Below are 125,812 nucleotides of genomic sequence, written 5' to 3'. Positions count from 1 at the left end.
AATGCAAACTTGTGCAACCACTCTGGAAAGCAGTGTGGAGGTTTCTCAGGAAATTTGGGATCAACCTACCCATGGACCCAGCAATACCACTCTTGGGAATATACCCAAGAGAGGCCTTATCACACAACAAAAGTATATGCTCTACTATGTTTATAGCAGCATTGTTTGTAATAGCCAGAACCTGGAAACAACCTAGATGCGTTTCTTGTTTTTAATTAGTTTGTTAGGAGAGTACAAGATGAATTTCACTACTTTTCCGTTCATGTATTTATTTATCATTGAGGTTTGTCTTTTTGGAAGATTCTTTTTTTTTGGAACTCTCAAGCTACGATGTGGGGGAGCCTCAATGACCAGCAGAAAAAGTCTGCATGGAGGAGGAAAGGGCCAGGGTCATTTTGCCTGGCCAGGAGATAGTTAATTGTGCCTGGAGACACTTTTGGTTGTCACAACAAGTGGAGAAGGACTACTGGTTTCTCATGGGTTGAGACCAGGGCGGGATGTTTCTGAGTATCCTATATATTGAGGGGAGCCCCACAACAAAGAATCACCCAGTTCATCAGTTGTGCTGAACTTGAGAGACAGTTGTAGATAAGGGTTTTCCACAATTTGTCTCCTGTGGATCAAAGAAAAAAGGTGCTTGGCAGAGAAAACGTTCACCCAAAATCTATAGCTGCTTTCTGAAGCTTGGTTATTTCTCAGTGATAGCTTGGTGCAAGCCTCCTTCTTATGATTATTTTTTGCTGACTCCCATTGGGATCCTCATCAATTGTAAGTGCAGTTTGCCCCTTGTAGACTCAACACTCAAGTAAAGTCCCTCAACAAGCTTTTTCCTTGTCATGCCACCACAGAGATTTCATCTCATGCTACTGTAAAGGTCACAGTTTGATCTTAGCTTCTAGAATCTCATCTAGAATTAACCTAGAGATTAGGAACTTTAAAATATTATTTTATGCTCCATCGGTTTTGTTATCAAAGAATCCTAGGACCCCACACAGATCAGAAACTTCTTTCTCCCTAATAAAAGCATGTTTATACTTAGAGAAATGTCATGATTAATAAATTTCATCTATGAGACAAATATTTAAGGACAGAAAAAATTACAGTAACATTACTGCTAGTAAATTTTATTAGATGAGTTTAAGCATAATTATGTTAGCAGATTCATTCAATAAAATTTTTAGACATATGGTTGGGTATGAGTATAAATCTCATCTCTATGGTAATTTATTATGCAAATTTAATTATGGGATACAGTCATATGCCACTTACCATGCAGTATGTTTTGAGAAACACATCATGAGGTGAATTCATGCTCCTGCAAGGATTATAGAGTGCACATAAATGAACCAAGACAGTTGTAACAACATTAAACAATATATTCTTGATGGTGTAGTTTGTCATCTGAATCTTTATGCAATACATGACTGGGTGTAGCTGAAAACCCACTGGAGTTAGATTGCTGTTGCTGGAGTTGTTTTTGAGACAAAGTCTCACTATGTAGCACAGGCTAGCCTGGGATTCTTGATCCCCATCTCAACCTCCTAACTGAGGAGATTATTTACATCATCATCTCCTTGGCTTTTTTTTTTTAAATCATTAGTAAGATTGCCATTTTTACTATGTTAATTCTACCTACCCAAGAGCTTGGGAGATCTTTTCACTTTCTGGTGTCTTCTTCAATTTCTCTCTTCAAAGATTTAGTCATACAAGACTTCCACTTGTTTGGTTAGAGTTACTCTGAGATATAAATAGCATAAAATGCTATTTGTGGCTATTGTGAAGGGTCATGTTTCTCTGATTTCTTTATCAGCCAATTTATCATCTGTGTACAGGAGGGCTACTGCTTTTTTGAGTTATTACATTACTAAAGTTGTTTATAAGTTGTAAAAGTTTCTTGATAGAATTTTTGGGGTCACTTATGTAAGTTATCATATCATCAGCAAATAGTGAGAGTCTGCCTTCTTCTTTTCTGATTTGTATCCTTTTGATCTCCTTTTGTTGTCTTACTGCTCTAGCTAGGACCTCAAGAACTATATTGAATAGATATGGAGAGAGTGGAAACCTTGTCTTGTTCCTGATTTCAGTCAAAATCACAAGAAAATTCTTCACAGACCTCGAAATAACAGTACTCAACTTCATATGGAAAAGGAAACAACAAAACAAAAAAAAATCAAAACAAAAAAAACAGGAAAGCCAAAACAATCCTGTATAATAAAAGAACTTCTGGAAGCTACAGTACTGAATACAGACTGGTACTGACATAAAAACAGACAGGAGGACCAATGGAAATTCAACAAAGACCCACATATCAATCCACAAATCTATAAACACTTGATTTTTGACAAAGAAGCAAAACATTTATAGTGGAGAAAAGAAAGTATATTTAACAAGTGGTGCTGGCATAACTGGATATCAACATGTAGAAGAATGAAAATAGACTGATATCTATCACCATGCACAAAACTCAAGTCCAAAAGGATCAAAGACCTCAACATAAAGCCAGCCACACTGAACCTTACAGAAGAGAAAGCAGGAAGTTCACTTGAACACATTGGCACAGGAGACCACTTTCTAAATATATTCCCAGCAGCACAGACACTGAGAGAAACAATTAATAAATGGGACCTCCTGAAACTGAAAAGCTTCTGCAAAGCAATGGACAAGGTCAACAAGACAAAATGGCAGCCTACAGAATGGGAGATCTTCACCAACCCCACATTGGACAGAGGGCTGATCTCCAAAATATACACAGAACTCAAGAAATTGGCCATTAAAAGAACAAATAATCCAATAAAAAATGGTGTACAGACCTAAACAGAGAACTCTCAACAGAGGAATCTAAAATGGCTAAAAAAAACACTTAAGGAAATGCTCAACATCCTTAGCCATTAGAGAAATACAATTCAAAACAACTCTAAGATTCCATCTTACACCTGTAAGAATGGCCAAAGATCAAAAATACTGATGACAACTTATGTTGGAGAATTTGTGGGGTAAAAGGAACACTCCTTCGTTGCTGGTGGGAGTGCAAGATGGTACAGGCCTTTCGATGTCAGTATGGTGATTTCTCAGAAAATTAGGGAACAACCTCCTCAAAACCCAGCAATACCACTTTTGGGTATATATCCAAAGGATGCTCAATTGTGCCACAAGGACATGTGCTCAACTATGTTCATAGCAGCATTGTTTACCATAGACAGTGCCTGGAAACAACCTAAATACCTCTCAACTGAAGGATGGATAAGGAAAATGTGGTACATTTATACAATGGAGCACTGCACTGAATAAAAAAATGACAGCTTGAAATTTGCAGGCAAATGGATGGATCTAGAAAACATCATATTGAGTGAGGTAACCCAGACCCAGAAAGACAAATATAATATATACTCACTCATAAATGTCTTTTAGACATAAAGCAAAGAAAGCCAGCCTACTAATCACAACCCCAGAGAACCTAGACAACACTGAGGACCTTAAGAGAGATATACATGGATCTAATCTGCATGGGAAGTAGAAAAAAATAAGATCTTCTGAGTAAATTGGAAGCATGGGGACCATGGGAGAGGGTTGAAGGAGAGGGTAAAGAAAGGGAGGGGAGCAGAGAAAAAATGTATAGCTTAATAAAATCAATAAAAATATAAAGTAAGAAAAAACTCATTAGGATATATACACCTTTGTAAGCAGAATGAAAGGGGGCAGAAATTCAACTGGAATGGTGCTTTGGAAAACGTTTTGTTAATCAGCTCATTGGAGTTTGAAAAGAAACCCTTTGGTAAATCCAATTTCCTTTGGTTTAGGGCATTGACAAACAGGGCTCCACTAGACCAAGCTGGCCTTGAACTCACAGAGCTCCACCCACATCTGCCTCCGGAGTACTGAGATTAAAGGCTTCCATCACTATAGTTGCCATCCAATTTGCAAAATACAAGGAAGGACCCAAATGAAAAAAGCCCGAGGATATGAACAATCTCTTCCTAATCCCTGTAACACAGAAAGTACCTTTAGAGTGGGTTAGAATTCAGCTGCAAGTGGCCGTGGCTGTGGATGCCAAGCTGATTCTTGGTGGACTTTAGTAGAGCCCAACCATTTATCTGACAAGTTTAATCTGTCTCTGAAGGCTTTTTTTTTTTTTAAAGTCACTAGGATCACCAGTGCCCCTACTCCTCCACGAGCTCAGGCTAAATCTCTTTACTGATATTTCGCTTGTGCACATTGTTTGGCTCCGATACCGGATTAACTTCCTCAGAAAAGCAGAGGTATCCTGGAGGAGGCAGGCTCAAGAGAATCAAAGAGAAGGTGCTGTGAAGGGAGCCAGGGGACCAGCCTATCTACATAAAAGTGGTGACTGCGAGCCCATTGAGTAGAGTCAATGGGCTTAGGGCTCAAATGGTGGCTCACATCAATGGCTCCTTTAAGGAGCATCACACCTGATTTATCAAGAACTAGACGCAAAAATTTCCAGGCTTTGTGGACCAGGAGGCAAAAGAAAAAGGCATTTATATAACAAGGAAGGAAACGAGTTTTCAGCTATTATTGAAAAATCGAAAACAAAATATACCTATCTAAATCAATGAGAGAAAGGAATTCTTGCTGGTGGGAAAACCTTTCTGCAAGTCAAGCTTCAGAGGTAGTGTATACCATCACAGAAAGTGAAACACGCTTCATTCTTGGGTGCAAATGCAGAGCCGCTCTGTGGGTCTCTCCCACATGGACACTGGATGCATCACCCCTGGGTTCTGAGTTTCCGGGTTGAAAGGTGGCTTTTGATGTGAGGCACCCCATGGTCCCTTCCTGCAGTCGCTGGCTCTATGTGCCCACTTCGTCTGGTTCATTGACCTCTTCACTTAGAGGCAAGTCAGAGAGGTCAGGTGCGAAGCATCGACCTCCTCGACGGAGCAACCGCACCTAGGTGATTCTGGACCACCCAGAGCTTCACAACCTACTGCCCAGCCAGCTTGGGCAGAAGCCGCTTCCCAGCACCCTCCAGTGACTAGTCCGTTGCTCCTCCCCTCGCTCTGGTTCCTCCCCCAGCTCCTCCCCTCCCCTAGGTCCCGCCGCGTTTTCCCGCTCCACCAGCAGCCGTGGGCACCGCAGCAGCAACAGCGGCAGCGGCAAGTAGCAGCCACAGGGGCAGCGGCAGTAGCAGGGGCAGCAGCAGTAGCAGTCTGTGTCGCTGTTGCTTTCTCCTTCACAGAGCGCCCCTCACCCCCGGAGCGTCACCATGCCCAACATCGTGCTCTTCAGCGGGAGCTCTCACCAGGACCTGTCGCAGCGTGTGGCCGATCGCCTGGGCCTGGAGCTGGGCAAGGTGGTCACCAAGAAGTTCAGCAACCAGGAGACCAGGTGGGAGTCACACCAGGGCTGAGGCAGGAGCCGACGCATGCCCGGGGCACCTCCGAGGGCGCTGTACTCTCCCTTCCGGGGCGGGACGGCAGCAACGCGGCTTCAGTGCCACCGCGTCTGCGCCCAGGGAGAAAGAAGTCCAGCCAGGGAGCCCCCCCCTTCCACCCCCTCACACACACCCCGCCACCCTGGAGTCTTTGCACGCTGTTGTCCCTCTAGTGGCCAGACCTCCAGCACCCGGACTTTGGCGACCAGTCGTCCCCTAGGCACCCCAGGCCCCTCTTTTGCGCCGCCTAGCCTGGTATTCTCAGTCCGGAAGGGCTACATCGGTGCAGTCACAGAGCGTCTGAGAGTGGGCGCAGCGTGTGGGCATCACATCAGTGCCGGGAATGGTGGGGGCAGGGAGACATCTGTGGATCTGCCCGCCCCAGTTTCCGAGTCTCTGCCAGACGGCACCCCAGACTAGAGCGTGGTCGAAAAGGTTCTGCACAGGTCCCGGGCACTGGGTTTACCTGGGGAACTTTCGAACGCTTCTTCCAGCGGCTGGCAATCATAGTGCTGCCAGCTGCTCAGATGACTCTTCCGAGTAGCCTAGGTGTTGAGCCGTCTTATCCAGAAGGGTGGGTTTGTGTGGGAGTTGGAAAGAGCCTGAGAACATAGGACGCACGTGTTGGGCGTCCTTTAACTCTGCTGCAACGAATGTTGCGAACTAATAGGTTCTTTGTGTTTATGGACACCTCAGCTGCGCACAGCCGCAAGACCCCAGTCTGGCAAAAATTACACCCCTTTCTCACGTGAGCAAGAGGTGGTCACCAGTATTCAGTGCAATCAGGCAGACGTAGCCCTCCTCCGAAGTTGAACTGGGGGCTCCTTTCCCACTTGCCCGAGGCCAATTTCTTTTCCTCCTTCTGTTTAGTTCAGTTAACCAACTATACAGTGACAGATAACCCGTTGTACATTTGGCAACGTTGCATTTCATCCAACAAGTTTACAGAAAAAAACATATAGAGAAAGACCATTCTCCGTATTTACAAAAATTAACTTGAAATGGATCGTAGACAGAAATCTCAAATCTAGAACTTTCAAATTTCCAGAAGAAAGCAGAAAATCTTGACGACTTTGAGTCAATCGAGAATTTGTGAAGTTAGGGGCATTTTTTCCCCCCTTTTGTTGTTTTATTTTGGTTTTCTGAGACAGGATTTGTCTGTGGTATGTAGGATTGTATTGAATTGTGTAGCCCTGGCAGGCCTCAAACTCACAGGAGAACCCCCCCACACACACACACCTCCCAAGTATTAGAATTACAAGTATATGTGGTATATCTGTATCACCAAACCCAGCTAAGAGTTGGATGAATATCGATGACAAAGATTATTTCTCTAAAGGCTCTATGCATCCCATGTGACCTTTTCCAGGTGGTAAACTCCATTTACATCTTTTGCATGAGAATAGGAGAAACACTGGGTGGCAAGTGGTGTTGCTGTGTAGACGATTCAGCCTAAGAATGCCCCTTTGGGCTTGAGGTTGTAGCTCAGTTGGTAGAGTTGCTTGCCAAGTATGCATGAAGCCCTGGATCTGGTTCCCTGTACCACATCAAAACAGGATGTGGTAGCATACACTACAATCCCAGCACTTGGGTGGAAGAAGCAAGAGAAGCGGGAATTCAAGAGCATCCTTGGCTACCTAGGAGATTTGAGACCTGCTTAGCTAAATATAAAGCAATGCCTTTTTAAAGAAAAAAAAAAGGCCACTTTGCCTTTTTGTTAGTTGGTTGTTTTTCAGTACTGTGGATGGATCCCAGGTCCTTGTGGATGCTGGGCAAGAAGACAACTGCTGAACTACATCCACAGCTGCCTTTGTAGAGTTTAATATCTGAAGGGTTCTCTAGGACTTTGGTGAATTGAGCTAGGTTTGAATATTGCAGGATTTTCTCAGTCCCTTCCAAGTTTCAGCAGCTCTGGGAACTCTAATAGAATAAGAGTCTTTGTTCAGAAGGTGTTGTCATGTAAATAGTGGAGACATTTCTGGGCTGAGTGGGTTTTGAATGTAAGTAAAGCAACTCTTCCTTATTTTCCCAGGGCAGCACTATCCTTTGCTGCAGAGCATAGCTAATCTAGATGAATTCATTGCTGGGTTAGTATTGGATTTCTACTACAAGTCCTATATGGGCTGTTGGGTGAAACTCACTGGGATCTTCAAGAGTAATTATTCATACATTTATTTGAAATAGAAAGCAGACTTGTTTTTATTTAGTTTGGGTCCTCTTTTACCCATGTTTGACCATTAGAAATCGTAAAATGTTCAAGACTCCTCAGGCCCGTGTTATGTTTCTTGTGTTTTGCTAATTGGGTTGGGAGTTTGTTTTGTTTGCTTTTCCTTCCTTTGAGTCAGGGTCTCATGTAGTCTAGCCTGTTCCAAAGCTCACTGTGTCACTAAGTCTAGCCCTGAAATCATGATCCTCCTGCCTTCACCTCCCCAGTGCTGGGAGTGCCAACACGCACAGCATCTAGCTACAGCTCACATTTCTGTCGGCTCGAAGAGTTTGCAGAGCTAGTGTGCTAACTTTTCCTGTGCGCTACATGGGGACAGAGGTTGATTTTTACACATAGTCCTCAAATCGGCTGTTCCTGTTTGGCTGTAGAAATGAGAAAGCCAAGAGCAGAAACAAGAAAAAGTGGATTCAGTTTATGTAAGGTCCTGTTTCCTCAGTGTCTCTTGTGTAGTGAAGAGAAGTCCGGATGCGGCACCCTAGCCCTCAGCGCCTTGGTTCCTAGTTTTCTCAACTGCTAGTTCATGAGACAGGCATGCTTCCACTTTTACCTTCTCCAAATTCTTTCCATTTTTCAGGGAGCAGTATATTCCAGCTTCTCTTCTCACCCCAGTGAACCCTCCATAACGTGCAGGGCACTGTTCATAATGGCATCCCAGTCTCTTGTAGGGTTTTACCCTGGTTAATTTACTACCGTACCCAGGAACCCAGTATTCTGGTGACTGCCATTTGCCAGGTCACCCAGAACTCGATGGCTTTAAACAATCTGTTTATGGGGCTCCCAGTCCCAAAATGTGTATAGGTCAGAGCAAGGAAGGTTTATTTCTGTTTCTACTGTTGTCAGCTCCAGACCCAGTTTTGAAGATAGCTCACTCATGTGGCTGATAAGTTTGGCTAGCTTTCGCCTGGATGCTTGGCTAAGAACCACTTCACAGGGCTGCTTGGGTTGCCTTCTAGCATAGAAGCAGTTTTCCAAGAAGGAGTGTTTCAAAAGACAGGAAGTAGTTGAGTACTAGTCTGTTAAGGCCTGAGCTTAGAAGCTGGCATATCATCACTTCTAGAACTTTGTATTGGTCAAAACCCTCAGGGAAGAGATCGAGAGTCTAGGGAAGAGACTTAGATCCTATGCCACAATAGAGATAAGTGTTATCAAATATGCAGCCATCTTTTACGTTGCCCTAGCCCCTCAGCATTGCTTCAGTCTTCTTGTCTGAGGGTCTCTGGCCCTTGAGCTGATCCACGCAGCCCCTTAAAGACCTACACCACAGATTGCGGTGGGGATGTCTCCTTTGTAAGGAGAAGCAGAACTGACTTGGAAGAAATGTTACCATGGTGTTTCCTGTGCTCCCCTGGACTGCTAGTCATAGGAGGATTGCAGTTCCTTGGTGAGGAAAGGCAGGCCAAAGAATGTGATCTTGTGGGGATAAGCAGTCATAAGATCAGGAGTTGGGAAACGTTCCATAAAGAGCCCGATCGTAAATATTTTAGGCATTGCCGGCCACATGCTGTCCCTGTTACTGCTGCATTACAAATCTATATCTATACACTACAAGTGCCGCATAGGTCAGCAGGGGCTGCCTTTCCTCCCGAAGCTTCATGGAGAACTCTGTTCCCTTGCCTTTTCCAGCTTTCTGGTCTTTTTAGCTTACAGACCATCTCAGGTAGCCTAGGCTAGCCTTGAACTCTAAGTATGGCTGATGATAACCTTGGACTTCAGATCTTCCTGTCTCCACCTGCCAAGTATCAGAACCACAGGTGGGTGTCACCATACCTGGTTGTTCCCTACTGATAGGGATCAAACTCAAAACTTCCTGCATATTGGACAAGCTGGAGTCCCAGTCCCATTTTCCATTTTGTAGGTCCCTCCCAGCCCTAGGATCTTGAGAGCTTCAGCAATAGGGGATCTCTGATTTGCGGTAGTCATCACATCCCTTCCTACTCTTTTTTTTTTTTTTGCCTTCCTCTTCCAATCTGAAGGTCAGCTGTGGTCCCATGGGACAAATTTAAATGGTTGTGTCTGACCATCCTGTTTTACGATCCTGTTGATTGGCAGGCTTGATTCCATCTGAATGTATACATCCCCCTTGCCATATAGTGTAACATATTCAAAGGATTAGGGTATAGATGGGGGGTATTCATTACTGGGACTACCACACCATTCTTATTGGGTGGGGGAGGGCTATACAAAACGAGGAAGTGTGCTGTATTTTGTCAGCCCTGAACTATGCAATACTTGCTTTCCAAATTAAGTCAGCCCAATACTTGATGTAATTGTGCTATGTAAGTTATTTGTACGTATGTGCACATGAACGCTACGACACACGTAGACGTCAGAGGACAACTCGGGAATCAGCTCTCTCCTTGCATGCACTTGTAGAAGTAGGATTTTTCTCCTTCCTCAATGCTATGTTCGCCAAGCTTTTGGGTGTTTCTGCCCTGCTGCAGGCTTCAGACTAGCTGACTCCCAAACTCTAGGCTGTTTGTCCTGCCCAAGCCTCGTACCCCTATTGTAGGAGTTCTGGGGTTGCAGATACATGCCCAATTAAATTATCCTTATACTTGATGTAATTGTGTGACTCCAATCGTTGGAACATCCAGCTTCTTATGTGGATTCCAGGGACTGAACACAGGTTCTCAGGCTTGTGCAGCATCTGCTTTTATCTGCTAAGCCACCTCGTTAGCCCAAGCATTGTATTCATTCTTTAGCACTCAAAATAAGGAGATAGATTTCAGTTTCTTTCTGTTCCTTTCATCCTGGATTTACAGTGTACTGTCAACATCCATAACAGAGCCTTATGCAGGAGTGGGATCGAATATTAAAACCCATTTTCAGAGCCCAGCATGGTGGCACATGCCTGTAATTTTTTTTTTTTTTACTGCTACGTGTTCTTTATTCCTTTGCACCAAAAAAAGTAGCAAGAAGGAGAAGGGGTGATCTCCATGAGGTTTTTCATTTTTTTTTGAAAAGACTTTGGTTTTTATTATTTTTTTAAAATTTATTTATTTATTAAAAATTTCCACCTCCTCCCATTTCCCTCCCACTCCTCCTACTCCCCCCACTCCCCCTCCCTCTCCAGTCCTAAGAGCAGTCAGGGTGCCCTGCCCTGTGGGAGGTCCAAGACCCTCTCCCCCTCCGTCCAGGTCTAGGGAGGTGAGCATCCAAACAGACTAGGCTCCCAAAAAGCCAGTACATGCGGTAGAATCAAAACCCAGTGCCGTTATCATTGGCTTCTCAGTCAGCCCCCATTGTCAGCCACATTCGTTTGATCACATGCTCGTTCAGTCCCAGTCCAGCTGGCTTTGGTGAGCTCCCATTAAATCAGGCACACTGTCTCAGTGGGTGGACCAATCCCTCGCAGTCCTGACTTCCTTGCTTATCTTCTCCCTCCTTCTGCTCTTCATCTGGACCTTAGTAGCTCAGTCCGGTGCTCCAATGTGGGTCTCTGTCTCTATCTCCATTCTTCGCCGGATAAAGGTTCTATGGTGATAAGCAAGATATTCATCAGTATGGCTATGGGAGAAGGCCAGTTCAGGTATCCTCTCCTCTGCTGCCCAAGGACCTAGCTGGGGACATCTCCTTGGACACCTGGGAACCCCTCTAGAGCCAAGTCTCTTGCCAACCCTAAAATGGCTCCCTTAATTAAGATATCTTCTGCCCTGCCCCCCTATCCACCCTTCCTCCATCTCAACCATCCCCTTCCCCCAAGCTCTCCCCAATCCTCCCTTTCTCCCTTCTCTCTCCTTTCTCCTCATCTCCCCTTCCTCCCACCCCACCCCCATGCTCCCAACTTTTGCCCGGCGATCTTGTCTACTTCCAATTTCCAGGAGGATAAATATATGTTTTTCTTTGGGTTCACCTTCTTATTTAGCTGTAATTCTTTGACTAAGAAGATGGAGGCAAAAGGAAGAGGAGTTCAAAGTCTGGCTGGGACGTCTGGCCATCACACCGGATTCTGATGATGGTTTTTTAAGTAGCTGTATTCAGTTTTCTCTATTCACTTTCTAGCATGGGGGGATGGGCCCCCAGGGTTTCCTGTTTGTTTATGCTAATGCCCTCCCACTGAGCTCCATTCATAGCCCCTGGTTTCTGCCTCTTGTCTCAAGCTAAGTTACCTAGAAGCAAAATTCACCTGATGTCCATAGTGTCCTGAATATAGCAAAGCTCCCAGCTCAGGGGGTTGCCATTTTAAAATGAGAGTTCTATCAGCGCCGATCTGATTCTTTGTTGACTGATACTCTGTGAAGGATGTGCCAGAGTGATGTTTTCTTCTCTGTGCAGCAGTCATATAACATGAATGGGCTGACATTCCAATGCTAAATACCCCAGATTCTCTAACTTCACGTACAGATATTTTTAGACACATGATTTTCAAAATATTGGCTACTCCTAAGTCTCTAAGAGCTACAGGATGACAGCTAGCAAAACAAGGAAGTATACCGTAAAGGGATACAGAAAATTACCGATGGAGTGCAACGAAGAGGTGGCGAGAATCCCTATGGCAGCTGGGCCATCCATGTCAGCCAGCTGTGGGGAGGATATGGGCAGAATGGGAAAGTGGAGATGGACTTGAAGACCAGCACCAGGAGACTGCAATTATTCATGGGGTGTGGGGGGTGGGATGTTTATGTGTAGTAAATAGAAAAGTCACCAGAGAAAGGCTAAGAGAAAAGACGCAAACAAACACACACACGTCGAAGCTTGTGCGTGAAAGAAAAATACAAATGTTGGTTTTAGTTTACTTCACAGCTCAGCTCTGATCATCATGGAGAGTTCAAATGTAGCAGGCAATCTTTAGCTTGAATACTGATCTGTATTGCCGTGATGATGAGGTCGGAAGCATCCATCCGTGCCGTGGAGCAGAGAGGAAGAGATAGATGTTAAGCCCTCGTCTTCCATAGTGAGAAGTTTCCTGATGGACGCCTCAGGAAAAATCAACTCAAGTCTCGCATGGTAGCTGGAGAATTGAAAATAAATCTCTCTCTAAAAAGCCATCAAAGATTGAAATTGGTTGTCTCCAGGCTGCTGAGAGAGAGAGAGAGAGAGAGAGAGAGAGAGAGAGAGAGAGAGAGAGAGAGCCTGGAACTCAGGAATCCTCTTATCTCAGCCTCCTGAGTACTGAGATTACAGGCTGAACTAGCACACTTTGATCATGATTTGATTGTGTGTATGTGGTATGTATACATGCTTCTTTGGTCATGTACATTTAGAGGCCAGAGGTCAGTACCAGATGTCTTCCTCCATCCATCTCTGCTTTACTTTTTGAGACAGGACTCTCACTCAACCTGGAGCTCATTTATTCAGCTGGCTGGCTGGTCAGCCAACGAGTTCCAGGGATCTGCTGTCTCTGCTCTCCCAGAGCTGGGGTTAAGGAGGCCATTGCACCTGGCCTTTTTTTTTTTTTAAAGGTTGGTTTGGGGGAGCCAAACTCAGGCCCTCTATGCATTTGCTGGAAGACACATTACCAAATGAGTCATCTCCCCAGCTCCCGTGATTTGAATTTTTAAGACAATATCCATGCTTAACTTTAATAACAGAAGAATTACCACAAGGAATTAACAGAGAAGGCCTAGAACTTAGAAAGGTTCTTTGTACGGTCAGCTCTTGACTGGCCTAATAGGAACTTAGCTCTCACAGGGATTCCCACACCATTCTTTCATAAGAATGGCCTGTTGTGTGTGAACTATTAATGGCCAGAAAACAATGTGGCTTACACTGAGCTCCCACCCGCCCGTTGCAAAGCTAGCATTTTGGTATGCACTAGGCAGTGGGTGACTACACTGTTCAGCTTCCAATACAAAGCCTGGGCCCTAAGTCTCTGTGTCTACCCTAGTAGGTAACACTTGCCACTTGTCACAGCTCGCTACTGGACACTTTGAGGCGGGCTTCTGTGACTCTCCTCGGGGAGAATGCCTGTAAGTTCCCACCGAGATTCCCTGGTGTACTTTTCCCTTTGCTGATTTTGTCCTGTGTTCAAGCCATCTCATAAGTCACAGGCAGGATTGTGACTCTGTGCTGAGCCCCATGATTGGACCTGCTGGATTGCTGAAGTTGGAGGTGGTCTCAGGGAGTCATAGAGACCTTGATATTACCCAATGCTGCGATGGCTGATTGTTAATTGTCAACTTGACAGAACCTAGGGTCACCTGGGAGATGGGCCTGTGAGCCAGCCTGTGGGAAATTATGTAAATAGTGTTCGTGGATGCAGAAAGGCCCATCCACTGTGTGTAGCCCCATTCCCCAGACTGGACCCCAGACTCTGTGAGTGAGAAGGGAGCTGAAAAAACAACCTAAGTTCATAGTCTCTGCTTTCCAACCGAGAGTGCAATGTGCACAGCTGCTTTGAGGTCCCACCGCTTTAACTCCCCAGCCATTATGGGATGTACCTTGAAATGTGAGTCGAAATAAGTGCCCCCCACACACATTAAGTCACTTCTCTAGAGTGTTTTTAAACAACAACAGGCAAAGAAAACTAAGATGGCGTTGTTCTTTTGTAGCGTTGAGATTGGCGAAAGTGTGAGAGGGGAAGATGTCTATATCATCCAGAGTGGCTGCGGGGAAATTAACGACAACCTGATGGAGCTGCTCATCATGATCAACGCGTGCAAGATTGCATCCTCATCCAGGGTAACTGCTGTGATACCCTGCTTCCCGTATGCCCGGCAAGATAAAAAGGACAAGGTAGGCGAGGTGTGTCTTGCCCTAGAAACCTGCTGTGCTCACCACCGTTTCCTTACCCATTAGTAGAGGCTCTGTAAGTTTGCAGAAGTTGGAGAAAATACAGTTGTTCTTAGGCTTTATGAAACATGAGAAAAGTTGGAATTGAAGCAAACATTGAAGGAGCTTCTCTTGGTTGGTTAGGGTCACTATCATAAATTACCAGGAGCTGGGAAGATTTACAGAACAGGCAATTATTCTTTAGTTCATAGACCAGATGTCTGAGGTCAAAGGATGTCAGTGCCATGCTTATTCTAGGGGAGAATCCTTCCTGACTCTTCCAAGTCCCCAGACACTCAGGCTTCTCTTGGCCCATGGCCCCGTTGTTTCAATCTCTGCCTTTGTCTTCAAGACACTTCTCTCTAGATGTGACACTGTCACTAAATTTAAGACCATCCTTATTCAGGGTGATCGCATCTCATGATCCTTCACTAATTCCATTTGCAGAGATGCTACTTCCAAGAGGCATTAGTAGGTTCTGGGGATCAGGACGTGGACCTATCCTTTTGAGGTCTCCATTCAATTCTTCATAATTTCTTCCAGCTTCCTCTAAGACCCTAGAGAAAAATCTTCCCTGCCTTGCCCAGCTCCTAGGGGCTTCAGGTATCCCTTCATTGTGGCTACACTCTTTCAGTCTCTGCTTCTGTCTTCTATGATATGGCTTCTTAAGTTCTGTGTCTCCATTTCTGATGTGGGATTCCCCTCTGTATGCTATGAATACCATTGGTTAATAAAGAAATTGTCTTAGGTCTGTGATAGGGTAGAGTAGAGCTAGGTGGGGAAAACTAAACTGAATGCTGGAAGAAAGGAGGCGGAGTCAGAGAGAAGCCATGTACCCGCTGGAACCAGATGGAACTTTACCCAGTAAGCCACAGCCATGTGGCAATACACAGATTACTAGAAATGGGTTAAATTAAAATATAAGAATTAGCCAGAAATATGCTTAAGCTATTGGCCAAACAGACTTACAAATACTATGTTTTCTGAGTAATTATTTTGGAGCTGAGCAGCTGGAAACTAACAACACACTTACAACACACTTCTATCCTATATTAGGACACTATAATCGGATTTGGGGCCACTGTTATCCAAAATGATCACATCTCCATATCTTTACATAATAGCACCTTTCTACAGTGAGATCCCATTCCAGACTTGTAGGCAGGTTTGAATTTGGGATGACAGCATTCACTTTACAACAGTGATGACTTGAAGCTCTTGTTTCAAAAAAGCACTCAAGATTCCCCTAGATTTGAAAAGCAAAATAACCTGTATAAACATGAGTTCATGTCCTAAGATCTCCTTGAATTTTAATCCCAGCATCTTCAGGACCAGTTTCCAGAGTATGTGCCGAACCCAGCCAGTCACTCAGGGTTTCACTAAATTGTGACATGAAGAATTCCACGCAGCACTCAAGATACGATGTACTGTATATGGATAGAAAGAGTCAGCCAGTTTCTTCTATAAAGGGCTGATTTTTATTGCACCTCCCCAACTGTGTATCTCACGAACAGAGCTAGAGGACCATATATAACTGGCAGGTATGGGGGGGAGGAGGAGGATGGACAGACGTGGCAGGGTAGGTTCAAGGTGACAGTGGTCACTGTGGCATGCGTGCGTTTGTGAACCTGTAAAACAAATCAGAATCCACATTTATTTTTGGACACATCTGACTCTCTATTTTCATTTCCCCCTACTCAGTTAAACTTAAGAGCTCACAAGCAGTGGCAAACATGTAGCAGGTTAGGTTCGGTCTACAAGCCACACTGCATTAGGGTACTGCGGAACTTTACACTGACTTTTATGTTACTGAGGCTAAAGGATTTATGCTGAGTGACTTATAAAATAGAGGGGTTTATTTAGCAGGGCTGGAAAAGCCAAACTCGACTCTAGCATTGCGCCAGGTGTTCACAATATGGGAGAGAAAGGAGCTAACCATGTGTAGAAGGGATATGTGTGAGCAAGGAAGGAGAGAGTGGGAATGGACCAGCTTCTTTCTTTTCATAACACACTCTTGGAGGAAGTTGCTCACTGAGATGGTTAATTTTATTTGTCAACGTGACACAGCCTAGAATCACCTGAGAGAAGAAAAACCTCATGAGGGATTGGCTTGGTCGGGTTCCGTTCTGGGCTTGTCTTTGTGAATTATCGGGAATTCATGTTGGAAGACCCAAGGAGAAAATGGGCAACACCAGCCCTCTGGCTTGGATTCTGGCTTGAATAAAAGAAATGTGAGCTGAGGATAAGCGTTTATGCATTCATTCTCTCTGTTCCCGACTGTGGATGTGACTAGCTGCCTGAAGTCCCTGCCCCCTCGTGTTTCCCAAGATGATGAGCTGTATCCTAGAATCAGGAGGCAATTCAACCCCTTTTTCTTTAAGTTCTCTTTGTTTTATTACAGCAACCGAAATGAAACGGATTGGCAAGGGGTTTGCTGGTATGATTAATTTGAATCAAGTGTATTTCCTGTAGGTTTTATATTTTGTTTTTCACACAGAAGATAAAAATTACATTGTATCTTCTGTAAATTGTTTTCCTTGCAGGTGGCCTGTCAGCTTGGGGGGAAAGGGGTGGCATTTGTTGGAACTGCAGATTCTTTTTTAAGGAACACAAATATTGGGACACATTTGGTGGTGGTAACATTTTCTAAAGTCATATTTGCTCATTTCTTTTCTTGTTTTTCTTCCCAATTTTTGATAGATAAACTAGCTCTGCCCCTTGCATTGCAAGAAATCTGTTGGTCTTTTGGTCTCTGTCCCCTGACAGATGGCATCCGCTGTGCCTACAAAAAGAACTCGGTGGGTTTCTCAAAACACCAGTGACTTTATTTGTTATGTTTTTATTACATTTAGTGTGGGGGGTGGGGGTCTTTGAGTATTTGGGTACACCTGTGAAGGCTTTGTTTGTCTTTTCCAGCATGTGAGTACCAGGCATCAAACGAACATATGTCATCAGGTTTAGTGACGAGCACCCTTACCAACCAAATCATCTCACCCCACCTTCTCCCACCCCACCTTCTCCCACCCCTAGTGGCTTTGTTTCTCAGAACTGCATTGTGTGACCACCTAGCTACCGGTTTCCCTGCTGTTAGATGTTTAGATATGTTTTCCATATGGGACCCTTTTTGAACATGTGTCCCATGCCTTTCCAAACCTAGCGGCAAATAAGACCCTCTTATTTACCTAAGCAGTAAATAAGAGGGGAGGATATGATGACATTTGAGAGACACTGGGTGCCGCTCGGGAAACTGACACTTTCTGGTAGGGAAGCAACCAGAGCGGTGTTGTATTTTTTAGCACCCCTGCAACAGATTACTGCAAACGGGAATGGCTTTAGAAAGCAGCAGTGTCTTCTCTTCTAACTCTGAAGCTCAACAGTCCCAAACCAGGCACCAACATCACAGCTGCGCCGATGAGTAGTACGTGCAGTCGTTGATGGATGGTGAGAGCATTTCTTGGGCTTAGTTACGCTTTGGCATAGTGTAGGTTTCCTATCATTGATCGCTTCCAGCAGGACACTCTAGAGTAGGGCTTCTCAACCTTCCTAATGCTGTGACCCTTTAATACAGCTCCTCACGTTGTGGTGACCCCCTAACCATAAAATTATTTTCGTTGCTGCTTCGTAACTGTCATGTTGCTACAGTTATAAATCATAATATAGATATCTGATATGCAGGATGGTCTTAGTGACCCCTGTGAAAGGGTCATGTGGCCCCAGGGAGTCGGGACCCACAGGTTGAGGACCACTGCTCCAGGGATTTAAATGTCCACCCAAGGATGATTTTGCTGGAAAGAAGTATCCACTCCTAGCACTGTTCTCAGCAAGTCTGATACATGGCCACTCTTGTATAGCTATGTAAGCTAAAGGGACCTGTAAGGAGGCCAGGACCCGTGGACTGTTCTGGAGCCATGGCTTCTTTTACTTTTAATCTTACTGTGTTAGTGTGTATGTGTGTCTTTGTGTGTGTCTGTGTGTGTATGTGCATGGATGTGCCCCATGCCACACATGTGGCGGTCAGAGGGCACCTTGGTGGAGTCTGTTTTCTCCTTCCACCTTTATGTGGGTCCCGCTCAGGCTCGCAGAGCAAGCTCCTTCATCCACTGAGCTCCCTGGCTGGACCCTCCATCCATGACTTCAGATGGGTCTGTGTAGTCAGTATGACCCAAACGACAGTGAGGAAACTCATTCTCCCATTCGGTTTTATCGGTCAACCCGCCATTCAAGCTGTACCCCTGGCATTCCGGAAAGTTCTCACAATTCACTTCTTCCCTTGAGCCATGCAGCCTAGCTTGGTGGTGGGAAGCTGCTGGATGATGGCAATGAAGATGTAGTAGGAAAAATAAGAAACGACTAGAACCTAGTACTGTATTTCATTTCTTAGCCTACTGTAGCCGTTTCCCAGTGTCTAGGAACCGTGAGGACACCAACCATGATTTGGGATGGAGGAAGGTACTTCTATTTTTTTTTCTTCACTTAAGGGGGCAGAAAGCCAGGTGGTGTTTGAATATCGCAGAAAGCCATATGCTACACTTAATCTCTGGCCCGAAACAGAACATTCTTGTTGGCTATGGGAGGAGCTCTGGGCAGCCCTCCCAGGCCACCTATTGTTTTTTTCTCTTCCTTTGGGACTGCATTGCCCATAGCCTCTAACGGCACAGAGAAATTCTGTGTAATTGCTTCTACCAAGAAGTACCTGCTGGAAATGCCCAGAAAAATCTTGGGGTTTTAAACCATCTTCCAAACTTGTTTCATGTGTTTTGACCTTTCGTCCTGTGTATGTGGAGCAGTTTATTTAGCTTTCATTTCTAAGTACCAGAACCTAAGGGCAGCTTCTCGCAGGAAAGAAACTGTTTCAGAAATGACCACTTAAGACAATGGAATATTCACACAGGAAAACGGCGATGATGTCATAGTCATTGTCAAAGGCATGACGTAAGTCCTGGACTTGCAGTTTAGCAGTGAACCAGCTCAGCTTTGAATGCCAACACTAGCTTTCCCTTTCTGAAGGTCACTTACACTCTGCAACTTCGGGCCCTCACCTGTATGCCAAGGACCGTCTTAGCTACTATGGATGAAGATTCTGGCCTATCGTACACAAGCGGACGAGCTTTCTGAAAAAACCCAAGTGTTGAGATTCAGGGCTGTGTTGCGATTCGAATGGTTGTTGTGACAGCTCAACTTCTATTTTAGTGCAGAAACTGACATAGCCAATATGCAAATAAATGGGTGTGACTGTGTTCCAAGGTACTTTATGTATGCCCGGTAAAGTCTGGATTTTATGTCACATTCAAATGCTACAAAACCTTATTTTCGACTGTTTTCCAGTGCTTTTCTAAGTGTGGAGACCATCCCTAGCCCCAACCAAGGCAGCAGGCAAGTTTAGCCTGTGAGCTGACGTTTGCTGGCTCTTGGAGGAGACACTCAGTAATTACTGGTTTTCTGCCCTTGAGAGAACAGCAGGTTGTAAGCCGGGCAGGGGATAATTACTTCTGAGAGAGTAAAGGGCTGTCAACTTGGATTTTTTTCTTCTTTTTTTTTTCCGAATAATTTGTAAGGTCATCTTCATATTTCAATGATAAAGTGATCGACACAAGTCTCTGGGATCTTGGAGTCTGCATACATGTGTGTGTTAGTGTTTGGGGGAACACCTATGTGCGTGAGTCCTGTATACATCTGTGTACATGAAGAAAAGCACAAGCTCAGACGTCATTCTTCTGCTGTTCAGTGCTGTCTATCTTTGGGGGTTTGTTTGTTTTTGTTTTGATGAGGTTTCTCAGCGGCCTAAAACTTGCCAGGTAGGCTAGGGCGGCCAGTGAGTCGCAGGGTATATGTCAGTCCCCACCTCCCCAGCACAGGGATTGGAACCACTTGTCACCACACCAAAGCATTTTGATGTGGACCCTGGGGCTTGAACTCATATACTCACATTTGCAAGGTAAGCGCTTTCCTTACCTGCTCTTTAAATACCGCACTGATTTTTTTCTCTCTGTAGACTTGTAATGGCCTAAATAAGAATGGCCCCTGTAGGCTCTTAGGTTCCAATGCTTGGTCTGCACTTGGTGGAACTGTTGGGAAAGGATTGGGAAATGTGGCCTTAGAGCAGGAGGTGTGTCACTGAGTGTGGACTTGGATGTTTTAAAAGCCCACATCAGGCCAGGCCCAGTCTCTCTCCGCACCTCCTGGCTGTGGGTAAGGCGAGCTCTCAGCACGACTCCAGCACCACGCCTCCCACTTGCTACCATGCTCCTCACTGTGATGGTCTTGGATTCACCTCTGAAATTGCTAGTAATCTTCCAATTAAACGATTTCTTTTGGAAGTTCCCTTGGAAGCTGTAATATATACGCTGAGGACCTGGTACAGACCCACGTTGGCCCTATAATTGCTGCTTAGGTCTCTGCAAATTCATATGAGCTTTGCTCATGTTGACTTAAAGGGTCTTGTTTTCTTGGTGTCTCCTCTGGCTCCTACATTCTTTCTACCACCTCTTCCACCGGGTTCCCTGAGCTCTAAAGGGACAGATTTGATGAAGGCATTGCATTTAGGGTTCAATGCTTCAAGGATTCTCCCTCTTGGCATATTGTCTGCCTGTGGGTCTCTGTACTTGTTCCCATCTGCTGTAGGAGGAAACATCTCCGATGAGGGCTGAGCAAGGCAGTGATCTATGGGTATAGCAGAATGTCATTACCAGTCATTTTAATCACTACACAGTCTTCATTTTTATACCAGTATTATTTGGTTTCACCCTGGGTCCTTGGGCTATCTAGTCAAAGGTTCTTGGTTAACCAAGTTTTACCTTAGAAGAGAGGAATTATTTCTGGAATTCTTGTAGGTACTTAAAATTGCAATATTTGAGCCAGGCCTTGAAGGATCAGTCACAGAGGTATAGATCTGGGGTGAGAAGGGGCAGTTGAGTATGTGAGACAAGACATGGCATTCTCTAGAGCAAACAGGGAAGGGCACAGGAGCAGAGGCAAGGGAGAGCAGTTTGGAGTTAGCTCCAGCCAGACTGACCTCAGTTCTTTGGATATTAAAACTGAGAAAATTTGATTCTTTCCCAAAGGCAACATGGAATACCATACAGAAGAGTTAAAAAGAAAAAGAAAAGAAAAAGAGAATGTAAGTAATGATGAATAGTTAGTATAGAGAAGACTAAACCAAAACAAAACCCACCTTTTGAAGATAAGGAAAAGAGATGCTGGATAGATGAGTTCGTGATAACCAGCACAGGCTGCTGTTCAGGAAGTCCTTTCTTTCAGTTCCCAGCACACACATGGTGGTTCGCGGGCATCTGCAACTCTAGTTCCAGGGGATCGAACACCCTCTTCTGGCCTCTGAGGGCACTGCATGCGTACATACAGGCAAAAAAGCCACACACCAAAAATTAATTTTGAAAACTTTAAAGAAAAACACTCCCCCTCTAACCTCAGCACTCTGGAGGCAGCTTCAGGTGGATTTCTGTTAGTTCGAGGCCAGCTGGTTGTACAAAGCATACTCCAGTACATCTAGGGCTCTTACAGAGTCTGTCTCAGAAAAGGAAAAACAGGAAAGCCATCCCCATCGTTTCCAGAAAATCTGTTGGTAATGTTAGGGGTATTTCCTCTGATTCTTTATGTGTGTGTAATTAATGTAAAATTAATATATAAATGAGCATATTTATATATTAATAATGTTGATTGTATACTATTAATTTAATGATTATTATACTTATAAATGTATAAATTTTATAAATATATTTTATTATAAGGGGATATGTAGTTCTTTTTGAAACAACAGGATTGTGTTTGAAAGGAAATAAACACATTAACATTTTCATATAATTTTCAGGCTATATTTTTTTGTGTGGCTTGTGTATGGGCATGCAATGCTATTAATAACTATCTCCACCTACATCATGTCTGGACTATGTCTAGTGATAACTGCGTGGACTCTTTGGTTGCTTTGATGTGGACATTTTCATTGCCCATGATTTATGATGTGGAAACTGAAGCTATAAAGAAGTTAGATAACTTTAGAAAAGGCATAAAGACAGTGAGGACAATGAACTTGTTTCTCTGAACGTTGAATTCTCAATTGCCTATAAGTGTTTTTTGTTTGTTGTTGTTGTTGCTGCTTAATTTGTAGTAGGGTTAGCTTTCATCTCTCAGGGCATGGTACTTCTTTCATAACTGGACTTTGGGGCCTTGGAAAAGCTATTTGATGGTGTTTTGGCTTGGGAGACTTTATATATTTCGTTGTTTCCTTCTAGAACACTCTTAGCCTAGCACTGGCTGGCCTTCCCTTTAAAGTGATCTCTTAAGCTGTCTTGTTGAACCTCCTCATGCTTCCTTACTATTTGAATTATAAAAACCGTAATGTCAAGTATATTCAGTTTGACTTTATTCCTTAGATATTTGTATTCTACTGTAGTGTCAGGGGCATAGCCTCATAGTAGGATACAGAAGGCTGGAGAAGTAGCTTAGATGGTAGAGTGCTTGCCTGGGATACAGGAAACCTTGGGTCCCAGCCTCACTACCACAGAAACTGAGCATGGTAGCACATGCCTAGATCATGGTCATCCTCGGTTGCATTAGTGAACTGGAGATCAACCTGGGCTATATAAGATCCAGGCTCAAAAACCAACAGTGTCAACCAATGGTCAATATTTAGTAACCAAATGCAATGTGTTGAATATATCTTTTGTTGTCCTAGTTTGTAATTCTCCTTATTGGTTACATCCATGCCAAACCATCCATTTGGTTTCCTCATGAATATCTTTGCAAAATGACTCTAACAGTTTCCAGCTTTGTCTGATATTAAATCCCTGTTTCTATTTTTTAGAGTCGTGCTCCAATTTCTGCTAAACTTGTGGCCAACATGCTGTCAGTTGCTGGGGCCGATCACATCATCACCATGGACCTGCATGCCTCTCAGATCCAGGTACCAGCATTGTCTTTCTGCCCATGGTCAGGTCCTAACTCTCTGTACTTAATTTTGAAAGGTTTAAGAGTTTGCACAGCTATTCTCTGGGCTGTTCGTCTTTCCTGTTGATGCCGCCATCCCTATCACACCTTGCCTCCCACTCATTTTGGAGGAGCAAGGAATTCCTTTCATGTGCTTTGCGATTCCACCTAAACATCTGTAAGACAGTTAAAATGATAGCATTGTAGTGTGCACTGTGTGTATTTGTGTGCACTTGTGTGCGCATACACATGAAGGCAAGGGGTCAACACCGGATGTCCTCCACGATCACTCTCCATCTTGTTTCTTATGCCGGGATCTTTCACTGGACCCAGAGCTCATCAATTCAGATAGATTGGCTAACCAATGAGCTCCAGGGCTCTTCCCGCCTCTGCTTCCCCAGCACTGCTGCTATAGCATATGCACTATCATGGCCAGCTGCTTTATGGTTTCTGGGGATTCCACTTCAGGACATGATGCTTGTACAACAAGTACTTTACACATCTACGCACTGAGCCATCTCCCCAGTCCTGCCATACACATTTTTAAGTTCTTCATACCTTCCTTCTTCGGTCATTAAAACAGGTCACATTTCACAGTGCCTGCTTATGGTATGTAATGCCTGTGAAGTATTTGATCTGTGGTAAGTGCTAGGACTACAGCAATGACAAAAAGCTAACTGCTTTTCCCCTCTGCCCTGCAATGCTGTCCTTTCCCTTGGTGCACTGACCATCACATAAATATCGGAGCATGCCCAGAAAAGGGATGGACCAAAAGATGGCTTGTAACATCTCTATCATTAGATTTAATTCTGTTACAATTAGCCAAAGGGAGAGAGTTATATAAAGGTAACTTTTGGATAAGTAATTCAAATATGATTTAGAGATAGCAGTTATCTTTTTTAAAAAATCTTTTTTTTTTCTTTTAAAAAACCTTTATCCAATTATGCTGACTATGTTCCTTTCCTCCTGGGGCCTGGTGTGCAGTGGCAGACAATAGCAGCCTACTTGGGACACTGCTTGTATGGGTTTCTCTAAGAGACCTCAGAAACAGAATTTTCTGCTAGATAGTCGTGTCTCTTTTCTCACGCTGTCTCCAGTCTAGATTTCAGATAGGTATATGGGGCACGCTTGAGAAGCTCCAGGGCACAGTAGCCAGGCCATCATGTTGACCTGTAGCAACCTGCAGAAAAAGGAACGTGATTGAGACCCTGCACAATCAAGTTCAAGGTCCCCTGACTGCCGGAAAATCCACATCTCAAAGAATTGAGACTTCACCAAGTTTAATGCAGATGAGTTGGAAGGCATAGTAGCTGAGAAGCAGCTTTTCCCCAGTGAACGTGGGCCAACTACATCTCCAGTCGTGGTCCCTCAGACGTGAGATAGGCCCTGTACTCCTGAGGGTTTCCACTGTGCTGAACCACTGACACCACCAACCATGTACTCTAATAAACCTCATACTCGATCCGAAAACAAGCCTGTAAAGTGACATTGATTTCTCTCCTTAGGGATTCTTTGATATCCCTGTGGATAATTTATATGCAGAGCCTGCAGTTCTTCAGTGGATTCGGGAGAACATCACTGAATGGAGAAACTGTATCATTGTTTCCCCCGATGCTGGAGGAGCCAAAAGGTACCACGCAAGTGATCCCATGCAGATTTCTGTCTCTACTTTCTGCTTTCCTGCTTCCTGTATTTTTCTGTGTCTTAAGTGAGAAGGCCTGCTTTGTGTCCTGGAGACATAGCTCGCTGCTTAAGCTATTGCCCTGCAAGCTTGACGGCTGGAGTTGACTCTGCAGAACTTACATAAATGCTGGGTGTGTTTAATGATCTGCCTCTGAGTTCAGCCTCAGAATGCAGAGAGAGGGGAATCCCCAGGGCTGTCTGACTGGCTTGGGCTTTGATTGAGAGACACTGCCTCAATGAATAAGATAAAAGAACAATCAAGGAACATTCCTGACATTAGCCTGGGACCTCCATGTATGTGTACACACCATACAAAGCTATATGAAGCACGTTTTATAAAAGTGCTCGCTTTCTCTCTCTCTCTCTCTCTCTCTCTCTCTCTCTCTCTCTCTCTCTCTCTCTGTGTGTGTGTGTGTGTGTGTGTGTGTGTGTGTGTGTATTGCTGAGGATAGATAGTACTCAATGCCTCATAGATGGTAAGCAAGTACCATTGAGCTATATCCCTTTCCCCAGGAAGCTTGCTTTTAATTATATAACACTCTATCCTATAAATGAGCCACTAAGTAGGCCTTAGGCTTTGCCTAGCGCAGAAGCCCGTCACTCTCTCTGCATTTCACAGCATTCATGAAAATACAATGAACACATATATACTCTCTATAAAAAGGGTTTTAGTTAATACAGTTGGCTGAATTAGTCCTTTTTTTATTGATTGTTATTGAGATCTACATTTTTCTTTGCTCCCCTCCCTGTCTCACCCCTCCCCTTCAACCCTCCCTCAGGGTCCCCACACTCCCAGTTTACTCAGGAGATCTTGTCTTTTTTCTACTTCCCATGTAGATCAGATCTATCTATGTATGTCTCTTCTAAACCCCAACACATGACTAGAGTAGCCAGAATAGAACCCGAAATAGAATTGCAGAGAAATGTATGTATGAGGAGCAACAAGAGTGGGAAATAGCTACTGCCTGCCTGTATACAGATGGTGCTGGGGGCTGTATTTGGGTGGCCTGGTGAGTAGGACTGAGATGGGAAAGGGCAGTCAGCTTGGCCTCTCCCACCTATGCAGGGATCTCCATAAAGCAGGGTGCTGAAAGCCAGACCCTGGCCAATAAGCAGAGCCTTTGGATAAGGGAAAAAGTAGCCACCCACAAGAAATCCAGCCCCAAGCCTATGCCACAGGCAGGTGAATGCAGCGTCTCCCTGGGGTACCCGACTCCCTGGGCTAAGAAAATTAATGCAAACGTCAGTCCCAGGCTGTAGAAGCCCTAAGGAGAAAGTTTGAGTTGGTCAGGGAGCAGTTACTGAACAATGTGACCTGATGTCTGATTCTCTAAAGCCAGCTAGCCCTGAGGGCCTGATGTGCCTGGATTCAGTTGTGTATAGCCTTCAGGCACAGCCAGCCAGTGCTTAGGAGTGTTAGAATGATTGTCAAATGAGCAAGTTCACGGACAAGCTGGCCAGCGCCATCATGGCAGCCTAAGAAAGTAGCACTGAGTGGCCAAGTCAATCAGCTCCATGGACGAGCTTCCAGGAATGTGTGAGCCACTGGAGCGCACGGGGATGAGGTTGCAACAAGAATAAGTAAGAAGGTAGTGCTGTTCGGACACACTGCTTACTGCAAAGTGATGCTAAACACCCTGAACCTTGCAGAACTTGCCAGCCGCTCTCTGGGAAGATAAAACATGGCAAGAGTCTATTGCCAAAGTAGGGAAAGGTAGGAGAGACCTCTACCCACCAGCTAAAGTAAAGAGGCCCAAAAATGTGAGTCTACTGTTGGAATCCAGGGTCAAGAATCGCCATTGGACTTCTGAAGGACTCAAAAGTGCAATGACCTTAGGTGTGGCCCAGTGGTGGAAGATTACTAGGCATGCCCATTGCCCCGGGTTCCATCCACAGCACTACACAGACACACTGGAGCACACACACATATGCACACACATGCATGCAGCTTCTCCCCAGTGTTGATATCTTCATCCACCTACAGCCCAGCCGCAGACCTAGAATGACACTTAGGAACTTAGGAATGGCCTACAAAGCAGTCTCAGGGCCCATCCAGTACAGTGTAGGCCCTGATTCTCAGGAGAGCACAGTTGTGCTCACAACTGGTATCCAGTAGCCACTTTGGTTCCCTGCACAGAAGAGGAGAAGGAAAGAGGGCCAGTAACTGGAGAGGGACCTCTGTCACTGACCAGAAGTGCCTCTGCACAGGAAGGAGATACATAAATGTCAGCAGCAGTTAGGGTAGCTAACCCCCAGCTAGGCATGGGTTGAGCTTGATGCCCAGAGCATGATGGGACCAATTGTGACCTTGGTCAATACATTGAGGTTTGCCCAGGTCTTTTTAGCAGTGTGAGTGACTTTGCAGCATCATTTCTCCTGGAAATGCTTGCAGTTGCTATGGAAGCTTCCCAAAGTCACAAGGTGGAATATCTGTTCACATCTATCAGATCTCTCCTAGGCCAAATGGTCCAGGGGTATTAGATACCTTGGGTTATAATATCAGGTGCAGGTTGTAATTCATATGCCTATAGCTCCCCATGTAAATATAAAGCTAAGTGCTTTTCAGTATATTCTCATTTGTGCAATTGCCACCATTATCCATCCCTAGGATACTTCCATCACATCAAGAGGAAAGAAACCCCATGCCCATTGGCAGTTGCCAGCCATGTCCCTGACTCAGCCTCTAGCTATACCAGCTCACCTGCATGGGACTGCACTCAGAGACATTTTCATGTCAATTGCTCATGCAGTAACTGACCATCTTGTCTAGCATTGGGGATGTTCTATCGGGAACTCACCAAGGCCAGCTGGCCTGGGTCTGAAAAAGCCTGGGTTAAAACAGGTCTCACTGAACATAGCGGACAATGAGGGCTACTGAGACCTCAAGAACAATGACAATGGGTTTTTGAGCCTACTGCACGTATTGGCTTTGTGGGAGCCTAGGCAGTTTGGATGCTCGCCTTACGAGACCTGGATGGAGGAGGGTGGTCCTTGGACTTCCCACAGGGCAGAGAACCCTGATTGCTCTTTGGGCTGACGGGGGGGGGGGACTTGACTGGGGGAGGGGGAGGGAAAGGGGAGGCGGCGGTGGGGAAGAGACAGAAATTTTTAATAAATTAAAAAAAATAAAAAAGAACAAAATAGAACTTTGGTCCAAGTAAGTCTAAAGAATAATAGATTCCCTAGAGTTCTTTTGGCCTTTTCCTTTTTCTTATCACAACTATCTCTATGTACAGACAAAAAATAGCATTCATGCTTTCAGAAAGACAAATTGAAGTAGGGGTAAGGGAGATGGCCCAGCAGCTAAAGGTACCTGCATCGAAGCCTGACTAGCAGAGTTTGATACCTGGGAGCCTCGTGGTAGGAGGAGAGACCTGACTTCCGCAACTTATTACTTGATGGCCACACTTGTGCCCTGGTATTTATACATGTTCACACACACACATACATGCACACACGTACACACACACAAGCACACAGTAGTAAAAAAATTAAAAGAAATTGAAGAATCATGCAAAAAGTGACTCGGCTTTGCTAAGCACTGCTGTTCTTTCTAGTGTTAGGATAGTGTTCAAACACAGATGGCCCCCTTTTCATAAACACAGCAGATAATGCGCTACGGTTTGAGCATGGAATGGTTACCACAGCCTCCTGTGGCTGCACATTTGCTCCGCAGCTGCTTGGCGAGGTACAGTGTGGCTAGAAGTGGGTCACTGTGGGGTGGGCCCTGTAGTTTATAACCCTGATCAGCTTCTTCTTGATTCTCTGCTTCCTGTTCCCCTAAGATGTGGCAAATATGAGCCACCTGCTCCTGCCACCAAGAAGCTGCCTCCTCCCAGCCACTTCCCGCCATGATGGGCTTCATTTCCTCAAACAATGAGCCCAAGCGAAGCCTCTCCTCTCCTCTCTGCGTTTCTTTTCTTTTGGGTGTTTGAACACCAGTAAAAGTAGTGTAGATGCTGTGCACACTTCGCCACTGAGATTTTTAAAAGACGTACTTGCTATAGTTTAGCAGTAATCTCATGGTTATGTAACAGAGGTTCTTGATCATTTTTTTTTAAGGGAGGAAGAATCTGGTCTGGCTTGTGATTTGAAGGTACAGCCTATCATGGCCAGGGTGGCAGCAGCTAGTCACATTGTATTCTTTGTCATAGAGCAGGCATAAATAAATGCTGGTTCCTAATATTCCTTCTCTGTTTATTCAGTGCAAGAAACCATTCCAGGGTGTAGTACTGCCTGCATTCAGTTACATGGTTATTTTTATAGCTTTGTAATAGTCCCTTGTGTGTGTGTATGTGTGTATGTGTGTGTGTATGTGTGTGTGTGTGTATCCTCATTTCTGTGATTTCTTGCCACTCACTCATACATAGGCACTGTAGTTTGTGTAGTCCAGAGGCAGCAGACTTGCTTTGACATTTTACATACTTGTCTAAGTAAGGTAGATTCTTAGAAACAGAACTGCCAATCCAAAGGGGCAAGCCATTTGAGTTTTGGTGGACAATGCCAAAAGTGGCTCTTTCAGAATGATATTCTGGATGGCATTATCCAGTATGGCTGCCAGTATCTTGGTACCCAGCTCTGCTCACATAGCTTATGATTAGTTACAGTTAACATATCAGGCAGGTTACCTGTGGTGTTTCTTCCTGTGAGCTCAGGTTGTTAGGAGCGAGGTCCAGCATCCTTTCTGGCATGACGGGTTTTCCATGAGAGCTGGTAATGTCTTGTGGAGTCTCTGCCCTGTGGATTGGCAAAGGTAGGAAATCCCAGCTCTGCTTTTCATGAGTGTCTCGGCCATTTTCTCAGAATTTTAATGTCCTCCCCCTTTTATATTCTTATTCCCTGAAGAACCTGGAAAACCATCTTACAGTCCTGCTTTCTTCACATTCTCTCTTCTAGACTTATGAAGCACTTGGCTTTCTCCTAAAATTTTTCTTCTCTTGCGATTTTAGATATTTTAAAGGCCTCTTTTTCTCTTTTTAATGTCCTGATTTTTCTTGCATTTGACATTTATTGCGAACTAAAAAGTAAAATAAAAGTCCAATTCCCCCTCTCCTCCATCAGCTATCTAGTCATTCAAGAACTATTAAAACACCCATCCTCTCTCTACTGGTTTGAAACAACATTTTTTATTATATGCCAAGTTCCTCTATCTACTTGCTGGTTCCTACTTTGAAAAATCACAGAAGAGGACTTGGGAGATGTGCAGTGGGTAAAGCACTCTTTCTGCTCAAGCGTTAGGACTTGCATTGAAGTTCCCCAAAGCCAGGCATGGCCCCATACCCCTGTAACCTTAGCATGTGAGGGGGAGAGACAGAATGATCACTGGCACTTGCTAATTGCCGGTCAAGCTCCAGGTTCAGTGAGAGACCCTGCCTCAAAATATAAGGTAAGAGCTGATAGTGGGAGAAATTTGGTGGCTTTCTCTAGCCTCTAGACATATGTACCTACAACACAGAGGCGTAGGTACACTGCATCACACATGCAGAGACAGGCAGACAGACAGAAATACAGAGACTAGACCAGAGTAAGTAAGTGAGCAAGGTTAAAATGCTCTTTTGTGTACGACTCCTCGGAGCACTCTCTTCTAGCCACCCTGCTCCCTCTGCTGGGAAAGACCGGCTCTTTAAGGGTATACATGTAGGAATTTGTGTCACCTCCTTTTTCTTTACCTTAAGTGTCTTCTATACTTCTTTGTCATCGTCCTATTTTGGAATGAGGTATTCTCCGACTGATAGTCCTGCTGGAACACCCTGGCAGGTAGTATGTGATCTATACAGTGGATATCTTTGGTTTCTTTTGCTTAACGCGAAAAGTCATATTTCACTAGAGAAAATATCATCTTATCATCTATCTGGGAAATCTAAGACTGATGTTTTAGAGAAAACTTTGGGGTGACATCTTTTCAAGTAAAACTTTGTCTTGCCACTGGAGGTCACTGTTGGGTAGTCTTTGAAGCTTAATTGAACTGATGAGGAACATAGACCAATAAGAAGCAACCCTATAGTAAATATATATACACACGTATATGTGTGTGTGTGTGTGTGTGTGTGTGTAGCAGCTAACTATAAAGTGATGTGGGAAGTGAATGAAACTGGTTTCTTAATATATAAACGTTTTTCTTATTATGCTCTTTGCTCATATGCTATAAAAATTTAAGAGCTGGAAAGAAAAAAATATATATAACTATCTTATAACATTAGGGACACCAGTAGGAAAAATTTGGTGTATTAGATGTCTTGAGAAGTCATATGCACACACAAAGAGAAAAGAGTGGAAATCAAAATCACACATATGGACCTGGCAATAGTAGTGAAATGGCTCAGCAGATCAAGATGCTTGCGATACAAGCCTAATGACCCGAGTTCAATCCCCAGAATCCACCACTTACAAGAGTTGTCCTCTGACTTCCATGGGCATAGAGTGGTCTGGGCATACCTGCACTCACACCCATTCTACTAATAAATAACATTTAAATCATAATGTGTAGATGGAGAGATTGCTCAGTGAGCAGAGTGCTCGCTGTCTAAGCATGTTGCCCTGAATCTGTACCCCCAGCATCAACAGAAATGCTTAGGTGTGGCCGTGTGTGTCTCTAACACCAATGAGGCAGAGACACACAGATTCCAAGGCTTTGCTGGTCAGGCGGCCTAACCAAAGCAGTGAACTCACTCCAGTTTCAGTGAGAGACCCTATGTGCAGTCATAAGGTGGAGAGTGACAAAGGAAGACACCCAGCACCAACCTCTGACCTCCCCACAGCCATGCACCAATCAAACCTAATGTCTATTTTCTTCCCATCTAAGATTTCTGTGATACCTCACTTCTGAGAAGCACATGTTAGTCTCCAGTGTGTATATGGAATTAGGTCCATGCAGCTGTCTCAGGAAATGATCATTTTACAGTGACCCAGGGGATTGGGGGCCAGAATCTATCCCTTTCTCTTATGCTACATGAACCAGCAAGTAACTGATGTGGCCGGAGCTTTTACCCAGGTCAGATGTCCAAGCGCCTCAGTGCCAAGAGCCACATAGTTCACCTTTCTTTCCCTGGCCTCTGTGCCTGTCTACCTGCCTGTTTGCAGGGGGATTATGATCTGCAGCCTCGACTTCATGGACTTAGAACCTGAGCCACAAATGGTAGTGTCTCCCATTGCAGTGCTGCAGACCAGGGCCCTTCCCGTTCCTCAAAATAAATACGAATTCTTTGGTATCTACGATTTACATAATCTGCTCAAGTACCCTTTTTTGAAAAACAAAAACAAAAACGCTGTCTGATGTTCTGAGAGACCTCCTTTCCCTAATCCAAGTTTAAAAGGTTTAACATGAAATTGGCATCTATGTAGCATATACTTGAAGATGATTATGGGGCAAAAGTTTTTTTTGCCTGCCTTCAAATTACAGGTTTCTTCTTTCAATTAACTGTTAAAGCAAGGAAGCTGTCGGTAGACAGACACCTTCAGAAGGAAGGATGTCTGCTCGAATGACTAGAGTTTTGACTCCTACTGTGGATTTTTAGAGTTGAGCTTTCAGGTTGTATAGTTTGAACCTATCTTCGTGCTGGCTTCACTGCGGAAGTACAATTTTAGTGTCTATAGACTCATAGCCTGACTTCATGGTGGATGCTGAGAATCTGACTGCTAATCTGACAGCTGTTCCTTTCTATGGGACCTATTTCACCTCTTTTAAGATGTCTGGTCTTCTGTTCATGAAATTGCTTGGGAATTCTTTCATTTTATTTATTGGTCAGAGTAGCACGTCTTCTAGTCATTCTGGAAAATTCTCAGGCATTGTTTTTTATTTTAAGTGGGGTGTGTGTGTGTGTGTGTGTGTGTGTGTGTGGCCAGAGGTCAGCCTTGGGTGTCATTCTGTAGCAGCTATCTGCTTGTTTGTTGTTTTGTTTTGTTTTGAGATGGGCTTTTTCACTCTGACCTGGAGTTCCCAGTTAGTCAGCCTGGCTGACCAGTGAGCACCAGGGATCCTCCTATCTCTACATCCTCCAGAACTGGAATAAGAAGCACACACGACCACATCCAACTTTTAGGCAGATGCTGGGGCTTCAACTCGGGTCTCTGTGTATACCTGGCAAGTGCTTTACCAGCTACGACATCTCTCTGGTCTCTTTTTTTTCTCTTGGCAGACTACAGCCACTCCTGCCGTATTGTCACTCTGCCATTCGTGACTTTGCGCTTGGGAACTTTCTCTTTCTCTTTTTGTGTTCCATTCTGAACTATAACTTCATCTCATCTTTAATCTACTCTATATTAGATATTTTCATTTTGTTAGCCACTGTGTTTTAAATTTCAATAAAGTTTAAATGTATTATTTTCTATTTCTCAACTTTCTATTTTCTCAAGTCTTGATTGAACATTCTTCATTACCCTTTTATTATTATCCAGGTATCCATTTTATTTCTTTAAAACATGAAACAAGTCCTTTAGCCTCTTTTTCAACTAATTCCAGTGGGTCATTCTTTGGACTTAACTTTTCAGTTACAACTGTTTCTGGCTTCCAATTTGGGTGTCTTGTTATCCTTGGATGTCTTATATCCACTTTTTTTTTTTCAGAAAAGTTTCTTTGTAATCCCTTGGAGAACTATCCCAAATTATCACTTTAATTTCAACTCTCTGCTTGAGTGTTTTTGCTACATGATAATGGGAACTGAAATAAGCAACCATCAGGAGAGTGGAAATGTGGTACGTTCTAGTGGAGATAGTGGAATGTTCTAGAAAGAAAAAACTGTCCTTCACCCAGAATTAGAAACAAGGCAGGGTAAATATCCTTCCCATTGACTGGGGTAGCAGGACAGGATTTATTGGTTGCTATTCTGGATGGAAAATGTGTAGCACCCCTGTATTACACAGAGGTTTCCCACTAGATTCTTGTTTCACATGGACCTAGGTTTAGTCTCTCAACATCACCATCCCAACAATCTCAGCAGCAAAGCAGAAGCTTAAGATTCTTAGGGGGTCAGACAAGGTCTCCTGAGTAAATTGGGAGCATGGGGACCTTGGGAGAGGGTTAAAGGGGAAGGAAGAGGCAGGGAGAGGAACAGAGAAAAATAGAGAGCTCAATAAAAATCAATTAAAAATATTTTTTAAAAGATTCTTAGGGGGCTGGAGAGATGGCTCAGGGGTGAGAAAGCGCTTGCCATTCTTACTTTATAGAATACGAGGACTGGATTCCCAGTACCCATGTCAGGCAGCTTATAACCACCTGCAACTCCAATTCCAGGGGATCCCATTCCAAATTCTGGCACCCATGGACACCTGAGTGCATGACTGCATGTGTGTGTGTACGTGCGCGCGTACACACACACACACACTGTTTAAAGACTTAAATTAAGACTCCTAGGAGAGATTCAAAAAAGGGGCTTCACTCCCTGCAGCTTCTCAGTTCTCACCTGCTTCTACCATCCCCACTGCTACTGTTTCGTTCCACCATTTCAGTTTCGGGATACATTGGTAAGGACAGTTCCCTTAAATTCCTGCATCATCTGCCTTTGCTGTTCTTTCCATTGGGATAAATAGTCAAGCTGCTTAACTTTCCCAAGGGCCAAAATGCAGTCTCAAATGTCATGGAGACCTGAGCTTATATGCCAAGCACCCATGTAGAAGTTGGACATGGCCGCACCTCTCTGTCATCTCAGCCCTTGGAAGCAGGAACCGGCAGATCTTAGAAGGTGTGAGCCAGGCAGCCTAGCCAAACTGGCAAGTTCTAGGTTCAATGAGAAATCTCTCTCAAAGTGATACAGTAGAGAATGGTCAAATAGGACACTCCATATCCTTGTCTATCTTCTGTGCATGCATTCACACACACACACACACACACACACACACACACACACACACCCATACACAGCAAAAAGAGGTCTCATTTTCTTTGTTCATATTGGGTTTAAAAGGACCTGTGAAAATACTGGCTGGATAAGTTGTATAGAGTTCTTCTGTATGTTCGAGCAATTCTACTCTCAGATTAATATTCAAAAGATTTGAAGAAAGGCACTCAGCTATGTGTGTGCCAAAGAGCATAGCAGCGCAATTCAATAGATGTGGGCTTCCCTTTTGGTTTTGTGGCATGTTCTGGAACAAGACAGAGGCTAATAGCTGTGTTTCATTGTGAATACACAAATGCCATGAAATCATACACTTTACGTGATTTAAAAGATAAGGCCTATATTCTATGTATTTTACAGTTTTCTGAACTGAAGGCCATGTTGAAAGTTTTCAGACTTGGGGCATGGTAACCTGGGTGGAAGACTAACTATGCCTGTTCGTGCTGCCTTCTCAGTCACAGAAAGTGTTGTTTTTTTTTTTCAGACAGTTGTCCACTTACTTTGTCCTGGTCTAAGTATGTCCTGCTTTCTTGGTTGTCATTTGAGGGTGACATAATGGGTAGCCCTATATTAAAAGGATATCTTCCATCCCCCTGCTTCCTAAGTTGGGGTCTATTTGTTTTAGTACCTCCATTTTTAACGGGAATTGTCTTGTGACTGATTATTATTTTAAAATTATAATAGGAGGACCTTTATCACATTGTATTTATGCATTGTTTGAAAAGAAGTTTCATCATCAAAGTGTGTTTTTCACTCACTATCCTGTCTTCCCTTTCTCTTTCTTTTGTGTACTCGTGTTCTCCTGAGTTAGCAACAATGAACAGCCATGTTGGATGGCAGAGGAACTAGATTTAGGTAGGCATAGCCACCCTTCTGACATTATAAAACCCATTGTCATGTAGAAAGTTTACACCTGAGCATCTTGCAATTGAAGTTTATTTTTAAATCGTGTTTTTTGTTTGCCAATTCTATACGTGCATATAATGTGTTTTGATCAATCCTCACTCCCGTCACCTCCAGTTCCTGCCCTATTTCCTCCACGACATTCCTCTCCCAACTTCATGTGCTCTATTAAAAAAATATCTCAAGCTGGAGAGATGGCTTAGATGTTAAGAACACTGCTTACTGTTCCAGAGGATCCAGGTTCTTTTCCCAGCACCCACACGGTAGGTCACAACCATCTATAACAGTTTAAGGAGATACAGCACCTTCTCCATAGGCACTGGATACACATGGTACATCAGGCAAACATCCATATATATAAAACAGAAATCAATAAGTCCTCTTTTTAAAAATCTCGAATTTTGAGCAAGTCCATGATTTTGTGTTGGGCCACATTCATTGTTGTCCTTGGCAGCATGCAGCCCACCAACTTGAGGTTGAGCACAGTTGGAGAGGGTCTCATTTTATGAAGCTTTTCCTCAGAAGCCTACACATCGCCTGAATATGCTAACAAAGCCTTCTGTCCCAACCTTGGCTCCAGAAACCAAGCAAATAGTTAAGTGCTAAGTAGCTTGTCTTAAGTTTCGCCTGTGAGTTTTAAATGGACTCCCAGCTCCTAACAAATCAAGTAGCAGTTTCTTAACCAGCAGTCTTATCCAGGTGCCAGGGTGCCCTGACATTCGTGACAAGCAACCGCAGAGTCAGAGTTCAGCAGCAGCGCGCTTTCCCATGTGGACTGCGTGGTGTATAATCTCGACTATGCTTGCCGTCACCAGTATGGCCTAACACTTTGCATTATCTTGAGGGTGGCTGCTTGCTGAGTTCCTCAAATATGTTTTACAAATACAGATTTTATTTTTTCCAGTGCTGGATATGGAACTTGGGGGGGCTCACATATGCTAGTGAACAGTCTATGGCAGGGTTTCTCACTGAGGGCCTGCCTGGAGTTCACAAAATAGGCTAGCATGACTGGCCAGCAAGACCCAGGGATCTGCACGTTGCCGCCTCCCAAAAGCTACGGTCACAAGCATGAGTTCTAGGAACTGAACTCAGGTTCTTATTCTTCCAAGGCAAACAATTTACAGTTCAGCTATTTCCCCAGCCTAGGGCCCAGCTGTAAATCCCTAGGTGGGCTGTGTTATCATCTTCTTTTGCATCTTTCCACAGGGTTACATCAATTGCGGACAGGCTGAATGTGGAATTTGCTTTGATTCACAAAGAGAGAAAAAAAGCAAATGAAGTGGACCGGATGGTTCTGGTGGGCGATGTGAAGGACCGTGTGGCTATCCTGGTTGACGACATGGCTGACACATGTGGTACCATCTGCCATGCTGCCGATAAGTACGTGGGTTGGTTCAGGAAAGACAAGAAAACATCTCCTTCACAAAAATACATATAAAATTGTATTTTATTTGTTTATTTGTGTGTGTGTGTTTATACGTATGCATGCTTGTGCGCATGAGTCGAGGAGGTATGCATGCCATGGTCCAGTCGTGGAGGTCAGAAGACAATCTTTGTGAGTCAATTCTCCCTTTCCACTATGAGTCACAGGGATCGAACTCAGCTTGTCAGGCTTGGTGGCAAATGCATTTACCCATAAGGCATGTAATAGTTGAAACTGAGCCTATTTTTCTTAATTGTTGCTGATGACTTGGCAGTAGAGTTTTAGGCCTCAGGAGACTCTAGGCTCATTTTTTTTCCTCAGTCCTCTTTTCCCCAGTAAGAAAAACAAACACCACCAGCAACAAACATCCATGGGCATTTTTATTTTCTAGATTGGACTTGCAGGTCATTTTTGTAAAGGATCAGAGAATGTGCTTCCCTAGAAATCAGGTCCAGAAAGACAGAGGTTTTATTTGCTTGTTTGTACCCTTTCTGCTTTCAGCTCAACCTTTGGGCTAGTCTCATTGCTCACGGGGCGTTCCAACGGCTGTGCTTGGCAGAGTGGGAGCCCCCCACTCCTTCGCCACACATGGCTGTGGAATACAATTAGAGTTGCTTGATTACATGTCACATGTATTTTGCACTATTGGTTGAAATCAGTGGTTCTCAGCACAGGACAGTTTTCCCCTAAAGATATCATTGCTTGTCACAATTAAACGCATGGGAATGTTGGTAGTGTATGAATCAGGGGTGCTACTGAACTTTCCCATGATGGACAAGATGGCCGCCATGACAAGAATTATATAGCTCCAAATGCCAGGGCTGATAATCCTTGATTTAATGGAACTCAGAGCATTTTGCTAACATACACAATTAAAAGACCGTAGTATGGCCAAATAAATGCAAATGGATTTTTGTTTTATTTTTATAGGGTAGACTTTTCACTAATAATTTTGAGACAAGGTACAGTGTTTTAAGAATATTGGAGTATTTTTGGACACTTAATTCTTTTGAGACAGGACTTTGCTCAGTAGCTCTGGCTTGTTTTTAACTCAGTCTTCCTGTCTTGGCCTCCCTAGTGTTAGGGTTACAGGGATGCAATGCCACTAGGAATTTTTTGTCTTCTGTTTTACAGGTTGCTCTCAGCTGGTGCCACCAAAGTTTATGCTATCCTTACCCACGGAATCTTCTCTGGGCCAGCTATTTCCAGAATAAATAATGCTGCCTTTGAAGCTGTTGTTGTCACCAACACAATCCCACAAGAGGACAAAATGAAACACTGCTCCAAGATTCAGGTACTGTCTACCCTCCAGGCAGAACCATGCAGCAAGGCACCTGCTTCAGACCCTTAAAATAGTAGCCAGCTTTCTGTTTGCTAAGACAGAGGCTAAGAGAGACTGAAGCTTCTCATCACAGCGGGCTAGCCAGTCATATTAGATCCCTGAGAAAGGCCAGGATCAAGAGGTCAATGGTCACTACTTGGAAATAGAAAAGAAAAAGAAAGGAAGGAAGGAAGGAAATGGAAGAGACAAAAAGAGACCGGGGCTGCAATGCTGTCGGTAGAGTGCTTACATAGCATGCCTGAGTTCTGGGGGTTCCAGCCCCAGCACCCAATACAGTAGTCGTGGTGGCACTTAGCTGTAATCCCCGTGCTCGAGAAGGTAGGTGCAAGAAGATCCAGTACTCATGGTCTTCTTCAAATTCAAAGCCATCCTAAAAGGATTGAAAGTATCTCAAACAAGGATTTTAACCGGAAACGGGAAATGATCTATGTATGGTACTTGGAAGGTAGAAGCAGGAGTACTGCGAGGAGACTAGCCCAAACTGCACATAATCTTGTCTCACAAACCAACAAAAAAGTAGCAAATAGCACCCATGAAATGGCTCAGTAGGTAGGAGAGAAACAGAAGAAGTAGCAAACGAAGAGAATCACAATATAAAACAGGAAGAGCAATGAGGAAGTAGCTTGATGTAGCACTTGCCTGGCCTGCCCAACCCTGAACAACAAAGTTAAACATAGAATGACTTTGGAGCACGTGCCATTCCTACATATATAGTCCACTAAAAATGGGGTGGGGGAGGCAGCAGGCTATACTAAGCATATTTGGGGACCTACTTTTTCAAGTCCCTCCTGACTATATATATGCCCAAGGAATAAGTTTGAAAATTGTCAGAGTAGTGGCCCCTTATGTTTTTATGTATGATTAGTGTAGTGTAGTAACTGCGGCCCAAAGGCCAAATCTAGCCCACCTCTGTATTTTAAATAAAGTTTTATTGACACATACTCATGTTTCATTCCTGTTGCCCATGACTGCCTTTGCACCACAATGCAGAATTGAGTGTTTGATACAGAGATAACCCCAAACTTTTAACCTTCTAATATTTTTCAGGAAAAGTAATTCACTGACCCCCAAGTTAAAATGATCATGGTTGTGCTTTTATCATGACAGACATTCAATGTTTTTAGCAATTCTTGGGGTCAGGGAGATGGCTCAGTAGGTAAGCACTTACTGCACAAATCTGGAAATCTGAGCTCTATCCCTGGGACCCACTTAAAGGTAGATGGAGAAAACCTGACTCCACAAAGTTGTCTTCTGACCTCCACATACATGCCATGGCACATGTGTGTTGACCCCCCCACACACACACACATTCTCTGTCTCACACACACACACACACACACACACACACTCACACACACTGATAATAATAACAGATGAAAGAATTTTAAAAATCGTATTGGGATGGAATTCCAAATTGAAGTATAGTCGAGTAGAAAGATAGGTTGTGTAAGATTTGCTTTATAATATTTTATGAAAAACATTGCCATGTTTTAAAAATTGGTACTTGGATTATAGTAAAGACTTAAGAAATAAAATGAAAGTTGCAACTTTAAAAATTATAGCCACTATCTTTTCTAACTAGGGAAAAACCTCTGCCAATGAAGAAAGAAAACTAGTTTGTAAATAACCAGTGTCCCAAGAAGGGACCATCTGTGGGTAACAGCAGCCCTGAGTATCAATACTGAAAATCTTCCCAGGAACTGAGAGTAGTCACCTCCACAGGCTGTGATGTCTTTAAAGCTAAACTCTACAAACAGTGTGGACACTCCCAAAGAAATGGCCAGAGGAGGTTTAACCAAAGCATACCACATGGGTGCTGGAGAAAACATTCCTAGGCTTTCTGCCTTTTCAGCTTTTAAAGAAATTGAACTCACTCCTGCCTTTTGTGTTTTGTGTTTTCTCCTTGCTATTCAGGTGATTGATATTTCAATGATCCTGGCCGAGGCCATTCGAAGAACCCACAATGGGGAGTCTGTGTCCTACTTGTTCAGCCACGTACCACTGTAGTCCCATGGGATACGGAAGGTGGAGCAAGCCTCCTCCGGCGTCTCACTGTCTTTGTCTGCCTGCTGTTTTAGCGTTAGGACTCAGCAATTCTAGGATGATCACTGGCAAAAGCATCCAATCTATGTACACTCTAAGATTCCTTGTCTCCCTTTCTAATGTTCAAGACTACTGCTTTTCTGTTTTGTGGGGGCAGGGGAAGGTGGTGGTTATTTGGTCTTTAAGTGAACCATTGTCGATGAGAACTCATTCTTTTTTAGGACGTTGAGGCAGCGACTTTTAAGCCTAAAATTCTATGGCGGAAATTTGTCCTATATATATTTTCAGGTTGCCAAAGGTGACTTCAAATGAAAGCCTTCTGTGTAAACAGATCCTGATAATGCCTGTGGACATTGGGGTACAATCCTAAATACCCTTTCCTTTGGAGGAAACCTCAGAAAATTTATACTGTCATGCATTTTGAATACTCTTTTGCTTTTTAGGAAAACCTGATAGCTGGGTTTATTTTATTATTGCCCTTAATTGGGATTGGATTTTATTGAGCCTAAGATGGTCACTGACATATTGACTTTTCTTAGTAAACCTTATACGTATTGAAGACAATATAAGGCTCTATCACTTTTAATTTCCACTTTGAGCATATGTCACAACCGTCAACTTACCTGAAACTCCCAAAATTATGATGAGGATATAGTCAGTGAGTTCATGATCACGTCGATGTGCACCTTTGTTTATCCCAGAGGAATTATTCTTTATGATGCACCTCATGGCCTATCTATCATCTTATTCCCAGACGTCATCATTTTAGCGCTAGCCTATACTTTGCATTTTTCACGATAATTTCTTGGCATAGTTATCCACCAAAAGAAAAACTTCTGGAAATCCCCTCACATTTTTTAGACTGATTATTATTTTTGCTTTTCACATACATAAAACAGGGAAGTTTTAAGAGTGCCACCAAATGTATTTATTCAAGCACTGTTTAGCGAGCTTGGATGAAATGTTCTTTGGCCTTTGTAAGCAGAAGTATTAAATCTCTAATTACTGATTACCATCTCTAAGGCTGTTAAAATGTAGCGATAAGAGAGGCCTGAAAAACAATGGATACAAGAGTAAATAGCTGTTCCATTAGGAGCATCTTCAAAAACTGGTCCAAATAGCATCGTGAAGGAGAATTTCACTGAGGGTGGCGTTCTTGACAAAATTATCTTTCAGCGATGTGTGGAGGCTCATACCTTTAAACTGAAGCAGGAAGATTAACACAAGTTTGAGGCCAGCCTCGGCTACATAGTGAGTGCCAGCTCAACCTGGGCTAGACTTGAGCCCATGTGTTAGGAAATAAAAACAAACAAAAAGGCAGTCCCCTATAGCATCATTTAAAGTGGCAGAGGTCACCCATTGACTGACTGATTATATGTATATTGGCAGACAACCTACCAAATTTCCCTGCCCCCAAAGAAGATAATTTGCTTGAGTACCTAAAGATTCAGAATGCTAAACAATCTCTCCCCCTTGGTAAATCTTAAAACTGGTAGATAAATTTCTAGCCCTAAATTTTTAGGGTAGAAAAATTTTAGCCATCTGAGTAACACACTTGGCCAGCACTCTAGAATATCAAACTCCAGGGCAGCAGAAGTCAAATCAATGTTAAAAGTATAGTTTATGTTAATACGGAGACTGGCATTTTGACAATACCTTATTTGTAACTGTTTAGAAGAAAGTGGTCCCATCACCTGGGATACTCAGCTCTGTGATACATACTGTCTGTAAAGTCTTGGCTAGACAAGTGTTAAAGTCCTGTTTGACGCTATGCACTTGTTAGTTTTGATAAGTATGTGATGTCTGTATTTCGTGGGGGGGGGGGTTATGCCTGTTCTGAATGAAGACATTCCAGTGCACATCCACATGGAGACAGCTTGATGTATGTGTGCACATGTCTCAAAGCGTTGGCATGACAAAAGTCCATCGGTCATCATTTTATCTAAGATATTCAAAGCTTAAGGATGTGTACAGTAGATTTTACAATAATGATTGTCAGACGTAAATCCCCTATAGACAAACCTGCGTGGCTGACCTTGGAAATGAGAACAGATGTTTTCTGGCTTTACTTGGCCCCGAGTTAGTATATCCAGAGAACCACTGAATACACTGAGGAGCTGATTAGACTGGACTGAGCCTTATACAATGGAGACAGAGACTTTGAATAGTTGACAGTTTCAGTTGGGCCAAAGTGACAAAGGCTGTTTCCTGAGCAGTCTAAACCCAGGACGCTCCTGATTCTTGCTGTTTGTGGTAAGGAAACGTAAGGGGAAAATCACCAACAGATCAGCTTCATCTGGCTCTATGGAAAGGGCCAAAAGGGGGAGCCAGAAAAACAGGAATATACCAAAGTTGTTTAGCCTCCAGCTAAAATTTTCCTACTCACCTGGTAGATGTTCATAGGCTAACTTTTCTTCATGAGCTACAATGTCGACGACTAAGTTTAGGAATATATTCTTTGCAATGCTTGCCCTGATGTTAGAGACTAGAGAATCTTGAGATCCTGTGACGTTTACTAAGACATTTCAATAAAATCCTGCTGACTACTTGGTTTCATAGTTTGAGTCATTATTTTGGAATCATTTGCTTTTTGAGGAAGTGACCTGTTGATGAAGTCACTGAAAATGTTTGTTACCATGTTACTAAGACCCGGTTTGCAAAACTAAAGGAAAGCCAGAAGTTAATTAAATGTACTCCTCACCATTTTGACGCTTCTGCTGTGTGAAGGACTTGTTAGCTATCTTCTTTCAGACAAGCGTCACAACTGCTCCACATAGTGATCATTCTACGTAGTAAATCTCCAATTGAAGACCAAGATTGCAGAGATGGGATGGGAGGGGCCACCAAGCAACCAGAGTTCAGTCCCTGGGACTCGCATGGTAGAAGGAGAGAATTGTCCACTGATCACCACATGCAAACTGTGGCATGCAGACGTCCACCTTCCCCCCCCCCACAGACCCATAAATCACTATAGCGTGTTCTGCATCTAAGCAGTGAAATTCAGTATCCATCTGAATTTGGATCGAGTGGTCTAAACAAGTACAGGCTACATAGAAGTTGTTCGTGTGCGTTGGGTATAAGACAGGAAGAAGCGAGACAGTCATGAGTTCAGCCTTAAGAGGGGTACAACCTCCTTGCCCACTGTTGTGAAAGGAGTAAGTACATGTTCTTTGCACATACCTGGCTGAGTCACAGGGAGCACTGGGGCAAGAGCAAGTAGATGCATGTGGGAATAGCTCTAAAGTGGACTAACAGAAATAGCACCTAGGGATGACTGCCTCATAGCCATGGAGATACTGCTCCACTGGGGCCTGGTAGAAGCTGGTTGTGCCCCAGCCCTCCACCACAGGCCCATCAAAAGTAGAGTTGAAAGTGGTGCCCAGTTGAGTTCTGTGACCGAAAACTAAGCCAGCTGAACTCATTTTCAATTTTAAAAGCATGATAAAATGGGAAATGAGAATGCCCCGAAATGGAAAGCAGTGGGAAGTGCCCTCATTCGGGAACGTGGCAATCTGGAGTCTGGTCCTGACATACTGTAAGCACATTGTGACCTCACCATAAATTCCTGCACGTCTGCGAGACTTAAATGTCTCTGCAAAACTCATGTAAGAGAAGATGGTTACTGTACCAGACCCTTTCTTTTCGGCCACCAACCAGCTCCCAAATCATGACATGAAGACTTATTATTAGTTTTGAATGCTTGGCCTTAGCTCTTATTTTACCGTTTCTTTTTATCTACTTTTGCCTCAGGACTTTTTACTTTTTTTCCCCCTCCGTATCTCTTACTTTCCTGCCGTCTTCATGTCTGGTTGGTGACTGCCTGACTTCTGGCCCCAGGCATGTCGCTTTCTCCCTCTCTTCTCCTTTCTTTTCTATTCTTTCTCTGCCTAGATTTATCCTGTTCTCTTTGTCCTGCAGCCCTGCCTATCACTCACTCTCTCGCCTAGCTATTGACCATTCAGCTCTTAGGCAGGCAAGGTGGAATAGATGCAACTCATCTTTATATAATTAAGCAGATGCAGCAGAAACAAATGTAACACACCTTTACACAGTTAAGGTAATAGTCCACAGCATAAACAGAAGTAACATATCTTTGCCTAGTTAAAATAATATTCCACAACAGGTTGCCAGCTGCAGCAATCTTATCATTCTACATTTACCTGAAATAGTTGGGCTCATTGCTGACTATGGTTCCAATTAGGGAATGATAGAAAGTTGCTTCTCCATCTTCCTCGATTAAGTGCCTAACTCACTTTAGTTTGCCTAGGACTTTTTCTCAGTCTTAGAACTGGAAGTCTGAGCAGGGCAGTGGTGGTGCATGTCTTGAATCCCAGCACTTGAGAAGGGGAGGGCAGAGGCAGACAAATCTCTGTGAGTTCGAGGCTAGTCTGGTCTACATAGTGAATTCCAGGACAGCCTGGGCTACACAGAGAAACCCTGTCTCAAAAAAAAAAAAAAAAAAAAAAAAAAAAAAAAAAAAAAAAAGGATGAAGAGGGAGGGGAGAAGTAGGGAAGGGAGCAGAGAAAAATGTAGAGCTTGATAAAAATCAATAAGAAAAAAAAAAAGAAGTGGGAATATGATTATCTCTGGAAACTTCAATCCTGAGCAACCAGGAACAACCATAGTCCCTTCTAAGGCCAGAAATTATGGAGTCCCAGCGCTGTTTTTCAGAGATGGAAGTACATGTAACTGATGTAGATGGAAGCTGGGGGGATTCGAAAATGGCTAGGAGCACTAGGCTGTCAAATGCACAGTTACAAGGGGTGTGAGTGTGTATGTGCATGACTCAAAGTGAAGCAGAAGCCTGAGGAGAGCAAACTGTCTCCTATGTATGCGTGGTGCAGTAGTAGGCATTTGTGGTGGTTTGAATGAGAATGGCCCCCCAACGACTTACATATTTGAAAGTTTGGTCCCCTGTTGGAAGAGGTGTGTCACTGGGAGTGGGCTGATATTCTCAGTTAGCTTGTGTTCTCTCTCTCTCTCTCTCTCTCTCTCTCTCTCTCTCTCTCTCTCTCCTGCTAGTCCACGTTAGCTTGTTCTCACCCTCCCCCGCCTTCTTAAGTCACTTCTTAAATCACCTTGCTCATGATGTCTCGTCACAGTAATAAAACAGTAACCAAGACAGCACTCAGTAATCGTATTTTTAAAAAATTCCAGGACAAGAAATGTAATAAATGATCAATATTAGCAATGACTAAAAGGGTGATTTATATCCAAACAAATACTTTTTTCTAGAACTTTTTCTTTCTTAGCAGATTATACTTTTTAATGCCATTTGATATTCTAAAAGTATAGACTGTTTAGTTAGTAGGTGTTTGCCTAACATGCACAAAGCCCTGGGTTCGAGCACTTTAACCGCACAATCAAGTGCAATGGGACATGGGAAATGCTTGTAACCACAGCACTTAGGAGGCTAGTAAGAGGGTTAAGTTCAAGGTCATTTTTTGTTAAATAGTAAGTTTGAGGTAAGCCTGTACTACATGAAATCCTGTCTCAAAAAAAAAAAAAAATCTAATGCCACGGTATTTAGAACTGTAGCATTCTTTAAAAGAAAAAAAAAATTCTACACAGCCAGTTTCAGGACAGCCAGGGTTACAAAGAAAGACCCAGTCTCCAAAAAATAAATAAATAAATAAGTGAAATTTTCTGTGTATGTGTGAGTGCTTGCAGATGTGTTTGTGTGTCCGTTGCCTAGTGGCCTTGGAGGGTAGAAGAGCTTATGAGAACTCCTGGAACGGCAGTTATGAGCAGTTTTGAACTGCTTGATATGGGTGCTGAAAACCACACCCAAATCTTCAGCAAGTGCTCTTAACTGCTGAGCACTCTGCCCAGTCCCTCTGCAGTATTCTTTCGCTTTATTATTGTTTTCTGGGCAAAGGTCTCCCTATAGAGCCCAGGCTGGGTGTAAACTAGTGAACTTCCTACCCCTGCCTTCTGAGGCTGAGATTGCCTGCACCTGCATGCACTCCAATGCCCAGCTGAGGCTTCATGATGTTTGTGATCCAACACCTCTCAAAGAATCAGAAACAACCAATGTTGGTCTCCCGATTCACAAGGATACTGTAGAACTCCCAAGAGATGGGTTATTCCTTCATGTCTCCTAATGGACTGTGCTTCTCAGTATTCGTGTCGTAAAACACTAGCGAGAATGGAGCAAGCAAAGACTTAGTATGTGCTCCTATACCAGACCCGGTTTCTCTGGAAATACTTGCTTTTCGAATCAAGCCACTATAAAAAGTTGAGTTTATCGTTATTTCCTGTCAATGCTTAATGCCGTTCAAGGAAACTGCCCTCTTACGGGCTGAGAATAAGGTGGGCCAAACCTCTCCTGCTCAAGGCCCTATCATTTTGACCTGAGATGAGACAGCCTAGTTATGTGAGCTAATGCTAGGACGTGAAGGGAAAAGTGAGGCTGCAGGCGGTGGTATGTACTTAGACTCCCTGCACTGAGGACATGGGAGGCTCTAGAACGTGAGCTTTACTACAGAGAAAAAAACCTTGCCTTAGCGAAAGAAGGATGCCTGGCAAAGCTTAAGTGTCACTGTGAACTTTCAGCCACTGGCTACTCACTTGCCTAGTCTATTATTCTATTTTACTAGTAATTGCTGCTCTCTAAGTCTTCATCCTTTTAATGAAATAGACACAAGCATTGGTTACATGATATTCTGGCTATCTCTCATGCCGCTAAGTTAGAGGCTTTAACTTGGTAAGTTTTATAAGCCAGACTTTAATGAAAGGTGAAAAATAATATATACTGTGGGATACACACACACACACACACACACACACACACACACACACACACTCAGTGGTTCCCGGCTTGAGTCTCTGGAACCACTCACTGCAGTCTGCGCGTTCACTACTCCCATGCTGTGCCGCTACCCAGGGGCCGCTACACATGCCCCTGCCCTCACATCCTGACATTTCTTCACTTCCCTTCTCCTTTAAAGGGCCAATAGAGAACGAGCTTGATTCAATTTTATGTATCCATCTCTTCATCCTCTAAATACTTATATACATAATAACAGGTGCCGAGTGCTTCAGGAATACATAAGATGTTGTCTTCTACCCTGCAGTTTCCTGGGAGGCAAAGATGATAGATGACGAAATGCTATATAGTAACAAATGTGACAAAGATTTTTACTAGAGAAAGTTTCTTGACTCCTGGTATATTTATAAAAAAAAGAAAGAAAGAAAGAAAGAAAGAAAGAAAGAAAGAAAGAAAGAAAGAAAGAAAGAAAGAAAGAACACTCCCAGAGAGACTAAGTTGAGGCTCTGGATTTTCTGGCTACATTCCAGAAAAATCCCTTCCATTCGTGCAAGAAAGCCATTAGGTGACTAGACAGTTCCGGTGGTCCTTTCCTCCTGACACCTTCAAGCCACATAAAAAATGCCTTCTAAATAAGCGCATCCTAAGTTAACAACCAAGTTTGCTCTGTGAATGTTGAACGATGCTCCCTGGAACACTCCAAGCACTCCATTCTCCCGTTAGACTGAGGACCTGTAGGAAGAACACTTCAACATGCCTACTCAAGCACTTCTCTAAGTAGCCTTTTTGAGGAGGAACGGTGATAAGGATGGAACTCTTGAACATAACAGGCAAGTGCTCTACCACTTAACGACACATCAACCCTAAACAGCCGTTAGTATTTTGATATAAATTCTAATTACAATCCACACCGACCCTCTGTGTGCTGTGCTGAATGAAAATGGACCCCTTAGGCTTATATATTTGAATACTTGGTCCCATCTGGTGGCACTGTTTGGAAAACCTTAGGAGGTGTGGTGCCAGGGCTGGGCCCTGTTTTAAAAGCCCATTCCATTCCTAGTTGGCTCTCTCTTCCTTCTCCCTTTGTGTCTTAGGATGTGAGCACTCAGCTACCACCACATAGCCATGTCTGTCTGTCTGCTGCCATGCTCTCTTCTGGGATGGTCATGGAGTCTAACCCTCTGAAACTGTAAGTCCCAAATAAACTTTCTTCTATTAAAAAAAAAAAAAAAACACGTTGGGCTTAATCACATGGAAAAAAGAAAAGTGGTCATGTACCCCAAGAAACCTCAAGCACAAGCAGCTGGAACTACAGGTCTGCCCCACCAGGCATCTCCTTGCTTCCCAAACTCCTGCGCAGAGGCAATAGACAAAAGAAAACCATCTGGTTGGCAGCCTTTTTGGGAGAGGGTCTCCTGAATGACCATATATGTGACCAACTGAGAAGCGTTCCAGTAGAGCTGCAGCCAACAATGTGGGATTAAGAGCAAGCTGGTACTATGCTAAGATGCTACAATTTGTGTTGGTTTTTTACATAGCAAGACAAGACATGAGCAAAATATGACAGTATCTAATATGAGTAGAAACATCAAATATGGGGAGAATCCTTAAACTCATGACTCGGGATATGTCAAATTGTTAAGGTCCTGGCTGATTCCATAACTTATAGTAAAATATGAGGGTAAGAGGTTGAATTAAGACTTGAGGTCCTGGAAAGATGTCTCGGTAGTTAAGAGCACATAGGGTCTGGGTTAGGTTCCGGGCACCAATGCTGGGTGTGGTGGCTCACAACCACATGTAAATCTACTTCCAGGGGATCAAAAGCTCTCTCTTGGCCTTCATATGAACTGCACTTATGTGTACAAACTTGACATATATTCATATGCATGCATAATTAAAAATAAAAAGACAAGAGTCTGACTTCTTAATAAATCTATAATTCTTCAAGGGTTAGCTCCCTTGTGGGCAGATTAGGTTTAATAATAACTGCCTCCGAGGTATTCTGTGTTTAGATTTACATGTGTGATGGCACCTGTAATTCCATGGAGTTGTCAACAGAATGAATTTATTACTGGAAAGGCAAACTGAGGCACAACCAAAGTTTCAAAGTGTTTCTGTTAAAAAACAAGATTTTATATAGCAGAAACTCCAAATCAGGGTGACTCAGGAACTCTGCGAAGGAAACACAAAGAGGAGACAAATCTTCTGTAAGATGGCCACCAAAGTAAAGGAGAGCAAATATTTGACCAGTTATAATTATGCATTAGCAAACCTTTGTCTTAACTAGAAATGTGCTCTTTGCTTCCAACTGCATGAGCTTAAGTTCTGAGTTCGGGGATTGTGACTCCGACGAATCAAATTCCCATCTCTTTTCATGTTAGGCAATTGCTCTGTCACTGAGCTATGGCCCCCAGCCCCTGATTTTCTGTGATATATGCATTTCCAAGAAATGGCTAGCTAAGTGTCACCCATGGTTTTGATCTCATCTCTAAAAGGGCCTTTCCATTCTTTGAAACGAAGTCAGCTCCCCTATGATTTGAATCAGGGGACTTCTTTCTAAACATTTACCCCTTCAGACTCATTGGGTGAACTCCAGTATGCATTGAAGAGCAGCCTTCAGCCTTGCAGAAGGCACATGTCACAGAAATTTGCATGCCCTGCCACAGTTGTCTCCAGAGCACTTTCGTTTCTTAGTAAACGGAAACTTGGAGAAGAGCTAAGCAACAGGGTATTTCATGCTGCAGTTGAAAGGGGGGGATGAAAAACAAAAGGCAAAGTTGACTATGACAGTGGGGGATTTACCAGGCTAAAAATGCATGACACACAAAGCTTTTCATAGTTTGTGTTCTTTTGCCATATATCAGGTGCAAAAAAAAATCAAGTTATCTGTAAATATATTATAAAGAAGATTACTATATTTTAAATGTCCAAAGTCATATCTAAAGAGGTCAGAACTCTGGAACTGTTATGAAAACACTGTGATGTGTGTTCTTGTTTGTTGTTGAGTGAGAACCTCACTTTGCAGCTCAGGCTGACTTGGAACACACTATATTGAAATTAAAGAAGAGAGTCACCATGCCCGGGGCACAGACACTGAGAGAAACAATTAATAAATGGGAACTTTTGAAACTGGGAAAGCAAAGGACATGGTCGACAAGACAAAACGGCAGCCTACTGAATGGGTAAAGATCTTCACCAACCCCACATCAAACAGAAGTCTGATCTCCAAAATATACAAAGAACTCAAGAAATTTGTCATCAAAAGAACAAATAATCCAAGAAAGAAAAAAATGGGGTACAGACCTAAACAGAGAACTCTCAACCGAGGAATCTAAAATGGCTGAAATACACTTAAGGAAATGTTCAACATCCTTAGCCATCAGAGAAATGCAAATCAAAACAACTCTGAGATTCCATCTAACACCTGTAAGAATAGCCAAGATCAAAAACATTAATGATAGTTTATGCTGGAGAGGATGTGGGGTAAAGAAACACTCCTGCATTGCTGGTGGTAGTGCAAACTGATATGGCCACCTTGTATATCAGTATGACGATTTCTCAGAAACAACCTACCCCAAGACCCAGCAATACCACTTTTTGGTATATACCCAAAGGATGTTCAATCATATTACAAGGACATTTGTTCATCTATGTTTATAGTAGCATTATTTGTCATAGAGAGAACCTGGAAACAACCTAATAAATGCCCCTTGACTGAAGAATGGAACAGAGAATGGAACAGAGAATTATACAATGGAGTACTACACGGCAGAAAAAAATGACATCTAGGTTCTCTGGGATAGTGAATTGTAGACTGGTTTTCTTTGCTTTATGTCTGAAATTTACAGACAAATGGATGGATCTAGAAAGCATCACATTAAGTAAGGTAACCCAGACCCAGAAAGACAAATATCAAATGTACTCACTCCTAAGTGGCTTTTAGACATAAAGCAAAGAAAACCAGTCTACAATTTACTATCCCAGAGAACCTAATAACAAAGAGCACCCTAAGAGAGACATACATGGATCTAACCTACGTGGGAAGTAGAAAAAGACAAGATCTCCTGAGTGATTTGGGAGTGTGGAGACCATGGGAGAGGGTAAGAAGGGGAGGGGGAGGAAGAAAGGAAAATGGAGAAAAATATATAGCTCAAGGGCTGGAGAGATGGCTCAGAGGTTAAGAGCATTGCCTGCTCTTCCAGAGGTCCTGAGTTCAATTCCCAGCAACCACATGGTGGCTCACAACCATCTGTAATGGGGTCTGGTGCCCTCTTCTGGCCTGCAGGCATACACACAGGCAGAATATTGTATACATAATAAATAAATATTAAAAAAAATATATAGCTCAATAAAAACAATTTTAAAAAAAAACAATACAAGAGAAAGGAGGAGAAATAAAGGGGAAAAAAACACAGGGCTGGAGTTGTTTGTACTGTGAAAAATGATCAACCCTCAGTTACTGGAAGGCATCAAGAACAACATTTCAACAACGTTTTCAGCCCCGGACGCCAGCAGAACCTCCCTACAGGAGTAGCAGCAGTCACGACACAGAGACACAGGAAACTGCCTGCAGTAACTGTCACCTTCAGGATGAATGACAGCCAGCCTACCGAGCACATCACCCTGAGGGTTGACCACGTGATTACACAAACCAAGTGCACTTGCTAATTTTTTTGGTGTTTTAATAACACTGATGCAAAATATTAGTAAAAGTACAGGTGCAAGTTTCCATTGTAGTAAGAAACTTTTAACCCATGTTCCTGGAAGTAACCCATTACACGTACTCATTCAAAAGGGTAAACTTGGGTTCGGTGGATGCTTTAGTTTGTCATCAGTGCCCTGGCTGGAGTGGCTAGACTTTTGTGCGTGGCTCCCCGGGAAAAGTCATGTGATACTTGTACTAAGAGATTTGTAATATCAGGGATAAGAAACTATCTCCTCTAGTTCCTTTTCTGGTGCTGTGATAAATGTTGTGAGCAATAGAAAGTTAGGGGAGAAAAGGGTTTATTTGGCTTAAACTTCCCGGCCACAATCCCTCACTGAATGATGACAGGACAGGAACTTGAGGAGGTATTTGAAGCAGAAACTATGGAAGAATGCTTTCTCAGGCTCATCTCTCTGGCTTTCTTATATAGCCCAGGACCACGCGCTTAGGGAAGGGTGCTCTGGCCCTTCAAACATCCATTAATGAAGGCAATGTTCCACAGACATGCCCACAAGGCAACCTTATCTAAAAAACTCAACTGAAACTCCCTTCTCAGATAACTCTAGGCTGTGTCAAGTTGAAGTCAAGCTCTGCTAGAACACTGCCCATATGGCCATAATAGAGAAAACATGAATTATATTGTGGACTGTTCATGCCAAGGAATATTTTGTGGCTGTAAGGAAAGGCTATCGAATTTACAGTATAGAAGCTCTCCAGATTGAAGTATGAAAAAAATATTCAACTAAAATGCCAAGGATGGAGCGAAGTCTATGTGAATAAAATAGTTTATTGGGGAAATGGAGATAGGAATACATCTGGGAGCTGGAGATGGCTCAGCAGGTAAGAGTGCTTGCTCTGAAAACACAAGGGTATGAGTTTGCATCACTAGCACCGATGTAAAAGTCCAGGCATGGCTGGGCATGCCTATAACTACAGAACTATGGGACCAAGACAGATTCCAAGAGCTCCCTGGCCAGCCAGATAAACTGAAATAGCAAGCTTCAGTTTCAGTGCCTTATATCCGGGCAATATGGCAAAGGGAAACTGAGTTAACAGCCCATGTCCTGCTCTAGCTATTATAAAATGTGAAAATGGCCATTGCCTTCGTTTTTGCCCAAAAGTCCCATTCAATCTACTATTCTTTCTGTCTCTATCTCTGTCTCTCTTTTCCTTTTTATTATTCATTTGTTTAAGTATTTAATTAATTTGTTTATTATAAGAGTTTTCATAGCTATTTTTTTTATTAAAACAGACACAGACCAATAGAATAGAATGAGGGAGTCTGAAATAAAGCCACACAGCCACGACCACCTGATTTTAGACAAATATACCATATATATGAGGTTAAAAAAATCCCTCTCCTCCAGATGGTGCTGGGAAAGCTAGATATGCACTTGTAGCAGAATTCAACTAAATCTCTGTCTTTCACATTGTTCAAAATTCAACTTCAAATGGGCCAAAGACCTTAATGTAAGAGTTGAAATTAAAACTGGCATAGAAAAAGGGAGGGAAAATGTCTTAAAACATCTTTATAGTCAAGAATTTTACATTCTAGAGAGATGGCAGAGGGGTTCAGAGCACTGGCTGGCTTTCAGAGGACCCAAGTTTGATTCCCAGTACCTACATGGCAGCTCACAACCATCTGTAACTCCATTTCATGGGATCTAACATGCTTTTCTGGGTATGTGTGTACTGTACAGACATATAGGTACACAAGACATGTATATACATACAATAAAAATAATTATTTAAAAAAGACATTTCTGTGTACAATTCCAGTTGGTCAAGAAATAGAGCCAACAACTGATAAACAGAAACGTGTGGAATTAAAAAGCTGCACCACACAGGAAACAACGGAATAATGAGCCAGTCCACAGAACAGAAAGAAATCTTTGTTTGCTAAACATCTGACAGAGGATGATTATCCAGAGTACACAAAGAATAATAACTCAATAAACCCAGGCAATAAATGGGTTAATTAAATGAGCATACATGTAGTTCGCAAAAGCTGAGGTGCAAATGGCCAATCGGCATGTGTAAAAGTGCTTAACTTTGCTAGCCACCAAGAAACCCAAATAAAAACCACCATGGGATCCCAGCTTACACCTGCCAGAATGGCAATTATCAAGAGAACCATTAAGGGCAAAAGGGAACCATCATACACTGCTGACGGAATGCAAACTAGTGCAATCTCTGTGGTAGTTACTATGGAGATTTCTCAAAGAAAAACACAAACTAGAGCTATCATGTGGCCCAGCGACCCCACTCCTGGATATTTATCCAAAAGACTTCAAGCCAACATGTTGTAGAGACACTTAAACATTAGCATTTACTGTAGCACCGTTCATAATGGCCACGTTGCAGACTCAACCAACATGTCCATTCACAGAACAGTGAGTGGATAAAGGAAGTGTGGTATATATGTACCGTGGAATTTGCAGGAAACAGGATGCAACTGGAGATCACCGTATTACGAGAATTATATCAGTCTTGGAAAGGCAAACATTGCTTGTTTTTCTCTCCTTTTGTGGGTCCTAGACTTTATGGACACACAGAGTTGCACGTGTACAAATGACTGAAATGTAGAAGTGAAACTCTCTGAGGAACAAATGAACTAACAGGGGGAGGAGAAAGGAGATGGTAACGGGGAGCATGTGATCAAAGTGCCTTATATGTTTGCACCAGAAGAAAAGAAGAAAACAGAGGCTTTACTAATTATAAATGAGTTATAAGGCTGCACTTGGTTCAGCTAGTTAACTCAACCAGATAGTGACCCCAATAGGATTATACTGGTCACTTCAATCAATGAATCTGCCTAATGAGCTTCCTCTCAAAATTCACCTGGTTGAATTGTTTCCATCTTCATGGTCACTTCCATCATCAATAAAGAGCAATTTCTTAAGTGCCCATTATGTACAAGGTTTGGCGTTCTGCAGTGCTATTGGGTAACTAAGAGATGTGAATAAAGAACAGATAGCAATACAAGAACACAGTATAGAATATCATAATCTCTCAGGATCTTGGCAGGGAAGTCCTAAACACATCTTTTCTGATTGTAGAGCATTATTCTTCCCTTTGTGGATAAAGAATTAGATTTAATTTTTAGTCATTTGTGGAATCAATTTTTCTTCCTTTTTTCCTTCCTTCCTTTCTTCCTTGTTTCCCGCTCTCTCTCTCTCCCTCCCTCCTTCCTTCCATCCCATCATTCCTTTCTTTTTGAGACAGGCTTTTGAGAATGTTGCCCTAGTTGGCCTAGAACTCTTCATCCTCCTGCCCTGCCTCCCAAGTTCCAAGATTACAAGAAGGTGCCGCCAATGCCTGGCTGTTCCATGTTTTCATTAAGACACTGGATTGTTGCTGATGAGGCTTTTTTGTTTGGCATCTGTCATACTTAGAAGGACCTTCACACTTCAAAATTATCATTTCTCTCTGGTTTCATTTTTATTTTATTTTATTGTGTGGTGTATATGAGTGTTTTGCCCACATTCACATATGTGCACCAGATGCGTGTCTGGTGCCCAAGTAGATCAGAGAAAAGTGCTCTGGATGCCCTGGGATTGGAGTTACAGATGGTTGTGAGCTGCCATGTGGGCACTGGGAATCAAACCTAGGAGCCCTGAAAGAGCAGCCAGAGCTTTGAATCACTGAGCCAGCTCTCCAGCCCTCCCTATGGCTTCTTTGAGCACTCTCAGTGTGCTGGGGTTGTTTTGGATTCTAAGAAAGGAATTTGAAAGTGACAAATATCTTTACTAATTTTCTAAACTTCAAGCCAGTTACCCAAGATTATCTGAATGATCTCTTTTGCCATTGAAGTGACATTCATATCCTTCTGAGTGCTTTTGCCTAATTCTGACTTTTCTGTTTCCTTTCTAAGCTTGGTGTCATGCTGCTTCTGGAGTGCAGCCTTATGGAAATGCATTCATAGATCTAGGGGAGAAGGCTTTGCCTTGACACTTTTTCATTTACAATTACCTGACTTCACAAATGCGGTTTTACCCTACCAGACTCAATGCCTAACACTGTTTTTTTTCCTTCATTATTCAAAAAAGATGACATCCATAGATAATGCTGCCCCATGTTATTGAATAAATAAAGAGACCTGATTTCCCAAATGTACCCACCCATTACAAGTCAATCTGGCAAGTTTCTCATGAAATCCGGTTGGTATTTGACTGAGATTTCACAGTAACTACAAATCAATTTAAACCACACTTACTTTTTTTTTTTTTTTTAAAAAAAAAAAAACATGTTGTGGGCACTATTTCCAGTACCAATATATTTCGTGTCATATAAATGTTTTCAGCTTCCACAGCCCTGCCAGGAAACAGATACAACGTTCATCTTAGAAACTGTTGAGTTCAGCATAGTGAGTGTATATTTGGACTGGATTTAAGGAAATCAAAGACGTGACACAGCACTTCAGGGAAGAGCATTCCCGGTTTGATCCCAAGGTGGCAAGGGAAAGGAACGACTATTAGAATTGAGCAGGGACAACGCTGGATGGACGAGACTATCAATAGGTAAGGGATACAACCAATGCCAGACAAACAGGGCGGAAATCACAGGGAGAGAGCCTCTACTACCCTCCTGGGCAAACCTAGGGCCTCTCTTTGCTCATATCCAATCAGAAGGCAGCAGCTAGCAAGGGGATGTTGTTTGTCCAGCTCAGGCTCCAACCACACAAAGCCAGCTAGAAAGGTTGGAAGACTGCTGGGGGTGAAGGGTAGGTAGGCATTGCAGTAAGTATATATTGTGGTAAGCCCTTTGTTATACCACCCGAATCTCTTGCATTCCCTGTCAGTTCTTTTTCCTCATACGCTTTTTAGATTCTACTGTTCCAATGGCTTCTCCCCTTCCACAACCAGTTCAGATCAGTTATTGTTTCTATGTGAGATGGTTGTTAATTTTTATACAGTATTTGCTCAGCAGAGTGCTTGAAGAAGACTTCTTATACGTGCATGGCTATCACGTGCTATGCAATCTGAATCATGTCCAAGGCTCTTCTTGTCCCAATTCCACTACCGTAAGAAATAGACAATGAGCCGGGCGGTGGTGGCGCACGCCTTTAATCCCAGCACTCGGGACGCAGTGGCGGCAGGCGGATCTCTGGGAGTTCAAGGCCAGCCTGGTCTACAAGAGCTAGTTCCAGGACAGGCTCCAAAACCACAGAGAAACCCTGTCTCAAAAAAACAAAAAAAAAAAAAAAGAAAGAAAAAAAAGAAATAGACAATGAGCCATTTGCTTCAGTGGTTAGAAGCACTTGGAAAAGATCATAGTTTGAATCCTGACATACATGGGTTTCGATTCGCAGCACCCACGGGGCAGGTCACAAGTGTTCGTAACTCCCGTTTGAGGAGGTTGCTACTGCTTGTTTCAGTTAACAAGGTCTACTGGGTTTGCATGCATTATTGCTTGCCTGGGATTTTGAAGTTGATTTATCAGTTTTACGTAACCATAAATTGGGAAGTCGATCATAGGAAGATACTCCGGGCATATTGTAAAGTACAGTCATCAAAATGAACATGGACTAGGTGATTCTCCCTTTGCAGTGCCGACTTTGCTTCTCAGTAATTCAGAATAATTGGGAGCAATCAAATGCTGCTTTCCTCTGATGCCTTTTCCAGGGTCACAGTCACCTAAAAGACATTTTTTAATCCCTTCACATTCTTTTAACTTCTATCAATGTTCATGAAAAATAGAAGCGGGGGAGGGGGGCAGCATCTGGGTTGTTTCAGTGGTAAATTGATTTCTAAATCTACTGCCATGCTACAGCAAATAAAGATGGAACTTGCAGCTTTACCAGAAATCAGTTTTTATATTAAACCCTCAGTCTCAAGATCTCAGCTTCTTTTCCCAGTAGCTTGAACAATACACTTTGGCTCCTCATCACCACCTGTGAGGAGAACTCCAGTTTCAAGGGATTCAGTGTCCTCTTCCAACTCCCTCATGATACACAGGCAATGCATTTGAGCCAATCAATAATACACACACACAAAATAAATAAATCTAAAGAAAATTGAAGACATTTGCATCACTATTTTCAGTACTTAATGACATAAATATGAACCTATTACAACTGCATGTTTTACCATTAACATAATGATCCCTCAACAAATACGGCCTAGTTGTTGTAGCTAGTATTTTCTCAGCTAACGTGGGGTACCAATGCAGGCCAGCATATCAACCCTTGACATTATTGGCTGATTTCCACATGTTGTTCTCTGCATCTTCTTTCTTGATGAAATACTTGTGTTAAATAACTTTAAACACAGCTACCGTGATTTAAGTGTGTCCACAAAAGGTTTCCATAAAGAGTAAAGGACCACACTTTGAGAAGTTAGCCTTTCTTTATATGATTCCTGACTGCAAGTATGGCTGACCTTTGAAAACTAAAGTGAGTGACCCAACTGGTAGCCTTTCTGCCATTCAAAAACCAGTATCCCTTCAAACTGGGCCAAAGACAAAGCAAGGTAAATTTAGGCTTGTTTTGAAGATGTTTCTAAGACAATGTTTCTCAACCTAAAGCACACAGCCTATGAAGGCATACTCTACAGTCTCTGAGGGTATCCGTAGTTGTCACTAGTGGAAAGAGACAGTGCCATTAGCCTCTAGTGGGATGAGACAAAATGCCACCAAATATCCCACAATAAAACAACAAATCATTCAGTCAAAAATGTCCATAGTGAGCTGCGGAGATGGCTCAGTGGATAAGCGAATTTGCAGCACAAGCTTAAGGACCTGAGTTTGAATTCTCAGAACCCTAGTAATGTAGCGATTATGCCATAACCTCTTTAATCTCAGCATTGTGGGGTGAGAACAGGGGGATTTCTAGGATTGGCTGACCCCAGCCTAGCTTCAGATTCCGTAAGAGACTGTCTCAAAAGGATAAGGGAGAGAGTGACAGAGTGGGCCAATTGAAGACCTCCCCTGGCCTCAAGTGCCTTCATGCACCTGTACCTTCACAATACCACATTAACACACACACACACATACACACATCAACCAATCAATAGTGACAACGTTAAAAATCCCTGCTATAAATGAAAAGAAAGATTTGTATAAAAAGGTTATTTGGATTTGGAGATGTTACCTCAAGTCTGGTGATAGAAATAAGAGGAACCTAGTGTTTCTGCAAACCTCATGTGTGGGGTGGCTTAAATAGCCATGCTCCTTCCTGCCCCCCTCCTACTACCGAGCCTCAATTTTATACTTGGAAATCCCAGAACCTGCAGCTCAGAGCCTCTGTGAGTCTGTGCCTCCTGTTGCCTTCTCTCTCTCTTAGAAGACTCCACATACGGAACCACTCCATGACAACAAGAAAGGTATTTTAAGCATTGCGACACATGTGGATAATTTAAGTAAGTAGATGGATGTGCTGTTGCAAGGGAGTGGGGAAGGGGCGGGAAGGAATCCAAGTCATAAGCAAAAAAAAATGTTTTAGAATTAAGGCAAATAATATTGTAGTCCAAAAATGTCAATTCCTCGAAGACAGACTTTTAGTAAGATTGGAAACAGTCTCCTGGAGTCTGTCCTTGCTTCTAACTTCAAGGAAATAACTAAGTATTCTCAACATCACATTTATTAAACAATGTTTCCAGCATGTCTTTAAGCTACAGTATATTTTTTTGCTGCCTTTGAAGCTTCATGTTTGATGTCTCTGTTTCTCACAGCTGACGCCACTGGCTCCGTCTCAGGCTGATCCTGGTTCATCTCCGCCTCTGGTCTCCTCCACATTTTGAAGGAAAACTGAAAATGGTAAGCATAGCTACCGGAGCCTGAATTTGCCATTGGTAATCTTGTGGTGAGAACTGAACCCAATTGGGGAGAATAATATTTAAAAATTCTTTAGGGATTGAGATGTAGCGCAGGAGCAAAACCCTTGCCAGAATGTTTCCTCGGAGAGGCTACTTTGAAAGATTTCATAACCAAGATGAATCAAGGTAGTATTTCATAATTTCAGATTTGTTATTGCTTGCTCTGTCCAACTTCCCACACAAGTTAAACACATACTGGAGCGAGCAAGAGTAGATCTTTGAATTGAGGATTTTGTTTTTAGTCTCCAGTTTGATCTGTTAAGGCATATAGGTTGCTGAAGTGATTTTAATGCAGTGTTTTTTCTACCATATGTTGTGACTGTCCCATATCTGAGTGACTGTACAGAAAGGGTGGAGTCGGGAGACACATATAACTAGGATTTGGGGGCCCCTATCCATGCTTTATTGCTATGAAATATGCCCAGAGCTTGTGATTAGATGAAATGAGATTATCAGGATTAGCAGACCAGGGGAAGAGGCCCCAGGATGCACCTGGACTCAATTCTGTACACAGCCAGAACAAGTGGGACTTTAAAACATAGGATGGGTGGCAACCAGTGGATGGAAAATTACTAAGAGGAAACTTCAGGCATGTGTGTGTGTGTGGGGGGGGGGGTGTTCTAACTAAAGTGGCTTGACAGAGTTCTTGTTGGAGGCAGGCCAGGATGGTGCACGGTCTCCTGGGAAATGAGGAGAGTGAGAGATGCCACGAGACCTGATGGGGGCAGGAGGTAGGGAAGTTGTGGTGAGAGTGTAATCATAAACAAGGGTAGGATCTCAATGCAATGACTTAGCACGATCCCTGCTCCAGTCAGGCAAAACAAAGATGGCCACAAAAATCCACCCAGAGGCCTAGGGTTTAGAGAAGCCTGGCTGAAAATGAGTCAAAGAGAGTCTGATAATGCCTTGCTGGGAGATTCTGCCCATTTCCCCTCAGTCTTTTGGAAGTCAGTCTCTTTAACCATGTGAGCGTTATGATATCTTTATAGGCATCTTACAGAGCCACAGCAGCATGCAAATAACCATACATTCGCTCAAAACCGTTGCAAGTGGTAATGAGGTAGGCCCAAAGCAAATCAGGAAAAGCTTCTTCTGAAATGAGTTTTTCACCCACGCCAGACTTTATAAAGGAGTGTTTATTAGCAGCGCACTGTGATTTCCAGCTCATCACGTTGGCCCCAAACTCAATTTCTAAAGTCTAATGAAGCATTACCCATGGGACCACACTACTACAAAGGAAGCAACTGTTTTGAGTTTCATTTCCTAGAAACCCAGATGTCTCTTTTAATGCACACACATGCCCACATCTATCTTTGCCCCCTAAGGGTGGCATGCTAAGAGGATGGTGAAAAACAAAATTGAATTCATTGGCCACTTACTGTAAGCCAAGCCACATGCACTCTTTTCTGACTCCAAAGCTGATCTGGGGCTCAGATAAAGAAACTGGGCCTTCAGAGGTTCAGGAGCTTGAGGACATGGTCCCTGCAGGCCAACGCCTGAAACTGGGGCTCTAAGATTGCTCTGTTCTTCCGAGCGAAGCCTGATATGTGCTTTCACCCAGCTGATACTCAACACATATGGGCTTCCTTATGATATCACTCTATTTAAGAACTAAGGGGAAACTGGTGTGCTGGGCCATGAAGAAAAATCATAAAACCAATTTTCAAAAGAAGTCCGAAAGGTCCAAAAGTACATAGAAAATACCCAGTCCTCGCAATAGTCATGTCATTAGGCTTTAATCTGGAAATTCCACTTCTAGAATATCTAGTTAAGGATGGCCATGTGGGGGGTGAACTATTTGCCAAAATGATATACGCGACAAGACAAAGGAAATATACGCGACAAGACAAAGGAAACAGCTCAAGTCCCATGAGAGGGAAAGATTTGGTCATTATGAGATACTTATTAAGTGAAATGTTATAGAATCATCAAATCAAGAGTATTGAATTGTTTAAGAAGGTAGAGTGTAATGTTAATTTAAAAGGCAAAGTAGAACTCCGTAAAATCTGTATGTTTACTGATTTTTTTTTAGTTTTCAATTTACTGATATTTTCAATGCACCCACGAGACAAGTGCAGGATGCTTAGTAAACACTGGATAATCTATAGTTATGGTTTCTACAAATAAGAGTGTCATATACTCTAATTTCACAAAAAAGCCCTGAATTATAATTATTCTAAAGATTCGTTTTATTTATTATATATTTATGTTAGCGTGTGTGTGTGGCTGCGTGAGTCTATGTGCACTGTGCATGCAGGTGCCTGTTGAAGGAAGGACAGGCTGTGGGACCCACTGGGAGTGGAGATGTAGGTAGTTATGAGACATCTGGTGTGGGTGTTGGGAACTGAACTCTGTGGTAAGTGCTTGTAACAGCTGAGCCATGTCTTCAGCTCCCATTATATTTATTTTATAAATGGGCAGTTATAGGTAAAGTGTTACCTGAAAGTCAGAGTTCTTCTATAGCAGACTCAGGATTTAAAACCAAATCTCCCCTCTGGCAAAGCCCTGATTATTACTAACATGTTCCTCACTACATGAAATAGATGTAAAGTCAATCAATATTAGAAGGAAAAATACCAAACTGATGACAGTGGCTAAACAGTTAGCTTTAAAAGTGAAACATTTTACTTTTAACTACAGCTATTGGTTTTCATGGTTGAATAAAGGGACAATAAAGCATTTAATACATTAATTAAATAGAATTATTTTAGAAATTGGAAGCTCTTGGTGGAATTAAAAAACACCATATCATTCCAGATTAATCAGACAGCCTCTTTGCACCCCCAAAATAGATTATTTCTATCTCATAATTTCACAAAAGTTTATGGCTGAGTTTGAATAACTGTGGCCATATCCAAGCTGTCAGTTTTGTAAACCACAAAAACTAAGAATGTCTTTCCGTGTTTTTGCAGTTTTTGATGGTTTCATACATGTGATTTTCAGTTCTTGATGGTTTCATACATATGCAGACGAATTTTAGTCACTCACCCCTCCAGCGCCCTCTCTCATCTCCCTCCCACTCCAGTGAAACACACCTCCTCAAGTCCCCTTTTTTTCTTGTATATCTTTTTTTTTCCATGTGCAGCCCACTTAGTTAGGGTTGTTCATATGAAAATGGATGGGAGGTTATTTACTAGAGGTGAATGCAGTTCAGTGGAGGAGTACTTACCTAGCATGCACAAAGGCATTGGGTTCAATCCTCAGTGTTGTTAAACAAACACGTAGATAACTGAAACATATCAAGGGAAATTATTAATACACTATACCTCAAAGTTAAATTTAAATCTCTGTGCTCACAAAATAGTGGTTTTGTTCATGTCTGCAGCTGCTTTTGGACTATAACGATCAACTAGTCAATGAAGGAAATGGTGGCAGAAGGTGTATGACCTACAAAGTCTAAAATGCTCTGTGCAGAAACAGTTTTCCACTCTGTGGTTTATGGAAATCAAGGAGATAATAAAATTGAAGGCTGCCTCCGTTTAATGCCTTGTGGCCTTTGATGACTGTAAAAGATAGTAGTTGCTAAAGGCCGTACATCATTTCATTTTCTTAGTTTCAAACCTGAAGCTGAAATGGTAGAGAGTGTATGATTTAAAAGAAAAATGAGTGTGCTTTTTTAAAAAAGACGGTTACATCCTTGGACATGAACTTTATTTTTTGTTGTGCAATGGGAGTTTGTTAAGCCATGGAATCTACCTTTTTGCAGAGATTAGCCTATGAATAGAAATATTTCAAAATTCAGGAAAAGAAGATATTGGGTCATAAATCTATTAGGGGAATGTCTAGCAAGGTCTCAGTCTATAAACAGCAACTTCCCTTATTCTCGGCTCCTGGGCCACTCCTAGGGAGATTTGCTTCTTACAAATCTCATTCGCACACCATTTGGTGTCATATCAACTTAGCCAAAAGTCCAGGTCAAATTCAAGGGCTTCCAACAATGATTGCCCACTCCTCCTCCTCCTCCCTTACTCCATGTGCCTCTCTTCTCCAGCCAGGTTCCCGTCACCTCTGGATCACCCATGCCCATCCAGCCACAAGTTCCCCAACGGGGTGTAAAATCCCCAGGGTTCCTTCCACAGCTTCACTGAATTCCTTCACTCCTTCCCTCCCTCTGTCTTTTTCCCTGCTTGCTCCTCCCCTCCCTGCAAGTGAATTACACCATTGGCTTTAGACACAAGCAATTTAAATTTATTCTGCTCTGGGGTTTTGAAAGGAGGTCGCAGAAGTAGTTGAGTTAAGGAAATCCAGGCTCTGAAAAGTGACCTGCAGTAGCCTAGAGGAGGTCCACTGTGCTGGCTTTCTCAGAAGTTGATTGAGTCGGTGGATAAAAAAGGAGAAGGGAAGAGAGAGAAAGTAAGAGTAAGATGGACGGAAAAAGCGAGGAAGGGAGGGAGAGAGGAAGAAAAAGGAGAATTGTGAATCTCAACTTGAATTCCATTCTGTGATATTTTATGAAATCAACCCAATCATCTAATCCATAATAGCTGTGCAAAAATTGTGTGTGTGTGTGTTAAAGACTAAAATGGGGTTTAATGCATCAAAATGTCAGTTTTGTTGAGGTTGGAGTGTCCTTACTGCTCCAAGTTGTCCTTTACAATATACCTCCTCCTATGTTCAGCTCATGGTCTGTTGGACAATTCTCCACTCACTCCTCTCTCTCTAAACTTGAGCATCTCAACTCCCAACATCTACTCTTAGTTAATTACCTTGCTTGCCATTCCGCTAAGAAAACAAAGTAATTAAAAGAGAACGTTTTTTTATCTCCCCTTTGTGGACCTATCTAGGGCATCCTCAGTCTTCGGTCCTGCACCCTGTACCATTACCTATCCCTGAGCCATAGATTACCTCCAAAAGGAAAGGCGTCAAACAAGACAAGTCTATGCTACTTCCTGTCATGGGTCAGGGGTTGCCTGGGTTTGGCTGGGTAATCCTCACACTGACTTTCTTCTGCAGAGGCAGGCAGACATGGTGCTTTGAACTACCTAGGAGTCTTGACGGCTTCGGGTCCAGAGCAGTGGGGGCTCCTCTCCTTGTGATCTCTGTAATACGCTATCTGTAGTACAGAAAGACTTTTTACTAGACTCCAAAGTGGGGAGAAAGGGGGTAGGAAGAGAAAGAGTGTGGGAAAGAGAGAAACAACTGCTGGCTAGGTCTTTGTTCCTCTTGACAGGAAATCCCTCGAAACGTGTGTGCTGCTCGATACTTTATATTCCTCTAGGAACTTAGAAATCGTTGTACCTTCAAAGTCTCTTGGGTACACAGCCAGTTCTCATCACTTCCAGCACTGTCATCTTGGTCTTTGCTTGACCTCCCTCCTTAACAGCATCTGCACTTGTCTCCATGTTTGCCCATTTGTCCTTCATCCTCTGTTCTCTAAAAGATTAACATCTGCTTCCAGTCATCTGCAAAACATGTAGTGACTCTGAATCCCACTCACAACACAGACCAGCATCCCAAGAAGGCTGGATATGCCTTGGGCTCCCTCTCTGACTTCATCTTCTATTTTCCTTAGACTCCTTCTTTGGCTATTGTGTGACTGCTCCACAATGTCTCCATGCTGGAATGTTTGTAGAAGGTGCTTCTCTCTGTCTTGGATGCTTTTCCTTTTAATATCTATGTAGGAATCTTCTTCCTTTCACAAATATTGACTCAAAGGTTAAATTTTGAGGGTGCCTGTCTAAGCCACCATATTTTTATGGTCATGTTTCCACCCCCACATCCCTGATCTCCTTTACTATATATAGACTGAACTTTCTTTCTCTGTAAAACTAACCATCTAACTTCTAAAACAACTTGGAAGAGGTGCATGTTTCGGTGTCTAGAGAACTTCATCTCCAGAAGAGTAAAATTCATTTGTTTAGACCACCATTACACTCCACGAAGTTGCTCAAGAAGCTAAGGCATGATGGCTACCAAGAATTTGAGAACAGCCTGCAGTGTACGATGAGTTGCAAAGGCAAGCCTAAGCCGCAGAAACACAAATCGCTCAACTCTACTTCCTCATGTTTCACCATCAAATAGTTCCCAGGGACATGCATCTCCTCCCCATGCCTCAGATTACAGCCACACTTCACGCATGAGCAATGTTTAGAAGCTAAAAATAACTATTTGCAAAGCATGAATTTGGGTACAATTTGGTAACGGTTGCTTGCAATTACTAGTCATATATCTATGCTTGTGAATGTTGAGTAGGAAACTCATGGTGGTCTAAAATCAAGAGGGTTTGGGTCTTGTCTTGGATAGGGTTTCTTTTGCTGTGGTAAAGCAACATGACCAGTAAGCAGGGTGGGGAGGAAAGGGTTTATTCACCTTATACTCTCACACTGTTGTCCATCACTGAAGGAAGTCCAGACAGGAACTCAGACAGGGCAGGATTCTAGAGGCTAATGCAGAGGCCATGGAGGGGAACTGCTTACTGGCTTGCTTCCCCTGGCTTGCTCAACCTGCTTTCTTGTAGAACCTAGACCAGCAGCCCAGGGGTGGCACCACCCACAGTGAGCTGGGCCCTCCCCCATCATTCACTATTTGAGAAAATGTCTTACAGCTGGATCTCACGGAGACATTTCCTCAATTGAGGCCCCTTCCTCTGTGATGACTCTAACTTGTGTCAAATTGACACACAAACGCAGCCAGTACAGATCTGAATTCAGGTTTGGGTCCTACCACTAAAGCTGTACCTCTGTGCTCTTGGTCTCATCACTTTGGCCAATTATCCACCTCTGAACTGATCGCTGCCCACTGCAAGCAGAAGCTTCGCTGATCTAGGCTGAGAGCAACAGCAGTCTATGAGTAGAAACATGAATATTTGCAAGGCAATTTGGCAACATGACCATTTAGGAAGATAAAAATAGCAACTTCAACACAAGAGAGTGTGGCCTCCCCAGCCATGAGCATTATTAGACCATGGTTACAGTATCAGGCATGAAATTACCTCATGTGGAACAAGTCTCGAATCCAACCAAAAAAAAAAAAAAACCACTATAACACATCTTCCCAGGAAGGGTGGTTTTGTGGCATGCCGAGTACCGTGTTGGGTAAGAGCACTGAGATCTTTTCTCCTACAGCAGCTGGAACCGCATATCCTGGCACCGTGACCATATAGGCAGTGGAACTGGATTTACTGTTTTTTTTTTTTTTTTTTTTTTTTTAAAGAAAGTTACATTAAATCAAGAGGGGACATGCTGCAAGGGATGTGATAGAGTTCAAGGGGAGAACTAGGGATGGATATGATTACTATTTCCTTGCATTCATGTATGAAATTCCCAAGAAAAGAAAAAAATTGCAGTTTTACAAACTATGCACCTGAGTAGAGAGGTTGTTGCAATTTGGAAGACCTGTTTGTTCTGGCTTCTGTTTGAAGGGTAGCCAAACAGCAGTGCATGCAGCCCTTGTCCCATAACCTCTAATTTTCCCCTCACATGGATTTCCCTGAGGCAAAGAGAGCTCTGTGCATAAGATGTAGCCAGCTCTCTCCACACATACATATATAAATAAGTATGAAAGAAGGACGGTGGATCACTGGGAGTAGGAGGGGTAAAAATAATCAAAATAATTATACAATGCAGAAAATGTCATAATGAAACCCACTATTATGTATCATTAATATATAATTTTTTTTTTCTTTAGAGAAACAGATGGGTTTTGGGCAAGACAGCAGTGGAGGCCTTTCCTTCCTAATTGGGTAGAGATGAAGACCTGACTCATTTCCTACCCTCCTATGTTGTCTAACACTGACTCCATTACCAGTAGTGTTTGTTGAGTGAGAACATGATTATAGTGTTCCCTTCTTTAAAAAGTGGAATTTAGTTTATAAATTCATAAAATGCCTAAGGCAGCATTTCTGGGCAGAGAATGAAATTCCTAAGAAATGCTGAGGCCAAGAAGTTTTTCTATTTTTCCCTTTCAAATCTGAGTCATCCAAAACAATACTTTCTATAGTTTTTTTTTCTTTTAATTTTGATGTAGTACTAAGAATTGAACCCAGGGCAAGCTCTCTTACAGATCCACATCCACAGTCTTCTGCTCTAGATTTTGTTTTGAGACAGGGCCTGGCTAAGTTTGCTAGGCTGGACTTGAACTTATGGTTTTCTTACCTCAGCCTCCCAAACAGTGGGATTATAACCCTGCACTACTGGGCCTGGCTTGAATACTTTTTAAATACTTGCAAATTGTTCCTATGAAAAGTCTCCTCCTCCTCTCCCCCAGACAATAGTAAATAAAACGAACCTGAAACATCAGAGTACCAGGAATAATTTAATCCAAAAGGAAATTAATAAAAATACAAACACAAGTTGTGTTGAGTGGGTTTACTGTAACTACATGAGGTGACTTGCAGATGATCGATCATAACTGAGTGGGCATCTGAGGTTGCAATTGCCTCGCAGGCCTCTGGGTCTTCCTCAGTAAACCAGGCATATTTATGTGCCTTTTTTCAACTTCCTTATGAAGAATTAGTGATGTTATCCAAATGATCTGTCTATTTTACCTGGCACATGCTAAGAATAAAAGGCAGAGCCAGGCCGTGGTGGCGCATGCCTTTAATCCCAGCACTCAGGAGGCAGAGGCAGCTAGCTCTCTGTGAGTTCTCTGTAGACCAGCCTGGTCTACAAGAGCTAGTTCCAGGACAGGCTCCAAAGCCACAGAGAAACCCTGTCTCGAAAAACCAAAAAAAAAAAAAGAATAAAAGGCAACCATTAGAGAGAGTGTGTTCATATGCATACAAATGATTCGTGGCTGCGCCACATGAATTCTGTATTTTCCATTTTAGCAAATGAGGTGATTTACTGAGAGAATAGAAACACCTGTGCATAGAAAATTGCGTATTTCCACTTCAACCATAATTACCTCACTAATTAAGCATCCAAATTTACCCAGTACATTTGCATGTGCAATTAGCTGTGATTCATTATCAAAGCTAGGCCCATGTCACGGGTACTATGCCATTTTAGAAATGGAATTACTGAAAGATATATGTCTTTCAGTATTCATTGTTCCCCTCCCCAAAGCAAGCAAAAGAAAACAATGTGATTTGTAACACACACAGAGACAAAGACAGAGACAGAGGGACTTGGCTTTAAATTTGAAAATCACATTAATTGAAACTGACATGTATTTGAGACAAATCCCTCCCAGTGTTTTTTAAAAAAGGTAAATTTCCATGATAATCAAGAAATATTTTCTATTTTTTTAACCTGCTTTCCAAACGATCTTTTGCATTGGGCAGTCTCAGAAAAGCACGCTTTCCCTTTAATTACAAATTTAGAAAGGCTCTGTCCAGACAGTGCGTTTCCGCCCCTCAGCTGCTTGCTGAGAGCCCAGCTTTCACACTCCAGTTCAGGTTCCTGCTGGCAGGAGTCTCAGTGCAAAGTTTGCAGGCCGCTTGTCTCCAAGTACCAGGCTTGCAATGCAGCCCCCACAGAAAGCTAAGAGAAGTTTCAGAAGCTTTATAATGCTCTAAGGGCCAATTCTGCTTGCGCTCGCTCAATCACTGAGCACAGGACATGTGTACTGGTAGCCTTTGCTTGGCTCTACCTGTTACCAGATGACACAGCTGGAGTCCGTGCTCTCTCACTGGAGTTTCAGCTTCAAAAAGATAGAGCTGGAAGCAGGGATAATGATGGAGTCCTAAAGAAGATCCTCTTCCATGCCCTTCCTGTGACACTTCCGAGCTGCGCTCAACCCCTTCCTTTAGAGGCCCCAGGTCCTTCATCTCTCTCCCTGTACTCTTGATAGAATCTGATCTTCAGTTTGCACAAGATTCATAAATATTCCCTCCTGGAGGCAGAAAGAGTTCAGTCCCCGCCCCTGAGGATGGATAGGCGGTTAGTAGTTGGTGAAAAAAGGGGAGACATTTTCCTTAGTGGTGTAGAGACTGGTAAGTTACCCATGCTCCTGTTAAGATTCCCTCACCCATACTCAGGTGAGAAGCCATGATAAAGCACACTGAGTCACCATCCCACACACACAGAAAAATCTGATGTTCGGGGCAAAAGCCTTCCTAGTTCTGATAATAGAATGTGGAGATTTTGTGGGATTTTGAGAATGTTTGAAGCTTTGATTTCCTTAGCAAATGTTTCCCTTGTACTCATCATGTGACTGACTGGCATCATTACAATGGAGTATATGTAAAGACAAAACATAGCTTGGGGATGTAAAGGTGTTTGCTCCCCGCTGATATGGAGAGGATGGGGAGATGGGGTTAGTATGAGAAATAGGTGGTAGAGCAAGATCTGAGTCTTGGTCACCTCCGTCCCATCCTGTACACCTTATGACACGTCTGCTTTTTACTCTCTTTCTTGGAAATGAATCCACTCCTTGGAATTGGGAAGTGGACATCATTTTGAAATCAGCGACATGAATAGATTTCTAGGCTTTGCAAGAGGAGTCGTTTCTTTTTAACCGCTGTGAACTTGGATTGAATGTGCTTAGAGTTAGTGTCATGCTGTGTTGGGAGCAGTGAGCCCCCAGATCCTGAATGTCTTGTAATCCCCTGATCTGAGTGCCTACAGCTGCTCTGAGCACGAGACCTTCAGGAGTTCCTGATGGCAGGAGAGTGGTTTCTGGTGGGTTTGGCTGGGGCGTGGCTATCTCTATATAATCTGCCCCTGAACACAATAAAGGGGACATTCTCGGGGAATTCAAGGATGACCTGTGTCGCTGTCTCTCTGTCTGTGTGTGTGTTGTGTATTTTAACCTCTAGCTCCCTTGCCCCGAAGCTCGCGAACTGGGTGCCAGCGCACAGAGCGCAGACATGGGGGCGCGGTGCGCGGCAATGCTGGATCTAGAGGCCGGCACATTATGACCCGAAGGTTCAGTCTGTTCCATGACCTCTTTTTGTTAACACTGGATCTGGTAATTCTGATCTGTTATACGCTGTCTTTATTTAAAAACCTACACAATGAGACTATTGTCAAGTATCTATTTTTGCACTCGTTTCTTTGCGACCAGGTCTCACACTATATCCTAGGCTGACTCAGAATTCACAAAAATATTTGCCTTCATGTAAAACGTTTGCCAACTCCTAGTCTAGACCCGTGTCTCACAGAACCTTCTGCAGTGATGAACCTGTCTTGCATCTGTGTCCTGGACTACAGTAGCCACAAGCCGGGTAGGGCTTCAATTACAGTTAATGTGACTGTGAAACTGAATTTTGATCAACTTAAAATGAAATAGCCACAAAGTGACTTGTGGCCATCACATTAGAGCAGTTCCAGACCATTTGCAGCCTAAGGACTCCCTTTCCTGGCTTCTTTCTGTGCTTTGTATTTCTCTCTCAAATGGATCATCCATCCCGAGGCTGTGTGAGTCAAAGGCAAGACAGTGTTCTTAATCAGATTTCTGCCGCGAACTGGCTTTCATTGTCTGCTAGCAATGCGTAATGGAAAGCACTTAAAAACAATGTGTGTGAGCAGACATTCATTTCCTCTAAGGCGCTCCTTTCTCTACCTATTATGTCTGTCTTTGTTTGTGGTGAAGTAGTTGGCTTTTTCCACTTGACCATGTTCCAAATTAAAGAAAGTTGTAATCAACTTTGCACTCAGGAGAGCAGAAAGACAAAAATCTCTCTTCACAAAGCTCTATTTCTTTCCAGTCCTGTTGAAGACTGGCCACCTTCTGTCTTAGTTGGGTTTTTTTTTTCACACGCAAAACTGCCAAACCAGAGCGAGAAAGCCTCCTGCACACCCTGTCCTTGTGACCACTGCCAAACCTTCCCCCTAAGAGTGAACATCGTCTGCACATATCCTGCCTTCCAACCCGGCACACACAGCTGCTCTATCAAGTGTCCATGCATGGCAACATCACGTGAGCCACTAGCTTTTCAGCCTCCACGGCCTGACCAAGGCAACATTCCACAATTCAAGCTCTATCATGCGTCACGACCTATTTCTAAACCCTATAGTTTCAAATTGGGTTTTCCTGTGTGCAGACAGAATTCAATTACTCTTAACAGAGCAGATACATGAGGTCATGTTACCAAGTTCGGGTCAACAGGATGTTAGAGGAAGGCAGACACTCACTCAACTTCTGAAACTTGTCCTTAAACAATGGAGATCGTTCCCTTTCTTTCCATGTACTTCCACAGGATTTCTCTTAACGTGGACATTGTTGCTGGCAGCCAACTTTGATGGTGCAAATGAGAAATATGTGTTTGTGGTTATAGGACAAGAGAGTGAGTGATCCGGAATATCTAAATCCATTCTTTTGTTACTTCACCGAGTAGAGCTGACATGGTGGCTCTAAATTACTGATTTCTGGGTACTTATGAGAAATTAACACATTGTTATGCGAATTTTGTCACTGTCAGATGGAAAAGTGGGAAAAAGATGTCTTCAGACTTTGAGAATAATTAAGGGAATTGACAATATAAAAATATTCCATAGAAGCCGGGCGATGGTGGCGCACGCCTTTAATCCCAGCACTCGGGAGGCAGAGGCAGGTGGATCTCTGTGAGTTCGAGACCAGCCTGGTCTACAGAGCTAGTTCCAGGACAGGCTCCAAAGCCACAGAGAAACCCTGTCTCGAAAAACCAAAAAAAAAAAAAAATTCCATAGAATAAGAACAACAAGTGTTTAAACTACTTATAACAGAAGGGCCAGCATCTTGTTTGGAAAAACTAATGGAGTTTTACACTGTATTTTAGATTTGCATAGTTTTTCCTCACTCCATTACATTTTGAGGTTCTTAAGTGCACAAACTGTGTATTTTCTATTAACTAATCCATAACCAGCAATGGAAGAATGTATGTGAGTCAGTAGATATTATAGCTCGGGCATGAATTGTATAGCACAAGTTCATGGGTTGGTCACTAGGTGGTGGTTCTGTGTTGGAAGATAGTATCACCTTAAGGATGTAGAACCTTGCTGGAGAAAGTAGGTCCCCTAGGAGGTGAGCTTTGAGATTTTATAGAAACACCCCACTTCTTATCCCCTCTAATTCCTGACTGCAAACACAATATGACTAGTGGCCTGGTATTCCCACCAACATGGACTGAGATGCACTTACAGCTGTGATGAACTGAAATCCACCGTCACTGCAAGCCCTAAGAAATCACACCCCCCTTCAGCTGCCACAGTGATTTTTTTTAAGTAGCTAATAAGGTAGAATCCTAATATTTGCCCATAATTTTTTTTCTCACTGAATACGTGGGGCAATCACTAGCTAAGGAACACTTGAAGTACAGTCTACTCTGTGCCCATTGTGTTGGTTCCGAGGTGTAGGCTCGGTACATGGTGTGCACTACATTGTTCCTGGGTCTGTCTTGTGGGAGGTCTCCTAAACAAAGGATCTGGCTCAAAGACAGGTAATGTACAACAAAACCAGGACCAGGAGTCAGTTCTTCTCATTCATAATCCAGGACACCCTCCACAGGTCCATGTAAAATCAGCACAACAGGACGTGAGAGGATGGGTTTGAACGGGGCATTTCAGAAGCAGGACTTCTTAATCCTTTTCCACGAGGAAGACTTGGGCAAATAAAAGAGATAGAAGGAAACCTATGCTGAGTGTGGGAGTATACACAGTGAGGAACTCTCTAAGGAGACCCTTGGTTACTCTATATCTATTTTATTTGTATAGGTGTTTTGTCTGCATGTATGACTGTGCACCATGTGTGCAGTGCCCACAGAGTACAGAAGAGGGTCTAAGATAAGCTACCACTGGAGTTATAGGTAGCTGTGAGCTGTCGTGGGGATGCTGAGAATCAAGCCTGGATCCTCTAGTAGAGCAACCATTGAGCCATCTTTCCATCTAACCAGGAAATATGTCTTTTTTTTTTTTTAAAAAAGTATTTTGTTTACTTTGATATTCATTAATTTCTTCATGTGTCCATTGTTTCACTTGTGTATTTAGCAACACAATGGAGCACTAGTTACGTGCAAGAAAATCTCACTGTGTGAAGTGCCATTAAATCTGATACAGAACACAGACACTCCTCTGTGTCTCAGCTGACTTATCCACAAAATAGAGATCCCATATAGAGTCCCAAATCACTTCCATAGCAATGAGACATAACTGAATCCATGTGAAGAAGAATCTTAACCTAAACTAGAAAGCTACCTATTCTTGTTTAAATCCCACCCAGAGTAGAAAACCCTGTGTGTTGTAGCAGAAATGTTTATGTTTTAAATTAGGAGTTGCTGCCCCCAGGACTTAATAGGTATCATGCAATACCATGTTACTTTCCAAAGTATCAAAAATTCAAAAAACCTTCCTACTCTTAATCTCTTTAAATAAAAGACTGAAGACTTGTGTATATCTCTAGACGGCATTGTAAAGATCACAACATTTCAGTGCTGCCTAGCCTGTGATAAGTGTTGCCTTAAGTTAACTACTAGTACTATAAGTATCACTATTATGACATGGGAGGGTACATAGATCATTGGTGATCTTCTCTGAAGATATGTCACTTGAGCAGAAATCAAAGAAGCTGAAATGACCTGACCACAGGAAGAGGAGAAAGACAATGTCAGAAAAAGGAAAGAGCAGGTGGCAAGAGCGACATGGTGATGACCTTGGCTTGAATGTGGAACAGAAAACAGACCAGATGGCTGGTACACAGTGAAAGGGAAGCGAGGATTCAAGGTCAGAGCAGGCTACTAGACTCGGGCCCTGAGCAATGAAAACAATGAGAACAACTTTGTATTTCATTCAATGGGCAGTTAGCAATCCCTCGAGTTGATCTGCTTCAATGTTGACTGCTCTGATTCTTTTTGATGAAAGAATCCTAGAGAAGAGGGGAAGCAGGAAGAGGAGGTTGGCAGCCAGGGCAGAGTCCACAGGAGCTCAAATGACGAATCGGAAAGGGGAGGTGGCAGTAGAGAAGAGTGGGCAGGTGGTAGAGAGAATTGAGAAATGAAGGTGGAAAGGCTTTCTGATTAAATTTGTGTTGGAGTTTGTAATATGTCGGCACCATGAGGTGCAGTTCACATTCATTGTCTCTGTGTGTTTTAAGCCTAGCAGCAAGCTAGACCCAACAAATACTGGATTACAGGAGTAATGCTATGCATCCATCCCCAGCTGATCACTCAGTAACATCATCCTTGTAGCCCAAGATAGGCCAGGTGGCAATATTTACAAGATTGAAATTTAAAATGCTTGGATAGAGAGACGGCACAGTGGTTAAGAGCAATATCTGCTCTTCCAGAGGACCAGGGTTCAGATCACAGCACCCACACAGCAGCTTTCATCTGTCTGTATCTCTGCTTGCAAGGATCCAATAGCATCTCCTGACTTCTATGGGTACTGTACTTACTGCAGTGTGGGCATGCATTGCTACACTTACATATGTGGCATAGACCCACACATAAAATACAAATAATTATTTTTTAAAAAAGAAACTGAGAATGCTAACAAATCAAGACTTAACAAATGAGGGGGTATTCTTGAGGTGGGGGGAGCTGGTTGTTAAACACCAGCCCACCACTAGTGAAATTCTGACTTCATTTGTCTGTGACTTTCCTTAGAGAGCTTTTTCTTTTTACAAATGTATTTGCTTAAAACAGACCAATACTACTTCCTCCTCCTTTCCTCCTCCAGCCCCTCCCATGCCTGCCCACTCTCAAGTTGATAGCCACTTTTTCTTCAATTATATTTGTTATGTACCTATGTGTATTATAAATATATAAAAATACAACCTGTTGAGTTCATTTTGATTGTTTTGTGTATGTGGCTTTCAGGCTGACAACTTTGCATTAAACAATCAATAAGGGACTCATCACAAGAAGAGGCTACTTTTCCTTCTCCTAGTAATCAATAGTCACCTTTAGTTCTTGGCAATTTTCTCTCTTTCATGTTAACATTGCCATTGTTCTGGTCTTTTCTGTGCAGCTCTTTCTGGCAAAGACTATTTCACAGCCGACTTTTTAAGTATTCTGACTCTTAGAGTCTTTCTACTCTCTCTCCTGCAGTGTTCCCTGAGCCATAGATGCAGGAGCTGTCATGGAAATGTAGCAGTTTGGGTCAGGCTCCCAATTATCTGTTGATCTCTGCATTGTGTCCAGTTTTGATTTTCTGTGATGGGCTCCATTTGCTATGAAGAGAAGCTTCTCTGATGAGGGTTGCTAGCTACAATGATCTGCTATTTGAGAGTGTAAGGATAAGATTCAAAATATTGTAAGGGATTGTGCTGTCTAGCTATAAGTGGTGGTCACTGATATTTTCTAATAGCCATGACTTTGCTATCCCTGGGAAGCTGGCTAGGTTTTCAGCACCAGGCATAATTTGCCTCCTGTTGAGTGGTCCATTAGTCCAATTACACAGCCGTTGGTTGCCATTAATATGTGATTGCCACTTATTGCACCTGTATGCATGTCTTGCCAGGCTGGTCATTGTCATGATTCATGGGCAGCTGGGTAGAGATGTTTGATTGCTTCCCTCTCTTGGCAGTTTGCATAGGATTTTCTGGTCCCCATGGAAGCTAGACTGCAAAAAAGAGACTTTGATATCAGATCTAGCTTCAGTCATATTTGTCAGGTGTCCTAAGTCTGTGGTGTCTTCAGCAATAGGGTCCTCCTTCAACCCCTGAAAGGCAACCATGGGCTACATCAATACCCTGTATCCTTTAGGCTACCTTAACCAATATTTTGCAAGGAGGTTTCATGTTTGGGGTACTGGGTTGTTGTTTGGTTTGCTTTTTTGCCTATAGATATTGTGGGAACATAGTCAGCCAAAGTGGGATATACAACCCTCCTAATGTTGCAACCCTTTAATACAGCTCCTCATGTTGTGGTGGCCCCTCCCCATCATAACATTATTTCATTGCTACTTCATAATTGTAATTTTGCTTCTGTTAGGAATCCTAATGTAAATATCTGATATATGACCCCTAGATGGGTCACGACCCACAGAATGAGAGTCACTGATCCCGTGTTAGGGAAGAGAAAGATGGAGAAAATTTTGTGGCTTGTTTTCTCCCTATTAGAGGAATTTAGGCATATAAACATTTGGTTTGTTGGATGGTAATAATAATAGATTGTCAGAGGCAGGACAAAATCAATAGTTGAACTAGAAGTCTGTTCATAAAGAAGCAGACTGCATCGTCCCATGGACAAGTATTAGAAAATCTGAAAGAGAGTTCAGGAGTAGACTACTAACAAACTCCTGAAACATAAGAGCAAGACCATGCATACTTTAACCCATTCTGCCTTGGTACCAGTGGATCAGCAGAGTTCTTCAGTGACTCTCATTTATCACCAGAAAACCTCTGGTGCTATATTGAAATGCTCACAAGTATTGCCTTTCGAAATGGGTGTCTATATATTCCATTTTGCTTGAGAGGTCCTTAGTTTAGTTTTAGCACAATGATTAACTATGGTCTCCTTCAGTCCTATTAAACATTCCACTCTACCAGTAGTGTGGCTGATGTGAGGATGGCTCACCCAGGCAGTGCCCTGATGATGCTATACACACCTTTCCAAAGTATATAGTAGAATCCATGCCTTCCAGGTACAGTCTCTTTCTTGATCAGCCCAGCCACTATAGGAAGCTGACAGGCCACACTCAGCTGCAGCCTTCCTCCCCTGACATCTCTCTGCTCCTCAGCCTCCTGTAAATGGGCTCTTCCAGACAACAAAGCCCTGAAAGGAGTCTGGCTAATAGGCAGGAAAAGTGGCCAACAGATACATCACAGACTAACTAGACCCGATGCTCTTCCAGAAGCCCCTTATCCGAGAATGTCCTTGAGATGTTTCAAACACCCTCCTCAGAAACATCCTCATTTTACAAAAGAAAAAAAAAGTTTCCCTAATCTAGTATGGTGATGTCAGTAAATCCTGGACCCATTTCCCAATGGTACACCTTCCTCTCTCCCTATTCTCTCACAAAGAACCTTCGAAGGTCGGGCTCCACTTTCTCCAAGCAGGATAACACTCTCCTTCAAATCCTGATGCATGGTCAGCTTGAAGCAATCCTTTGCCTGAAGGTTTATGTAACTGTTTTTCCCTCAAACTAGGTGTCTCAAACTCGCAATCCTAACAAACCCCAGTGCACAAGGAAAGCAGGAGAAAGCATCTTGCAGGTGGTTTCTGCAGTGGCTTCCAAAAAGAATGCGAGGAGAGACCCGGATTACAAAATGGCAGAAGCACATGTTTAATAATTGGAAGCCATTACGAAAATCCGTGACTATTGCTGAGCTGTGTCTTAATTTGTAATAGAGAGAGAATGGATTGTTTTTTTTTTCTTTTCGTCCTTGGAATATTATGAGACTTGACAATCATGAAACATTTTTGCATATATTCCAAGGAAGGCTTAGCAAGAAAGCATTAGCTATACTAGAGTCTTGGTGCATTGTTGCCCTCAAGTGTATATATATATATATATTTCAGCATTCCTTAGCCCCCAAATTTCATAGTTTGTTGCCTCTCTGTTGTAGCACTCTATGTAACAACAAATAGAATCTTAAAAACTGTTTTGGACAGCAAGGGAGATGGCTCAGTGGGTAAGTATGGTGGTGTGAATGAGAATGGCCCCATAGGCTTATGTTGGAACATTTGGTTCCCAGTTATTGGAACTTTTGGGAGCAATTAGGAGGTATGGCTTTGCTGGAGGAGGCGTGGCCTTGTTGAAAGAGGTGTGTCACTGATGGTGGGCTCTGAGGTTTCGAAAGTCCATGCCAGTGCCAGTCTGACTGCAGTTTACATATCACACATGAACACTCTCAGCTACTGCTCCCGTGTCATGCCTACCTGCCTGCTACCATGCTTCCTGCCATAATGAGCAGACTAACCCTCTGAAATTATAAACAGGAACCTGACTAAATGCTTTCTTTGATAAGCTGTCTTGCTCGTGGAGTTTCACAGCAATAGAGCAGTAACTAAAACGGTAAGGCTACTTGCCAACAAGCCTGATGGCCTAAGTTTGATCTGCAAAACCCACAAGGTGGAAGGAGAGAACAGACTCTCACAAGTCCTCTGACCTCCACAGCCTTGCCATGGTGTGTGCACATCAAGATAAATAGATAAATGAAAAAATGCTTTAAGATATTGTGTTAGAGAGCTGAGATTCTACAAGCGAAACATAAAACCAATTTATTGAAAACTTTAGTGTTTGATAAGGACAGTCACAGGGCCAGAGGTGCTGTTTACACTATAACAAAAGAGATCTATGCTATTTACTTTTATAATTTGCCAAAAGAGAGGAAGCAAATGGGACGTTTGAATTGTTTCTCGGTATATTTTATAACAATAATTTATTCTTTCTTTTATTTTCAGGTATTTCCAGTAAGGACACTAAAGAGACAAATCTTTATCTTTTTAAATATGACCTTAGTTTCTAGAGTCCTTGGGTCTCGATGGTTTCCTAAAACTCTACCTTGTGATGTCAGTCAAGATAGCAATATGACCTACGTGGCTGTGGACTGCACAGACAAGCATTTGACGGAAATCCCTGAGGGCATTCCCACTAACACCACCAACCTCACCCTTACCATCAATCACATACCAAGCATTTCTCCAGACTCCTTCCGTAGGCTGACCCATCTGGAAGAGATCGATTTCAGATGCAACTGTGTACCTATTCTACTGGGGTCCAAAGTCAATGTATGTACCAAAAGGCTTCAGATTAGACCTAGAAGCTTTAGTGGACTCTCTGACTTAAAAGCCCTGTATCTGGATGGAAACCAACTTCTAGAGATACCTCAGGATCTCCCATCCAGCTTACAGCTTCTGAGCCTCGAGGCCAACAATATCTTCTCCATCACAAAGGAGAATCTAACAGAACTGGCCAACATTGAAGAACTCTATCTGGGTCAAAACTGTTATTATCGCAATCCTTGCAATGTTTCTTATTATATCGAAAAGGATGCTTTCCTTGTTATGAAAAATTTAAAAGTTCTCTCGCTGAAAGATAACAATGTCACAGCTGTCCCCACCACTTTGCCATCTAATTTAATAAAACTCTATCTTTATAACAACATCATTACAAAGATCCAAGAAGACGATTTTAATAACCTCAACCAGTTGCAAATTCTTGACCTAAGTGGAAATTGCCCTCGCTGTTACAATGTCCCATATATGTGTACACCATGTGAAAATAATTCCCCCTTGCAGATCCATGACAATGCTTTCAGTTCATTGACAGAATTAAAAGTTTTACGTCTCCACAGTAACTCTCTTCAGCATGTGCCTCAAGCATGGTTTAAAAACATGAGAAACCTCCAAGAACTAGACCTCTCCCAAAACTACTTGGCCAAAGAAATTGAGGAGGCCAACTTTTTGAAGTTTCTCCCCAACCTTGTCCAGTTGGATCTGTCTTTCAATTATGAGCTGCAGGTCTACCATGCATCTATAACTTTACCACAGTCACTCTCATTGCTGAGAAACTTAAAAACACTGCATATAAAGGGCTATGTCTTTAAAGAGCTGAAAAACTCTAGCCTTTCTGCATTGCACAATGTTTCCAGTCTCAAAGTTCTTGACCTTGGCACTAACTTCATAAAAATTGCTGACCTCAACATATTCAAACAGTTTAAAAACCTCAAACTCATAGACCTTTCGATGAATAAAATATCCCCTTCTGAAGAGCCAAGGGAACTTGGCTCCTGTCCTAATGCCAGAACTTCTGTAGACCGCCATGGGCCCCAGGTCCTTGAGACCTTGCACTATTTCCGGTATGATGAATATGCACGGAGCTGCAGGAACAAAACCAAAGAGTTGCCTACTTACTTACCTTTGAATGAAGACTGCCACAAATATGGACATACCTTAGACCTAAGTAGAAATAATATATTTTTTATCAAGCCCTCTGATTTTCAACATCTTTCATTCCTTACATGCCTCAACTTGTCAGGAAACACCATTGGCCAAACTCTTAATGGCAGCGAATTCCAGCCCTTAAGAGAGCTGCGATACCTAGACTTCTCCAACAACCGACTTGATTTACTCCACTCCACAGCCTTTGAGGAGCTCCACAAGCTGGTAGTTCTGGATTTAAGTAGCAACAGTCACTACTTTCAAGCAGAAGGAATTACTCACATGCTGAACTTCACCAAGAAACTACGGTCTCTGAAGAAACTCATGATGAATGACAATGACATCTCTACCTCTGCCAGCAGGACCATGGAAAGCGACTCTCTTGAAATTCTGGAATTTAGAGGCAACCATTTGGATGTTCTATGGAGAGACGGTGATAACAGATACTTGGCCTTCTTCAAGAATCTGTTGAAATTGCAGGAATTAGATATCTCCAGGAATTCGCTGAGTTCCTTGCCTCGTGGGGTGTTTGAGGGAATGCCACCAAATCTAAAGACCCTCTCCATGGCAGAAAATGGTATCAAGCATTTCCCTTGGGAAAAACTCCAGCTACTGAAACATCTAAACAATTTGGACCTCAGCCACAACCTGCTGACAACTGTCCCTAAGAGGTTAGCTGATTGTTCCAAAAATCTCACAAAGCTGATTCTTAAGCAAAATCATATCAAGCAATTGACAAATTACTTTCTAGAAGATGCTTTTCAGTTGCGTTATCTAGACCTCAGTTTAAATAAGATTCAGGTCATTCAGAAGACCAGCTTCCCAGAAAATATCCTCAATAATCTGGAAATGTTGCTCTTACATCGCAATCACTTTCTGTGCAACTGTGATGCTGTGTGGTTTGTCTGGTGGGTTAATCATACAGACGTTACTATTCCTCACCTGGCCACTGAAGTGACCTGTGCCGGACCAGGAGCACACAAAGGTCAGAGTGTCATATCCCTGGATCTGTATACGTGTGAGTTAGATCTCACGAACCTGATTCTGTTCTCAGTTTCCATTGCTTCAATCCTCTTTTTGATGGTAGTCATGACAACAAGTCATCTCTTTTTCTGGGATATGTGGTACATTTACTATTTCTGGAAAGCCAAGATAAAGGGCTACCAGCGTCTGCAATCCATGGAGTCTTGCTATGATGCTTTTATTGTGTATGACACTAAAAATTCAGCTGTGACGGAGTGGGTTTTGCAGGAGCTGGTGGCTAAACTGGAAGACCCAAGAGAGAAACATTTTAATTTGTGTCTAGAGGAAAGGGACTGGCTACCAGGACAGCCAGTTCTAGAAAATCTTTCCCAGAGCATACAACTCAGCAGAAAGACAGTGTTTGTGATGACCCAGAAATACGCAAAGACTGAGAGTTTTAAGGTAGCCTTTTATCTGTCCCATCAGAGGCTCATAGATGAAAAAGTAGATGTGATTATCTTGATTTTCTTGGAGAAGCCTCTGCAGAAGTCTAAGTTTCTTCAGCTCCGGAAGAGACTCTGTGGGAGTTCTGTCCTGGAGTGGCCTTCAAATCCACAGGCTCACCCATACTTTTGGCAGTGTCTGAAAAATGCTCTGACCACAGACAATCACGTAGCTTATAGTCGGGTGTTCAAGGAGACAGTCTAGCTCTTTGCAGAATGTGGTCACATGTGGCAAGAGGCCCGGTTGCCTGAATTTTTCATAAAGGTTTCAATAAAAGAATGTCTGAAAATTTTTCTAACAGCTGCCATTGCTCAGATCAGTGGGAAATCATCAATATACAGCATAGAAATCAGAAAAAAGGACATTGGCAGGCTCGCTGCTTTCTTCTTTCTTTGTGGCACCATCCGTATTCAAATATCTTCCCCAGCTCATCTAGAAAATATTTTGTGAAGAAGAGTGCCTAGGAAGAAACGTAGGCTCTGATGTGTCTGCATGCCATTGAGAAGAACCTCACGTCTGCTCTTAAAAAGTACCAGTATTTTCAGTAGTCCATAAAAAGTGGTCAAGCTCTGTCTCTCTGACTAAACTGTACCAAAGTTCAATGAAATAAAAGCAGAGAGAACTTCTCAACCAATTGTGTCACCACCATGCGGCATCCTCTGCAGCACACACCAAATGCTGGTACTGGACAGTTGGGAGCTGTTCAGTGCCTCCTACTCATTTCCCTAGGGTCCATTGAAAGGCTCTGTGGGGAAATAGAGGAACATTTTTGCCATCCATGGACATGGTCAATTTATAACTGGAAAAAAATAATATCCCCTCAGGCAAAATTATATTCTTTGCATTTGATGGCAATTATCTGCTAAAATACATTTTATGTGCATGGCAAATACTGTTTCCAAAGTAAAATGTTTTTTAAAGATATCTGTGGTAATTAATGTTATTTTGTGAACTAGTGCCGATATTTGTAAGTATCTGTAACCATGGTGCATCAATATTAGCTGGTTTCCACGATAAACCCAAATGGGGGATTGAAAGAATATGTATTTTTGAATTATCAGGGATGACAAATTAGATGGATCTCAATTGTATAACTTGATTTCTATTTTTAATGGAGAGGGAAAATCATAGAGGTTAAATAAACTTAGCAGTAGGGAGTCATCAGGAGTGTGTGTGTGTGTGTGTGTGTGTGTGTGTGTGTGTGTCTGTGTGAACTCAGGCATCCTTCTTAGGAATGATATCCAGTCCTTTTAAGACAGTTTAATCCTATTGACCTTGAACTCAACAACTAAGCTGACCTGGCTGAATGGGGATCTGCCTGTCTCAGCCTCAGAGCTTAGAGTGTCTGGCACTAAACTTGGCAATTTTACATAGGTGCTCATGCTTGCAAAGCAAGTGCCTTACTGACTGAGCCATGCCTCCAGCCTGAAAACATCATTTTTATTTTCAACTTTCCTATCCAAAGATAACAGAAAGAACTCAGATATTATTAAGATAAACTTGGTAGAAATTCACATGGGTTTGAAGTTTGAAATATGACCAAGTTGCCATTTGGGGAAAAAAAATGTGTACAGGATTCAAAACCTGAAGTGATAGCCTAGTGGAAGGGCATTTTCCTCACCTGTGGAAATATCAAAAGACTCAATTTAGGAGTATCTGGGAAGAGATAGTATGTAAGTTGTTTCCAAAGGAAACTAGTAAGAAGTTTCACAAAATTCCAAACTAACCTCTGGAACATCAGAAAACAACAGAGAAGTAATCAAACTTAGACATTTCACAGTTTCTCTGAGCTTCATTGTATTTAATAAATGGTGTTCTGCTTCAGTGAAAACACAGATAATGTCACAAAAATTCAGCTCTTAGCTGCTATATAGTTTCTTCTATTGACATGCATAAATTCATAAATTTATGCTATCTTGGTGATTTATAAAGTATTAATCACTCTGAGACAACTTAAGTATCTTCTAAAAAAGCATTAAGAGGAGGGGAAACTAACAATACCATGACTCATAAGCCAGTATATTTGCACATGATATACAGTGATTTGATGTGGGCTAACACCTCAGAACACACCAACAGATGGTTATTGTTGCTTGCCTTTATTGTCACGATGAGTCACTCTTTTAATGACCTCAGGGTTCTCTGTGAGGGTCGATAGGAGGAGGGTTTTCTATGGAGCACACAGAACAAAGCCACCGTCTTAGACTACCTTGAGAACTTCACTCCCTGGTTCCATAGAAAGCTCTCAACAAAGAGTTTCTCTGCTGATATAATGGCTATGTCTCAGGAAGGACTTGAAGATTCTTCATAAATCTCACTCCACCATCAAGATTTGGCTTCTAGTTCCTTGAAACTATGGCCCTGATGAGGGCACATCTTTTGACCTGGGATCAATATTGTACCTTGACAAGATGTCAATATTTTTATGATTCCAGAAATGGGCATTGGACAGAGCACATGATATGGCTGAGAAAAGAAAAAGTGAACACCTTCAGTCTGTAGCACACTGTTCGTGACTCAGGTTCTCTGGGTTCAGCATCCTATGAATTTGCAGGTCTATCTATCGGAACTTTTTTAGGTCTCCTAAAGGTAGTCAGGGAATATGGAGTACATAAAAGAATGCAGTGAGCCGGGCGATGGTGGCGCACGCCTTTAATCCCAGCACTCGGGAGGCAGAGGCAGGCAGATCTCTGTGAGTTCGAGACCAGCCTGGTCTACAGAGCTAGTCCCAGGACAGGCTCCAAAGCCACAGAGAAACCCTGTCTCGNAAAAAAAAAAAAAAAAAAAAAAAAAAAAAAAAAAAAAAAAAAAAAAGAATGCAGTGATCTGAGAATGTGAGCATCTTGAATCATTCTAAAAGAAGTTACGATGAGGGTAATGAGCGCATACACTTCTTTGTGGTCAAACCTGTTATGTTACCCAATCTTAGAATAAGCCTTTTACAACTGGAGACAGGATTAAGAGTTGTTGAAAGTACTGTCAAAGAATCCTGGTTCAAGTCCCAGCATCCACAAAGTGGCTCACAGCCATCCTTAACTACATACACTTTTAAGGTATCTGATGCACTCTTCTGGCCACACTGCTGCTGCACAGATGTGGAGCACAGACATGCATCCAGACAAAAGACCCATACACATAAAATGAAACAAATCTTTTTCAAAACTTAAAATATAATTACATAATTTTCCCTCTCCCTTTCTTCCCTCTAATTCCTCCTGTGAATCCCTCTTTGTTCCCTCTAGAAGTCATAGCCTTTTTAAAATTCATTCCTCTCTCTCTCTCTCTCTCTCTCTCTCTCTCTCTCTCTCTCTCACACACACACACACACACACACACACACACACACACAGACACACACACAGACACACAAAACCTGCTTGGTCCACTGAGCATTACTTGCTGTGTACATATGATTTCACAGATGACCACTTGGTGTCGCATAACCAGTCAGGGGCTCATTCTAGGCGAAGAACTGTTTCTCTCATTCTCAGGATTCTTCAGTTGCCTGTAGATCTTTGTCTAAGGAGACAAAGCCCTGGGAGATTTTCCACTTCCATGTTAGCATGTCCATTGGCATTGTACTCTTTTCAGACTTATTTTTTTAGATTTTTTTCCTTTTTTTCTTAAGAATTTTTTGAGTGCAGTCCTTTCTCATTTTTCATGCCTGTCCCCATTCCCACTCCCTCGCCTCCTCCCATCCCCCCTCTCTCCACCCCCTTCCTGTACACTGCTCAGTGAGGGTAAGGCTTTCCACAAGGAGTCAAGGAAGTCTGGCACTTCACTTCAAGGCAAGGCCAAGGTGCTCCCCCCTGTATCTAGGCTGAGTGATGTATCCCTCCAAAGAGAATTAGTCTCCAAGACACCAGTTCAAGCACTAGAGATAAGTCCCGGTCCCACTGCCGGTGGCCCCACAGCCTGCCCACGCCACACAACTGTCCTCCACATTCAGGGGGCCTAGGTTTGTCCTATGCCGGTTTCCCCACTGTCAGTCCAGAATCAGTGAGCCCTTATTAGCTCAGGTCAGCTGTTTCTGTGGGTATCACCATCGTGATCTTGACCCCTTTGTTCCTCCCTCTCTTGGGCTGGTCTCCGGTAGCAGCCCAGTGCTTCACTGTGGATCTCTGTATCTGCTTCCATAAGTTGCTGGATGAAGGTTCTATGATGAAACTTAAGGTAGCCATCAATCTCATTATAGGGAAAGGCCAGTTTAGGTGTCCTCTCCTCTGTTGCTGAGAGTCTTAGCTGGGGTCAGCCTTGTGGATTTCTGCAAATTCCCTAGTGCCATGTTTCTCTCTACCCCTTTAATGACTCCCTCAATCAAGATATTTTTTCCTTTCTCTCCCTCTGCCTTTCCCCCTTCTTGAGCATCCCATTTCTTCATGTTCTCCTCTCCCTTCCTTCCTCCTCTCCCTCCTTCTCCCCCCATTTCTAATTTACTCAGGAGATCTTGTCTGCTTCCCCTTCCCTGGGGATTCCAGTATGTCTTTTTTTAGGGTTCTCCTTGTTACCTAGCTTCTCTGGGACTCACTTAGGAGTGAGTATATACCATGTTTATCTATCTGGGTCTGGGTTACCTCACTCAGGATGGTTTTTTTTTTTTGTAGATCCATCCATTTGCATACAAATTTTAAGATGTCATTGTTTTATATCACCGAGTAGTACTTCATTGTGCAAATGTATCACTTTTTTTTATCCATTCTTTGGCTAAGGCACATTTAGATTGTTTCCAGGTTCTGGCTATTACAGATAATGCTGCTATGAGCACGGTTGAGCAAATGTCCTTGTGGTATGATTGGGTACCCTTTAGATATATGCCCATCCTTCAGATGTATCTTTTAGATATATAGATATAGATATATAATATTGCTGTGTCTTGAGGTAGATTGATTCCCAATTTTCTGAATAACCATCACACTGATTTCCAAAGTGAATGTACAAGTTTTCACTCCCACCAGCAATGCAAGAGTTTTCCCCTTAGTCCATATCCTTTCCATCATAAGCTATCATTGGTGGTTTTGATCTTGGCCATTCTAAAGGGTGCAAGATGGTATCTCAGAGTTGTTTTGATTTGCATTTCCCTGATAGCTAAGGATGCTGAGCAAATCCTTAAATGTCTTTCTGCCATTTGCAATTCTTCTGCTGAGAATTCTGTTTAGATCTGCATCCCATTTTCTGATTGGATTACTTGGTAATTTGGTGTCTAGTTTCTTGAGTTCTTTAGAAATTTTGGAGAACAGTCCTCTGTTAAATGTCAGGTTAGTAAAGATCTTTTCCCATTCTGTAGGTTGTTTTGTCTTATTGACTGTGTCCTTTGCCTTACAGAATCTTCTGTTTCAGGAGGTCCCATTTATTAATTATACATATGTTCAGGCCTTCTTTAGGCAGCCATATTGTTGAGGTAGCATGGGTAAAGCTTCCCTGTCATTTCTAGAACACAAAATCTCAGAGCAGATTCCTTGATCCTTTGGCTTTTTACAGTATATCTACCTCCACTTTCAAGATGTTCTCTGAGCGTTAGATGCAGGAGTACTGTTATAGATGTATCAATGATTGCTGGGTACCACACTGTCACTTGTTCTCTACATTTTGACCAGTTGTACTTTTCTGTAATGGTCTCTCATATGTTGCAAAGAGAAGTTTCTTTGATGAGGGGTGAGAACTATATTCATCTGTGGATACCTAGATAAATATTCAGAGTATTGTTAGCAATTGTGGTTTGGTAGTAGATTCTCCTCTAAAATCTATGGCCTCACTAGCTGGGGGTAGTTGGCTAGCTTTCTAGTACCAGGCTAGAGTTTCCTCATATTGAATTGGCCATAGGTCCAAGTAGTGAACAAGGTTACCACCTTGATGAATGCCACTGTAGCATCCTTAGGGTAACTGTGCAATGCTGGTCAATATTATAGTTCATAGGCACCACAACTGAGTAGAATTATTCATTTCTTCTTGGAGTTTTGGTTGTCAGGCTCTGGGATACGCCGCCAGTTGCATGTGATAGAAAGTTGAGCTAAGGAATGTCAGGAATTTCTTTGTTCAAACTGAAGGCCAAATAGCCAGCAGTATGAGAAGGAAGCAACCAAAGAATTAATGTGAGAAAAGATATTAGGAAGTCACTACAGAGGAGGGTGAAGGCAGAAAGAAGAAAAGGTCCCAAACGCTTGACCAGAAGGTGTGGTCATGGTGATCCTTGGTGATCAGAGGAGGCCAAGGTTGTAGTGAGGCTGAAATTACAACAGGACAGCTTCATACCCTAAGTTCTGCCCTGACCTGCATGGCTTTCATATTAACCTAACTGGGACATAACAGACGCACCTACAAAAAAAGTTGGGATTTGGTGGGCTACGCACCCTGATGGAGACGCACCAGCAGCAGAAAAACTGATCAAAGGAGGAGGAGGTGGGTTAGCTAACCCCAGTAGGGTGCTTCTATAGGGTAAGGGGTGATCTCAGGCTGCAGTCATTCAGGAGGAAGAAGCTTTGCTTCATACTTTTAGCACATGCCATCCATATCCATCCATACTTCCATTCGGGAAAGACCTTGTCATTCCTAAGGGTCTGAGGCATTGGAGTTCTTGACATGGCCATGTACATGTCAATAATGTACATTCACTTGGGATTTCATCCTCTCTCCCACTAGTAGACTTTTTCCTTCCTTCCTTCCTTCCTTCCTTCCTTCCTTCCTTCCTTCCTTCCTTCCTTCTTTCCTTCCTTCCTTCCTTCCTTCCATCCTTTCTCTCTGTTCTTCTTTTATTTCTCCATTCCTCTTGGTTTCATTTTGATTCTAGAAGCCCATAAAAACCCTCTAGGAATTCCTGAGAAAGAAGAAGGTAGCCAGGGTTGTAGGTGGACTCTTCAGTGGCCATTTACCTATGTGCGACTGTGGGGTTAAAACCTGTTTCCTTTCCCTACTTGAGTGAGCATGATTGTCTCTAATTGGCTTAGTGATATCGTGCTCTGTCTCGTCCAAATACAGAGTCTTTCCTCTTTTCTTTCTTTCCTTCTTTGTTGCTGTTTGTTTTTTGAGATGTGGTTTCTTTGTGTAGCTCTAGCTCTCCTGGAACTAGCACTCTGTCTTCCAGACTGGTCTCATACTCATAGAAATCGGCCTATCTCTGCCTCCAAAGACATGCACACCACACCTGACTCAGATTCTTTCTTATCTCAACTTCCAACTTAATTAGAAACAGCCAGGTACTCCACCTGGACAATTACCTGAATTTCAGATAACAGTTCATTTCTGATACATTTTATGGCATTTGAGTAACTGCATTCCTTTGCATGCTCATCTCTGTCCCTTCTTGATAATTTACATTAATTTAAACTTTTGGGGGAAAAAACCCTAGACTTAAAATGACTGAAGAGGTTTGAGTCACAGTGTTTCAAAATGAATACTCCCCAGAAATCATCTGATAGAGTCTGCAGGGAAAGAGGAAGTCCTGGTGGCTCTGTAGAAGACAGTCCTCAAACCCAGCAGCTGGCAGTGGGAGGCAGGCAGCAGCCTCCGCAGAAAAAATATAACTGTTAATGTCCTTCGAGCTGGACACAACTCTCAAGGCTAAGACTATGCAGAGGTGCATAACAAGGCCACTGTCTTGTTTCTGTTGGCCAAACACTGGCACATGATATCACTATCAGTGGAATGAACTTTCCAGGGATTTATGTAGCAACAAACTGTAAGAGTTGACATCTTGTGGCGGAAAAAAAGATACTGACAGCTACATTAGCCCATATTTGTGGCCCATTATTCAGGAAGGCCACTCTGGTCCAAAGATCCCTGAGCTCTGTAACTAATCGGAACTTGGTTGTTCTCCTGTGGTCACAGTGAACAATATCTTCGGACAAGGTCCAGATGGATACCCACCATCCAGGGAAGAGGTTCTGTGATGTTTTGAATGAGAATTGCCCCATGGACTCATATATTTCAATGTTTGTGCTCAAGTGCTAGAGTGTTTGGGAAGGAGTAGGGGGTATGGTTTTGTTGGAGGAGGTGTCGAACTGGGGGGGTGGGTTTTAAGGTTTGAAAACTCCACGCCAGGCCTAGTCTCTTGTTCTCTGCTTCCAACTTTCTAGTCAGCTACTGTCCCACTGACCTGCAAGCAAACTCTGATGAAATGTTTTCTTTTCTTCATTCTTGGTCACTGTGTCTCTTCACAACAATAAAACAGTAACTAAGACAGTTAGCCGGTGATACTAATTAAATAAGCTCATATGTCTTATTCTTAGGCCTGCATTTCCCACAGTGTAGTTTCCTTTAGATTGAGGCATCATGGCTGCAATTCCTGGATAACATAACCCACAAGGGACTTTTTTTTTAACACATTGTTATTCTTGCCTATTGACAGATGAGGACAGAATCTTTGAGAAGAGCAACATTCCAGGTTAAGCTAACTAATGAAAGAGGAGAATGCATTTTGCTTGGGCTAGAGGTTTGGGCCTTTAGGTTTTGTTTCAGTTTTTCTGGGTTAAGGTATTGCTATGTAGCCCAGGCCAGCCTCAGTAATTCTTCTTCCTCAGCCTCTTAAATTCTGGGATTACAAGTGTGTGTCAACATGCCTGCTTCTTGGAAAATGGGTTTTAAAATACCCTCTATTTTTGTTCCTGTTCATGAGGGCTGGACCATAAAACGGATTGGCAGGCAAAGAGAAAGTGATTAGGATCTTTGGAAGAAGGCTACAAGATGAAGTCACTGGCACCCCCACACCGTTTTCCAATGGTGGGGTGGGAGAGAAAGAAAGAAGTTATGTTTATTAAGCAGCAAATGCAAACTAGGAGCTTCGTTTATTCCATTAAATCATAGTTTCAGGCTATGAGATTGGGGTTAATGGTTTCATCTTGAAGATAGCAAGTGAGCTGAGGACTGATGAGTGACCCATTGGAGAGGTGAAGGTGACTGCTGAAAGTTATCAAGAAAGCCCCGGACCCACCCAAAACAGAATTATCTCGATCCAGCCTGACTATTCGGTTGTCCTCAAGTCATCTGGGACTAGATCATCCCAAAGAGCTTGGAAACAAGGTGCATTCCAGGCCAGAGCAGACCAGAAATTCTGGTCACTGGGGCCCAGGAATGTGCACTTCAGCAACTAACCCAAACATTGGTGAGGAAGCTGGCCCAGAGAGAAACTTAGGAAGCACATCTTCCTCAGGAGCCCCCAGCAGCTGCTCATAAGTGGATCTCTTTAATAAATAAAGCTTGAGAGGCCGGGGTGCACAGAAGCTCCTTCTCTTCTGTGTATGACCCTTGATTCCCCCACTCCCAGTGACTAGAGCTGCACTTAAACACACAAAGAGAGCTCCCCACTAGGCCCTATTTAGGAGGTGGAGAAATACTTTCTCTAGAGGTGGCAGTTCTGCTCAGAGCTAAGATATGAAAAAAAATGAACAAGAGTATTGGGACAAATTTGAGCTAATAGAATCTCAGCCTGGACAATGAAACTGCTACTTAAATTGTGTGTGAGGGGGCTGGGAGGGCGAGATAGGTTTACTATAATTCTCCTAATATCTTCCTGAATACCTAGGTGCCAACTGCAGTTTCACCTAACAGAGAGTGCCATCTAGTGGAGTATGACATCTCTCCTGGGTGCTGATGTCCTATTTCTGAGCTCCTTAGCTGGATCTCCAAAGTGGAAAGAAACATATAAAAACAAATACAAGATAGGGGTTTTGGAGCAGCCTACCTGCAGGAAGTTTGCCTGCTGGATGGGTAGAGGAGCTAAGGCAGGTGTGGGAGGGGCCCAGAGTTTTGCCCTCGTATGGAGGGCCTAGAGAGTAATGGTATCTGGTCTTTTCGTCCTCTTCGTAAATTTGTAGCCTGTGTTTCAGAGTTCCTCTGAGGTTGCAGGGGGGCAGGGAGTATAAGAGTTTGGGGGCAGAGTGGGATCGATGGGATGGGGGTATTGCAGCAGCCTACCTGCAGGAAACTTGCCTGCCGGTTGGCTGGAGAAGCCTCTGAATGTGCGTGACAGTTGTATAGTTGTATGTCTGGGGCAGACTGCAGTGGCACCAGGATTTATCTCTACTGCTTGTACTGGCTTTTTGGGAACCCATTTTCTGTGGATGGATAGCTTTCTCAGCCTAGATATAGTAAGGAGGGCCTTGGACCCTCCCCAAAGTAATGTGCCTTACCCTCTCTGAGGAGTGGATGGGCATGGGGTGGGAATAGGTGGAAGGAATGGCAGGGGAGGGAGGGAGAACTGGGATTGGTATGCAAAATTGGTATGGTTTGTTTACTTTTGAAATAAAGAAACGAAAAATAAGAAAAAAGGAGAAAAATGTATAATCACCTTCTTTAAATATATTTGTGGCTATCATTTTTACATACCCCATGTATTTATGCAGCAACATGTCAGGTGTGTGTTAAGCATTGTTTACTAGTAGAAGGGCCACATAAAAATAAGAGCACAGAGTATCAAATCTGCTTCCACCACTGTATTTGTTACTTTTTTTATTTCTGTAACAAAATACCCAACAAAAGGAAGGAGGGAAGGAAGAAAGGAAGGAAGGAAGGAAGGAAGGAAGGAAGGAAGGAAGGAAGGAAGGAAGGAAGGGAGGGAGGGAGGGTTTCTTTTGGCCAGCAGATCCAGAGAGCAGTCCATAGTGGTGGAGAGACCATGCAAACTGGAGCTGGAAGGCAGCTGGTCACATGGTATCTATAATCAAGAATGAGAGCTTGATGAATGTTGGTGCTCAAATAACTTTTTTTTTAAAGAACCCACATGATGTCCACTATTAGGGTGGTTCATCCACTTCAGTTATCCCAATCTAGAAATTTCTTCATAAATATGCCAAGAAACAAGGCTCCTAAATGATTCTAGATGCTGACAAGTTGAAAATCAATATAAACCATCACAAGCCTTTATGCCCATTGCTTTTTCCTTAATGTCTCAAGATGAGACTAGTTATATATGACCTTCTGGGAAAATCTACGCAGATGAGGTAACTAGATGAGCAGGCTTCTTTACACTGCAATATATTCTCCTGTTTTCATAAAATGTAGCCCCTATTTGAGTAATAAGAGAATACATACCCCTTCTTCACCTCTCTTGTAAGTCCCTTCATGGTCTTCCCTCTTTCCCCTGAGTAGTCATGTTGGCAGCTTCCCAGATCCCCCAAAGGCACCTGAGAGCACAGAAATCCCATTATACCTGAACCTCCTTTAGTTCGGCTTGTTGTGATTTGGCTTGATTGGGATTTTTGCATCAGCGGAGAGCTCGCATTAGGAAATATTCCTAATATCTGGAGGTCCCACCAAGATAGGGTGGCCTTGCCACACATCGAAAGCACCATAGTCCACAATCTGAGCTGTCCATGCCAGGCTAAAACATGCTCCCAGACTACAGCAGCTGTGTCTTGGTGAGTCCCTTTTTCTTGTCTATGCTATAGGGTTTTGGGGGACCTATTCATATTTACTTTTATCAATTATCAGACTCTTGTGGAAGATGCGGCCCTCTCCAAGAGTCTCAGCAGCTAGGCCGGGCCTACCTGAGGTGAATTTTATTTGTTTTAGGGATGCTTAGCAGTCAATTTTCACGACCCCGCTTAGGCCTAAGAGCTACTTTGGCAGACACGCTGTAATAGACTTAGGCCATGCAGTTGGGCATAGACTTTAAAATGGGCACTTGCAGTTCAAAGGCAGATCTGCTGCTGCCCCTGGGATGCCTCTTAAAGCTTACCATCCTCTGGGACCTAGAAAATTTTTGTCACCATAGGGACAAATGGGCAGAGCTTACATAGGTCCATGTTTTTTGGGCTCTGAACTCTTGCCCTTCCCTCAGTAGCCAGTATCTTGCAGCACCAGCCTTGGTTGCTAGGACTGCGATGCCTAAAATTCCCAGGACTTCCACAATTCTAGCTGGACCATGCAGCCAGAGGCACTGGCCCCTCACCCACTCCCTCAAACCCACACTACCCACCCCCTCCTGTGGAGCAACATTCTCCACATCCCTCTCTTTCCCTGTCCTTGCCTACCCCCTCTTTTCTAATCTGGAAGTTCAAGGTCAACTTCCACCTTCCCCACCTCCCCCCCCTTCTACCACAGCTCCCCACCCTTTGTACCCCCTCTATACACTGGGCTAGCCCCTTCCAACCCTCCCCAGTTTCCTCCCATACCAGATCCCACCATAGCTCCGCCCTTCTCTGCCATCTCCGGGAGATGGTGGGAGTCGCTAGCATTATGAAAGTCCATGTTCCCTTTTCTCTTCCAGATCTCTCTCAGATAGAAAAGTGCCTAGGTTCCTTTTCTATTAATCCTTCTGCTTATAGTAAAGAGTTTCATTACAGAGGTGAAACATTATGGTTCGTTGCCTCATTCAGGGTATGGGAATGGCTTCAGAAAAATAAAGTAGTTAATTTTAAAAATCCAGCCATTCGCCAGGCGGTGGTGGCACATGCCTTTAATCCCAGCACTTAGGAGGCAGAGGCAGGCAGATCTCTGTGAGTTCAAGACCAGCCTGGTCTACAAGAGCTAGTTCCAGGACAGGCTCCAAAACCACAGAGAAACCCTGTCTCGAAAAAGAAAAAAAAAATCCAGCCATTCAAGCTCAGGATTTAGCAACTGCCTTAAGGCTACAGGAAGGGGGACAAGGGAAGCCAACCACAAGGCTCTACCCTGATGGAGCCCAGCCTAAGTCAACCTCACAGGCAAGCTGTTCCAAGTGTGGCCAAAATGGCCACATGGCACAATATTGCACTATGCCTCCTAAGAGGCCAAGTCCTATCTGCCAGCAACCTGGACACTGGAAATCACAATGCCCGTATGCAGGCTTGTCCTCTATGCCACACCATGGAGGTCCGGCCTTACCAACATGGGCAAGTGAAACTGTGTCAGCCTTTGAACTTCTCAGCCTTGCAGAGGATTGACACTGCCCAGACTTGGTATATCCTGTAACCCTATCCAAGCCTAGGGTAAAGCTGCAGGTAGCACATAAGTTCATTACTTTTATTTTGGACATGGGAGCTACCTATTCTGTTCTAACATCTCACTCAGGCCTTACGTTCCCCTCACCAATTTCAGTTATGGGAGTAGAGGGGAACCTGTTCCTCCCTAATTAAAACTTTGCCACTGTCCTACAAGAATGTAGGACAAGTTTTCTATCATTCTTTCTTAGTGATACCTGCTTGCCCAGTACCTTTTCTGGGTTGAGATATCCTTGGCTAACTTCTAGGTCTCTCAAACTTCAATGGACAGAACCTCACATGACACCTGTCTTCTCACCTCCCCCAAGGAACAGATGCCTGGCATCTCTGGGATGACAGTACACAGGATGCCTTTCCAGCCATACCTCTCACTGAGCGTGGACCCACCAACAGCTCTCCCCTTCCCCACATCATTTCATGCCCACAGGAAGTAGCTGGACTTGAGTCTTTCTAAAGAGAGCCTGAATGTTAGTCACAATATCACCTCAGCTTCCTGTCACCCCTTATACAAACAGTCTGGAAGGTATGTCCCAGTCTCTGGCCTCCATCTTTGGAGGCCCCACCCCTGTGCCCACCAAACCTTGACCACTCCCCTAGTCTGTTTAAACTGCTCCCTGGAGAGTCCCTTCCTGGTCTTCCCTCTTTCCCCCAGGTGGTCATGTTGGCAGCTTCCTGGTTCCCCCTCAGGGGCCACCCAAGAGCAGAGAAATACCATTAAACCTGGACCTCCTTTAATTCAGCTTGTTGTGATTTGGCTTGATTGGGATTTTTGCGTTGGCAGAGAGCTCGCATTAGGAAATATTCCTAACATCTCTCTCTTCATCCACTTTGTATCTCTCATCTTTCTGTCCTAACCAATATCCTTCTTCTCCCACAGCTAGTTATCCACCGTCTATAAAAGGTGCATTTCAAACTTGCTTTGATTTCATAGTTTGAGAATTAGCCATCCATTCCCCTTGCTTGACTGTCAGTTTATAAAAAAAATAATGCTGAATAGGTTGAAAACTTTCCAGAAAGGTAATTGAGTCAAAGCTGATGCTAAGCACACTTGCTAACACACACACACACAATGTACTTCTGCATATATGTCTGCTCATGTATGCTTGTATGTATGTGCCTACTGTTCAGATATTATAAATATTGATAAGGTCAACCCACCTTGTACATGTGTTAGTTGTGGGGCAAAATTAGATAGCCTATTAAAATATCCAGTACAGGGTTTGATTATCTACCAAATGCTTTGTTAAGTATTAATGATTAATTTTATTCTTTTGCTTTGGGTTTATGATCAAATTAGTCACCTCAAGAGGTAAATACCATAAGGTGAATTTTTAAAGTTTGTTTTCTTTTAGAAAACTGGGCCTGGGAAGATTTTTACTAATAATTTGTACTGTATACAAAATGTAATATAGTATATTGATACATTATATAAACTCTAAATTTATATTTTTTAAGATTTTGCTTTTATTTTATGTGTATGGGAGTTTTGCTTGTATGTATATAGATGACATTAGATTTCCTGAAACTAGAGCTACAGTATCAAAACCCAGGTCCTTTGCAAGAGTAGAAATTATTTTTAATTGCTGAGTCATCTCTCCAGTCCCTAAATTCCAAATTTAAAAGACATCAATCACTTAGCTCTTCTATTTGATATATATTGTTTTCTACTGTTGCTGTTTTGTTTTTAAGACATAGTCTCACTGTATAGCCCTGACTAGCCTGGAAATATGTAGACCAGGCTGTCCTTGAACTCAGAAATCTGCTTTCCTTTGCCTCCCAAGTACTGGGTTTAAATGTGTGTGCCACCACACTTGGCTCAATACATGTTATTTTCTGTTGCTTTGCTTTTGGTTTTTAGATTTTTAAGTATAGCTCTGGCTGTCCTGGAACTCACTCTGTAGACCAGATTGGCCTCAAATTTGGAGATCTGCCTGCCTCTGCCTCCAGAGTGCTAGGATTAAAGGCATGCACCACCACTGCCCAGTTCTCAAAATATATTCTTAAGCATGTTTTGATCAGTCTTGCTTTTAGTTCTGCCAGATACCCAGAGATTATCTCTGCAAACTTTTTTTCTTAAATACATTTTTTTTCATTTTCCATAACCTTCCATCTACCATAAAACCAACCACTTCCTGCTGAAAGCTTATCTGAGGAAAGTCCCTTTTTCTTGATCCAAGGTCCCAGATTTCTTTAGTTCTCCTGGTTCCTGTGACAAAAATAAGGGGGAGGGGAGAGGAGGAGGAAGAGGAGTGGAAGGAGGAAGAGGAGGAGGAAGATATAAAAGTGTGAAGTAGTGCCAAATGTTGGTTTGCAAAAACACGATGAAGATTCCTTACTCTTAAGAATGAGAAATGAAATACTAAGCAAGAAACATATACTAAAAAAATGAGAACTGACTATCTTATTCTTCTTTTGCTCTCCCATTTCCTAATCTTTTCTCTTCACTGTTCTATGTGTGCTTATGTTCTTCCAGATGTAGCCTTTTCTCTTAGCTTCATCTAAAATGCGATATTGAGGGGCATCGTGTCAGGGTTTGCATGCACAAAAATACAAAGCAATTTCATCCAAGAAGGTGATAAGCAAGCTTTGCATCCTTTGAGGTGGTGCTGGCAACCGTGCTTGTGCCAAGTTTAATCTCAATGAAGCTTATCTGGTTCTTTAGAATTGTGCTTAGCACATTGAGGTTTTCCACATTGTTAGAATTTGAGGGAGCTGCTTACTCACGCCTCCCTCTAGATGAACACTTCATTCTGGGGACAGGTAAAGAGTATTCTTTGAAAGCTCTTCTTGATCATGAGAATAGGAGCTCTAGTCTGGGTGCAGAGCTGACATTCCAATGAGTCCAGGTCAATCAATCTCCTGTCCGAGAAACCACCCCTAGAAGCTGTGTTCACCTAAAACCATGCCAATGCAATAGAATAATTAATTATTTGGAGTAGAGGCCTGACTCATTTATTGAGGTTCTCACTATTGAATTTTTCTTGCTCCAAGACAAGACAAAAAGGAGGCCTGACTTCTTAATCGGTTTGAAGAGAAAATAAGAAGAAGGACTTGTAAGAAATTAAATATGAGTCCTTTCTATCAAATACTACAAAACTTGTCTTTAGGACAATGTATTTATCTTCCTCACCTTGTAAGACTATAATGCAAATTTTTCATTCCCACCCCGCCCCCACTGCACCAGTAAAACTTTTGTTTACACAAAGGCAGCCTGCTGCATTCCAAGATTCCTAGATTCCTGGAGCAGTGACCCTTTTCCCCACCTGGGAGTGGTGACCCCTTTCCCCTCCCTCCTACATTTTCTGTGCATTAATTCTCCCCAGACTTTCCTATCCAATAGGAATGTGAGGTCAGATGCCAGCCAATGAGGAAAAGCCAGATCCCCGCCCCCAAAGTTAAAGTAAAACCAAGTGTTCCTGCTCACAGCCCACAAATCACAATCCCAGAGAACCTAGACAACAATGAGGATCCTAAGAGAGACATATATGGATCTAATCTACATGGGAAGTAGAAAAAGACAAGATCTCCTGAGTAAATTGGAAGCATGGGGACCTTGAGGGAGGGTGGAAGGGGAGGGGAGAGGCAAGGAGGGGAGCAGAGAAAAATGTAGAGCTCAATAAAATCAATTTTAAAAAAAGAATGAGGTTTTGCCTTGACCAGAAAAAAAAGTTAGTATTCTTTAAATTTGAAAGACCACTTGGAAATGTCATCTTGCGAATCTCCAATCTGTCCACTCAATTGAGATGACCCACAACTCAGTCATGCGTGGAAAAGGAGAAATGCAAGCCTTCCATACAGAGCAAAGGCTCCAGATTCTCAGGCTTATTTAGGGCAGCAGAAGCAGAGACAAGGCACTCTCCTTCTGGGAAGGCTGCCCCAGGAGAGTTGCAGCCAGGGGATTGTTGAGAAAACGTTGAGAGGACCATTTCCCTATTGTCACCCACCGAACAAGACGCTCCACCTCTTATGAGAAGCATAATACGGAGGAGGGGACAATCAGGGAGAAGTACCCATCCTTCCTCATGGGCATTGGGGTTGAAATAAAGAGAAAACTCCCTCTGAATCACATTTCCGATTCAATAATACATTTACAACCAAGTTGTTGCGGTGGGATAAGACATTTTTGTGCATTCCATGGTATCTAGCAGTATCCCTCCCTCCCCAAATTTTGACAACTCAGACAATATCAAACGTCACCTCGGGAACACACCAAAACTTCTACTGCCAACAACTGGATAGGCACAGGGTAGGGAAGAAGAGGAGGGAGTGAGAAAAACTGAGCTCTGAATTGTTCTCATCTCCCATGCTTTGTGGATGAGCCTAGTAAGGAGGCTAAAGAGAAGGGATTGGAGGCTGGAGGAATCCCAGGAAAACAGAAGCTAAGAGAGTAAGGGATACACACAGGCAGACACTGACAATGAAGATGTGAGCGGTAGCATGTTCATTTTATCTAGAGAAATGGAAGCTACTGGTGACCCAAAAAAAGGTCTCTTCATAGAAAGGGGAAATTAAAGTCCAGCTGGAGAATGAGTAGGAGGCGTGGAAACTGAGACTGGGTGTTAGTGGGTTCCTTGGGCTTTAATATGGTCCTTGGAGAACAGCATCAGAATTTAGAAACAGATTCCCAAACCTAAAGTCACAATCTGCCTCAAGTTTCACACGAGCCTGAAGTTCCCAGGTGATTCCGAAACACATTAGATGTTGGAAAAGTCAACTAATGGGCAATTTTGAAAATCTGTTTAGTTTAGGGGAGGAAAGAAGCTGCCCTTACCCAATGGGTTTGCTACACGCGAGTGCCTTAAATGTGCCGCTCTCTGCAGATTTAAAAGGCTCACATACGGCTGAACACGTTGGCTCTGTAAAAAGGAAAATGTGTGATTTACGAGCTCAGACATCAGAATTCGGATTGCATTTCTATTTTTGAGATGCTGGCTAGATGTATTTTTTATAATTTTATTAAAGTCTCAAAGATACTCATTAGTTGATACTTTTATTTTGACAATAAATGCCTACAAAAAATGCAAACACATTTGAAATTATGACCATCACAGTGGCGTCTCCTCCTGGTGAGTGCAAAGTCAATAAGCACAAGAAGAAGATAAAAGAGTGGAGAAAGGGCATCATTCCCTGATAATGGAAGCACCAGGATTTTATTCAGGGAGCATATAATATTCATATAAGAAAGCACACGGAGGCCAGCACCTTCCTGGACATGCTCAGTTTAAGATGTGCATTGCAAAGCATGCTCAGTTTAAGGTCATAGTTGAAGAAGGAATGAGGGTAGGTGTATTAGTGGGTGTGCTTGGCTTAAGATATAAAGAAATACATAGAAGAGAAGTGGGAAGTACACTTGAAAGCATTGGCACAGGAGACCACTTCCTAAATATAATCCCAGCAGCACACACACTGAGAAAAAAAACAATTAATAAATGGGACCTCCTGAAACAAAAAAGTTTCTGTAAAGCAAAGGACATGGTCAACAAGACAAAATGACAGCCGACAAAATGGGAAAAGATCTTCACCAACCCCACATGGGACAGAGGGCTGATCTCCAAAATATACACAGAACTCAAGAAATTGGTCATCAAAAGAACAAATAATCCAATAAAAAATGGGGTACAGACCTAAAAAGAGAACTCTCAACAGAGGAATCTTAAATGACTGAAAGACACTTAAGGAAATGTTCAACATCCTTAGCCATCAGAGAAATGCAAATCAAAACAACTCTGAGATTCCATCTTACACCTGTAAGAATGGCCAAAATCAAAAACACTGATAACAAATTATGCTAGAGAGGTTGTGGGGTAAAGGGAACACTTCTTCATTGCTGGTGGAAATGCAAGCTGGTACAGCCCCTTTGGATGTCAGTGTGGCGATTTCTCAAAAAATTAGGAAACAATCTTCCTCAAGACATAGCAATACCACTTTTGGGTATATATCCAAACGATGCTCAATCATCCCACAAGGACATGTGCACAACTATGTTCATAGCAGCTTTGTTTGTCATAGCCAGAACCTGGAAACAACCTAAATGCTCCTCTACCAAAGAATGGATAAGGAAAATGTGGTACATTTACACAATAGAGTACCACACAGCAGAAAAAAATAATGACATCTTAAAATTTGCAGGCAAACGGATGGATCTAGAAAACATCATATTGAGTGAGGTAACCCAGACCCAGAAAGACAAATATCATATGTACTCACTCATAAGTGGCTTTTAGACATAAAGCAAAGAAAACCAGCCTACAATTCACAATCCCAGAGAACATAGACAACAATGAGAACCCTAAGAGAGACATACATGGATCTAATCTACATGGAAAGTAGAAAAAGACAAGATCTCTTGAATAAATTGGGAGCATGGGGACCTTGAGGGAGGGCAGAAGTGGGGGGGAGAGGATGGGAAGGGAACAGAGAAAATGTAGAGCTCAATAAAATAAAAAGATATGGAGAAATAAAACCATAGAGTACACATTCAAAAGGTTAAAAGATAGAAGACAAGAACACTTTGAGGCATGATTAGCTGCAGTATAAAGACAATAGACATAAATACCACTGGGCATGTTCACCATTCTTCCCCCCACCAAAAAAAAAAAAAAGATTTTAGGAGAAAGCAAATGGACACACACACCCTGAAAGTACATGCATTTGCCCCTATAAGGGTTGCTCCCTTACCTAGCCACTAACAACTCTTTGGCATTCATGAAAATAGAATACTGAGCCTGACATAGTGCCACAAAGCCTTGTAATTCTAGCATTTGGCAAACAAGGGCTAGAGGATCACAAGTTCCATACCAAGCAAGATCCTGTTTCATAGAGGGAAGGGGGGAAAAAGAGGAGGGTGGTCATTATAGCTTATTGTGCATTGTAAATGTGTATTTTATTTTAAGTGTATGGGTGTTTTGCTTGTATGTATGTATGTATGTATGTGCACCACCGCTCCAGTTTCTGGTACATCCAGTCTGAATTCATTATTTCATCTACTGTTCCATACAACGGTGGGAATGCAGCTGACCTCTGTTGATCTCCATTTGTGCTTTTCAATCTTTTTTAAACCCAGGTAAGCACACAAGTGGCAGAGAACTTTGTCCCACCAATAACAAAGGTTACAGCCACAGGGAGTTTTAGGATGTAGATAAAGCTGCAACATTCAAGCAAGGGGTATTTCTTTATTGTGAGAATCCCAGTAAACCTCAGCCAAAATTTCTCCATTTTTTTTCTTTTTTGCAGTAACTCTTTTTTCTTTTTTTATTTTCGAGAGAGCCTTTCTCTGTATAGCCCTGGCTGTCCTGGAACTCACTCTATAGACCAGGCTGGCCTCGAACTCACAGAGATCACCTGCCTCTGTCTCCCGAGTGCTGGGATTAAAGGCGTGCACCACCACCCGGCTTACAGTAATTCTTAAATTTGTCTGCACCTTGAAATTACCCAGATAGGAAAAAGAAAAAAGAAAAAAGAAAAGAAACCAACAAAGCACGTCTGCATCCCGTGCACTATACGAGCTCCCATTTAGTTGGCTCAAATGACTTTCTGCTTTGGATTTCAAAGTGTGAGGTGGACTCCTATCAGCAGGCAAAGAGGAGAAAGACGCACCACTTCCCGATCCATCAGTCTTTTTGCAGAAGGTTTCCAACGCAAACAGTCATCAGAATCACCTGGGAGGCCTAAGGATGGCACTCAATGGAAAAGCTCGAGGCCCTGGTTTTGACCCTCCACGCTAGAATAAAAGCATCACCTATTAAAATTCAGATTTCTGTTTGCAGTGGAAGGAATCTGGAGATGAAACCCGGGTATTTGCACCTCTAATGAACTGGGGCTAGTCCAATCATTCTCAACCTGTGGGCAGCGACCCACCAGCGTGAGGAACTGTACTAAAGGGTCACAGCACTAGGACGGTTGAGAGCCACTGGCCAGAGGATGCTTTTAGTACACAGTTTACTTTGTCTGGTGGTTCTTAGAGTTCCCTGGTGGAGAAATCCTCCCTAGGCACATTGCTAGATCATGCTGTCGTGTCCATGGACTAATATCTCTGAATGTGACTTTTATTGTCTATATTTTAAATAATATTTTTTTTTTTTAAAAAAAGCCCTACCCAGATGATCTTGATCCAAGCGGCCAGAGAAGACAGAGCCGCAGCTGGTTAAGATGTCCCAAATATTGGGTGGGGAGCGCCATCTGGTGGCAGAATGATTATTAGTTCTTTCTCGGCAGAGTTTTCCAGTCATTTCTGACCAGGGTACATTGCAGCACTTCCGGAATTATAAACTTGAAAAGAATTATTAACTTGAAAAGGAGAACTAGACTGGAAGAGGAAAGAAAAACATGCCGAAAGAAGGGAAACGGGGGTCCTAGAAAGTGTGAGGCCTTAAACAAAGGAAAAGCTTGAAGAGAATGAAAACAGAGAGAAACGTCCCCATCCCAAATCGCCGTTTTCATACCATGTCCATATCATGTCCGGGGTCTCTAACCTGCTCTTGCACTTTCCAGACTCTTAGTGTGTTTGAAATCATTCACCAGCCCCAGGATCTTCCCATGCCTCTTCAGCTTCTGATACTGGCCTTTCCAGGCAGGCAGTCTTTCCCAGAGTATACAAGCACTTCCTCAAATACCCCACCCCCACCCCCACCCTACAGCAAAATGTCTTCTGTCACCATCTTCCCCAGCGTCTGACAGAAACCAGATGTTTCCACCCTCTCCAACCCCCCCCCCCACACTTCCTTCCCACCCTCTTGTCTGGCTTCCTTCCCAACCCTTGAGAAGAGTCAGCCTTTCCGGCATTCATACCACACGGGTCATTCTAATCTCCTCACTTGGAAACTGGCTCTGCCTTTGCTTCATCTGTTGGGGAATCAGTCTTTTCCTCGGTGTCGCCTTCCCCTCTTCGGAGGAACATCCTTGTTTCCCAATTAGCTTCCTTCTAATGTGGTGTGCCATTTCAAAATGGAGATGACACACTGATGCTGGTCAAGAAGCGATGCGTGAAATAAAATGCTACACCCATATCAATGTATCATTCTTAATTAACTATTTTTTAAAATCAGATTATTATCCCAGCACTCAAGAGGTTAAAACATAAGGATTATGAGTCTGAAGCCAGCCTAGGCTCTAGACAGACATCTTGTTTCAAAACAAAACAACCCACCCAAAACTCCTAAATAAATTAATTAAATTTAAAAATATAGAAAACAAATCTTTATCTAAAACAGAAGTATTAAACATTCAAAAATGTTAGAAAATAGCACATTTTAAAACGCTTCTTTATTTTTGCTGTGTATGTAGAGGCAGCCAGTTCTCTGCTTCTGTAGTGTGTATTCTGGGGATCTAACTCAAGCTGTTAGGCTTGGTGGCAAGTGCCTTTACCTACCAAGCCACATCCCTGACCCCTGTGATCCATTTTCCCAAAAGAATTTTGTATGCAGTTATATGACAATATACACATAGGAAAAAATCTGAAGAACAAACATCCATTCTTGTGTTTAAATGCTTGGCACCACATGGGAATGATGTTATAATATAGATGCATAATGATATAATTATATGTATGTGATTATATTATAATTATATTAGATATATAATATAAATTCTACCAATGCCATCCTCTGTATCTCCATTTCATTTTACTAACTGACGATTGTGTAAGACTGACTTGGATACATGCAATATTCCTTGGTCTCAGAAGTTTTACAGTCTTGCTGGACATAGTGGTACACATATGCCTATGATCCCAGCACTCAGGAAGCCGAGGAATAAGGATTGAACATTTAAGGCTAGTCAGGACTATAAAGTGAGTTTGAAGCCAGCCTGACCTGCAAAGAACCCTTATCTCAAAATAAAATAAAGTAGGTGTGTGTATTTGTGCAAACATGTGCATGCACACTAACACACACACACACACACACACACCTGTAACTGTGCATATTTGTGTGTATGTAAGTGGATGCTAGAGGTCAGCCTCAGATTTTGTTTCTCAGAACCAACCGATTTGTAATTGGAGACAGGGTCTCTCATTGGCCTGGAGCTCGCTGATTAAGTTAGGGTGGTTGGCCAGCAAGTCCCAGGGACCCAGGATATTACAGGTGCATACTACCATGGCCAGTTATTTAAATGGGCCCCAGGGGTCAATCTCAGGTCTTTGTGCTTACACTTACTTTTTTGAGCCATCATCTCCCCAGCCCTCCAAAATGTTTTACGATATGCTCTAGAATGTCAGGTGGACCCACAAAAGAGAATCTAGAGCAGGCAGTGAGAAGCCCAAGAGAGCATTCAGTTGAAGTCCCAGCTTTGCAGCTAAGCATAGGCAAATTACTGGTTCTCATCAAGCCGGCTTGTCTCGTTCTGAAAATGAGATTCTAATAACAAGAAAAGAAGCATGTGAGCTGTGAAAGGGAAGAGTCACAGGTGGCTGGGTACCTGGCACAGTGGATACCATTAATCTCTACCTGGGACCAATGAGTGATCTATAGGCACTTGGAGATAGAATTCAAAGAGTCCATATTCACTAGAAAAAGACAGTAACATCAATAGCACTGTGACAGACTGTGCCCTAAATGCTCATGGCCCGAGACACTCATGGGATCACAGAATGTGAGTCCTTGTCATTTACAAAGTTAGGGTCAAGTGGAAGTCTCCAGCATAAGAAATAAAGATAAGGCCAAAACTTAGAGGAGCATGGAACATGGGTAGCCACAAGAACTGAGATTCTGGAGTACTGAGAGGAATGGTTAGGAAGACATTAGCTCTCCATGGCAGAGAAAGTTGACGACCAGCTCACAAGTCCATTCATTTGGCAGTGTGTGCGTTGCAACAGTAGTGATCTGGGTAGCACCTTAGAAGGTACCACATAGTTTGGTGGTGACTAGAAAGAGCTACCACATCTGCCACCTGATGTGGGATGTCCTATTGTATATGTGTTGCTTTGATTGGATAATGAGGAACGCTGTTTCAGTCAATAGCTTAGGTGTATTCCTACATAGCTCTTATATCTTAAATTAACCCGTCTATTAATCTGTGTATTGTGGCTTACCTGAAAGGTTCCGGTGGCGTCTTTCTTTTTCAGCAGCTACATGGCATCTCCTTGACTCTGCCTTCTCCCTCTTTATATCTCTGTTTGGATTTTTTGCCTGACTTCACTCTGCTGAGCCACTGGCTGGAACAGCTTTATTCATTATCCAATAAAAGCAACATACAGAAGGACATCCCACATCGTCTGTCATGTTATGTCCTTGTTTAACCTACAACCAGACTTGATTTTCTACCTTCATACTGTCAAGACTGCTCTCTTGACTGTCGTGGGTGAAATTCTCTTTGTCAGTTAGACGTCTTCTGCAGTTTCTTGTACTCCTTGGCATTATTGCCTTATTATATGATGGTTAAAAGCACAAACTCAGGAGCCAGGGTAACCCAACTTTTCTTTACAAGTTTCTTCCTGTAAAAAATGGAAATAGCCATAGCTATCCATAACAGCTTCTCCTTTTTAATTTCTCTTTTTTTCCCTCTCTATTCTAGAAGCATCTACTGAGCCAGCAGGGCTGCATATAATGGGTTAAATGCACAGCACTTGCCTTCATGGAGAAATAAAAGTGATTTTCACTGTTTGATCAGTGAGTGCTAAGAGTTTGAAAGGAGAAAGTAGAGGATGACTAGACCTTTGAGATTTTAAAACAGGAGGCTCTATTAAGCCAGGAGTAAGGCGGGTCCAAACAAGTTGTGGCATCATGAAGCAGTTGCAAAACACAGCCACATCACAGTGCTCAGTCTTGGTTTGTCTTCTTCCCTGGGTTTCTCTGGCTGGCTGTTTTGACAGTTCTGCTCCCATAACTTTGATTCATCAATAAATTTTCAGGGCTGGAACGGTAGCTCAGTTGGTAGAACACTTGCTTATCATACATAAAAGTGTTGGGTTTGACCTCTAGCACCACATAAGCCAGGAGTGGTGGTCCATGCCTATATCATTGTACTTGGGAGAAGAAAACAAGAGAATCAGAAGGTCAAGAGGACATCCTTAGCCACACAGTGAGTTTGAAGCTATATGGGTCTACCTGAGACACTACATTTTTAAAAGTGCATTTTGTGGGGTTGAGGATTTATCTCAGTCATAGAGCACCTGCCTAGTAAGAGCCAGGCCCTCATTTTGGGGCTGGATAAATGGTTCTGTGGTAAAGAGCGCTTGTTGCTCTTGCAGAGGCCCTAGATTTAGTTTCCATACCCCACATAGTACTTCAAAGCCATCTGTATCTCCAGATCTAGGGGATCTGACCTCTGAGGGCACCAGGCACACGTGTGGTGCACATACATGTAGTGTAGTCAAAATACTCAAATACATAAAAATAAGATAAATATATGAAAAATAATAAAAAGTTCCTTTTCATGGAGTTATTATTACATGCCAGAGCCCATGGCAAGAATGGAGAGGCTTTTCTCCTTTTTGACCATTGCTTTCTCCACATGGCACCAGTACACACACTTTCTACCTTGGTGATTCTGGGAAAATCTGTCCCCTCTTTGTATTGATCCTTTTTGGTTTGCTTTGCTTTGTTTTTTTTGAAACAGGGCCTCATGTTACCCAGGTTGACCATAGCCTCACCATGTAGCCAAGGATGAACTTGAACTTGGATCCTCCTTCCAAGTTCATGATTGCAGGTATGCACCTCTGTGCCTAGCTCACACGATGATTTTTGTTGCTGTTATTTGTTGTAAGCGAGGAAATTCACATTTTATTATACATATGCTTGCATTATACATACACACATTCATAGTGGCTACATTTCTCAGTCTCAGTCTGCAAAATCATCTGTTTTATCTTATTTTGATTTCTGTGAGTGTATTCTTTTTAAAAACATAATTCTTTATTGATTCTTTAGAAATTTCACAGCATGCAACCAATCCCGCGCACCACCTAGTCCCTCCATATCTGCCCCTCACACCTGCAGTATGCTCCTTCAAATTAATTAAAAGCAAAACACAACAACCAAAAGAATTAAAAACCCACCTTGCTCCTCTATTTTTCCAACCCCTCTTCATTTATCCTAGTTGGCATGGGGAGCTGTGGCATGTCACACAGTATACCCCTTTTCTTCAATAGGCCACACCTCAAAATGTTCACTGCAATGAGTCATTGGTCTGTTTCAAAGTCTCTGGTTTCTAGTACACCATCATCACTGAGCTGGGCCCTCATCGAAACTCCTCTCGGATATCCTGCTGCTGCCCTGAGTCATGGGATTCTGTGGTTATTGTTTAGTAGAACTAGGCCACATGTGCACTCCATCAAGTCAAAGATGGGGCAGCTATTAGGGTGGGTGGGTCAAAGATGGGGCAGCTATTAGGGTGGGTGGGTCAAAGATGGGGCAGCTATTAGGGTGGGTCTGCGTGGTAGTTGAGCTGCTCAGTCTGGGCCGTTAGAACCACACGCTGAGGTGAGGGGTAGGGCCAGCTCTCCCACACCCATGATGGGGAGTGAGGCCATGTCTCCTGAGTACTGGGGTCAGCTCTCCCATGGGGGCATGAGTGTCCAGTGAAGGGCAGGGCCAGCTCTCCCAGGACCCGTGAGGGATAGGGCTGGCTCAGCAAGGCCCTTGGATTTCAACATGTTTGGTTCCTATGACCCCCTGTGGTAGCACAAGTCATGGACATCAGCCTAGATCCTGGTTGCTCTTGGGACCACAGACCCAGACATGGCCCTTGGCAGCAGCCTGAGCCCAGACCCATATGGCTACACAGGCTATTCAGACTGGCCTAACTCCCTTAGTGGGGAAACCCTCAGACAGCAACATGGCCACAGGTGGTGGCCCAAACACATATCATTGACATTGCCTTTGATGGTATCAGGAACCATGAACATCAACACAGACCTTGACTACTATAGGGCCATGGAACCAGACACCCTGAGTATCCCTGTGGCCTTGGTGGAAACATGGATCATGGACATCAATATAGACCCTGGCTGTTGCAGACCCAGATATGGCTGTAGGCAGCAGCCCAGGCTCAGACATCACCCTGGTCCTGGACGGCAAGCAGGCCACCCGCCTCAGCCCATTCCTCAGTCCTCCCTTCTTCATAACTGCCTCTTACAACAGCACATGAACCATTCAGCCGCCCCATCTCTCAGAATTTACCACCATATACGTATTCACCATATTGATACTAAACACCTGGTAACTTGTGGTACTGGGCTGGCCTATGGATACTTCAGGCAGTCCAGACTGTGAGGACCCAGGCTGCCATGTGGGTGTCTTCTACCTGCCTGACATACAGGCACCAAGTGGGCTTGTCCATCTATTGTATTGTTACCTTGTAAAGATTTATTTTAGTTTTAATTATGTTTGTGTGGAGGGTATGGACAAGTGAGTGTGGGTTCCCTTGGAGGTTAGAGATATCACATGCCCTGGAATTAAAGTTATAGGCAGCTTTGAGTCACTTAATGTAGGTTGTAGATATTGAACTTAGGTCTTCAGGAAACAGTAAGAACTCTCAACCACTGAGTCATATCTCAGGCCTCATCTATCTTTTTCTTAAGAAGTAAATACTTGTGTGACTTTAGAATAATTTTAGACTTTCAGAAATGTTGCTATCAGTTTTTTCTTACTGTTAGTATTTTACATTACTATGAGAAATTAGTCGCAATTAATGAACTGATATTGAAATGTTTTCATTGATTTCATCACATTTTATTCAGATTTCAGTATGCTATAGATATGAATACTCTGCATTGGTATGGATCTTGGTCTATTGATACAGATTTTAGGTCAATTTTGTTTATGTATATTTCTGCTCTTGATTAAGCCATTGTGTTTGTGCAGCTCATTTAAAAATTCAAAAAACCAAAAAAATTCAATGTATAATTAAGAAATACAGGTTAATAGATAGTCATATATAATAGTCAAGCTTGTTAATTAGGTTTTCTAGAGATATATTTCAGTTAGATAATCTTCAAATCTTTCAAAGACCTATGGAATATGGCATTTAAAATGTTTTAAGAACTTAAGACTTTTTATGACAATGAGACACATCTGCTCTTGGCAGCACCAACCTACTTCAAGAGGTTAATGGGCATCAAAGAGGCTCCTTATAGAGTTTGTTAGTCATTTGTGCAAGAAATTGCTCTTGCCTAGACTGCTTGATGTTATGCTGTATGAACTGGACATTCAGGACCCATAGAAAAATGACTGCTGAACTTGCCTAAAGGTGAAATAGTCCTTCAGGGTTCTGGCTTCATGAAAGAGTCTATCAGACATTCAACAGGACACAGAAGATAGTGACGGATAAACTACCAATATAGGTCCTTTGGGGTTCCTACTTCGTGAAATAGTCTGCCATACATTTTGCAGGACACATACACACACAAAGAAACTGATGAACTTTGCCAACACAAGGCATAAGAGATCTTTAAATTTCCTGTTCCATGGAAAAGTCTGTCAGATACTATGGACCTATAGGCTGAAGATGGGTGAAGAAGAACTTTGGGTGACTGTCCAGGCAGCAAGATGTCTCTAGAATTTTGGAAGTTGCTTACGATGTACTTCCTGTTAACTTAGGTAATATTATATCCTTCTGGGGTCTTTGATGGAGTTGAAGAAAAGATATCTATAATTACAGTTTTCCTTAGTTATGATAAAAGATAAAGTAGATATAAACATGGTAACTATAATTCTTGCTTCATACCTATTTTGTTATATGCAATTTTACTATGATAAAGTTAAAACCTTCCTTTTTATTTGAACAGAAAAGGGGAAATGTTGTGAGAAGTCCTTCTGTATATATGTTCTTTTTATTGGTTAATGAATAAAGAAGCTGCTTTGACCTGTGATAGGGCAGAATAGAGCTAGGCAGGAAAACTAAACTGAATGCTGGGAGAAAGTAGGCAAAGTCAGTAAGACACCATGTAGTTGCCAGTGGAGAAAGCTGGGAGCTGCCAGTTGGAACCTTGTCAGTAGGCCATGAACCTCGTGTTAAAATATAAAGTAATAGAAATAGATTAATTTAAGATATAAGAGCTAGCCAATAAAAAGTGTGAGCTAATAGGCCAAGCATTGTTGTAATTAATACAGTTTCTGAGTGGTTTTCATGTCTGGGAGGTCAGGAAACAAACGAGCAACTTTCCATCAATGGCAGTAGCTTATGTATAATGTCCTACATACATTATTGTGCTCATTCCATCTCCCTGTGTTCCTATGACAATTGCTCAGATTTTCCTTATTTTTGATGTCCTTGATTTTGAGGAGTACTGGTAAAGTGTTCTGTAGAATGTCCCTCAGTTTGATTTTGTCTAATGATTGTCTCATGATTAAACTGGGGCCGTGATGATTTTGAGATGAGACACCCACAGAGAGATGAAATATCAATCAACCCATGTCTTAGTTACTGTCCTACTACAGTGAAGAGTCACCATAACTCTGGCAACTATGAAAAGAAAGTGTTAATTAGGGACTTGCTCGTGGTTTCAGAGGGTGAGTCTGATCTTCATGGGAAATGTGGCAGCAGGCAGGCGGATATGGCACTGAAGCAGAAAATAAGAGCTTACATGTTAAGACAACAACCATAAGTCAGATAGAGACTAGGTCTAGAGTGGGCTTTTGAAACCTCAAAGCTCAGCCATAGTGATAAACCTTCTCCAACAAGGCCACACCTAAGGCTTAAGTTTCACCAACTAAGAACCTAGAACTGAAATCTGTGAGATTATGAGGGTCATTCTCATTCAAATCACCATACCATACCTCTCAGAAGCATCTTCTGCCAGCTGGACATGGCACTGTTGGTCACATGCCTGGCTTAGAATTCCCAGCTGTGTAATAACACCCTCACTTCCATGATGCACTCTTTGAAAATGAATTGTAGCCCGTGTAAGCAGTAGGCAGTTGGTGGGATGGGACAGGAATCTCCATGAACTTTTTGTAATTCTTTAAAATGCAGAAGGTGTTTCTCCTCTCGACCCTACATTTAATCATTTATTTATATATGTATTTCTGCATGAAATCATGGATGTTTGTTTCATACTTTGGGATGTAATCACCTATATTTTAGAGTATTTACCCAGTCCTAGCCATTGGGATTTTATTCTGGTTAGGACATTTTTTCTCTCCTTTTCTTTTCATTCATTCATTCATTCATTCATTCTTTCTTTTGGGTAGTGGATTTTTCACTAAATTAAATAAAATAGACTTGCAAGACAATTAAAAGTCTCAACCATCTTCCAGTACTAGCAAGGCTAATCATTAGAAGACACTGTGAAATGACAAGTTCTTAGGACCCAGACCTTCCCATGAGCCAAGCTGCAAGTATTCTTTTCTCCCCATCCCTTCTTTTCTGATTTGTTGTGGCTGGTGTGTCTGTGAGTGTACCCAGAACTTCAACAGTATCATAACCCAAAGGAGCAGCCGGCAGGAGTCAGCTGACCAGAAGGGCTTCTTTTCTCTGGTGAAGACTTTTCCACTCAGTGCTCAGTTTCATATGCAAGTGTTCATGAATGTGTTCCTGTCCCTGAAGCCAGCACTTCCCATCTGCGAGCAACCTTCTGCAAACAATCTGCAACAATGTTGACCCCCAAATGTATCTTCTGATGGAGAAGGCAAAAAGCAAAAGTCACACATCTTGGTTCCCAGGGAAGTCCTTACTCAACACCTCTTGTCCTTGTCATCTAGAGCTTAGTGGCACATCAAAAATCCCCTGTGAAATATTTTGTGCCTTTGGTACAGGAAATTACTGTGAGGACTCAGGGCCATATAACCAAAAGGAATGCCTCCATCAGGGGGCAGTGAGAGGAAGAGGAGGCATGGCTTACAAGCACCTAACATGAGTAGAGTCTCAGGGAAACAGTCTGGCTAATAGGATCAAGTTCAGGCGTAAAGGTCCCTCGGAACTGCAGGTCACATGGCCTCCTATTGCTGGAGCCTTGGCACTGGCCTGTGACCACTGAGCCCCCTGGGCTCTACTTGTGGTTGCTGCCTCTCAACTCTAGACAGACATTATTTCCTCCTCCCTTTACTCACTGATAATGAAGGCTGGTCATTAAAATGTAATAAGCTATAAAGAATTTCCATGTGATTTCAGACACAACAACAAGCTACAGAATAGTCTTGCTTCGTCAAGCCGCTGTTTGCTGTGGCCCTCAGCCCTTGCTGGCATCCACAGGTCCCCTGACCTGACTTGATATGAAATTGAATCTTCCAGAAACCTTTCACTCTTTCTCTGCATCTGCCTGCGCCATGATATTCTGGGGCTTAACACAAACCAGAGGAGGAATCTTGGTCCTTCTCTGCTTCCACTCTCAGACTCAAATGGGCTGTCAAGTAACCATTTCCTCTTACTGTGAGTCTTACAACTTACCAGGACTTCTAAGTACACTCTGATCCCAAACTTCTAATCATTGGTCCTCCCCTTTGTTGAGACACACAGCAGCATCTTTCCCTGTTTTATTTCTCTTTGCAGCCCACTTGCTCCAGAGCAGACCCAATTCATCCTGTCTATGGAATGATCCACTATTCCTTTCTGTATAGTTTCCATATAGCTTCTACATTTAGAAACTGCTTCCTTTTCTTTGAATCTACTGAGTTTCCCACCTTACTCACAGACTAACTGCCTGACGGTCTATTTGTCGTATTGTAGATGTTATGGTGGAGGGCATACTTGGAGAGAGGGTGGTATTGTCGTGCATAGACACCCTCTAATGCTTCTCTGATTGGCAAATACATTTAGATTGGGAATACTTCTACATGTCTCAGTTTTCTTTAGTGGACCTGGAAGAGCATAAAAATATCTAGCCCATCACTAGAGAAAGGAACTGGATGGTGGTAGTGAGGGCTGGAGATACCGTTCAGTGGGTAAAAGCACTTGCCACGGTAACATGAGAACCTGAGTTGAAACCACTAGAACCTATGTAAAAGCATGACACAGTGGCCTAAGTATCTGTAATCTCAGACTTCTTGCAAGGAGATAAAAGGTGGAGATAGGAAAATCTCCGGAAGCTCATATGCTAGCAAGACTAAAGTCAAAGAAACTCTGTACCAGACAAAAGTGGAAAATGAGGACCAACACTCAAGGTTGTCATATAACTTCCATATATGAATGGTGGTATGAATATGATCTTATTCAGACACACACACAAACATGCATGCACACATACACATTGTACAGACAAAGGTAAAAAAATAAAGTATCTATCTATAGAGCCATCAAGATGTCTCAGTGAGTAAAGGTACTTGCTGCCAAGCCTGACGACAGGAGTTTGAACCCTGGAATCCACACTGTAGAAGGAAACAAGCAACCTATAAAAGCTATCCTCTAACTTCGGCATGTAAACCATGGTGCATGCGCGCGCGCGCGCGCGCGCACACACACACACACACACACACACACACACACACACACTAATATATTAAATGTTAAATCTTAAATTTTTTGTATATGAATGCAGACAAACTGGGTGATTATGATGAGACTTTTATAAAGGAGCTAGGAAGTAAGGACAGGACAGTGGTTGGAAGACATGGAAAGCTCATAAACAGCCTTTCCTCAAAACAGTGACAGAACACTTGATGCCAGCCAGCTTTTCATTTGGGGCATTCATGAAGAGAAACTTTGAAACACACCAGAGCAGTGCGTGAGTGGCGAGAGTCCTAATACCTACTTTCCCACTATTAAACCCTTGCCCTTTAGTTTCAGTTCCTTTCCTCAGAAGTTTTGAGGACCCATTTTGAGCTCTTAAAGGCTGTGGTTACTTGTGGGAACACAGGTCAGTATTTGGAAGAGTCTGACTTAAGGAAATAAAGAAAATAATGAGAACTGGGAGGAAGTTTTCAGCTTTTTCAGATAATTAGATTTTAGCTCTAAGACTCAAAAAAACTTAGAGAATTGTGGGGATCTTGCTTTCTCTGTGTCTGTGCAGCTATACTAATTGGAAGGAGACAGGCTCCTCCATCACAGTCAAATGCACTAATGTATGTCCTTACAAAGGTTACCCTACTTCTCATCCATATGGTCAAGTACACCTGTCATTTAGCCATCCTTCCGCTTACCTAGCTCTGTTCTCTGATTTGGAACTCTATCGCCTCACATAGAAGAGTGCCTTTGGCTAACTTGGTTTTCCAGAGAGCCCATCAGTTCCTAATGAGCACTGAGAAGTTGTAGAGATGAACGCTGTGAGCTAAGAGTTGAAGTGAGGGATGAGTGTACAAATGGAAAACAACCACTGAGACTGGGAATGAGTCAAGGCTTAAGTGGCTTGGTCCCCGATAGCTTTATACCTTGCAGGCCAGGCCAGGGCAGTTAGGGAATGCAAAGAATTTTCAGCAGTTACCAATGCTCACTCTTGGGCTCAACCAGAGGGCAGGGTCAGGTGACCACTCTGTGTGTTAGATGGAAGTTCTTTGCAGGGTCCTACCTGCCCTCATGTCGATTCTCTTCTCATTTTCATCATTGATTGGGAACAATAACAGAAGACTTTATTCATTTCCCTGGCACATAAAGCGTGTGTGTGTGTGCACGCGCTCATAATCATGTTTTATAAGATTCCAATTAATTGTTTTATAATTAATTGGTATTTTCAAAACTTGGAACACAGACCACAAGAGGCACATCTTCTATCTAGTTCAAGATGCCCTGCTCAGCCACCCTACCTACTGTTTTTCTGTTGGTGCTGCTAGGTTTAGCATGTTGGTTTTTGGAAATAGGATCTCACTGTGAGGGCTTCACTTACCTGGAACCCACTACAGAGATCAAACTGTTTTCCAATGTGTGCTCATTCTCCTGCCTCTACTTTCCAAGTGCTCAAATTACAAGTGTGCACCATAATACTTTGCTGGAACCTCTGAACAATGTTTTAGGAGGAATCAAGAAAGTGAGAGGTATCCAAATGAAGCTTTGATTTCTGAGGTTTTACTGGTCCTAAGTCCATGCCTTCCCGGTGGTGATGGACTGTATAATTTCTTAGGCTGTGAGCTAAAATAAACATTTACATTCTTTAAAAAAAAATGTCTGGTCATGTCACAAATGCCTGAGCTGTCTATGTTCCCTGTTGTCCTGGGTCCTGGAAAGCTCTCCCCAGCCATGGCCAGATCTTTAATTCCTCAGGGACTGATCCTCAGAGGTCAGTCAATCTAGGAACGAGATCACCCAAGTCATTCTGTAACTTTTGCAAGGTTTTCCTTCATAACCAGGCCTTCTGTGGTCCACATAAATGAATGCCACTTCAGTGTGGTTTCCTTTTACTTGGTGAGAGAGGATGCTGTAGGAAAAAACATCTCACTCAGACTTACTTTTTTCTCCAGAGGCCAGCAAGTTCTTTCTGTAAAGAGTCAGCTTTACAGGACAAGAGGCAAATTTCTGATTATCCTGTATGTCCTCATATAGTGAGAGGAAAACAATCTCCCATGGGTATTTCATTTGTAAAATTCAAAACTGAATAACAGCTGAGGGCACTGAACTATTTGTTTAGTGATGAGAAAAAATAGAATCACTTTCTGAGGGTGATAATATTTTTATAATTAGAAATTGAAGCTAGTGGTCTTATTCACCATGTCAAATTGCCAAATGTTCCTGGGCAAAATTTCATTTTTCCTTCTGGGTCGGATTTAGCTCCACCCTTCTTGATTGTGGTCTTGTGGATACCTTTCTAGGGGAAACCTGAGGAAGCCCTGGCTCTGGAAGCTACAAGTCTAATTTTATCCAGTCAAATCAGAGAAGGAAAAATTCCCAGCCTCTAGAATGCTCATTGTCTACTCACTGATTCATTCACTCAATGAACACTTACTTTATGTTTTGAATGAACTCTTATTGAGCGTACAGTGCATGCCAGGTGCTACATGAAGTAGAAGGATCCAAGGCATGGTTTAGTGGGCATTCCCCTGGCCACCTATACAGTGTGGCAGCCTTAGAAAAGTGTGGAAGAAAGTAGAAGTATTTGTGAGTTAAAGAACTAAAGATGTGTTTCAGATATTCCAAAGTCGATACACATTTATAGTAAAGGTGTTTGCTTTTAAAGAATTTACTACATCTTTTTTCCATGAAAATGGTATTTTCTCTGTGTTTTATCACCCGTTTCCCCTAATCCTGATTAAGATAGCCATAGACATAAGTAGATATCAATTCATAAAAATATGCTGTGTGGGTTACATGAAAATAATTTTATAAATGACTTTTCCTCTGATTTAAGTTTCGAAATTTTGAAATGCGGCCAATAAGTGATTTGGTAACAGTTAAGAAATCACAAGTTCCTGTCTTCCCCTACAAACTTCTGCAAATCTCATGCTAGGTTCTGCTGATGCTAAAGAGAACAAATTTCAGAAGTTAGCCAATGCCTGCTCTCTGCACACCTACTGTACACAGGGAGCCACGCTGCACTGCTACTACCAGCTCTTGGAAGAATACCTGGAAGCAATCTCGGCGGGAAAGAGGTAAGCTGGGCCTGACCTTGGCTCAATGATCTCAAACATAACATGTTTGCTCATCCAGAAGTCTGGGTTGGCGGCCACTGATGTGAACAAAGAAAATACTAACTGAGCAAAGCGATAGCAGAAGTCAAAGGAATCTAGCAGCACAAATTGTATGCTGGGAGGCTCACTAGTCTGACGAGCTGGCGCGGATGTTAGTATAAACTAATTAGAGAGTAAACTTGGAAAGTCGAATGCAATGATAATCATATCATTTTAAACAGGAAAGCAAGAGCCTTCCAAGATAGGATTTGAGCTGCTCTGTTATTTTCTGGCCCTGCTAAGGAGCCTATTTTCCCCTGGAACAACAGGGTTGGAGATGATGGTGGAGGAGACAAACGTTTTTATCTTCTTTTGGCTGTAGTACATGGTAAGTTCCTTCCCTTGATAGCGATGGTCTCAAGCTTCCAAGTGCTTTGACCATTTAATACAGTTCCTCATGTTGTGGTGACCCCCCATCATAAATTATTTTTGTTGCTGCTTCTTAACTGTAATGGTGCTACTGTTAAGAAGAATCATAATGTAAATATCTGTGTTTCCCCATGGTCTTAGGTGACCCCAAAACGGTCACAACCCATGGAGTGATGATAACTCCTGCGTTACAGACAGGACCAGTTTCTGCACCCTAGTGATGACTGAACTTGATGACTGAAAAGTTGAGTTTCAGTAGCAACAGTTGCTTTTCCTCTTTGCAGCCTTAACACACACTTCTCACTACCTCTTCTGCTGCTGCTCTACATTGTCTAGATACAGTAAGTGATCTGTTTTTATCAATGTCAGAAAGTATCAGGTTGAAAATCAAAGAAACCAAACGTCTTTCTGAATGATGCATTTAATAGAAATTTCAGGGACGTTTGAAGAGCAATTGGGAAGTCTGACTGGAAAATAACTTCATCCAAAATTGACCATATATGTTTTCCCCCAGCCATTGAGTGCTCATTTAAGTCCTTGGTGTGCCTTTTAAAAATAATTTGATGTCTATTTAGCTTACTGGATATTAATTTTTATGCTCACTTAAGGTCTATTATGGATCTTGACTATCAGCTTATTCTGCACCAAAATCTTATGATGCATACAAATGACTGCAGGGCTATGTGGAATTGGTCCCAGCAGATCAAGAGAACATGTGACATTGCAATTCAAGTTGTCCAGTTTTTATTTGGTAAATTGCTGTGATGGTCAACATGGCTGTAGCGTAAGAAGGTAACAGAATCCAAGTAAGCTTGCAAAACTACCCACTTCATTCCCATCGATGACAGGTGGAAGCCAAGAACTTTGGGTATAAATTAGAATCATGGAGAGAACCTAATGGGAAAGGGGGGGGGCTTATTCCTAACTAGGCATTGGTAGCTTTTGAAATCCCTTTGTGTCTCCAATGTGTAGTCACAGTTAAACACCATGTTCTTGATGACACACGAAGGGTTTGGTCTCTTCTTTAATGAACACAGTATTTTCTTGGGAATGGGAGGGAAGATTCCAGAAGGCCCAGAAACTTGTTTACTAGCCATCATGACTTAAGGTCTATTTATTTCTCTGACAAGCAGAGGTCATGGATTAATATGATGGCAGTTGAGTGCCGAGACATAACCCAAGATACTAGTATTGTATCTGGAGCTCAGCCTGAGCGTGCTGACCCCCAAGATTCTCTCCATGATTCTAACTCACACCAAGAGGTCCTTGACTCCCACCTGTTACCAAATGGAATAAGGTGGGTAGTTTTACAAGCTTACTTTGATTCTCTCACTCTTCTTTCTGTATTCTACTTTCTTATGATATAATTATGTTGACCAACATGGAGTTCTTTTTTTTTTTTTTCCCAATCACTGCTCCTTATCTTTCTGTGTGATAATCCTAAAACCAGCAGAATTGATGGGAGGGAAGGCAGGCTTGTGGGAAGCCCAGACTCAGAGAGAATGTCATGGCAGAAAAAGGCATTACCCATAGATAGTTAGATAATATCTCCAGGTACATCTTTATGACACCCATAGGGTCTATTCTGAACATCACCATTATGAAGGAATGTCTAAGTTCAACTGGGATATTAAATACAGTTGAAAATTTTGATATTTTTTACATGTTCATGTGTGTGTGTGGATGCTCCTGTGTGCTCAGAAACAAATGTGTATGTGTGTAATCCTTAGACTCTGTACATTGTAATGTTTGAAACAGGGGTTCCATGCTTGGCTGTAACTTGCCAAATAGGCTATGTCAGGTGATCAATGAGGCCCATTGATATACCTATCTCTGCTTTCCAGCCACTATACCTAGGTTTTCATTTCTTTTTCTATTCTTTTCTTTTCCTTCCTTCTTTCCTTTCCCATCCCCTTTCTTTTTAATGTGGTTCTGGAGATCAAACTCACTTCTTTGTGCTTTCAAAGCAACATTTTTATCAGTAGAGCTATCTACGCAGCCAAATTTTTACTATTTTTTTTTACTATTTACAGATTTAACTGTTTTTAAACTATGGACTCAAACGTACAATTATTCGGAGAAATAAAGAAAGGAGTATGTTAACACAAAGCCTGTGGTTCTGTGTGGGCCTTAGCAAATGCAAGTCGTGCATCCTTTTCCGGTGACAAGAGAGCTGCTCATTAGTACCTATGTCTAATCTCAGTACCTTTAGTGCTATCCTATTGAAATTCAGAAGATCCAGAATGTCAGGCATGTTCTCTGTGGTGGCCGAATCAGCACAGAAAGACAAAGTAAAATATCTGCCCCCAGTGTTTGTGTCTCAGAGCTGTGAAACACATGATAGTTTATTATTTTTGAGAGTTGTTAATTTTTATTTACTTGAGTGTTCTGCTTGCATGGGAGTATTGTACCATGTGTGTGCCTCGTGCCAATAGGTGTCCAAAATGACTAAAGAAATATGTGCTGGGAACAGAATCCAGGTCTTCTGCTAAAGCAATAAGCCTCTTAACTACTGAGCCGTCTCTCCAGCCCCTAGCTAAGATGTTTTTGCTCATCACCTGTAGCCAGGTCATTGTCAATTTGTTCCTTAGGTTCCAGCCCTAACTCATGAAACCATCTGAGCATATCTATGCTCTGTTTCAGTTTGGCTGCCTACTATTGGAACAACCTTGGATAAATTAAGCATTAGGTTCCAATTCTTGGAAAGAGACTTGTTTTTTTTTTATGAGGATAAAATAAACAGATAAATGCACTGTACTCCTCTGATGGCAAGCCCCTCCACAATCCTAAAGGCATACTTTGAGCAAACCCTTAAGTGTGCTGACCACAGGATCCATCTCTTCAACATCAAGTGCTTTTGATTAACACCATGTTTTCTCTTGTTCTCCGAAGCAATGCATGAATCCACCAGACAAAATAAAAAAATCTGCTACTAACTTCAACTAAGATGATAAATCATATTTGAGTATCTATTTCCTTTTAAAAATATTTATTTCTTATATAAGTGCTTGCATGCATGACTGATGCCCTCGAATACGGTGTCAGATCCATCCCCTGGAACTGAAGTTACAGGTTGTTCTGGGTTACAATATGGGTACCGAATCAGGGTTCTCTGCAAGGGCAGTAGGTGCTCTTAACTCCTGAACAATCTCTTAAGCCCCAGAATATCTACTCCTTAATTAGTTAGTGGCATAACTAATCAGCGATCAACATTATCAAGTAAGCACTAATCTGAAACCATTCAAAGTAAGGCAGAACTTCAGGCTAGCAAATTTTCAGCTCATCTTGAATCCCACCCACATGGTGCCAGAATAGTTAAGCGAGTCAATTTGTTGTATATAATGATGAATAGGATTTGGGGGCCCTTTGGAGCTATCAGGCCTAAGCAGGACCATTTCCAGAAAGGGGTACATCTGGTCTGAGGCAAATTACAGCATGTTAAAGAAAAATCAAACTTGTTTTTTCTTGGATGGCTAAGGGGGAGAACTCAAGGCTATTGGCATGCTAGGTGAGCACTCATCTGCTAAGCTACACTATCAAATCCTTCTTGTGTTTTTGTTCATCGGTGTGGTTTGGTTTTTATTTTTTATATTTTGAGACAGGATCTTACTAGGTAACTCGGGTGGATCTGGACCTCATGATTCCCTTGCCTCTGAGTCCAACTTGTCATGAAGGAATCCTCGCAGAGGATAAAGGAAGGAGTTACCTGTGAAAAATGAATGCAAAAAGGGTGTAACTAACTCTACACCCTGCTGCCAGGCCTGCACTGTGGGTTGTGTGGTCTTCCCTTGGGTCTCACCTAGAGGTGCTGTGGTTCGCCGTGCACCTAGAGTTTTCCTGTCTAAAGACCACTGGACCAGCGGGTACAGGGTGGCTCCCAGCCTGCCCATGATCCATACGGGGTACTTTTTGAACTGCTCTTTTCATTATAGCTCAGTAGGTATCCATCAGGGCACAGCATGAAAAGAAAGATCTGTGCGAGGTGACTGAGGCAGAGTTCCTTGGGTTGCTCAATGCCTTCACGAGAACGGAAGGCTATGTACCATGGAATCAACCAGTGTACAGCTCTGTGCACAGAAAATAGAGAAAAAAAAAAAAGAAGCTATGAAATCACTTCCAGAACAGTGGCAGCTGCTTTTTGGTAGCCAGAGGGGAAGTTAAGCTGTTTTCTTTCTGTTGTTACTTTTTTGGTTGGTGTTTATGATTCATGGACTTTCTTAAATTAATGAGTTTCGGTTTTCTCCGGTTGACCAAGGCTACACACGTGAGCCCTGCCGTTTCCTTCTCCTCCTCCGGGATTTTAGGCTGGCAGCTCAAGGGCATGACTGTACAGAGAGCTTTTTGGATCGATTGTCCTGGTGATGGGGTCCACTGAATCGCGGGATGTTAGCACTCCCGCTTTCGTGTATAACCAAGTGTTGCGAACGTGAGCGCTCAAACAGCAGAAATACACGCTTACACTGATTTACCACAGCCCAAATCCTCATGCTAGGCAGACTTCAATCCTTTGTGGGGGCTCTGAAGAGAACCCTAAGAAAGGACAGGACACCAGTAAGCTCGGTATTCAAAATAAATCATCTCTTTGTCCTATCATTAAAAACAAACCAGGGACTGGAAAAACTGCCCAGCAGTTAAAAGGATGCATTGCTCTTGTAGAAGATCTAGCGTTTCAGTTCCCAGCGCCCACGTGGGGTCGCTCAAAGCCATCTGTAACTCTAGGTCTACAAGAGCTGATGTTCTGTCCTGGCCTCCAGGGGCACCTATCCTCGCATCCACGTACCGTCCCCCCACAACACACAAATGTATATAACTTAAAACAAATCTTAAAAACCGAAGCTACAAATCTGGCCAGGTGCAATGGCACGCAATCGTAATCCTGGCATTCAGGAAACTAAGGAGGATCTTGAGTTCAAAGCTAGTCTGAGCTACCGAGTAAAAAGTTAACTCAAAACCAAAAGAAACTAAAAATCCTAGCAAGCCTCAGCCTTCAATCCATATCTGTTTTGTGCAGAAAGTTGTCTTGGAACTGGAGCTAGTTTGAGGGGAGCAAATGAGGCCTTGCTCTTATTAAAGATATTTTTTTCTCCACCATGGATTTTCATTGGTCAAGTTTTATTTTCAAGTCCCCTATCATTTTACAGCTATGGCATGTGTCTCCCTAGCCTCACCTTGATCCAGGCCCTACTGGCCCAAAGCAAGTCCGTGCAGCTTCCCGCCTGGGGTGCTGATGAGGATGTTCACTAATGAGACAGATGCCAGGGGTCCCAGAGCCTGCCTCTCTCTCTCTCTCTCTCTCTCTCTCTCTCTCTCTCTCTCTCTCTCTTTCTCTCTCTCTCTCTCTCCCCCGTAGCTCATTCTGACCTTGACGTGTGTCTAAGGTTCCTGGATTTCACCAGTCCAAACTTTGAGTCTTGGTAAGGGCTGGCGGAAGGACAATTGAATATACATAAAGTTGTGTGTGTGTCGGGGCGGGTATTGCCTGCTTGTATGTCTGTCCATCACTTCCTTTCAGTGTCTATGAAAGTCAGAAGAGGGTGTTGGATCCCCTGGAACTGGAGTTAGAAACAGCTATAAGCTGCCGTGCGGGTGCTAGGTATTTAACCCTGGTCCTCTGGACGAGCAGTCTTAACTACTGGGCCCTCTTTCTCGTACCCAATTTAACTTCTTATTCAGACTCTCAACCAATCCACCTCCCTGCCTCCCCTGAGATGTCTTTGCTTCCCAGTTCCCAAACCTTCCTGATGTGGGAGTGATTTCTTATTAATAAAGAAACTGCCTAGGCCCATTTGCATTTGATAGGCCAACCCTTAGGTGGGTGGAGAAAACAGAACAGAATTCTGGGAGAAAGAAGCTGAGTCGAAGGAGTCGCCATGGTTCTCCCACTCCAGACAGACGCAGGTTAAGATCCTCCCTGGTAAGCCAGCTCGTGGGCTACACAGAATATTAGAAATGGGTTAGAACAATATGTAAGAGCTAGCCAATAAGAGGCTACAGATAACGGGCCAGGCAGTGTTTAAAAAATACAGTTTCCGTGTAATTATTTCTGGGCATAAGCTAGCCATGCGGGCGGCCGGGTGCCAGGGACGCAGCCCTGCCGCTCCTATTTCAACACCTTCCCAGGATTCTATGGTGCAAACTGCTCCATGGAATTCCCCCATCTCTGTATGTGTCTGTCTCTATGTATTTTGTTTTCAATATTGCATTCAGGCATTTTACTCAAAAATTGCTGCTTCTCTGTTTTATTCTCATAGTTATCATTTCATACATGTTTCACTGATTATACTCCAGCAAACATGATTTGTGGTAGAGCACCTGTCCCAGCACACACAGGGCCCTGCACTCCATGTCCAACAGGTCGATAGGGGAAAGGGAGTGGGGGTGAGGAGAAGAGGAGACAAGAAAGGATTAAGGAAGAGGAGGAAAGGAGAGAAGAGAGGAAGGGGGGAAGAAAAGGAGAGAGAAGAGAATGGAAGGAGGTAAGGAGGGGAGGGGAGAATTGGGGAAGGAAGACAGAAAGAAGAGGAACAGGAAAAAGCAAATATATTTTGGTCCATATGTTGCTGGGCTGTTGAAACCACAAAGTCCAATCCTAGTGACACACCTCCACTAAGAAGTCCACATCTCCTAATCCTTCAAAGAGAGTCTATCAACTGGGAAGCAAACTCAAATTTATGAGGCTGTGGGGGCTATTCTCATTCAAACCGCCACAATTGCCAATGCTTATTTCCCAAGGCACTCAGCTGACATCATCAAACACTCCCTGGCAGAACATACTACACGCCCTATTATTTCTGCCTCCAACTTTGTATCCAATGTGATCTCTCAGCTTCTATACTGCTCCAGGATCAGGCCAGCCTACCTGCCTCCACATTCCCCACTATGGTAATCATGAACCAACCCTCTGAAACTGCAAGCAAGCTTCCAGCTAAATGCCTTTGGTGTATAAGTTGCCTTGGCCATGGTTTCTGTTCACAGCAATAGACAGTAGCTAAGACAGTAATGAACAATAATACTGTGAGGACCTGTGTAGACGACCACGGCTTGAGCCTTGGTCAATCAGCCATTTCTCCTCAACTTCGCTCATCTTCTGCTGCACTTTTCAAAGACTGGCTATTTGGAACTTCTTCTCTTATGGTTTTGTCTCGGTGGCATTTTAGAAGGCTAGTGTTGGAAACTTCAGGTAGTCCGTCAGTTCTATTCATTTCCATGACCCATAATTCAAAGTCAGTTACTTTAAAGTGTGTGGGAGACTGCTTTCATCCTGAAGGAACATCGAGCAACTCTCCTCCTCTGTTACTGATAAATGGTTTGTAGAGCTTTTCATGTTCAATTGCTCTGTTGTGTATGAAATACATACTTGTGTTTGAAACTGGTGTGGAGATCTAAATTTGAGGAAGTGGGAGCACAGTAGATGGAGCCCGTTCTCTTGATTCACCAAGGACGTCTTACCTTTCAGTAGCTCTATTCCTTTGCAAAGGAAAATGTCTGGGATACAATTTTAGCATGACACGTATTCCCCATAGTCCCCTTTACAAATTAATGTGTTTTTATATTCTGTAATTAAAGGGTGTAATAGAAACCTTACCAACATTCTCTCAAGGACATGATCAAGACCTGCATCAACTGGGAAGGCCATGCTGATAGCATGTAGTCTTGGTCTCACTAGAATGACACACTGTACTTCTACGAAGTATGTATGCATTTCTTTCTTCCCAAATGTATAACCTCAGTTGAATCATAACAAAAATGTCATGCAAGTCTGATGGAGGAAGGTAATTGGTTAATTATAATAAACCAACTGCTTGGCCTCATAGCTTAGAACATAGGTGGGTGGAATAAACAGAATAGAATTCTGGGCGGAAGAGGAAGTGAGGTCAGACTCTGCTCTGCTCCCGGGGACCGGACAGCTCTGCTCTCTGGAGCAGAGACGCCATGCTCTGCTCTCCCAGGCAGCTCCAACCCACGATGGACTTAGGCTAGAATCTTCCCGGTAAGCGCACCTTGGGGTGCTTACACACATTACTAGAAATGGGCTAGTCCAGGTGCGAGAGTTAGCCTATAAGAGGCTAGATAGAAATGGGTCAAGCAGTTAAATGAATACAGTTTGTGTGTTGTTATTTCGGGCATAAGCTAGCCAAG

At 42.7% G+C, this 125,812-nt stretch overlaps 3 protein-coding genes, 1 long non-coding RNA gene and 1 pseudogene across 7 annotated transcripts in view; 4 read left to right on the top strand and 1 right to left on the bottom strand.

Annotated features, from left to right (window-relative positions):
- Window positions 1-5,034: 5,034 nt before the first annotated feature.
- Prps2 (phosphoribosyl pyrophosphate synthetase 2) lies at window positions 5,035-43,041 on the top strand. Of its 2 annotated transcripts, none has more exons than XM_050121039.1 (7): window positions 5,035-5,343; window positions 14,108-14,291; window positions 23,146-23,244; window positions 24,773-24,897; window positions 36,890-37,063; window positions 38,241-38,400; window positions 40,363-43,041. In XM_050121039.1, exons 1-7 carry the CDS (start codon window positions 5,222-5,224, stop codon window positions 40,453-40,455), a joined length of 957 nt encoding a protein of 318 aa, XP_049976996.1. In that variant the 5' UTR covers window positions 5,035-5,221; the 3' UTR covers window positions 40,456-43,041. The 2 variants fall into 2 exon arrangements, with proteins under 2 accessions (XP_049976996.1, XP_049976995.1); XM_050121038.1 differs by having other exon boundaries at window positions 14,108-14,300.
- LOC126487963 (uncharacterized) lies at window positions 24,199-24,320 on the top strand (annotated as a pseudogene).
- Window positions 43,042-59,185: 16,144 nt separating the features above from the next.
- On the top strand, window positions 59,186-82,848 carry Tlr7 (toll like receptor 7). 2 transcript variants are annotated; one of them, XM_050121047.1, is made up of 3 exons: window positions 59,186-59,288; window positions 59,637-59,721; window positions 78,985-82,848. In XM_050121047.1, the coding sequence occupies exons 2-3, from the start codon at window positions 59,719-59,721 to the stop codon at window positions 82,132-82,134; spliced, it is 3,153 nt and encodes a 1,050-aa protein (XP_049977004.1). In that variant the 5' UTR covers window positions 59,186-59,288; window positions 59,637-59,718; the 3' UTR covers window positions 82,135-82,848. The 2 variants fall into 2 exon arrangements, with proteins under 2 accessions (XP_049977004.1, XP_049977003.1); XM_050121046.1 differs by having other exon boundaries at window positions 59,201-59,324.
- Window positions 82,849-92,339: 9,491 nt separating this feature from the next.
- Window positions 92,340-103,432, bottom strand: LOC126487956 (uncharacterized). The gene is made up of 3 exons (XR_007588533.1): window positions 103,283-103,432; window positions 92,953-93,044; window positions 92,340-92,575 (listed from the first exon to the last, which is right to left on the bottom strand). It is a non-coding gene; the product is annotated as an uncharacterized lncRNA (long non-coding RNA).
- A 13,711-nt stretch (window positions 103,433-117,143) lies between these two features.
- The window catches only part of Tlr8 (toll like receptor 8), a 20,487-nt gene continuing 11,818 nt past the window's right edge, over window positions 117,144-125,812 (top strand). For both annotated transcript variants that reach the window (XM_050121041.1, XM_050121040.1), the window contains exon 1: window positions 117,144-117,226. The gene's annotated coding sequence lies outside the window, so the exon portion shown is untranslated. The remainder of the gene's footprint in view (window positions 117,227-125,812) is intronic.

The sequence above is a fragment of the Alexandromys fortis genome, unplaced genomic scaffold (assembly GCF_014885135.2).
Source record: "Alexandromys fortis isolate MF-2015 unplaced genomic scaffold, M_Fortis_MF-2015_v1.1 scaffold_192, whole genome shotgun sequence".
Lineage (NCBI taxonomy): Eukaryota > Metazoa > Chordata > Mammalia > Rodentia > Cricetidae > Alexandromys > Alexandromys fortis.
The sequence above is the reverse complement of the archived record's forward strand: the minus strand, read 5'-3'. Positions and strand labels throughout refer to the sequence as shown.

Coding starts and splice junctions, on each gene's coding strand:
- Prps2 (XM_050121038.1), top strand. CDS start 5,222: ATGCCCAACATCGTGCTCTTCAGCGGGAGCTCTCACCAGGACCTGTCG. Junction 14,301..23,145: donor AAAAGGACAAGGTAGGCGAG/GTGTGTCTTGCC, acceptor TCTATTTTTTAG/AGTCGTGCTCCAATTTCTGC. Junction 23,245..24,772: donor TGCATGCCTCTCAGATCCAG/GTACCAGCATTG, acceptor TTCTCTCCTTAG/GGATTCTTTGATATCCCTGT.